Source organism: Hevea brasiliensis, chromosome 5, assembly GCF_030052815.1.
Source record: "Hevea brasiliensis isolate MT/VB/25A 57/8 chromosome 5, ASM3005281v1, whole genome shotgun sequence".
Classification (NCBI taxonomy): domain Eukaryota; kingdom Viridiplantae; phylum Streptophyta; class Magnoliopsida; order Malpighiales; family Euphorbiaceae; genus Hevea; species Hevea brasiliensis.
In genome coordinates, this window is record NC_079497.1 from 8,204,799 (window position 1) to 8,348,557 (window position 143,759).

At 31.5% G+C, this 143,759-nt stretch overlaps 14 protein-coding genes, 1 long non-coding RNA gene and 1 pseudogene across 30 annotated transcripts; 9 read left to right on the forward strand and 7 right to left on the reverse strand.

Annotated features, from left to right (window-relative positions):
* Positions 1-2,495: 2,495 nt before the first annotated feature.
* Positions 2,496-7,315, reverse strand: LOC110644508 (kinesin-like protein KIN-14S). Its single transcript, XM_021797323.2, has 12 exons — positions 7,129-7,315; positions 6,961-7,044; positions 6,461-6,588; positions 6,196-6,295; positions 5,843-6,106; positions 5,463-5,742; positions 4,757-4,918; positions 4,318-4,533; positions 4,184-4,221; positions 3,879-4,042; positions 3,686-3,799; positions 2,496-3,513 (listed from the first exon to the last, which is right to left on the reverse strand). The coding sequence occupies exons 1-12, from the start codon at positions 7,133-7,135 to the stop codon at positions 2,731-2,733; spliced, it is 2,340 nt and encodes a 779-aa protein (XP_021653015.2). The 5' UTR covers positions 7,136-7,315; the 3' UTR covers positions 2,496-2,730.
* Positions 7,316-7,923: 608 nt separating this feature from the next.
* Positions 7,924-10,180, reverse strand: LOC110644495 (pentatricopeptide repeat-containing protein At3g05340). Its single transcript, XM_021797303.2, has one exon. It carries the CDS (start codon positions 10,087-10,089, stop codon positions 8,116-8,118), a length of 1,974 nt encoding a protein of 657 aa, XP_021652995.2. The 5' UTR covers positions 10,090-10,180; the 3' UTR covers positions 7,924-8,115.
* A 550-nt stretch (positions 10,181-10,730) lies between these two features.
* Positions 10,731-18,541, reverse strand: LOC110644505 (mannosylglycoprotein endo-beta-mannosidase). 3 transcript variants are annotated; one of them, XM_021797314.2, is made up of 13 exons: positions 18,364-18,541; positions 18,092-18,253; positions 17,649-17,787; positions 16,979-17,206; positions 16,731-16,789; positions 16,388-16,436; positions 15,783-16,013; positions 13,663-13,832; positions 13,360-13,564; positions 12,388-13,056; positions 12,078-12,305; positions 11,779-11,911; positions 10,731-11,703 (listed from the first exon to the last, which is right to left on the reverse strand). In XM_021797314.2, the coding sequence occupies exons 2-13, from the start codon at positions 18,235-18,237 to the stop codon at positions 11,114-11,116; spliced, it is 2,847 nt and encodes a 948-aa protein (XP_021653006.2). In that variant the 5' UTR covers positions 18,238-18,253; positions 18,364-18,541; the 3' UTR covers positions 10,731-11,113. The 3 variants fall into 3 exon arrangements, with proteins under 3 accessions (XP_021653006.2, XP_021653005.2, XP_058002805.1); XM_021797313.2 differs by having other exon boundaries at positions 10,731-11,911; positions 18,364-18,534; XM_058146822.1 differs by having other exon boundaries at positions 10,731-11,911; positions 18,092-18,423.
* Positions 18,542-21,842: 3,301 nt separating this feature from the next.
* On the forward strand, positions 21,843-25,530 carry LOC110644514 (protein AUXIN RESPONSE 4-like; annotated as a pseudogene).
* Positions 25,531-26,292: 762 nt separating this feature from the next.
* Positions 26,293-28,727, forward strand: LOC110644512 (F-box protein At1g55000). The gene is made up of 2 exons (XM_058146823.1): positions 26,293-26,755; positions 27,960-28,727. The coding sequence occupies exons 1-2, from the start codon at positions 26,342-26,344 to the stop codon at positions 28,332-28,334; spliced, it is 789 nt and encodes a 262-aa protein (XP_058002806.1). The 5' UTR covers positions 26,293-26,341; the 3' UTR covers positions 28,335-28,727.
* A 25-nt stretch (positions 28,728-28,752) lies between these two features.
* Positions 28,753-29,288, forward strand: LOC131179889 (uncharacterized). Its single transcript, XR_009148809.1, has 2 exons — positions 28,753-28,930; positions 29,053-29,288. It is a non-coding gene; the product is annotated as an uncharacterized LOC131179889 (long non-coding RNA).
* A 9,195-nt stretch (positions 29,289-38,483) lies between these two features.
* LOC131179890 (probable linoleate 9S-lipoxygenase 5) lies at positions 38,484-43,023 on the forward strand. Its single transcript, XM_058146824.1, has 9 exons — positions 38,484-38,778; positions 39,784-40,073; positions 40,144-40,384; positions 40,491-40,832; positions 40,936-41,021; positions 41,139-41,246; positions 41,385-41,689; positions 41,829-42,092; positions 42,173-43,023. The coding sequence occupies exons 1-9, from the start codon at positions 38,556-38,558 to the stop codon at positions 42,924-42,926; spliced, it is 2,613 nt and encodes an 870-aa protein (XP_058002807.1). The 5' UTR covers positions 38,484-38,555; the 3' UTR covers positions 42,927-43,023.
* A 1,955-nt stretch (positions 43,024-44,978) lies between these two features.
* LOC110644521 (signal recognition particle 43 kDa protein, chloroplastic) lies at positions 44,979-46,325 on the forward strand. The gene has a single exon (XM_021797336.2). The coding sequence runs from the start codon at positions 45,133-45,135 to the stop codon at positions 46,255-46,257; it is 1,125 nt and encodes a 374-aa protein (XP_021653028.2). The 5' UTR covers positions 44,979-45,132; the 3' UTR covers positions 46,258-46,325.
* A 646-nt stretch (positions 46,326-46,971) lies between these two features.
* LOC131179891 (sucrose nonfermenting 4-like protein) lies at positions 46,972-53,065 on the reverse strand. 2 transcript variants are annotated; one of them, XM_058146827.1, is made up of 13 exons: positions 52,211-53,065; positions 51,959-52,046; positions 50,875-51,051; positions 50,308-50,379; positions 50,142-50,201; positions 49,835-49,924; positions 48,906-49,040; positions 48,366-48,510; positions 48,125-48,298; positions 47,938-48,001; positions 47,786-47,855; positions 47,425-47,542; positions 46,972-47,319 (listed from the first exon to the last, which is right to left on the reverse strand). In XM_058146827.1, the coding sequence occupies exons 1-13, from the start codon at positions 52,318-52,320 to the stop codon at positions 47,228-47,230; spliced, it is 1,395 nt and encodes a 464-aa protein (XP_058002810.1). In that variant the 5' UTR covers positions 52,321-53,065; the 3' UTR covers positions 46,972-47,227. The 2 variants fall into 2 exon arrangements, with proteins under 2 accessions (XP_058002810.1, XP_058002809.1); XM_058146826.1 differs by having other exon boundaries at positions 50,308-50,415; positions 52,211-53,063.
* A 17,010-nt stretch (positions 53,066-70,075) lies between these two features.
* On the reverse strand, positions 70,076-74,095 carry LOC110644496 (cullin-1). Of its 3 annotated transcripts, none has more exons than XM_058146828.1 (9): positions 73,863-74,095; positions 72,849-73,013; positions 72,624-72,723; positions 72,129-72,317; positions 71,937-71,984; positions 71,658-71,861; positions 71,163-71,240; positions 70,747-70,836; positions 70,076-70,385 (listed from the first exon to the last, which is right to left on the reverse strand). In XM_058146828.1, exons 2-9 carry the CDS (start codon positions 72,980-72,982, stop codon positions 70,323-70,325), a joined length of 906 nt encoding a protein of 301 aa, XP_058002811.1. In that variant the 5' UTR covers positions 72,983-73,013; positions 73,863-74,095; the 3' UTR covers positions 70,076-70,322. The 3 variants fall into 3 exon arrangements, with proteins under 3 accessions (XP_058002811.1, XP_021652996.1, XP_021652997.1); XM_021797304.2 differs by having other exon boundaries at positions 72,849-73,019; XM_021797305.2 differs by having other exon boundaries at positions 72,849-73,019; positions 73,858-74,095.
* Positions 74,096-79,956: 5,861 nt separating this feature from the next.
* On the forward strand, positions 79,957-84,469 carry LOC110659747 (uncharacterized). 4 transcript variants are annotated; one of them, XM_058146829.1, is made up of 4 exons: positions 79,957-80,144; positions 81,045-81,105; positions 82,860-82,975; positions 84,064-84,469. In XM_058146829.1, the coding sequence occupies exons 1-4, from the start codon at positions 80,082-80,084 to the stop codon at positions 84,193-84,195; spliced, it is 372 nt and encodes a 123-aa protein (XP_058002812.1). In that variant the 5' UTR covers positions 79,957-80,081; the 3' UTR covers positions 84,196-84,469. The 4 variants fall into 4 exon arrangements, with proteins under 4 accessions (XP_058002812.1, XP_021673470.2, XP_058002813.1 ...); XM_021817778.2 differs by lacking the exon at positions 84,064-84,469 and adding an exon at positions 83,674-84,037 and having other exon boundaries at positions 79,961-80,144; XM_058146830.1 differs by having other exon boundaries at positions 79,962-80,144; positions 84,122-84,469.
* A 1,072-nt stretch (positions 84,470-85,541) lies between these two features.
* LOC110659738 (nuclear transcription factor Y subunit B-4) lies at positions 85,542-86,447 on the reverse strand. The gene has a single exon (XM_021817770.2). The coding sequence runs from the start codon at positions 86,410-86,412 to the stop codon at positions 85,957-85,959; it is 456 nt and encodes a 151-aa protein (XP_021673462.1). The 5' UTR covers positions 86,413-86,447; the 3' UTR covers positions 85,542-85,956.
* A 14,134-nt stretch (positions 86,448-100,581) lies between these two features.
* On the forward strand, positions 100,582-106,590 carry LOC110659749 (uncharacterized). 5 transcript variants are annotated; one of them, XM_021817784.2, is made up of 4 exons: positions 100,582-100,797; positions 100,923-100,994; positions 102,723-103,571; positions 103,968-106,590. In XM_021817784.2, exons 2-4 carry the CDS (start codon positions 100,989-100,991, stop codon positions 105,975-105,977), a joined length of 2,865 nt encoding a protein of 954 aa, XP_021673476.2. In that variant the 5' UTR covers positions 100,582-100,797; positions 100,923-100,988; the 3' UTR covers positions 105,978-106,590. The 5 variants fall into 5 exon arrangements, with proteins under 5 accessions (XP_021673476.2, XP_021673478.2, XP_021673475.2 ...); XM_021817786.2 differs by having other exon boundaries at positions 102,732-103,571; XM_021817783.2 differs by having other exon boundaries at positions 100,948-100,994.
* A 9,525-nt stretch (positions 106,591-116,115) lies between these two features.
* LOC110659750 (zinc finger protein GAI-ASSOCIATED FACTOR 1) lies at positions 116,116-119,688 on the forward strand. The gene is made up of 3 exons (XM_021817787.2): positions 116,116-116,643; positions 117,539-117,935; positions 118,494-119,688. The coding sequence occupies exons 1-3, from the start codon at positions 116,433-116,435 to the stop codon at positions 119,443-119,445; spliced, it is 1,560 nt and encodes a 519-aa protein (XP_021673479.2). The 5' UTR covers positions 116,116-116,432; the 3' UTR covers positions 119,446-119,688.
* A 3,363-nt stretch (positions 119,689-123,051) lies between these two features.
* On the forward strand, positions 123,052-124,413 carry LOC110659753 (psbP domain-containing protein 7, chloroplastic). Its single transcript, XM_021817791.2, has 3 exons — positions 123,052-123,579; positions 123,662-123,878; positions 123,959-124,413. The coding sequence occupies exons 1-3, from the start codon at positions 123,255-123,257 to the stop codon at positions 124,269-124,271; spliced, it is 855 nt and encodes a 284-aa protein (XP_021673483.1). The 5' UTR covers positions 123,052-123,254; the 3' UTR covers positions 124,272-124,413.
* A 121-nt stretch (positions 124,414-124,534) lies between these two features.
* On the reverse strand, positions 124,535-131,591 carry LOC110659751 (E3 ubiquitin-protein ligase JMJ24). Of its 4 annotated transcripts, none has more exons than XM_021817789.2 (14): positions 131,319-131,591; positions 129,803-130,395; positions 129,525-129,667; positions 129,353-129,446; positions 129,118-129,250; positions 128,965-129,019; positions 127,941-128,619; positions 127,494-127,823; positions 126,638-127,069; positions 126,460-126,532; positions 125,861-125,946; positions 125,306-125,452; positions 125,110-125,180; positions 124,535-124,865 (listed from the first exon to the last, which is right to left on the reverse strand). In XM_021817789.2, the coding sequence occupies exons 2-14, from the start codon at positions 130,334-130,336 to the stop codon at positions 124,766-124,768; spliced, it is 2,877 nt and encodes a 958-aa protein (XP_021673481.2). In that variant the 5' UTR covers positions 130,337-130,395; positions 131,319-131,591; the 3' UTR covers positions 124,535-124,765. The 4 variants fall into 4 exon arrangements, with proteins under 4 accessions (XP_021673481.2, XP_021673482.2, XP_021673480.2 ...); XM_021817790.2 differs by having other exon boundaries at positions 125,333-125,452; positions 129,347-129,446; XM_021817788.2 differs by having other exon boundaries at positions 129,347-129,446.
* Positions 131,592-143,759: the final 12,168 nt, after the last annotated feature.

The following is a 143,759-nucleotide window of genomic DNA, read 5'->3' on the forward strand; positions in this document are numbered from 1 at the left end:
TAGATCACATTATTTATATTTTTTTATATAACTTGGAAATCAATATTATTAATATTGTTTTATTTTTTTCATTTATAATCTTAAGATCTTAATTAGCACATTGTAATTTTGTTAAAATATTTTTTATTAATAAAATAGAATATAAAAGACTTATTTATTATGAAAAAATACATTTTTTTTAGTTTAAAAATTTTAAATTAATTATAAGATTTTTTCTTTATCGATAATAATAACTATTTATTATTTTATAATTAAATTTTTAAAGTTATCCAATTATTTTTTTAAGAAATTTAATTATTTTCTTAATTTTAATAATAAAATAAATGATATAATATAATAAATCAATAATTAAATATTTAAATGATATAATATATTAAATTAATAATATATGTTTAATTTATTAATAAAATAAATAATATAATAAATTTATAATTTTATATTTATTTCAATAATAAAATAAATTTAGTGCGTTAATTAAAACTTGTTTTCCTAAATTTTCAGTAGTATTAAGAGTAATGAAATTTTTATACATAGGGATAATATATAATTTATTAATAAAACTTTTATAAATATATTATTTGAATATGAGAACTCCAGGGAAAATTTACATATAATTTCCTATTATTTTATAGGCTCAGTAAAAAACTATCTTGCTAAGGGATATATATATATATATATATATATATATAAATTACTATAATTTTTTTTGGAAATATGTGAATTTATCTAATAATAATAATAATAAACCATAAAAAAATATCTATTATAAATAAACATTTTATTATATATAATTATAATATATTATAGTGAATTGTTATATCTTTTTCTAATAATTATTTAAATTTGTTGGGAATTTGAATGAGAGCATAAGTTTTCAGCTATCACGTAATGTTTATATATATACAAGTTAATCTTATATGAAAGTTGAAGTTGACCAGAACACAGCAAATTAGTGGGGTTAAATGACTAAGATAAATTATTCTATAATTTCGGTATATTATAATAGCCCTCGTCTCAACCGCTATCAGTTACTAGCTATTAGCTAATAGTAATAATTATCAGTTATATCTATATAGCCGATCCTAAATTTTTGAGATAAAGACTTAGTTGAGTATTGAGTATGAGTATTAAGAGTAATGAAATTTTTATTAATAATTATTTTTGCAAAAGGCAAAATTCCTACAAATGAATTTTTAATTAAAAAAAATAGTTATTAAGGAGAGACAAATCAGTAGAATGTAATTAACTTAACTAAACTATTATTTTCATATTTAAAAATTATAAATTTCATCTAATTTACATTTGTAAGTAAATAAATGCTATGCACCAATAATAAATAAAATCGAACTGATGAAGCTAAGAAGCAAGCATTGTGTCTGGTATGATACCACCGGTCAAACATTGCTACTTTTATAAAATCTCAATGCTGGAACTGATGGAGGTGGCATTGCCATTGGAGGAAAAGAGACAACAAATGAAAATTTAGAGCTGAGATAGCAAGAGATTTAGTTTGCTCCAATATTTCATATATTAATCTAGGAAACATTAATCAGAATCATCAAACCCACCATCTCCCTTTCCAACTATATGAGCATAGTTCGTTACATAATTATATGAGCATATTCTTTTTATTTAACGTGAATAAAAACACATTTAGCATGAAGCTATGAATGAAAAACGCATTTAATATAATTAGATATTACAACATATCATTAATGTGATTTATTGACTCGAATATGTATGAATTAAATTGGTAAAATTAAAAAAGTTTTAATTAGATATAAAATTTAAATATATATCTATAAATAAATATATATTTATTAATGATTCATATATTTATTGATGAGTTTTAGTTTAATGATATATATTACAATCGTATTCAAAAGGATAAGAGAGATAGTTTATGTATTATTGAATTAAAATTAAAATTTATTACAAGAGATTTTTTTTGATTTCTACTTAAATTTGATTTTATAATAATATATTCATTTTATATAAAAAAAAGATTTCTATAAAAAACAATTGGCAATTTATGAGCGACGAGTACTTTTTTTTTTTAATTCTACTAATAGTTAAAAAAAATAAACAAAATAAGATTCTTATAAAAAAATAAATTATTTCGTTTTTATTTTAACTATTGGATGGCTATGATTTTTTAATCTAATTAAGAGTAATAAAATTTTTATTAATATAAATACATAGAGGGATAACATCTAATTTATTAATAAAAATTTTATAAATAAATAAATATGAGAACTCGACAAAAGAGGGAAAATTTACATATAATTTCCTATATATATTTTTTAATAAGCTCAAATAAAAAATTATAATATATTTAGTCTTCAACTCTTTATCGACGAAGAGTTACCAAACACCCAAAATTTATACAACTCGACGCATGAGTTAAAAAAAAAAAAAAAGGAGAATTATAAAACACGACTCCTCATAAACTATCTACTTATTTACCATTAAGGCTAAAGCTTAGAGAAAGACACTTGGGTGCTTAAAACAACTCTTTATATTTTTTATGCAGGAATGAGGCTAAAAAATAAAAAACCAGTCTGGGATTTGATACAGAAATGGAGAACAATGCACTGAGAATTGACAGGATTAGTAAGCAAAAATGCATACGTTTGTGCAATAATACCCTATGAAAAAAATATAAAATCTTTAATCCTAAAAGGGACATTTGTGCAGTAATGCCCCAGGAAAATGATTTCAAAACAAGGTTCATTGTATGATCTCAGCCAAGGGTTGAGAAGGTAACAATGACTTCCTGTAATTTTTCATTCCTCTCAACTTGAGGGGACTCCACACCAATGCTTTTCGTTGCAATGCAACTACCGTTGGATGCCTTGGCTTCCAAGAGCCTGCCTGAGTTGGAGGACTCCCCATGAATTTACTACTGATCCTCATGGCAGTTGGTGTTGTCTCTGATGCTGATTGGAGTTCTGGCAATGGAGAGAACAATCTTGAATATCTGGCCTTTCTTGGGTCCTTCATGAAAGACTGTCGGCCAACAGCACCACTGCTCTTTAATCGCGAGGCAGAAGTGTGGAGTGGTGTTCTCAAGTTTGAGTTCGGATCAGGCTGGAATGTAGCAATAGATACCCGTCTCTTAGGCTGACGAACCTGTGCTGATGTTGTCATTGTAGTAGAGGGTCTAACAGCAATAGAAATACGTCTTGGTTGCAAAAGGCTTTTTGTGTCCCTTCCTGCCATTGCAGTTCTTGCAATATTTTCTTTATCCTGCACTGAAGATGGGACCACGGAAGCAGTATCTTTGGTTTTCTTGGTATGGGCAGGACTTGTTGGAGGTATGAAATTGGTGATTCTTCGCAGTGGCAGCCTCAGTTTTGAAGGACCCAAAGGTGGTTTCCTATCTACCTTGGTCTTCTCTGCTGCTCGTTTTAGAGAGGGCAATGAAGACTGCGAAGAGGCTGCAAAGGCTTTCGTTTCCTGCTTTAGTCTGGTCTTCCTTTCCTCTCCCAGCAGATTCTCAAGTTCTCGGACCTGTTGCCAAAGTCAATAACTTGTTCAGTTTTTAAATGGTCAAACTTACATAAAACATTTACTAAATTTTCATCAAGGTTGCAATTAAACTAGTTGAAGCAGTTGTACTAAAACACAATTTTGTATTAATAACACTTGTTTAAGAGGAAGCTTTAAATGACAGGTTAGTTACCTTTTCTTGAAGGCTTCTGCACTTATGTTCCCTAGCAGCAAGCCTTAACTGCATGGACTGCAAATTCTCCTGCAATTTCTTTGTTTCCTTCTCATCATGCTGTAGCTTTTCTGCCTGTTTTTACAAATTTAAGAAACCTCAATTGAATCAATTTGAAGCAAACTGAAAAGTTAGCTTCAACAAGAATACCCACCATTTGCTTGTACTTGAACAGCTCAGTGAAATCTGCCTGCTTGCGAGCAGGGCCAGTTTCAATTCCCCGAACTCGACTGGCAAAATTCAACGAGCACAGAGTCTCCCCAAGGTCAGCAGCACTTGGGCTTATCTGGACAAACATCAATGTCTTGCAATCTCCTCCTGCATCTCAGGTTCCAGTTAGCATCCTTATTGAAAGAAAAAAAAAAAAAAAAAGCCTACAATTCTACCTAGCAATTATAGCACATTTACTAATCTGAGGATTTACAGACAACTTATTGCTTAATAAAGAAAAATGTTTACCTAGAGAGCTCTGTAGCATATGAGTGAGCTTTGAGTTCCTGATTTACACACAACAAAAATGTTGATAAGATATAATAAATTTTTTAAGACATGTATTGTTTGTAATTGATGGACAGAGAGAGAGAGAAAAAGACCTGTAAGGAATGTGGCCTGTTTTTGATGCAAGTGCAGAGATAACATCACCAAGCGCTGAGAGAGATTTATTTATAAATTGAGATTCCTTCAACCTTTCTCCTTCAACTTCTATCTTCGCCACACGCTCACTGCCAGCCAAATCTACCAGCCAAAGATGACTCCTCGTCTTCTGCCCATCTATTAAACTCTGCCCTTTTACAGTTACTCGCAACAAACTACATAGAAGCAATATTTGGTCATTATCATGGATCTATAGGCTTGTTTTAGGTCAGCTCTTTAATTGATCAATATAATTTTTGCACATCCATTTTTATTCCTAAGATCAAGGAAATATCTCAAATTTTCTATACTAATCTTCTTTACTATTGGTGAGATCCCATAAAGTCTATCCAGAGGAAGAAATGAACCAGAGACAGGAAATGAAGGATTTAGCGATACCAGTGAGAACGGCTGCTGAGCTCATTAGCACTGGTAGAACCAACTGATCTCGCTCGGCTTCCAGACTTGAGTAGCTCCCATACTTCCTCTGTGCCATAGACTCGAGCTTCAATAAGTCCTGGAACTTCTTGTGTCCCTTCTGCTGCTTGCTTTATCTCCAACCTGCAAGCATGTTTCAAAAGAAAAAAAAAATAATTCTCGTCAACTTCAGATTGCATCCTATAATACGATGCATGCTTCAAAAGGAAAAAAAAAAATTCTGGTCAACTTCAGATTACATCCTATAATAAGATGAATATGAATTGACCAAATATCACTGCCTCCTAAAACAAATACCCCTTCTGTTAAGTTTGTTATATCTTATTGAATGTAGCCCAATTAGTTTCCATGGGTAAAACACTTTTAACTGTGCAAGATACAAACATTTGCGCAGAAATTAGTAAATTGAAAATTCTTCCAAATAGTTTCCATATTCCAATCATTATGGAAATTACCCATAAGCAAGTTAATTTTTCATATGAGCATACTTAATTTCCTCCATCAGGCAGTAACAATCAGTAGAGGAAATACGTTCTAAGTCATTACCAAGAAAAAAAAACAACTATATGCAACTCAAACAACTATATGCAACTGAAGTACAAGAACTGAACAGTTGATTGAAAGTCACTAGAGGTGACTACCAAATAATAGAAAAAGAGAAACCTACTTTTTAGGGGGCTGGTTGGAGTTTTCCACTAAGAGGTCTCTTATTTTCTCATTGTAAACCTCTAACATGCTAACAAATAGCTCATATCTCATAACTCCACTTCTCTCTTGAGAAATCCGAAACAACTCCTCCAGAGTTCTATAGTTTACTCCCCTCTTTTCAGGGGTCCCCTCCATTGTGAATGTCTTCCCTGTTCCAGTTTGGCCATAGGCAAATATGCATACATTATAGCCATCAAGCACAGAAGTCACTATGGGCTTGGTTTGAGCGAAAACAGCCTCTGCGCGTTGCAAAAAGACGCAGGATTAAGACTCAAATGGGACAAACATTAATAACACAACTTTCTGCATGGAAAAGTTGGGAATAAGATCTCAAAATACCTTGGTTATCCTCAGGCCTAAACACATGGTCAAACTTGAATTGTTTTTTTGAAGAATCAGAGGAAATAATATGCAGCTCATTATCTAAGGACGAATCAAATTCAACTACACAATTACAATCACTGGCAATTTCAACTTGGTTTAGCGGTCTACATCTGCAGAAGACCCTAATATTGCCCTTAAGCTCAATCACTTCATTGTAAAGCCGTCTGCGTTCAGATGACTCTTCTTGGTACTTCTTCTTTAAAAGTTCATATTCATTACCTAACGCCAATATAGCAACAACAAACATATTAAAACCAAGAAAAGACAAATGAGAAACCAAATCCAACTGCCACAAACTGGGTACTCACTGAGAAGTTGAAGAGTGTCTAAAACTTCAGGGCCAGGAAACGAATCTGTACTTACTGTCTTCACTTGATTGGAGAGAATTGCATGTTCTTTCTTCAAATTCTAAAGCAGAAAGAATTGAACTCAATGAACAAACCAATCAACAACTGAACCACTTGACTTAGCTATGGAAGCCATTAATATATCATTGATTTATTCCTTTTCTTTTCTTATTCCCAACTTAACTATCAACCAGATTGAGAGGGTCGCAAGGCCAGAGAACCTCACCTGAATTTGATAGCTCAAATTGATTATTTTCTGCAATATTGGCAATGTGGGCCCCTTAAGTGAAGTTTCTTGGTTTCTGCTGGATGCACTATCCTCACTCATAGAATTTGCAGTTTCTTCATCTATTTCTAAACCATCAAACAAAACCTCATTTTAGCTTCCAAATTACAGATATAGAGTTATAATAAGGCACAAGATATCTACTCGATTGCTTAAAGTAAGGATTATCAAAACGAAAAGAATCCATAGTTGTATTTGAACATTTCTTTTGGATTACAAAATAGAAATGAAATTAAAACGCAATTTGCATCTTCGAGAGTTTGAATTGAGATTTTGGGGGGAAAAAAGGTAAATCAGCATAATTTGATCTAAATTTCAAAGATAAATTTGTCGAATTTAAAGAAATTGGGAACAAGTTTTGAGAACAGATAAGTCGTCACAGAAATTGAATGTTTTCTTGACATTAAAAAGAAAAATAAAAGGGAAACAGTAAACAAAACCTGAGAAAGAGGATAAATTGGGCTTTGAGTCGCAAATAGGAATTGTGTGATTGCAGTTTCCAAGTATCAATTCCACTGTTGGATCTGAGAAAAAAAAATTCTCGATTCCATTATTAATCCAAAACAGAAATAAAAATAAATCAAGAATCTGTAAAGGAAGGATCGTACCATCCATCGCCTCGAAAATCAGAAGGCTAGTAGCAAGAATTGCAGAGACAGAGAGCGAGACAGTAGAGAGGGAGAGAGAGAGAGGGAGAGAGAGAGAGAGACTATCTGACAGAGGCTGTGTAGGGTTTTGATCGGATTCAAGTTTGAATTGAATAAGTATGAGCCGTTTGATCGAGCTTGACAAATTGGGGAATTTAGCTGTTTCTAACGGCTATGTAATCTTTGGAGCGTGTGAGAACTTTCAGTTTGAAACCATTGGGCCCAGAATGTGGCCTGTTAACATTGCGTCGGCCCATTAATTAGTTTTATTTTACAGAATAATTTAATATTATAACAATAACATCTGTTGCTTTTAATCTCAAATCAATCGAAATTAATTATAAAATTTATTTATAAATTCAAAAAATATACATTTTAAAATTTATTAATAAATTTCAAATTAAGTATAAAATTTACAATTTATATAATAAAAAATTTTAAAAAATAAATATTAACGTAATAATAAAATAAAATAATTTAACTCAACTAAATCTTTATCTTAAAAATTTAAAACAATATAATAAAACAATTAAACAAATTAAAATATTAACGTACTAATATTTCTTTGCAAAATTTGATGAATCAAAAAGATATTATAACATAGGCCATATTTCCAAGGTAGTTTGGTAGCTGGTAGATAATCTTTTACAACCTCATCCATCCTATCTTTGTTTTCTCCATTTCAATTTGTCCTTTGCTTTAATCAGTTGGCTCTCTACAGGTTGAGCTCTTAATTCCTCAGTGGCAGTTTCTAGATGATGAAGGTGCACAAGCTGAGCTCTTAATTCCATTCCATTGAACATACACTTTGTTGACAGCTTTCTAAATGGTTCAAGATAAAATAAAGAGAGCATTAGAAAGGGTGCCAAACAACAGCCTTCCCGTCCTCCAAATTTCTCTACAAGTTAAATTCACAGCCCTATGTATTAAGCAGTAGAACTATTATTATTAGTTGTGCTTGACATCTTGATCCAAGTAATACAGAATAAACCTCTTATCTGGTTTATAACCTTCATCTTTCATAAGTCTAAATAACCCTGCTAAAACCCCATATATGATAACAGCTTGGGGATGCATTTTGTCCTCAACAACGAAGCTGTGCACTTTCTTGTCAATCTCAATCCAACTCATACCTGTTTCTTTTACCACCCCAATTTCTTTCATTCTCTTAATAGTCCATGCTCTTTCTTTCCATCTACCTTCACTAGAGTATATATTTGCCAACAAAACATATGGCACTGGATTGTCGGGTTCTAATAAAAACAACTGCTCTGCTGCATATTTCCCCACTTCAGTATTTCCATGAATGCTACATGCTCCAAGCAAAGCTTGACAAATAAGCACATCGGGCTTCATAGGCAACCCCTCAATGAAAGTCTTAGCTTCATTGAGAAGCCCTGCCCTGCCCAACATGTCAACAACACAAGCATAGTGCTCTGTTCTAGGACTAATTCTGAAAACTTCAGTCATAGATTTTAAGAATTCCATGCCCTTGTCAACTAAGCCTCCATGACTACAAGCATGAAGCAATGAGAGAAAAGTAACATCTGTTGGTTCTACTCCTTCCTGTCTCATCTCTTCATACAATTGCAGTGCTCTAAAGCCATCCCCATGGCGAGCAAAAGCAGCAATCATAGAGTTCCAGGAGACAGAATTCCTCTGTGGCATTTTGCTGAAGACTTTGATTGAATCCTGCAACTCTCCACACTTTGAGTACATATTAATGAGCCCATTGCCAACGAAGCGATTAGAACCAAAGCTTCGTTTTATAACCAATGAATGTATTTGCTGGCCAAGACCCAACGAGGTATCCACACCAAACACCCCAAGAACAGCAGAAACCATGTTTGGATCAACCTCAGTTCCTGCCTTCACCATTTTTACAAAAAATTGTATGGCTTCTTCCTCAAACCCATTCTGTGCAAAACCCACAAGAATTACAGTCATGGAAACCTCATCAAGCTCGACTGCAGATTCAAAAATCCTCCATGCATCTTCCAGACTTCCACATTTTGAATACATGTCCATTAATGCACTCTCAATGCACAAATCTGATTGAATTCCCAATTTCCATACAAGTCCATGAATTTGACGCCCTTCCCCTAATGCCTGCAAACCAGAACACACCATCAATGAACTCAAGTATGTCAAAAAATTGGGTTCTACCATTCCATGACGCATTTTCACAAATAACCTCAAACTATCCTCGAACAATTCATTTTGTGATAGCCCTGATATTATAGCTGTCCAAGTAACAACATTCCTTTCAAGCATCTCATCAAAGACCTGCCTCCCGAAACTAGAACACCCACATTTGAAATATGATGTGACCAATGCATTCCCTACTGTTATTTCTCGCTCAAAACCATTTAAAAACACCAAAGAGTGTATCATTTTGTTGGCAAAACTAAGCTCAGGCCTATCAAAAGCCGATAATATCGTGGTTAAAGTTGCTTGATCCAACTGATAGAAACCTGATTCTCGCATTTGTTTAAAAAGCCCAAAACCCGTATCAAAGTCCCCATTCCTTAAAAACCCGGAAATCATTGTATTCCATGAGACAGTATCTCTCATAGGCATATGATCAAACAATTTAGCAGCATCGCAAGCGACCCCGCATTTTGTATACATAGAAAGGAGAGAGTTCCAAATAACAAGGACATTTCGGAAAATGGAATGGTTCTGGAGTAGTAAAAATTCATGGTTTTTGATAATGGAGGCATGAATGGAAGAACCTAGATGGAAGTAACCTTCCCTTCCAGAGACAGATAAGAGAAGGCTTATATCTACGTGATTGAGGACAAAAGTTGAAGACTTTGAAGACTGGACCTGGTGGATTTGCGTTTTGAATAGAGACAGCACAGAGTTTACCGAAGAGGGAAGATGGGAATTCAACTTATGAATGACCCATTTGGATTTCATCCATGAAATGATAATGGGAGACAATATATGCGACACCTCAATTTCAAAGACGCTAGTTTAGTTGACCTCAGAGGAATGGGTTTGGGGCATGCATTATTCTTAAATTAAACTAAAATTTTAATAATATTAAAAATTATACTTTTAACATACAACGTGTTTAGCATATATTTATTTATTTGTAAATTAAGTATGAATTTTAAATTTTATCAGTTAATATTTTAATATTATTGAATTAAAATTTATTAATTAAAATAAATTTTAATTATACTAGATAAATTCTACAAAATTAATAAAATTTACAAATAAATTATAAACCAAAAATCTATAAACTAGTAACACTACACATTTGATACGCAAGATATTAAAATGAAAATCATTTATAAATAATTTTTATGAAGTTTATTAGTAAATCAAATTAATTTTATACAAGTAGTACTTTGGGTGGACTTAGATAAAACTTATTTTTTTTATTAATTTAATAGAGACATAATGAGCCAATTAGTGAGCTACACAATAAGAGGTATTCTTCTCCCTTCACACTATAAAGGGGAATAATTCCTTCACACCATAATGGTAAATAATCTTGGAAGAGGTGTAAATGGGGATGGGGGAGACTTAGTGCTTGCTTGTTAATGTGTCTATTTAACCAGAAATGATCAGATATATTACAGAACCAAGAAAAGTAACTCAAATGCTAAATACAGTTCTTCATCGCAGTTGTTTACAAATAAAAAGTTGGGCTACATAAGGAACTATCAGACAACAGGAAATAAAAATAAATAAATAAAATAATAATAAAAAAAGAAATGTGTGAATGATGCCTGGAATGGTAGCATGCTTTATTTTGGTGTCACTATGAGAAACATCTAACTAGCAGATGTTTTTGGCATTGTAAATGACACAATTATGACCCCAGAAGTCGAATCAATTTAAACATTAATGAAACCACCTCTGAATTTCTAACCACGAAGGAGATTGATTAAGGGAGCCAATGATCGATGGAGAGTAACTACTGGAGCTGAGCTCAGAAAACAGCATGCCCTCCATGATAATTCCAGCCGTGAAGTGTTATCCGTGGGGTAACGCCTGGAGGAACCTCAAAAGATATCTTGATGGGCATCACCTCGCCTGGCACAAGTGAAAAATAGTTGTCCGAGTAATGAACAGGAAGAATTCTTGTGTCTTCCCCTTCCTTGTGCTCTGTCTTCGATGCATGTACAGAGAAATGAAGGAAAAAAGCAACTCCTTCTTCAGTACCATTAATTTCAGCAACCCTGAGACCATCAGTTTCCCGTGAGAAATGCCTGCAGATCCTTTGAAATAAACCAACTTCATCTTTTTCTTTGGTTCCAATGTTTACAGGTTCCAGAGAGGCCATGTCAAAATCATCATCACCCAGTCTGGTAATGAAATTATTCTTATAAGTAAAGCATTTAGAATCTGGTTTCTTAGAGGTATTCTTCACATGCATTTCCATTTCATAAGTGGATCCTTTAATAAAAGTCCTTGATGTTATCTTGAGGGGAACTTTTCTCTTCCTGTATGCCTCCAACAGCTTGTAATCTCCACCAGGCAGATGCAACCAGTAGAAGTTCCTAGATATAATGCTGTAATCTGACATATTGTAAAGCTTGAGAAGAAGAAAGTAGAGTGGCTTGGGCTTTTTAGATTTCGGATACTTCATCTCACCAAAGGACACTATTTTCTTTGGTGGAACAGAGAGTTTGTCAAAAACTTTATAATATGGGCAGGTTCCTGATAGATCCCATACTGATGCTTCGATGGCTACATCAGAGAGTTCTGCCGACTGGGTATTAACAACCTGTTTATGGCAGGGTAAATAGAAAAGCAACACAAATTTAAAAAAAAGAAGAAAAAAAAACACTAATAAATTTTTTATATAGCAAGTTTTTAAAAAAATGTTGCAGTTAGATCTTTTAATGCCAAAATTTCTCCCATCAATTAGGGATTATATTAGCGTAGATTACCTCAATAAAATATGTAGCTAGATTCAGCTGGACATGGATTGGCTCAGCAGCACAACGACAACCATAGAAACCTGCAGTCTGGTCAAGAAGATGATCATAAAACTGGCCTCTCAAACCTGTCCAAGGATTCTGAGTCTTCCAAATTAAGAAACCAGTGTGTTTTCCCCACATATGAGAAGTATAGCCCTCCACTAAAGCTCTATACTGAATGTAGTTTGCAAGCTGAGCCTGAGATGATTTGTTAAAAAACAGATTAATAGAAGCTTAGAAGAACATTAAAATATCCTGAAAATGTAAGATTTCATTATACCTTCAAACAAAAATCATCAAGATCTGTTGGTGTCCCATACAACAAGATCTGATCATGAACCTTGCCTGGTTTTGAATAAGGAATATATTTATGGTATTCCCATATAGGGTTTGCAACTTCTTTTACATAACCATTGGGAAGCTTCCTAAAAAATGGAATTTGCCACCCTTCTGGAGGCATCGTTGCTCTGATTGTAGCAGCAACTGGCATTCCCACAGAACCAACCTCAGGATTGAATCCATACTTGTAAAAATCATCCCTAAAGAAGCTTTCAGGATCTTGGATTTCATAGGGGCCATCAGTGAAGTCCCCCCTTCCACTTGCAAAGCCATCCCACATGGATCCTTGAATATAAACACGTGTGCCATCTAGATATTGGCTAGGATCGACTGATTGCAAAGACAAGTCTTCCATAGACTTGCCAGTTTCTTCAGAGATCACAAAAAAGGGATGAAGTTTTAGATCATTCTTTAAAGCATCATTGATGTCGGGTGGTGGAACTTGTTCATTTCCACCCACCCAAAGAGCAAGACTAGGATGGTTTCTGAGAAGCTTGACAGTGTCTCTAGCACATAGCAGAAAAAGGTCATGGTCAAGTGGACCATCTGGATTTGATACTGGTACACCTCTTCCATCAACATCTCCAGTAATCCAGAACTCTTGCCATACCTACAAAACTTGGATCAGGCATGTGAACTAGAATAATCTTGTAGCCCATTAAAAGTAAAACTACAAAAAAATGATGTCAACATGTGATGACGCATTGAAATCCTAGGTAGGATCAGCAAAGTTATCCATGATGATAAGTCCAGCATTTAAAAGAAAGCAAACGTTTCCAAAACTTTATTTTATTAAATCTGCAAAGTGGTTATATATATGCACGTGTTTTTTTCTTTTTTTTTTTTGGTGGGGAGGGGAGGGGAGGAGAGAGAGAGAGAGAGAGAGAGAGAGAGAGAGAGAGGCAGCACTTACCAGTAAACCATAAATGTCACAGTAATGATAGAATTCTGGCCTCTCAGCTAATCCACCACCCCAGCACCGGATCATGTTAAAATTCATATCTGCATGGAACTTTATGTCTGTTCTGTAACGTTTTTTGGAAAGCCGCAGTAACCCATCTGACAATATCCAATTACCACCACGAATAAAAATAGGCTGCCCATTGACCTTGAACAACCTATGAGAATGCATGGGTTATAAAACTAGTTGCAGAAGCTAAGGGTAGAAACTTGAACAGATAACACTAATCGGTTGCTAAATGTCACATAGCAATACCTCCCACCAGTTCTGCTATCAATGTAGCTCTCAATTTTACGGAATCCAAACAGATGGCTCCATGAGTCAGACTCCCCATATTCCCCCACATCAACAGTAATAATAACATTATACATGGATTGCTTTCCCATACCATTTGGCCACCATAAATTGGGCTTGTAGAAAAAAAGCTGCCAGTTCGAACTGTTAGCACTTGATAAGGACTTAATCTCGAAAATTAAATCTCCAAAATTAAATCAACAAAACTAGCTGAAGGTTGAGATCAGGAACAATCCAAAAACTCAGTAAACCTATTACCATATACATCCAATTCTCTGTAAAGGAATTTTAGTGAATGAATTTAAAAGGTCACTTTTTGACTAAATGCAGAATAAACATTCCACTGATGAATCTCCTTTAACTTGCTTGTAAATTAGCTACGCTGAATAAGAAAGTTGATTAACCTTGGATACCCCTTAATGGAGAATAAATAGTAGTTGCAGGTATTCCCACAACCATTCAAGTTTCAACATCTTTCAATATTAGCCATGAACAAGCAGAATTTTCTTTGCCATAAAACTTGGAATCTAAGATCTTAGGTTACTATGCCAATCATAAATTAATGATTCAAACAAATGGGGCAATATAGTATAGTGAAGTAACAATCAGGTTTAAAGGGAAAGATGTTTAAATAACAAGATGTTCTATCTAAGAATAAATGGACATTGGAACTGTATCAAATTTATGTGGGTTATATAACCAATTAAAAACAGCTAAATGAAAAAACCTTGTTTTTGTAGCATACATGAATCACAGAGAGCATTATATATATATATATATATATATATAAGAAGAGCAGGTATGAGAGAAATCCTTTTTAGGTTAGAAGAACTAAAGACCACAAGGAAGTTGATTAAATAATAAGAACCTCACAAGTGTATCAGGAGGATTGTGCTGGCATAAGCAGCACTCTGGTAGGGCACCTGAATAAATAGGCTTTGAAGAATGTCATAAATTGGTTACATTCCTGCCAAGAACATGTCACTAAGTTTTCTTGGCCTCAAAATCATAATTATTAAAGGCTCAACGCACACTAAAGCACCAAGGGTCCTGGAGCCTACGTGCAAAGTGCGCACCTGAGTGAGGTGAGGCACAAAAATAAAATAATTTATAAAAATAAATTATATAAGTACTATAAATTTAGTTAATATAACATTAATTACATATAAAAATATATTTAATATATTATTTATTTTATTACTTATTTTTATTTTATTTCACCATCACTATTGTCAATTAAAGTACATATACGAGTGAAAATTATCATTAAAATATATTATACTAATTTTACTTTAATCAAATATAATATTGAAATGATAGTTTTAATTTTCTATTGTATAATAATTTTGATTTTTACTATATATTTAATTTAATAGTACCTTAGTACATAATTTAAAATTATTTAAATTAAATCCTGTAAACTTATTACAAATAATTATGTATTAAATATTAAACTAATTTATATTTAATATTTAATTATATAAAAAAAAAAAACTAATAACGACTAGTCCATTTAAATCATCAACCCATTTAAACTAACAGCCATTTAAACAATAGGCCATTACTCTTAACTTAGTATGAGACAAGTTACACGCCAGCTGCCATCCAATAAAAGGCACCAGAGAAGTTAAGTCGAGGTACGTGACGTTTCTTCTCCTCCTCCGCCTCCTCCTTCTTCTTTTTTTTTTTTTTTCTGTCCAGTCAATTTCTGCAATGGTGGAGCTGACCTTGCTGGGCCGCACCTAGCGCCTGGGTGCGCCTCAGTGAGGTCGCCCGCCTTTGAAGGGTTGAGGCTATGTCCTTGGAGTTTGGCGCGCTTCTCGCCTCAGGCGCGCCTTTCACAACTATGCTCAAAATACCCAGAAGATATGAAATAAAGCTTTTACAAATAAATTTCTATGAAAACAAAAAACAGAAAAGAGATACACACACCATTTTTGCCTATATTATATAATGCATAGAAACAAAAGATAGAAATTACCACAAAGCTATAATTTTAAGATGGACTATTGAGAAGTAATAAAAAAAGGCAACCAATATCATTTTAACTTTGAAGATCAGTGATGCATGCTGTAACTGACCTCAGGAAATGTATATTGAACACTTTTTCCAGCTGGGATTGACACATGTTGTGTCTGAAGATGCTCAACTAAGCAAATGCTTCCTTCAAGCTCTAATGATACTTGGATATTCAAATTACATTCAGCAACCCAGGCACCTTTGTTTTCCAACTCAGTTGTAGCATGCAAATATACCCTCTTGTATCCATCAAAAAATGTTGAAACTAAATGGGGATCTATAATTTTCACTGGCTGCACAAATTGAAATGTCCCAATATGTAAAATTCTAACTATTACAAAATCATATTAACCACCATCAAGTGCCAAAGTCTTAGATTTGACTCTGAATTGAATGAGATTACAATTAAGTCTAAAGAAATGATAGGATTGAGCTCGTGTGTGATCTATAATTAGCAACAACAAAAAAATATTCTTTCAGGTACTTCAAGAAGTATCACTGTATCAGGTGGCCCAGAAACTATTGCAAAGAAAACAAATACTTACAAGTAAAAATAAGCTCAAAAAAATCTGATAGCCCAGTAATATGAATTATGAAATACCATAAAGATATAAAGACCATTGTTAAAGATCAAGAAAGTAGTTTCAGGATGTATCATTGAACTCACCCCAGTAACATAAATTGATACCTCATCCCATATGCCAGTGTTCCTATCCCTGACATAGTAATGACTGCACATTAGACCTCCAAGGTATGCGTTAATTAAGTTAGCAAATGGATGAATACCCATACTTTAAGGTTGAACCAAAGAAGAAAAAAAAACAGCATAAGGTTGAGTAAATTGGTTTTGCCTCATCATCATGAACTTCAAAAACAGTGCTTATGTTCTATAACCAACTCTAATAACAAAACTGTTGTCATTTTAACCAACCATATAGAGACTGGAATTATATGGGGAATCAAAAAACTAAGGTTTACACTCTTTAGTTTCAAAAGTAATGGCTTGCCACCTTATAGGAGCTATCCAATCCCAACCCTGAACGTATTGTGTAGCAACATCTTTTCCAATCTGAAAGAAAGGGGAAAAGAACAGGATGTTAGGTAGCACGTTCAGTTTGCAGTTAATTATAGACTTACTTTCAGCCAATAATGCATTCACCCAAAATCCAGATATATCTCTGCATTTCTGGAAAGATATTAGAAACAAGAAAAGCATAAAGCATAGAATGAAATGAATCTTGCAATAATGCTTATATACCTCATGATCACCGCCCTGCCCCCCCTCAGGAGGAATTTTCCCAGGATGATCTGGAGGATGAACAAGAACAGCCAGCAAATTTTGACCTTCAGGATTTAGAATATCAGTAACATCAAGAGAATGTCTTCGAAACATCCCTTTTGGCAACACCTTCTGGTGTCCATTTAAATATACTTCAGCAGAGTAATTGATTGCACGAAAATTCAGCACCAGGTGTTGATTTCCTGACTGGAAAATGTCTAGTAATTAGGTACAGATATCGAAAGAAACATATCAAAAATCAAGAAGCATAAAAAATTTCCTGGAATTTTAGAAAATCAAGTTCACTTTTTTATTAACATTTTGATGCAAGTTAGTGGCTTAGTATGCATTTAAATATACTTCAGCAGAGTAATTGATTTTACGAAAATTCAACTTCAGGTGCTGATTTCCTGACTGGAAAATGTCTAGTAATTAGGGACAGGTATTCGTAAGGAACATATCAAAAATCAAGAAGCATAAGAAATTTCCTGGAATTTTAGAAGACCAAGTTCTTTCTTTTTTTTTTTTCACATTTTAATGCAAGTTAATGGTTTAGCATGATCCATTGCTGAAAACAATTATGAATATAAAATTCTGGGGCAAAAACTGAAGTCAATTCAACAAGGCAATCAGAGTCTGTATCGCATACCAGCTTACGCTCAAAAGTGGTGAAGAACCAAAATGTATAATACTCCCTCCCAGAATCAGCTATATCTATGATTGTTTCGTTTTCCAATCCGTAGAAAGGATCAGGCACCACTTTGTTCTTTACAAGGGTTCCCAAAACACTGCAAAAGAAATAAAAAAAAAAAAAAAAAACCTATCACTATACTGCACCTCATCAAACACAATTCCAACCATGCACTTACTTTAATTCAAAAAGAAAAAGCAACAATTTTGATCAAGCCCATAGCAGTTCAATTAATTGATTAACCCTCCTACTTCTCTAACTCAAAATCGCATTAAGAACAGATTAAATAAGTGAAAAAAAAAGATAGGATTTTTATCAGATTAAAATAAAACATTCAAAATCAAACTAATTTGGCCTGCAAGCAGTTTGAAAAGCTGGAGCAGCAAAATGGAGTAGATTACGTTCCGGGGACATCAGCTTCCATCCAAGGCGAGGTAGACCCACTAGGAGGATGAGTGGTTGTTAGTTGCGTCCCAGTGAGTTGCACCTCCGTTGATCTGGCCGCAAGCCACCCAGAGTCAAGCACTATCTTGCCAATCTTCGCCATTACTGAAAATTCCAATCTAGAAAGAGACCAGAAATAAGACGGTAGTAGAAATCTCAAATCTGCGTGTGAAAGAAAGAAACTGAAGCGAAAAGAAAGAAAGAAGAGAAGTCTTTGTATGTGACTGACTATAAGTCGCTGCGAAGATTGAAGAAAACCACTGCTACTTGTTTGGCTGTTGTATAATTGTGTTTGGCTGTAGTGAACTGGCAAGCGAAAACATAGGGTCGGGCCATTTAAGAAAGACACCTGGGCTGTGTCCGTTTGCTTCTAACGACGGAAATTTCCATGGGTGTTACCATTTTTACCGCTCTTTTATCGGCTATCGCTTCTCAATGCGGTGTCGTTTTGCTTTTTTCTTCCTTGGGGGTTTAGGGATAAGGGACTGTATCTGTATGGGCCCTGGATTAAAAAAATAAATAAAATTAAATCATTGGCTTTTTAATTATATTTTCAATGTTGATTCTCCATTAAAATTGGAATTAAGAATATCAGAGAAATAAAATTAAATTGAAATAAAAATAATTAATTAATTAATTAATTAATATTTAATATATTTACACTTTCACTAACAAATAATTGATTTTACCTTTATAATTTTATAATATAACTATTTTTATATGGGTATTTGATATATTATTTTTTAATATATCATATACTTTATAAATTATGAAAAAAATAAAATATTTGGAGAAACCCGTGTAATTTAAAGTGGAATATGAGTCATTTCTTTAATCATAATTTTATTAAACATCTTTAAAAAGGTTTTAACACTATTATTATTTTTAGTTTACTCAAGTTATTTTCACACTTTAAAATAATAACTTTTTTTATTGATTTTTATATTTATATTTAACTAATTTTTAGGGAACAACAATTTTAAAAAATTTTAATTTTTCTAGCATATATATATATTTTTACTCTATCTACATACTATCATCATTTTGTTTTTTAAATATTTTATAAAAAATAATATATTTAATAATAACAAAGTAACATGTTCAAGAACTACAATAATTAGTATAGTAATATAAGTGATAACTATTATAAATTAATTAGTTTGTGTTTTCAGTTTTAACTATTAAAAAAAATTTTTAAAAAATGAAATTTAATTGATATATTTATATAGTTAAAATTTTTTTCTTCATTTATTTTATCCATTTTTTCTATAGTTGTTCGAGCCTTCATGTATTATTGGTTGGAATTATTCAGATCAAATATACATGTGCAACTCTAAAGTCACACTTTTTAACTTAATGTCAATAAGGGTAGCTTAATTAATATTCATCCATTCATCTTTTAATGTATTACGTAGGCATTGAGAAAATTTTAAGTTAAAGTCTCTATTTATTTATTCTAAAATTATTCACTTTTATGATAAATAAAGAGAAAAGCTGTTTCTTACTGTGTAATATTCGTTATATAATTCACCAATTATTATAGACTCATTGATACTACCGCTATCAAAATAGTATCTATGGGCGAATAACGATGCTCAAGTTGGGTTCAAGCTATTATGTGCCACATTTATTCTAATCATTTGGCGAAGTAATACTTGCCCAACATTTCCTGGATATTCAAAGGGTAAGGATTTCAAAATAATCACAATGGCCACAGTCTTAGCTCATGGGACTCCTAAGCGATGTGGACTCCAAGTTTCAATTTGATACAATTTCTTAATTCTGATAGGAATATGTACAAAAACCTATATAAGGATCATGAGATATGTATGTTAATGTCTTAATACTGACTTAACCATCGAGGTGATTAACTAACACAGCCGGTTTTTCTTATTATTACCTTGCAGATGCAAGACCTATCAATCATACCCATGTTAAAGGAGAACAACATCCCTCATAGTGCCTGTCGCTACAGTCCTAAACTTTTCAAGAATTTTATAATACTTTAAACACAAATTTACTCTATTCCTAATGTTACAAGGCTCATTTCAAATACACATAATTACAATTATCTACGTTATTTGTCATAAATACTTGAGAAAATTCTCTTATAGAAAACACAAAAAAACTTGAGAAACTGTAAAAATGGAGAAACTCATCTGCCGATTTCTCAATAAACTGTTGATTATGACATAAGGGACTCGTACCACATGTGACTCATTCCTCTCACTCTTTCTCCCTCTCAATGATAAGTTAGTTTCAGAGTTGTAAGTCCCAGGTTTGAATCTCAATCATAGTCAATTGCAAAAAAATAAATAAATAAATAAATAAAAATAATAATTACGGGAGCAAAGAGGACAAAATAATAAAATAATATAAAGTTCTATTATCTCCATGTAAGATTAACTGAAATTGTCCAAAAATGTCGGTCTCGAAGTATTACCAAGTTCAGCAGCCAGGCAATTAGCAATTGTAGAAGAATAGGCATCAAGAAGCTGAGATGAGATCTGAGGTAAGACAACTTTGATGCTGGATATTTAAGGTCATGTACTCTAATTGGTTTGTTTGGAGGCTCTGGCCTTGATTCCTTACTTGTTTCATCCACAAGGTTTACATCATACAAGTAAATCAATTTGTGATTCTTCTTAGCCATAGCCTCCTTCAACTCCTCAGCAGCATAAATAAATAAATAAATAAATAAATAAAAAGAAGAAACTACTCCCTTCAGGAAGTCAAAGACAAAGTGGCATCATACAAATGGAGGGATGAAAAATGGCGAAGTAAATGCAGATGTACAATTAATTCATATTTAGATGGAAATAAAAGTTTCTCTTTCGAACAAAAAAATGTCAACAATTCAAAAGCACCCCAAAATAGACACACGGAGAGAGATTGATAGATGTATCATGACATAAACAACAAGAATTAAGCATTTGGCATATGCTTGATAAGGGTTAGAGCTACACATATTGAAAGTCAAAAACATTTGTGGGTAGTAATGTTGCTCCATTAAGTAACCTAAGAAAAAAAGGAGAAGAGTCGGTGCAACAATTCAGAGAGTTTGAGAAGTTGCTCACAGGCTCAACACCAAGTTTGGCCCCAGGAGCAAAACATCATTCAACCATTCAATTGTAGTTGGGACTCCAAGATTACCAACCCGCTTGAGGATCCAACTAGAGTTCAACTGCTTCTCAGCCTAACCACAAAAAAAAAAAGAAATATTATAGCAAAACACAATGCCCACTTTTGATATCGCAGAAACTTAGCCCTGAAGAGAGTTCTGCCTATGCAAGTAGTTCCCCAAGTGGGGGTGGGGGGCCGCATGTAACATTCAGCAATCAACTCACTCTTATCAACAGCAATGAACAGGCTAATTAGAAGTTATTTAAGAAACATCTGAAAAATAAAAACTCTGTATCCTCAGATAATTTTATTAAATACGATATGAAACTCATTTGCAAAGATCAAGAAATTGGTTAATAATCAAATAATTAACAATACTCAGGACCCTTCCCATAGTTACCTTAATGGCTTAATCCTTGGCAAAAATCTTTAAAATCCCTTAAAATAGGATGGAGATAGTACCACACACAAAGAGTAGACCAAAACACACAAAGAGTAGACCAATCATTATCACGCGCAATCACACAAGACAGGCGAAAATCCAGCTGAGAAATGAACCTGGTGAGCATCCTAATAAGGTATAATATGAACCAGGCGAAATTCCAGGCTTGGAGAACAGCTCACAGAGAGCACGGAGCTTCTCGTCCGGTTCGGATTTATCGGTGCTATTCCTGTGAATTTGCTAAGAACTCTTGGCTGTGATAGAACTACAACCTTTTATTTAAAAGAGGGGATTTGTAGAAATTATAGTGGAAAATGGACCTAGGAAGTGACCTAGAGTGGAAACGAGAGTACAGAGAGCGAGCAGATTAAGGGATGCTGAGAACGAGAGCGGCAGCACCACTAGCGATGCTAGCGAGTGCATAGCAGCGAAATCCGCAGAGATATCAGAAGAAGAAGTGAATGCCTCTCTTGGAGCAATAAAGTTCACTACTTGGCGAAGGAACAAGCTGAAAAAGAAACTGGCAATCCATCTGAACATCGACTCGAAGATGCTAAACGACGGCGTTTCAAGGACAGGGAGGAATTTTAACTCCTCATGTCGTTTTGAAACTCTTGAAAATTTAACGGACCATTCTCGCTTTTGTACTCTCTATCGACTATGATCTTTTGCATAGATCTTTTGTTCGAAATTCTTCCCAGTTTAGCAGATAATCACTGAAGAACCAGAACCAGAGCCACAGCCTCGAAAAGTAAAAAAGGAACCAACTTTGCCATCTAAAAATCCAAAACCCAAACCAGAGCACCGCACACGGACACGAAACAATCCATTCATTTTCTGGTTCTACTTTACTCTTTCAGTCTCTCTAATCACTCTTGCAACTATCATTTCTCTTCTGCCTCTTCCTCATCAGACCCCAGATCCTTTTTCTTCTTCCTTTCGATCCCTCTGCGCCAACACTACTCTACAGGCCGTACCATTAAAGTCCAGCTCGCCCAAAATCTACCACCCACGGAGAATTTCGCAGTGGAAAGCAGGTGCAAAGGTTATGTGACTAAGAAGGTATTGATTATTCATGGATTGGGTCTTAGTTCTTTCGTTTAGGAAATCGATCGACTTGTTAGGCTCCAAAGAGATTCATGGGATTGTGTTTGATTTGCCTGGGAATGGATTCTCTGATAAGTCAGTAGAGGTGTCTGAGGAGAGAGGAAATGGGATTTTGAAGAGGATATTGAATGCGTATGGTTTGATTAATGAGAAGGGTCTGTTTTCGGTTTTTGATAACATGGTTGAAACAGGTGAGGTTCCTTATCAAGAAATTATGTCCCACTATAATAAATTAAAGAGCGTGGATAAACCTGTTGCATTGAGGACTGAAGAGTTTTGGAGCAAGTGATTGAAAGTTTGAAACGATGGGGTTAGCCCCTGTGCATTTGGTTTTACATGATTCAAGCTTAGATATGGTGGCAAATTGGGTTTTGGATGGTTTGATTAATGAGAAGGGTCTGCTTTGGGTTTTTGATAACATGGTTGAAACAGGTGAGGTTCCTTATCAAGAAATTATGTCCCACTATAATAAATTAAAGAGCGTGGATAAACCTGTTGCATTGAGCCATGAAGAGTTTTGGAGCAAGTGATTGAAAGTTTGAAACGATGGGGTTACCCCTGTGCATTTGGTTTTGCATGATTCAAGCTTAGGAATGGTGGCAAATTGGGTTTTGGAGAACTCAAATTTGGTAAGAAGCATCACTCTTTCAGATACTGGGTCAAAACCAGCTTTGCCTTTGCGGGCTTTGAAAATGCCAGTAACTAGAGAGGTTGTTTTGGGATCAAATTTTGCATATGAGAAATTGATTCGCTTGTGTTGTTCAAAGAGGATTGGTGGTTTGGATTTGGAGACACATAGAGTGATTTTGAAAGGAAGGGATGTGAGGAGAGCTGTTGTCGATACAGGAAAGAAGCTGAATTCTAGCTTTAGTGTAGCAGAATGTGGTGGTTTGGATGGGATAAAGGAAGTGCCAATTCAGGTGATTTGGTCTAATAGTTGGTCGAAAGAGTAGAGTCAGGAAGGGCACAGGGTAGCTGCGGCACTTCCACATGCAAAATTTGTTTCTCACTCTGGCGGGCGGTGGCCTCAGGTGAGGATTTATCATCACCTAATATAATCCCTTATCGTACTTTAGTTTTCAAATGTGTTTGTTGATTCAAAATACCAAACTCTGAGTTGCATTTGGATTTGTTATGCGCGGGGATTCTCAATTATTGAATCAGCTGTGGCTCATTAGTAAATGGTAGTAGACTGTTTGGTAATTGGATTATGCAGCTCCTATATTTCGTTCCATATGAACTGACTATTGAGTAACATGTAGAATGCATGTGGATTTTGGAGTTGGCTTCAATGGCAAATTGACTACTTGGCATCTTCTCATGAGCAAAATTTACCTTTAATGAGGTGAAATTGAAAAGGTTGTGTATGCTTGAGTTTGATTCCAGTTTCTTGATGTTATTATATACTTTTTCACTTGAATTGTCTTCCCGATGGTTGATGATAGCAGATTTAGATGTGCCTTGTCAAGACTCAATATTATCCTCCTAGTAGAGTTTTAATGAGATTTTCACAAAATGGTCCAGCTTTCAATAAGATTTAACCAATTTTATCATCAAAACATAGACTTGACGTTGCCTTCTGCAATGATTTGATCAACTGAAACATGAAATTTAAGCAATGAATTTCTCATAGATACAGGCAGTTAACTGAGCTTTGTTTGTCACTGATTGGCATTGGCTGAGAGAGTGGAGTTTATGTAATGCGTGCATATGTATCTGTGCATGGGCATATGGTGTTTGATTTTGACTAATGATAGAAAACTGTAGAACTAACCTTCAAACTTTTTCTCTGGGAGTCCAATCTCAACAGACTTCATAATGTCCCTCTTCTGTTCTGTGCCTATACTTTTTTTATCCTCACCATATCCAGCTTCAAGAAGAATGTTTGAATCAGGCCACTTAACCCAAAATGTTGGAGAAGAAGGACGAACTTCTTTGCTTGAACTGGAACAACGTGAAATAAAGAACATGCATCAGTGCAGTTGCTTTTCTTGAGTTCGTATGTGGCCAGATCACATTTCCCTGGGGCTCAAACCTGTCCCAAGAAATTGGGATGATCTTTTGTTGAACTGAGGGCCCCCAATCCCCCTTGGGATCAAGGTAGGCTCAATGTACAACTTGAGCCTCTTTGCCTAATTGCTCCCAATCCCCCTTGCAATCCCTGCATTTGAATTGAAATTCAGTTTTGATTCTTTGTGATTTCAGGAAGATGCTACAGATGAGCTAGCTGAGATTCTTGTTGAGTTTGTATCCTCTTTACCAAAATCAGTTAGGAAAACTGAAGAAGAACCTATACAAGAGCATATCCAGAAAATGTTTGATGAAGCAAAAGAGGATGACCATGACCATCGCCATCATCATGGTCATGGTCACAGTCACAGTGGCCATGATCACCATCACGGTCATGCTCATGCAGCTGGGTACATGGATGGGGCACTTGATCTAATGTCTTCTCAGCGCCAAGACTCTGAGTGCACGGTGGTTGAATATGAACATCATTATGCCCAATGTGCTATAGCTTCTGTGTGTACTTCCCTAATATTCATTTTCTTACCAAATTCTTCTGCTATTGCCGGGTTTTGTAACACCAAAGGCAAAGATATTCCTCGTGAAGCTTTTATGTAAGCAATTTCATTTTTTTGACAATTTAGGGATATAAACAAGCCAGCATGCTTGATGAACAACTTGTAATATGCTAATTAAAAACTTGTTTGCATTTGTTTATTGGGCTAAACTTAATCAATCTCAACAAACGAATATGAACATAGGTGAGCTTTACTTGATAAAGTTTGTGAACATTCATAAAAAAAATATATATTATTTTTATATCGATGTTATCCACCCAAAACTGAGTCAAAGTGTCAAAGCTCTAATCAGTGGACTCCAATGTGAACAACCTAGACTGTTTGGATAACCTAGACTGAGCATAGATCAAGCTGAGCATAAGATCGCTCGAACAATTAGGACTAAGCATAAGACTACTCAGATAAAATAACAAAGCGACAATGCTCACTCAATAAGTTAAGCATCAACCTTACAGAGAATTAGTAATATCAGTAATGTCAGTAAAATAATGAGGCCGAATGTTGGAGAGAGAATTTTGAAATATTAATTTAATATTTAATATTTATGCAATTTATCAAATAATTACAATGCTTTTAGTCTATGAATATAAGAAATAATAAATTTTAACTTAAATATTGAACTAGTTAATCAGAAGGCCATCGACTTTACTGCTTTACTCTCTTATAGACTTACTTGGAGCTTATTTGGCATGTTAATTGGTTTTCAGGAGCTTATAACAGCATCGCAAATGTATATATATATAATTGAAAGAAAAAAAATATATACTTTCTAATAGAATAAAATTTGTTTAACAAAATTAAAGCTCAATATAAAACGACAATTCTAGATATATGTCCGTAATTTGCCAACGTCAACGACTTATGTCTGGTGCGGAGACCCGCTGACCGCTAGTATTAATTGATGTTGCCTTAATAATCTTCACTCTCTCTCTCTCTCTCTCTCTGAAACGATGGGCTGTTGCGGCGACAACGACGAGGATGATCCGATCCCTATCCTTACGCAGCCCCTCAACCCAGTGGAATCTTCAACCGACATATCGGCTGAGACCCCAATCACCATCTCTCCAATGAACTCCCACTTCTCGGCGCTCACGTGCCGGGACACACTCCGGCTGATCTTCGAAAAGCTTCCGGTGGCGGACTTGGCTCGGGCGAGCTGCGTTTGCAGGGTGTGGAACTCGGTGGCGTTGGATGGTGAAATTGTGAGGAGCGCGTTTATGAGTCCGTGGAAATTGAAGGAGGTAATAGGGAAGCCTGTGTCTGGAAGTTTTTGGAGAGATAATGGCATCTGGAAGTTCTCTATTTCGCATAAGATTGCAAGGGGGGATACTGTTGCTAGTCTTGCGGTCAAGTATTCGGTTCAGGTATTGGAGAATTTCAAGTTCTATGCTTTTTTTTTTTTTTTGGTACTTTCATTTGATTGATTGTGCTAACATTAGGGTTTGTAGTGGTTAGTTTATTCTTAATTTTCTTGGGTGTCAAGTGTGGATTTTTTTTTTTAAGAAAAAAAAAATCTTTTCCTCAAATATAAGGGAAAAGAAGTAGTATCTATAGTCATGTTTAACAATACGACTGAGGGGATGCGAAGTTGGGTGAGATATGAAAAACAGTAATGCCATGCTTGAGTAGCTCATTTCTAATGCTTTTAGTAAAAGAGAAGTTAGGAAAGGGAATTTGCTTTCTTTGTTTTAAAAGAGGCGATTGATTAGTTTGGTTGGCTAGTTGATGGAGTTTATTATTGTTACCACGGTTTTCTCTTCAAATCTTTGATACTTTGTGAGAGCTATAGATGCAATGCAAAGAGTTGCTGGATCTGGATAAATATGTTAATCTTTGTGCTTGGATGGCCAAAACTAATAGTAGAATGAGAGATGCTACTAATAATTGAGTAGGTTGTCCATCAAAATGTATGAGACCTTATTGATTGTGATGTAAAATTTGAAGCTCATTCTACAGAGTTGGGGCTATTCAGTTAAGCCTCATTTGGCATTGTGGTTTAAGGACCAAAAAAGTGCTGTTCAGAAAAAGATGCTGTTGAAAATTTAGGCTGCATCGTGGCTTATGTTTGGGATTATGACTCTAGGAAAATGTATAGTAGCTAAGCCATTGATCATGTTGAGAATGCTTAGACAATCAGTTCAGTTGAAGTATAATTATAGTTTGCAATTAACTGCTCTAGATGTATGTTGCTAGTTTTTCACTTTTTCTGTAAAATAATTCAAAGATTTGAGTGTATATTCCTTTTCTATGGCTGATTAACTTGGAAAATAGGTTTCAAGATTTGCTTAAATCAAAATTGATGCTGTATTAAGATTGGGGAAAGGATAAATGGCACTGTGAGGAGGTGGTAGTTATGCATGAATGAAATTGAAAGTTTGATCTTAAAGTTTTATTCCTGCCACACATGGCAGCCACAACCTTCTTCAACTAAAAGCTAACTTTCCTGAACAATTTTCCTTTATTTTTTTATTTTTTATTTTTAGAATATGGAACTTTTTACACTTCATTCTTGGCATGCTTAAAGTAAATGTAGTAACCATATTAGAATAAATTTTCTTCTGGCTGCAGGTTATGGACATAAAACGGTTAAACAATATGATGAGTGACCATGGCATACATTCCAGGGAGAGATTACTAATCCCTATAAGCAATCCAGAAATTCTCATGAATGGCACATGCTACATAGAGTTGGATACCTATGCAAAAAGGGAAGTGGCAGTGCTGTATCTTGAGGGTGAACCTGACAGAAAGTTGAGGTGTTTGTCAAACTGGGCAACCTCTGACCGAGGCAAGAGAAGGGTTCTTGACTCTTTAAAGAGAAGTATGCAAGTTGATGATGGGACTGCTCAATATTACTTGTCTATTTCAAATGGTGACCCCCGGGCTGCTATCACAGAGCTCTCAGCAGACCTCAAGTGGGAGAGGCAAGCAGGGTTAGGTTAGTTGGAAATCTGAAATTGATGATGAATTGAACATGAAGAAGTATCATTCTGGATCAAAGTTTTCACACTTCAGTTAATCCTTAATAACATCTTGTTGAGTGAGCAAAGAGCAAGTGTTAATATCATATTCATGGTACTCGTGGTAATTACTATTTGACTCAGCAGTAAAGTTATGATCCTCTGTCTTCTGATCAAGATAAAGCAAGTGATAGATGTTTGCCTTGATTTGGCCTACTTCAACTGCTTCAGTTTCCTTTGTTGCATCTTACAAATGCCTTGAGCTAATGTGTTACTTGTATTGTATGTGTGTTTGTGGGTCAACTTCTGTCTCACTTCTGAATTTATGTTTATGAATTGAAAACTGAATTTGTCCAAATAGGAATGTTTTATCACTCACTATTATATGCTCAGTTCTGCAGCAATTTAGCTTTTATGTGTGCTGAGGCTGTATATACCTGCAATTGAAAGGTGCAATTATTCTGCACCTTCATCCCCTTGGTTTGGCACGGGTGGCCCTGTTTTGCTTGCCAATGCAGAACATATAAAATCTGGAATGTACTTGGTATGGCAGTTGCCAAAGCAAACTTCTCTCAGCAGGTGATGCAACTCTAGCCAACTTTCCAGAGTTAACAAAATCTTCGCATTGCTTCTTCTTCATCCATTTCTTTTTCCTTAATCAATTACCATTCTGAGTTATTCTTTGAACTTTATTACACCAGCTCTTGGTGAATGGAAAATTATACCAAAGTACAACCGATCTCGCAGCCAAATTTTGCAACACTTGAAATAAATTCATGTGTTAGGGTGGTCTTGACAGTTGACAATGATTAGCAGGTATGTATATATATACCTAACCAATTTTGGTGCTGGTCTATTTACAAACATCAACAAACCTGTGGTGATGATCCCCATCAATAAAAGAAGCTCTAAAGTTTCAAACAACTTAAAACTTACATATCCAAGGACAGAATATAAAGCATGGACCAAATCAATGGCTTCTCAAAGACATCTTGCAGGAATATTATCAGATTGAGAAACAAAAAATTTAAGTAATTAAAAGAAAATTAATCAGAATTGTATCATGTTTAACAGACAAATTAGTAATGATGGATTCAAACAATGGCTAGTTTGAGGACTCATAGCATCCCAACAAGGTAGGATGTATACTTGCTATTTCCTCCCTACCTACGGTAAAATAGAGGAAATTGCAAATATAATTGGTGTTTTTGGAAGGTCAAACACACTTATTTAAATTATGTTTATTTCTTTATAAATAAGGGCAAAGTATGTAAATAAATACATTCATTTTACTATTCTATAATTTCAAACAATTGAATTCAAATGAATTCTATCATTTTAAGATGAATAGAAAACCCTAAACCAGTGGAAGGGCGCTGCCTACACGAAGGATCATGGGGATTAACATTATTTGATTAGATGATATTATCAAGCTAATTGTCAATCTGGGAGTTTCTTCAATCAAGGTCTAAAGTTTCAACATTCATCACCTTCTTCACATTCATCACTTATCAATAAGAATCTCAAATATAATTGATATTATAATCTTCAATTTGTATACACTTAGCAAATTACAATTAAAATTGAGTTATGTGAAGTTTCGTTGTTCAGTTTGTCAAGTAATTTTTTTTGGTCATAAGTTAGAGATTTTGACAGCTGAACCATATTAAGTTGCAGACGAAATGGCTTAATCGGATGTAGCAATCAATTCTATCAAATACTATGCATGAATATGACTTTTTATTAATTTTTTTAATAAATCTTTTTAATAGTAACTGTATTAAGTAAATCGGCCCATTCATAAAGTTTGGTTGATAGGAGCACAATGACTTGAATTGCAGTTGAATTGACTTGGTAGTTAGTTTGCTAGTTGTTTTGAAAATTCCTACTTACCAATTTCTAATTATCGTTTATTATTATTATTATTATTTTATTAAGAGAATGATGCTGTTCAGGAATATGACTTAACATTTTAAAAAGGTTATAATAATTTTATTAAAATCTCACATCTTATATAAACATTATATATATTAATTATCTTCGATATGAGATCTGAATAACTTATTATTATTATTATTGTTATGTAATTGTTGTTGTTGATAAGGATGTGTTAACATGTGTCCTAATAGCTCCCATGAATTGACAGCAACCAAACCTCGTTAAATGGAGTTTTGGGTGGTCAATTTGGTTGACTTGCAGTAATTGTAGATAGAGATAATAATGTGTAGGTATTTATGAAAATTATTTTATTTAAATTTAAATTTAATTAATATTATTAAAATTTATTCTTAATTATTTGAATTAATCTCAAACTCGATTGATATTTTGTATAAAAAATTATTTTAATTAATAATTTATATTTTAAAATTTTAATAATTTTATAAAATATTTAAATTTTATTTTATATAAAATCACATATATAAAAATTTGTAAATATTATTATAAAAATATATATTTTATATTTAATTAAGTATTTATATAAATAAATTTAGATAACAGATACTCAACATGTAAAATTTTAAATCCGATCCAAATTTATTATAGACATTATTTTTTAAATTTAAAACCCATTCCGTGCCCGATTATATAATATCTAAATCCATCCTATTAAATTTTGATCAGATCAGGTACCCATAAAAGTCAGGCCGTTATCAACCCTAGTTGTGAGACAAATTTAAACAATAATTATTCTTTTCTACCAAGAAAGATGCGGGCGGAATTAAAATTCTTTATGTTAAAAATAAATATTAAAAATAAATAAATAAAATCTTCATAAAAATAAAAAAAATCAAAATAAAAATATAATAAAATTTATATAAAAGTACTGAGTCGGAATAAAAATAAATATATTGAAAAGCTGAATAATGATTTAAAAGAAAATTAATAATTATAGGTAAATTTTTCATTTTAAAAAGTTTTAAAGAAGAAAACAGTAATTTTATTAAAAAATAAATTAAAATTTATAGACAAATTTTAAATTTAAAAACTTTGGGGACATTACATAGGAATATTATTAAATAGTCCTGAGCACCATCTTATCATGGTGATATGATGTTTCCGATCAATAATTAAAAAATATTACTAATTTTATTAAAAAATATAAATTTAATAAAAATAATATTACTATAATTTATTTTAAACAAGAATTTTTTTTTTTAATTACTTGGAGAGCAAAATTTTAGTAACTATAAATAAGTAGATTACTCTCTACACATGAGTCACTTATGGGTGACTTTCGAATGAAGGACTAGTCTTTTAGAATTTAAAATTGATTATGAATAACGTATGTATGAAAATAATTTATATGATAGTTCAATAGCAAAAATCATTCTAGATGCACTATAAATTCTCAATTCTCTTTATTAAGTTCTTTTAGATCCCATAAAAGAAAAGTGTTGTCCCAAAATAGTCCAAGAGGAGGGTGAATTGAACTTTAACAATTTTTCGGCCCTTGCTTGTAGCCTAATGAAAAATTGTGGCTTTGTTCAATTAGGTGCTTCACTAAGTAAAATGAAAGTAATATGTGCTTCAACAATATGTTACTAAGTTGCAATTCAAGCCTCAATCAATGTATATGGCAATATCTAACAAAACATGCATCATACAATATACAACCAATTTCTCAAGTCACTCAATATGTCCACAAATTTATCAACTCAATCTATTTAACCAACATTCAATATCATGTATATGAGAAAAAATTTAAATTGCACAAACGCAAAGAGGTAAAGGTTAGAGATATCAAATACAACGATTTTTATAGTGGTTCGGCTTAACTAGCCTACATCCACTCTCTCAAAGAACCCTCTTTGAGTCTTCTCTCCACTATTTGCTCTTTTGAAGGCAAGAGACCAAAAGCCCTTTACAACTTTTCAACACCAAACTTTTACCAAGGTAGCTTGAAACCTTCACAAGTGCTATCACAAGCACTTTCTCTCTCAAGCTTCAATAGGTGCTTGTACAACCTCTCTTAAATGCAATTTAATGTTTCAACACTCATTCTTACTTAATACAAATCAAATTATAAAGAAGAGATGAATTGATTTGCCAATGGTAGTTCAAAATCTTTAAAGCTCTTTAATGAAAGTAATAAATGAAAAATCAAGATTGGAGTTCAAATGTAAGCTTTCATCAAGTGTAAATAAAGTAGAGAATGTGTATTTATAGTTCCAAATCATTTTAGACCGTTTGAAACCCTTTTGGAACGTTATACACACTGCCCAAGACAAAATAGCCGTTATTTTGTCATTTTGTGCGAAGTTGAGCAGCTCTGATAAATTAGCAAACTAATGAAATTTTAGGAGCAGTCAGTAAACTGGTTAGTAAACTAACGTTTTTAGCAAACTCATTAGCAAACTAAAAAATTTAGCAAACCAGTTAGCAAACTAAGTCAACAGCTACATGTCTCAACTTGCAATGTAAAATGATTTAGACCTTAAAAAATATTTCAATGGTAGTATCCAAGGTCATGATGAGAAAAAGTAATCAGAAAATAAATTTTCATTTTTGAGCTCCATATGACTAAATTCTCATCCATTCTTTTTACAAAAGACCTAAGACTCACTCCTTAATACTATGCCTTTCATACATTTTCTTTGAGTCTTGGCTTCCATAGTCTTGTCCTTTTCTCATTTTGAATTTGTCTTGAGATGCCTTTGAGTATCTTTTCTCTTTAGATGTAACTTCAAAAGTTCTTTAGCAATAAGACAAAGAATCTACACATCACTTTGAAGTTGGGTTAGATAGATTCTCTTTGAGTTTTGTTATTATCAAAATCAATACTCATTTTGAGCTATACGGGGTCAACAAAAAGATAAAAGGAAAATCAAGAAAACGTAAACAAAATTAATAGAAAAATTGTATTCTAGGAAGCAATGACAGAAGGCAACAAATTATTAACCCAGTGAAAATTTAATAAAATTTCTTAACTTGTAACGGTGTTAGAAATCCTGTTAGGTTTATTAAGTTTTTATACTATTTTTTAATAAAATTAATGATGTGTTTTTTAATTATTGATTGGTAACGTAATGTCAAATGATGAGATGGTACTCTAAAACTATATAATAAATTTTCAATTGTATATATCTTTGAAAAAAATTTTATTTTGTATTTAATAAAAATTAAGTTAAAATGATTTTTTTTATATTTTTATTTTTAGTTTTAATTAATTACATGAAAATATAAAATAATATTTATATATTTTTTAATATTAATTATTTATAATTAATTATAATTCTCAATTTTATTTAATTATTAAGTAATTAAATATAAAAATAATATATTTTTATATTCTCACTTTAAATAATTAAAAATATATTCATTTCACTTTAAAAATTCAAATTAATTGTATTTTTTATTTTATATTTTTATTTTAAATAATTAAAATTAATTACATTCATAATTAATTTTATGAAAATAGAAAAATTATATTTTTACGAATTTTCACTCTAATTAAGTGTAATTGAATATAATTATATTTTTTGAATTTGTATGAAAATATAAAAATAATATTTTTGTATTTTAAGTATTATAATTTTTTATTAATTTTTATTTTTAATTATGTATATGAAATATAGAAATATTATTTTTTATATTTTATTATCTTAATTAATTATATAAAAATATAAAAATAATATATTTATCTAATATAATTATAATTTCAATTTTTTAATTTTATTAATTATATAAAAATGAAAAATGTTTTTTTTTTCTTAATTAATAATATGATAGTTTTTATGAGACATCCTAATACGTAAATGAGTGTAATTGAATATTTAGCTTTTAACAAAATAATTATCTAATTCTTATGTTTTGATTTCTTATATTAGAAAGAGAAATAGTGATTCATTTAGTCGTGAAAATCAAATTCTTTAATTTGCGAAAATGTGAATGAAAAAAAAAATTTAAACATTCTACAAAGAAAATCATGTCTATTCATTCTCGTCCCTGAATTAATTTTTAACTAATTAAATGGTATTTAAATTTATTTTATTATGAATTTAGAATATAATATATATAATAATATCTACATATAAAATAAATAAAACTAATATATTTATATTTTAAATTTATAATAAATTAAATTATATATATACATATAATTTAATTTATTATAAATTTAAATAATAATAATTTTAAATAATTATTGATTAAATTGTGCATCTACTGTATTTATACACATACACATAACATTTTTGAAATTATTTTATAGATAATTAATTAATTTTTTAAAAAAAATATTATTTCATGCCTTTAAGGGCTTCAAGGTGTGGAGGGAACATTTGTTAGTGGTCTCTTTTCAAGCAGCAAATCGATATAGGATATGATTCTGTAAAAAGCCTATTCCTTATTATTTTTATTAAAATGAATCACATGTGCACACCTGTCCTCATAAAAAGACCCAAATGAGTCTATGAGATTCCAGATTGAAATTCTATAAAGGGCTGTTGAGCAAGACTCTCCATAAGAAGCAAAAACATGAAAGAAGTCTCTCCTTTTTCGATTGGGAGGATTCAACGTGAGAAATGACGAATCTTAAATATTAATTAATTACTAAATTAATTATTTTTTTATTACATTTAAATTATTTTCAAATTAATTCACACATCAATCAATATTCTCTCTATATATATACTCATAACGTGTAATATGCTCTTTGATATTTATATTTTGATGAATATTATGATTTAATTTTATATTTTAAAAATTAAATGATTTAATTTATTATTTATATTTTAATTAAAATTAGAAGTTTTTTTATATAATATTACTATTAATTTAAGTGGAATGTTAAATATATTCTTAATTAATTAAAAAAATTTATTATTTAATTCATAAATTTTGATTGATATTATGATTTAATTTATATATTGTAAAAATTAAATGATTTAGTGCTTGTATTTGATATTTACTGAAATTATTAAATTTTTTTGAATTCTTTTTATAAAAGAAATAAATTAATTTATTTAATAATAATTAATTTTAATTAAAGGAAAAAATAAATAAAAGAGTAAATCATTTAATTTCTAAAATATAAGAATCAAATTATAATATCAATCAAATATCAAAAGTTAAATAGTAATTTTTTTTTAATTAAATAAAATATATACTTCTCTTTTCATTTAAATTAAAAATAATATTAAACGAAAGAACTTTTGATTATAATGAAATTATAAGTAAGAGATTAAATTATTAATTTTTAAAATATAGAGATCAAGTTGTGATATTGATAAAATAAAAAGGCCAAATAATAATTTTTTCACTCATAAATAATCGTATTAATACTAACTTAAGGGCATTAAACTTTAATCAATAAAATAAAAAGCGAATTTGCTTTTTAATTAAATTAGTTCTTGAAATTTATTGATAAAGGATGTAGATAAGAGAAAGATTCTAAATTACTTGGAGGGTATTAAAAAATTACTTTTTACATAAATAAAAAATAATTTCTTTCTCATTTTATAAAATAGGTACCATGTATTTTGTGAGAAATTTAATAATTCTTCAAATAAGCAAGTTTTGGATAGATGTTGTACATATAAAAATTATTTATTTATTATTTTTATATAATATTTAATTTAACTCAACTAAATATTTATCTCAAAAATTTAGAATTAGCTATATAAATTCGCTTCTCCATTTTAAACGATTTTGAATTAAATTCTTAAAAATTTATTATTATTTTTATATAATATTAAAATTAAAATAATTTAATATTCAAAGTCAGTCGTCCTTACATACATCTCTCATGAAAAAAATTAACTTAATTATCAATTTCAAAAATTAATTAATTTAATTTTTTTTCTGTTTTAATTTATTATCAAATTGAAGGGTCAAATTAGTCCATTTTCTTTCACATTGCTTAAAGTAAAATACTAAAATGTGCGGTCCCAGGTCGGCGGCTCTATGGATGATTACATAGCTGCGATCCTGCTGTCTGTTGCAGAACACTATAAGTGTAGTATGGATGGGAAAAGAATAAGATTGTGCAAACACATGATCCCCCCATGCCTATTCACGCCAAAAATGTACTCAATTTTAAAATTGAAATTTTTGAAATTTTAATTGCAAAACCCTTCCACTCTATTTTAATAGATGTGAATCTTAAATTAAAATAAGTAATTGGCTTTTCTCAAGAAAGTTTTCCCCTTTTCATCTTTTTTTTTTTATATTTTTTTCCTTCTTTTTTTTTTTTTCTTTAAATCTCCTTTTTTACAATCATATGTAAGTTTCTTACTCCAATTTTTTTTAACTTTAATTTCTTTTTTATTAAATTTTCAAATTTATATTTATTTAAATTAAATCTCAATTTATTTTCTTATATCTGTATTTGATATTAACAAATTTAAGGTTATCTCTCTAATATCGAACTGTTATTCTCCCATTACTAAAGCCTTGTCTCTCTTATAAAATTTTGTTTTGTTTTTGTTACTTAGAGTATTTGATAGATGTTCAAAATATAGGATATATTGTTGACTTCTTCTGATTGAATATTTTGAATTTTAAGTATGGGTGATAATTTTTATCAATATTTTTTTATTAAAATTTAATAATTTAACTTTTTCTGCCGTTCAAAAAGATAACAAGTTCTCAAAAGATAGTATTACAGTAGATATATATATATATATATATATATATATATATATATATATATATATATATATATATATATATATATTCACATTTATGTTAAATGTACACCAAAAATAAGTGAACACACAACTAGTTTAATCCTCATATTATATTTAATTATTTATGAAACATTGAATTTGAGAATTCAATTTTTTTTTAAAAAAAAATATGATTTTTTTTTTAAAAACTTAAATATTTTTCCATGTGGGGATGGAGAATATATAAACTTCAAGTTCAAACATTGGCTACAAAATATATATGAAGTAAATTGATTATTTCAAAGTTTTAATCTTTAAGAAATAGTCAATCATGTATATCTATCAAGACTCTTAGTTCAACCTAATTCCACGTATTGTAAGAAATTGTACAACATATTCATCTTTTATTGGTTCAATTTCTTTTAATTTCAAGTTAGCCAGCAACAACATCACTAAATTGTTTGTTATTGCTGTTTGAATGGCAGTTAAAAAGTATTATTTATTTTTTATATATTTAATTCTAATTATAATATAAACTCGATATTTTTTAATACTAAAAATTATTTCAATATAATTAATTAGAGTTTGTAAAAATTTTTATTAAGAATCTTTAAATTTAAATTTTATTTTAATTTAATATATTTTAACTATAAATACTTTAAATTAATAATTTTAAAATTATTTTTTGTAAGTGTCTTATAAATAGTTACTTATCCAAATAAATGAAATGAAAGCTATGTGATTTTGGTCCCACTCTTCCCTTTCTCTCATTCTGTTCAATTTGTTTCAACGGTGATTATCTCTTTTTTTTTTTTAATTTTTTATATTACATTTTTTAATAATTTTTAAATTTATATCATTTTATAACATATATATATATTTATATATTTACATTTGAATATTTTCTTATTGATAGATATAAAAATTTTTTTTCTTCTTTTGTAAGAATTTATTATTTACCTACATTGTGCTTTATTATCTATTCATATTGCAGAGTTGTTAAGTGTTGTGCTTTATTATTTTGATAAGACTACAAGAGGTATAGATTTTTTCTCTGATAAATGATCAAAATTTGATGCAAAAAGACATTGCAGTCAAATAGTATTAGTCGAGTGGAACATAGGACAACACAAATACCCTATTTAGATTTTTCTTATTTAAATTCGGTCAATTATAAATCTAAGATATAAAATATATGCTAAGACTTATATATTAAATATATGGATCTTACTGTGCATCTTGTGTTTTGAGTCTAAAATAGACTTAATCTAAATAAGATAATTATTAATATTTTTTATACAGATAGTTTACCTTAAATTTTCTTTGTAAAATACAGTGATATGAATACTCCATATTTGTATTCTATCTTCACAAAAACTCTTATTTTCTAAAAGAAAAAAACTATCCAATAAGAACAGGTGAAGCTTCTTAGTCAGGACCACAAGTTGCTGGTAGTAGCATAATCTTATTTTTCTCTCTATAAATACCAAGCCATAACCTTGTGCCACATCTATCAAAAAACCCAATTAAACTTCCTTTAATACAAACCTCTCCACTGCTATTAGATCCTTTGTTTAGCTGCTGAAGCAAGGGATATGTTTCAGAACATAGTGGATGCCATTACTGGTGACAATAATGGCAATAAGAAAAAGTGTTGTGGTGAGTGCAAGAAGATCAAAGGTACTGTTGTTTTGATGAAAAAGAACGTTTTGGACTTCAATGACTTCCATGCTTCTGTTCTTGATCGTGTTCATGAGTTGCTTGGCCAAGGAGTCTCTCTGCAACTCATTAGTGCTGTTAACTGCAGTGAGACTGCAGGTGAGTTTCTTTCTTTATTTTCTTTCTTCATCAAGATTCTTGGATTACTTTTCTTTGTTTACATGCTAGCACTGTTTCTCGTCCTTCATTAGTTTCTTATTTTACTGGTTTCTATATCGATCACCTAGGATACGATCGATGTAGCTTGGCTACAATTTACTAGGTATGAGAAAACCAAGTTACAGTCATGTTTGGTATTGAAGAAAAGAAAGTAAACCAAAGACAAAGGCTGTATTTTAAGAAAGACAGATAGGAGAAAACTAATCAGCTCAGTTTCAAGATCTGGATAGCTTCATTTAAAAAAAAAGAAAAAAAGAAAGAAAATTCTCTGTTTTATATTTTCCCTTAACTTTGACTATCAGGAGAATCATTCCCAAAGCTTCAAAAGAAAAAGGGAAAGAAAAAGAGTAAACCGAAAGGATGGGAATTATGCCATAAACCTACAGCAAATACATTCTTTTCATCTTTATCTCTCTTTCTTCCTAAGAAGAATTGAACGAATTCTAATTTTTCTTGGGGACAAAACAGAAAAAGTGAATCATATTAGCCTCAATGTCACCAACAGACAATGAAATAGGACTCACTTGTGATAACTGATAAGCTGTGCTTGTCTGAATCCATAGTAGGAATAGAGGCTGTGCCAAAACAAAGTCACAGCCATATGTTGCCAAGACTTTCTCTTTTACTAATGGGAATCAGCAATAGAAAAAGATTGAAGAATGTCAGGTGAGGCCCACCAAGTTGCAGGTGTTGTTACCCCTCCACAAGAGTCAATGACAGAAATTGTTCAATATTTGTTGAAAAACTAATAGGTCAGGAAACTCTTCCTTGAACATTAATTAATATTTAATTCAGAACTTATCTCTTAGTTCAGCTCATTAAGCAAGACATTTATTGTTCAAAATTTTTTGTAACTTCCTAGTTGACAACACTCTTGATTAAGCTGCCAATTAGTTAATATAGACAGATATTTACTATAATGAGAATGTTTGGGTGCCTTTGTAGAGAATGGTCTGCAGGGGAAAGTAGGGGAGCCTGCATATTTGGAAGACTGGATTACGACAATTGCTCCCTTAACACCAGGAGACTCAGCATTCAAAGTTACCTTTGATTGGGATGATGAGATTGGAGTTCCAGGGGCATTCATCATAAAAAACAATCATCACAGTGAATTTTACCTGAAAACTCTCACCCTTGAAGATGTTCCTGGCCAAGCTCGAATCCATTTTGTCTGCAACTCATGGGTTTACCCTGCCGAACGATACAAGAAAGATCGTATTTTCTTTGCAAACAAGGTAGGCAACCAGTTATAGTATTCTGATGATGATGCCTTAAGCTGACGATGAATTTTTTGTGATTGTATAGACGTATCTCCCACATGAAACGCCAATACCACTGCGCAAGTACAGGGAGGAAGAACTGGTGAACTTGAGAGGAGATGGAAAAGCAGAGCTCCAAGAATGGGATCGTGTCTATGACTATGCTTACTACAATGATTTGGGAGATCCTGATAATGGTTCAAAGTATGTCCGCCCAATTCTTGGAGGGTCTGCTGAGTACCCTTATCCTCGCAGGGGAAGAACAGGCAGACCACCAGCTGAATCAGGTCATATTGCCCGCTGATAATTACTCTCATTAATATATGTGTTCTCAATCAAAATCAAGTCTCGATACTGTTTTATGGTTATTGACTTATTGTCATTTATGAGCAGATCGCAACTATGAAAGCAGGCTGCCACTTCTCATGAGCTTGAATATTTATGTTCCAAGAGATGAACGATTTGGCCACTTAAAGATGGCTGACTTCCTTGCTTATGCACTGAAATCAATAGCTCAGTTTGTTAAACCTGAACTCGAGGCCCTATTTGACAGCACCCCAAATGAATTTGACTCTTTTGATGATGTGTTAAAGCTCTATGAGGGAGGGATTGAGTTGCCTGATGGCCCCCTACTAGACAATATAAGGAAAAACATTCCACTGGAGATGCTCAAGGAAATTTTCCGAACCGATGGGGAGCGGCTTTTCAAATTTCCAATGCCTCAAGTAATTAAAGGTATGATCAAGTATCTGAAGCCTTGAAACTTACATTTTTCAGAATAAGTTGTCCTGAACTTTTTCTCCTGCCATTCAATTGTTATGTTTTAATAATTGAGCAGAAAGCAAGACTGCTTGGAGGACTGATGAAGAATTTGGCAGAGAAATGCTGGCTGGTGTAAACCCTGTCATCATTTGTCGTCTCAAGGTACATTGAAGCACTTTTCCCTTGTTTTTTGCAAAGAAGATTGATTTGTGCAGAATTTATTTTGGAATGTTATAATAGATGTTGTTTGCTTATTTCTACTACTAAATTTTACTGCAGGAATTCCCTCCAAAAAGCAAGCTAGACGGCAAACTTTATGGTGATCAAAACAGTCAAATAACTGAAGAACACATAAATAATAGCCTAGACGGATTGACCATAGATGAGGTAATTTTCCTCTATTTGTTTCTTTGACAATTGAGTTTACAATCAAAATCAATGGATGTTCTTGGTTGGGATTAGTTGAATTTAATCAACCACCATAAACCAATAACTAAAACATTTGTTGCATTAATGGTGGTTAAGGCAATCAAGAACAACAAGCTATACATATTAGATCACCATGACACAGTGATGCCATACCTAAGGCGTATAAATGCTACTTCCACAAAGACATATGCAACTAGGACCTTACTTTTCTTGAAAGGTGATGGTACTCTGAAGCCTCTTGCAATTGAATTAAGCCTGCCTCATCCAGAGAGAGATCAACTCGGACCCATTAGCAAAGTATTCACACCAGCTGAAGATGGCGTTGAAGGTTCCATTTGGCAACTGGCTAAAGCTTATGTGGCTGTAATTGATTCTGGCATTCACCAGCTTATCAGCCACTGGTAAGAAACCTGTCAAACAAAGATAGACTATCAGAAGAAAAGATATTTAATTAATAAAATTGAGATAGACTATCAGAAGAAAAGATATTTAATTAATAAAATTGAGATTGATTTCTAAATGCTTGTAATTTCTTCATAGGTTGCATACCCATGCAGCGATTGAGCCATTTGTGATTGCAACAAATAGGCATCTAAGTGTGCTTCATCCAATATACAAACTTCTGCATCCTCACTTTCGTGACACAATGAACATAAATGCAGTTGCCAGACAGATACTCATTAATGCTGCTGGATTGTTGGAGTTTACAGTATTTCCTGCAAAGTATGCCATGGAACTGACATCCATGGCTTACAAAAGCTGGAATTTCACTGAGCAAGCACTTCCTAAGGATCTAAAGAAGAGGTAAATTAATCCCACTCCACTAACAGATCATAAACTTCCTGCTTCATTTCAGTAACATCTTACCTCTCTTTTGAATTCAGAGGAATGGCAGTTGATGATCCTAATTCCCCACATGGTCTCCGCTTACTGTTAAAAGACTACCCCTATGCCGTTGATGGGCTTGAGATATGGTCTGCAATTAGAGAATGGGTGAAAGACTATTGCTCCTTTTACTACGAAACAGATGACATTGTCATAAAGGATCATGAACTCCAATCATGGTGGAAGGAAATCCGGGAGGTAGCCCACGGCGACAAGAAAGATGAACCCTGGTGGCCTAAGATGGAGAAAAGGGAAGAGCTGATAGAATCATGCACCATAATAATATGGGTGGCATCTGCTCTCCATGCAGCAATCAACTTCGGTCAATACCCTTATGGAGGCTACCTCCCCAATCGTCCAAGCATAAGCCGCAGGTTCATGCCTGAAAAAGGCACTCCTGAATATGAGGAGCTTAAAACCAACCCTGATAAGGCTTTCCTTAAAACAGTCACTGCCCAGTTACAGACTGTTATTGGCATTTCCCTTATAGAAATTTTGTCGAGGCATTCATCAGATGAAGTGTATCTTGGTCAGCGAGACGCGCCTGGATGGACAACAGATGATAAACCATTAGAGGCCTTTGAGGAATTTGGAAAGAAGCTGGAAAAAATTGAGGAGAGGATTATAGAGATGAACAAAGATGGGGAATTGAAGAACCGTGTTGGACCAGTTATGATGCCATACACCTTGTTAGTTCCTAGCAGCGATGTTGGACTTACTGGCAGGGGAATTCCCAATAGCGTTTCGATCTAAAGCTTCTTTATACGAAATTTCCTGTTCTTGTTTAATATCAATGTACTGTTGTGTAGAAAGCTTCAACATTTTCAACTTTCAAGCACCTTCTTCGTTATATGTTGTATGCATGCTTAAGGCAAATAAATAAATAAAGAAAAGTAACAAGCTTGGGCTCTGATTTTTCTACCTCAATTTATTAGTTTTGGAACTTAACAATAGCAATTTGGTTCTGTAAAGTTTGGTTGACAATGGAAAAGATTGCTCTGGAAATTGGTAAATGACAGAAATATTATCATGGAGTCTGAAATGAGTGAACACTGAACAAACAAGACCATTGCATGATTCAGAACCCACAGCAAACAAGTATAAAACCCCAAAACCTGGACTTGGCGCCAAATGAAAGCTCTCTGTGGTTATGAATTGAACCCTAATTATAATGTGGTTATGAATTATAATTAGTTTAATTGCAACAAATTGCAGTTCAAAACTGTAATGGAATGCATGCAAAACATTTTGATATTTTAATTTTCCCTGTAAAAAAAATTTGAAGCGTGGCTTTCAATAATAATAATAATATGCATGTTAATTATTAATAAATTTTATTTAATTTAATATATACATATTAGAGAAAGTGTATCGCTTGGCAAACCTCCATGGTTAAAGAAATGGAAAAAGAGAAGATCCGACCATGGAGATGTGTGGATTGCTCTCCTGGGACTTGAAGATTCTTTACTCAGTGTTGCTCTGGAGAAAGATAACAAGCACGGTTTATCGGGGATTAAAGACTTGACATTTAGAAGTATGGTTGCCGACTCTCCATAACTAGATGGGGACTGAAATGTCATGGTCCCTGCCGCCTCTTTCTCTCAAGCCGATGGTCTTGTGTTACCTCCCGGAGATGTTGGGCTCAGTTGAAAGGTTTGAAAAATGTTCTTTTTAGCTGTGGCTTCTCTTACTTTGGTGGGATATGGCTTTTGGCAGAAGGATCTTTTTTTCTAGTTTTCGGTGTTTTCTCCGGCCATGCTTCCTGATGACGCACATCCATTTTGTTCATCCTGAGCTACTACACTGGAGTTTAGGTCTAAGGTTCGGCTGATTTATGGGCCTGTTGCTGGGTCTAGCTGTTTGGGCAGGGGGCTTAGCTTGCATGCCTGGCCTCATAAATGAATTTGTGCAACTTTGTTTAATGTACGTTCATACAATGAATTGCAATTAAAGAAAAAAAAAAAAAAAAAAAAAATATATATATATATATATATATATATATATATATATATATATGTGGCAGCTTCTCATTTTAACTTTGCGGTATGTTATGATAATTTAATTTAAAATAAAATAAAATTATTTTATTAAAAAGAATGGTATAACGAAATTTGATGATTTATCTCATTAAATTTTATAAAATAATATTTTTTAAAAATAATTAATTATAAAAATTTATTAATTTCAAAAAAAATAAAATTTTTTTAACATTTTAAATTATCATATTTTTTAAAATATCTTAAATTTTAATTAAACGTGAAAAACTAAATAAGTATATTTATTTAATTTTATTTATAATATTTTTTAATATTATTAAAAATATATTATATGCACTTTTTATGTGAAAAACTTTATTTTTTTACTAAATTAATAATTTTTTATAATTAATTATTTTATGAAAAAATATTATTTTATAAATATTTAATAAGGTGAATTATAAAATTTTATTAAATTATCTTATTTTTTTAACAAAATAATTTTATTTTATTTTAAATCAATTAACAATAGAACACATCATTATTACATTATTCATATATTATAATTATATTTAAAATTAAAATTAAAATTAAAATCAAATAAATAAAATTAAAACTAAAATGTTAAAAATACACTGACCTAAAGTCAAAATATTAAAAAATAAAACTAAAATTATATCCAAATTTTAATTCAATTTTGATCTGTATGCAGGGCTTAAACTAAGACCTAACATCCTAATCAGCAATGTGTTTCGAAGTGAAAAGGTGAAATAATGGATGAAGGAAAAAAATTTATTATTATTATTAAACTACTTACGTGGACATAGAAAATCAACGGCTTCGTCTCCTATCCATAAACTGGATGGGATTTCTTATCCTAAACTCTGTCTCTGTCTCTCTCAAAATTGCAGGCTGCCAACAACTCTCCATTGAAAAATTCAGTCCCCTCTGTACCCCTTGCTCTCCATTAGCAAACCATCTCCATGGAGAGTAGTCTCTTTGCTAATCAATGTCTTTCTCGTCTCAAACTTTCTCCCAATCTCAAAATCCCTTCTTCTCCTTTCTTTTCCCATCAATTTCCAAACCTCAAAACACCCCATGTCAATTATAAGCCCTCCTTTACTCTCTTTGCCATCCAAAATCAAGAAACACAGAACCCACTTCAAGAAAACACCACCACCACTAACGCTGCCCAAGATGACGAGTCCTTCGGCGAAGTTAGCAAGATTATTGGCAGCAGAGCCCTCCAAGGCGGCACCGGCATGGAGTACTTGATAGAATGGAAAGATGGCCATGCACCTTCATGGGTACCATTTGATTACATTGCCAAAGATGTGGTCGCCGAGTATGAAACTCCATGGTGGACCGCAGCTAAAAAAGCCGACGAGCCTGCTCTCAGCCGAATTCTCAACGCTGATGATGGACGTGATGTCGATGCTGTCGACAGTTACGGCCGTACCGCTTTACTTTTCGTATCCGGTCTCGGCTCCGAAGCTTGTGTTAAGCTCCTAGCCGAAGCTGGGGCGAATTTGAACCACCGCGACAACAGTGGCGGCTTAACGGCTCTTCACATGGCTGCCGGATACGTGCAGCCGGGTGTGGTTAAGTTGCTAATCGATCTCGGGGCGGATCCTGAAGTGCAAGACGATCGAGGATTGACACCGTTGGAATTGGCTAAAGAAATTCTGAAAGTGACTCCAAAAGGCAACCCAGTGCAATTTGCAAGAAGATTGGGGCTAGAAAATGTAATAAAAATTCTAGACGAGGAAATATTCGAGTACGCGGAGGTGCAGGAGATATTGGAGAGGAGAGGGAAGGGCGATAAGGTGGAGTATTTGGTCAAATGGAAGGACGGTAGTAATAATGAGTGGGTGAAAGGCCAGTTCATCGGCGAGGATTTAGTGAAGGATTTTGAGGGAGGACTAGAGTATGCTGTAGCAGAGGGAGTGATGGGTAAGAGAGTTGGCGATGATGGGAAGAATGAGTATCTTGTAAAGTGGACGGATATTGATGAGGCCACGTGGGAGCCGGAAGAGAATGTAGATCCTGATTTGATCAAGGAGTATGCTGAGGCCCAGTTAAGCAAGGATGGGAATGGAACTCCTTGATTCCTAAGGTGTAATTTTTAAGATTGGAAATTTTCAATGAAACGAATGGAATTGTTTCTTGAATTCTACATTTGGATTTTTGCCTAAAAAGAAGGGAGAGGGAAACCAAAATATTACTCAATTTGAACAATGAAAACTGCAAAAATTTTTCAAGTTAGGGAGGTGATGTGATGTCAGGGAGGCAAAACTTGATCTGGTCTACTGATCAATTTTTCTTTATTTCATCTCGAGACTTTCTTCTCACTCTATATCCCTGTAACCTATTTTATACAGTAACATATAACTATTTTTTATTAAAAAATAATTTATTTTTTATATTTAAATATTATAATTTTAGAAAAAGCATAAATACAACTTATATTTTAATTATGTTTTATTTTTTAATAAATAAATTTATATTATATACTAATATTGATCAACAAAGATTCAAGAAATAAGCAGGTCTAGATTGACTGAAAAATTTGTATTCTTTCTTCATATGCTGTCATCGACGTGATTCAAAAATTAATCCTCTTATGATAAAGATAAGCGGGTAGATTGAAAACAAAAATAGATGACGTATCTAAGGTGAGGCATATCAATCACAAGAGCAATGCTGCAGTAAAAAAGAATAAGAAACTGAAAATGAAACAACCACCCATCATTTTTACGCACCGCCCGCCAACAGTATGCAGCGCCACTTGCAGTTTACTGCACTTTAAGCCTCATTTTCAGTTATCACTAAAACATGACAGCTGCTCAAGCAGCACAATTGAGTTGATAATAATTGGGCTGTAAGGGGAAAATTTGAATCCTCACAATTTACAAATTCTTTCATGCTCTCTGAATTTTCTACCCTAAAAGAGGAGTGGCTTAGAAGCACGGGGCCCTTCCAATCAAAGAGACTTTACAGAACAAATAGGAAAGAAATGTGCCATCTTTAGTGTTTAAATAGCATATGCTTCCATGAAGATCATGGCCAACATCTAGGCTAACCAAGCAGGAAACTGAACACATCACTCAATGAGATGATCCCTTGTACACGCTTGCTACCAGCCTCCACAATCAAAAGTCTCCTAACACCTGAAAGCAACAAAGAAATTACTGAAAATTGTACCTGAAAAGTATTGCAACTCCATTTAATTAAAGTAAACAACAAATAAAAGGCTAAATTAGTATTAGAAGCACCAGGGTTTGCCAATCGCTCCATCACTTTGTGTAGAGGATCGGATCCCAAACACATCTGACATCTCTGTCCATTGTAGAATCCATATGGTGTATTTGCATCTTGTCCCAACTGCAATGCCTGGTAGAATAGGGGAAGGCAGACCACTAGAATGAGTTCTCTATCGTGCACATGTACTAATAATGAAAAGAAATGCAGTTATTGTTCATGTTACTTCCAATGTTATAAATGTTTTCCTGACTTAATTCTACCTTTCACATAAGGTGGTTTGTGCAGGCTCTGAGTAGGTTTAAGCCATTCAAGAATGTCTGTAAAATTGCATGATAATGAAGTCATACAAGGAAACAAAATTCTGAAAATTACCTCATGAATACTGATTTCATCAAGATGAATCTGCGCATAGGCTTTGTCTTTTGCCAAAGCAGTGATATCACTATCAAGAAAATAACAAAAAGGTGTCACTGGCTTACCTGTACATCAATAAACATGGAGGCAAAGAAAACAAGGAAATTTACCTTCTTGAGTATATGTCCAAGAGTGAATCATTGTCATCCACAATTGGTATTGAACTGACTTCAGCTGCAACAAACCATATAAGGTAAAGAAACATGTTGTATCACATCAGCTAGAGAGAGAGAGAGAGAGAGAGAGAGAGAGAGAGAGACTTCTGAAGTTCTGATATGCTATCTTTAAGTGAATTACCCTGAACTAAAAGAGATAGGGCATCACCAAGAGAAGCATTTGGTCGCAACATAGCAAATGGCCGTATATTTGATTCCCCAATTTTTGGAACCCATGTACCTAGAGGAATTGTACAAATAGGTTGTTGAAGAACAGGCAACGAGCTAGCAGAGTGCCTAAAGTGCCTGCATATACCTGGAATTTAGGTCCATGTGTTAGCAAACATGTTATATAACCCAAGCAATAAAGCAAGCAAGCTTACATTTTAATATTCCTGACAGAGAAGCAAGATGTAGTAGCTGGGGAAATGAACCATCCGGTGAAGAAGTATGAATAATGGGAATCGTCGATATTTTGTTTTGCAAAATTTTCAATGCAACATCTTTCAAAGAATCATGTGGCCCAGCCTGCATATTACTGGAGTTGTTGATAATAATCTAGTGATAAAACAGATTGCAAATACCAGACACGAAGGACGAACTACAAAAAAGCCTGTCTCAAGCAATTCATTTGTCCCATCAAATCCATAAACTTAATTACAAATGTATGCCATAGCCTACTGTCTAAAATGAGCAGTTCAGACCAAATGGAGCATAATTATTGAAACCAGCTATCTCGTTTATGTCCTTGAAAACAACATGCACACCAATTGCTTATTTGCAGATGATCACATGCATATGAGAATAATTTACAGTACTTCAAGCCTTAATCATGTAAGATGCAGAAAAAATAACAAAGCAAAGGAGATGGATCTGTTTTGTTATCCTGATTATGTTGGCAAGGAATCTTTGATGCGACTTACATCGATGAGATGCCAAGGATGTGCTCTCCCATTGCCATTAATTTGTCTGTTAAGATATAATTTTCCTTCCTTCCAAGCTGATATAGTATGTGTCTCTAATTCTTCCTCCGTCAAATTAGATCCATTATTTCCAAGCTGAAATTCATGGCTTTTATAAATGTCAAAAACCTCCAGAAAGACAAATGGGGACATGTACAACAAAACAGATTGATATTCCTGTAAAACTCTATCTTCGCATCTTGTAAGGAGTCAAGGAGACATGTAGTGCAAGTTCAACAAGTGTTGATATGCAAGCATGAGGACTATGTACAGGCTTATGTTGCCAACTGAATGCCAGAAAATCTTTGGTAATGAAAGCATGAAAAGAACAAAAAGAAAACTATTACGTATTCAACTTTTAACCATTCTTCCTTTGATCTTGTAAAACATGAACTGCATCATTTAGACATGTGGAGCTGTAAGCCAACTGACCAAACCTTTTGAAGAATCTTTGCATGTATGGCCAATATAAAGATGAATTCTTTAGTGATTCTTCATAGCAGATGAATATATGACATCTTATCCAAAAGCGAACTACAGAGAGAGATGATACTGTAAACTGCACTTTGATTGTCAAATAAACATGAATGTTCATGAGGCAAATGGTTAAAAATAGCTCTATTTGTTTTGCATTCTTTTTGGGGTGTAGTTCCTTTCTAACTATAAATATAAGCAGAGAAGATAATAGGCCATATATAACCACTGAAAAAAGCACTGCAAACCTTAGTAGAGCTATAGTTTGGTACCAAGATATACATCTTTCCAAAGTAAATTATTACTTTCCAAATTCTTCTCATATCAATAAATTCTTTTAAGAATACAAACTACAATTTTCCTTGAAAGTCATCGTAGAATATGTTAGCACTGGAAAAGAGTGGCAAAATACACACCTCCCTCAGAATCAAGATGAAGTCCAATGCACTAAGAACTCCAACAAACTGGCCCTTTAAAAAGTCCCAGAGAGGAGCTAGAGGTACACGCTGAAAGCATATTAAATCAGAAAATATGAAAAACTGAGACAATATCGGCAACATATATATGTTGCAAAAAAATAAAAGAATTGAAGAGAGGATTAAACATGGAAAGTCGGTCATATATAAGATTCTGAGGCACTTAAGGTTCAATTCATGTGAACAAGAACATGTGCTTTTTTGCTCATTTTGAATTAATATCTGTCTGCATAAAGTGGAGATTCACCTGTTCATGGAGAATATGGAACGCTTGCTTAACCGGTAAATTAACATCCAAGGCAATAACCTATAACATTAATACAATGAGAAAGAGATCAGCACACCAAAGTGAAGTAGTTGAACCCAAATGAATGACTACATAAATAGCACTGAAGAAGGTAAAGCATTCAAACCTTGCCTGACTCGGGAAGCAGCTCATATGCGGTATGCATGGACAAAAATGCAGAAATACGGTGACGAGAAACCTGCAAATCAGCTTCTGATACCCTTGAGATTGCTTCCTGAGAAGCATAACCAGATAATTTGACCAAATTTATAATACATAGAAAGAGAGAAATAGAACTACAATTGCAAAAGAGTCCATCTATTTTAACTGACTGCTGGGCAGAACTAGTCTTTTTTTTATTACATATCTGATCCTCTATTTTCTTGCTTCTGCCCCTCCTTTTTCCTATTTAAAGATTCATGTTCCTCCGAGAAAATCTACTCTCATGATATTCATGAAGACATGGCATGTCTAGAATGAACCATGTATACATAGATAATGAACAAGATACTGAAAATGACGGAAGCATGGAAAGTATAATAGATTTACACCATTCCAAAAGGAAGGATTACTTAATTCTTGTTACAGAGATAAGAAAGAAGCAATATTTGAAAAATGATTATGAATAATCCGAAATCAGGATGATGAGATAATGGGGCTTGATGCCCAGCTAGAAATTTAATTAGACGATTACCGAATGTGAAAAGGCATCATCCAGCTCCATATTAGATCCAGATGTCTCAAGATCAAAAACTGAAGGATCCACATACAGTTCCATGGGTACGAAAACAGTATTTACTACCCCGTAATTCCCACTTACAGAACGCTGATGCTCATCATGCCGCCATTCTCCGTCAACAAAAAACTTGTACTACATTTAAATGGACAGAAAAATCTGAATGTCAGGAATTAACATCTCATTGTTGCATTAAACATCAATTAGCAGGTCAATAAGGGAATTAAAAAAAAAAATATCGAAATGTAATGTTTTTAACATTCAGTCCTTAACAATCACTAACAATGTATTGAAAAGGAAAATCCAATAAAAGTTAAAGAAAGTCCAACGTTTTCTAGCTGTCCAAATATAATGTAGGTCTGAAACACGCTGGAACTCTTAGAAACAAAAAATAAATTATATTTCTTTTGAGAACAATGTTGGGTAATAACCATATATATATATATATATATATATATATATATATATATATATATATATATATATATTGTATTGATAACCTAAACTTGAACAAACGTTGCTTACTGATATTAGAGATAGCCTCTATGACTAGGAATGGAATACATGGAGGATTTAAGGCACAACAAGATAGTTTTATCAAGGGAAACAATATGAGAAGTCCTGAGTCCTAGATCATTTAGTTCCTTTGCGTAATATAATTTCTTTATTGTTCTGACCAAAGAAGAGGAATAAGTTGCATAATGAGTGGCATTCTCCAAAGCTAGACATAGTAATTTTCTTTATTCTTCTTTCCTTTTTTTTTTTCTCTTATGCGCAAGAATCTATGGGCTGTGACTATTAAGAAGTTGCATTTTGCACTCTGTCCATGTGTCCTCTTTGATAATCATAGATGTTAACTAGCATACTGCATATATATATAACATGCATATAATAAACACCAGAACTGCAGGGCGCCAAATGTGCAATGAAAATATTTCAAATAATACCACTTACCATGACATTAAATACTTATAGCTCTTAATAATGCGTTGGCAAGCTAAGTTGAGTATGATAATAATATCAAGCGTAGCACCTAACTAACCTGATGATGTCCCGGTGTTAAGCTCCAAATAACTTGGAACACAGTCGGGCACCCCTCCATTGGGGACATAGGTATGTGTTCAGTCCAACTGTTCAAATTACAATTCCATTCAAAAGCGCCATCAAACATCCAATCCACACTATTAAATAACAAAGAACTAGGGAGAAAAAAAACCATTTATGCGTTCACTAGTGAGAAATCAATCCTTGTAAGTAATTCAAAAACCAGAATTTGGTCCATCTAGTGACTCACCCAGTGAAAGAGCCGCTGAGAAACACACTCCTCCCTCCGTAAGGCCACACAAAGCGCATAGGAACGACTCCAGTATTATCATGGCCAGTAGCTGCACCAGAACCAAACATTTCCCTCCCAAAATAATTTATATAAATATGCTGGACAATCAATACCAATCCACAAATACCAATTATGCAAAACCCCTCAACTTGCCAAAAACAGAACCTCCAAATCAACTGATTGTTATCATTTGCATTTCTTCATCTCTCAACCTCTTCAACAATAATAATTAGGCAAATAATAAAACAATTAATAGGGATCCTCCACACTCTAGCAGAGGACCCCTTACCGGTTACACATGCAGAGTCACCAAATCAAAGCCAACCCCTAAAAAACCCAAAAAATTATCAAACCCAAACCGTTATCAATCTCCTTGTCATCATTCAACAAAAAAAAAATACTGAATTTGAGCTCCAAATTCAGTAATTCCCAACATGCAACACCGACCACACACAAATTCCGCCAATCTCAGCTCCTTATGATCAGCAATTCAAACCCAAAAGTCAACAAATCATACAACAATGAAAATCCCAGCAAAAATCAGTAGAACCTCAGTTGACGGTTTTGATCCGGTCCAAAAGAAACAGAATTTTAGAGGTGAATGGAATCTAGGAACCCAAGACAATGAACACTGGGCATAGAATTGAGTGAGGAGACAGTTGGGTTAGTAGTAATTTAACGGAAATTGGGGACGATAGTGAAAACCCTAATTGTGATAGAGGCGAGATTAAAGGGAAATTGACATTGTATTGCCGGATCTCAAAAGTGATTCTCTGTGGGGTTTTTTTTTTTTTTTTTTTTTTAGCGAAGAGAATCTGACCAATTAACACCGGAAAATAAAACGGAACACAAACTACCAAAAAATAAATAATTTTTTAAAAGAAAAAAGCGCAAGGGAAATTGATGATCGCGGTCAAATCAGACACAGCGGTTAAATCCATGTGCCAGGCCATTTAATCGGTGGGTTGGATTTTAAATTGAATTTAATTTTAAAATTAAATAATTTAAAGTATATTTTTATGATTTGAATTAATAAAATTAAAATTAAATTAAATTTTTAAAAAAAATCGAATTATAGACCAAAATTTCTCCAAATCCTTGCTTTTTAAGAATTAAAAAAACAAAAGGCCCTTTAGGAAGGATGAATCCCGAATCGACGAGATGAGGAGACGAGGCACATGCAATGGAGAATCGATGAAACAAGGCATAACAGAGCAACAAGGATGTGCCGCGAGAGAGTCGGTTTACAATTAAAATCAGATGGGAATTAAACTGAAATTTATCAAATTGGTCTTTAACTCGAACTACAATTGAATCGAAATGCTTCGGGTTAAATTGCTTTTTTATTTAAAAAATTATAAAAAAAATTTAAATAAAATAGACTATTCAAATTGGACCTACATCAAATTGAAATCAAAACTAAAATTTTAGAGATTCATGATTTTTGAAGGGTTCAAACCAGCCCTGATTTACATAAAAGTTATGCCTATTGATTAGACTCGAGTAGGTGTAAGTCTTGTTTAACGTTGAGTTTCAGAACTTAAAATTATTTTTTTAAATAAAAATATTATTTTAAATATTATTGATAAAAATAATTTGAAAAAAATTATTTTATTATTTTAATATTTTTATAATTAAAATTAATTAAATTTAATTTTTAATTATTTTTTAATAATTTTTTAATTAATATATTTAAAAAATAATTTCTCACCGATAATTTTAACAATAATATCAAATAAACCCAAGGAGGGAGAGCAGAGAATCTAAGAGAGTTGCCATTAAGCAGTTGGACAGAGACAATAGAAGATATGTGGGGATGCAATGTAGAAAAAAAAATGTGGTTTAGGTTGAGGCTCTTTGGCATTGGCGGATGCAACGTTGAAAATAGGAATCAATTGAACTTTCTTTTTCTTGAAAATTGTTTTTATATATACATATTTATTTTTATATATTGACCCTAATAAATTTATTTATTGAAATTTTTTTTTAATAAAAATTAAAATTAATTGAGATAAAAAAAAATATGTTATATATTAAAAAATTTATATATTTTTAAAATTTTACTGTAATTTTTTTAATAATAAATTTTATCAAAATAAAATTATATAATTATATATATGATAAATTGATTAATAATTTTAATTATTTATATAAAGATATACATTTGATAGCGTTAATAAGGATGTAGCTTTAAAGGTATTAAATTTTATAGATTTTAATTATTAGATATTAATATTATATTTTTAATATTTTATAATATTTTATTATTTATTTTCTTTAATTTGATCCGTAAATTTTTTTTCTAGATTCTCCACTGATATTTAGTGCAAGAAGAGGTTGAGCTTTGGGAAATGGACTTGAATTTTATATAACATCAAATACAAGAAGCCCATTTCAATTGATTTGCTTATTTTTTTATAAAAAAATAATTAAATAAAAAAATTAAAATTTTCTAAAATTATTAACTGAAACAAATTATATATTTTAAAAAATAAATAAATAAATAAATCAAATAAAATCGACTCATTCAATTTTTCAATTTAAATAGTTTACTATGCACTCATATGGTTACATGTGTGTATATTATATGGAATATAAAGTTTTTTTTATGTAAAATTGTAATTATTATTAAAATTTAATAAATTATTTAAACATTTTAAATTTTTATATTAATTTTATCACTAACATTAATGTTTGAACTGCTATTAAAAGATATTATCTTTAAAATGTTTATTAAAAATTTTTAAATTTTAATTTTAATTGTAATTTGATATATTTTGTTTATAAAACTTTTAAAAAAATATATTTTAACATTATCTTAAAGGTGTTAAAAAGAAAAAAAAAAGTTGTTTCAAACTAATTTTTTAGCTTCTCAAGCACTATTCTAAATGGAGTTTTTATTGTTATATTTTCTCTTTTTATTTGTGTTTAACTATTTTTTGTTTATATCCATCACTATTTATTATTTTTATTGAGATAGATAAAATATATAAATTAACTTTTAAACTATTTAGAAAAAAAGGTTGAGTAGTGGTGAAAAAATTGAGGCAAATTCATCAACCAGTGATTGATCATTTAAATCTCATATATATTGTGGAATATGCGTGAATATGAGTTATATGATAACATAAATTTCGTTAAAATTATCATGATTTTAAATGCGAATCATTTTTGTTATTAATTTTTATCTCCGAAAAAAAAAAAAAGAAGAAGTTGAGTATATCTATAAATTTCATTTTTACCCATTACATTCTTTACTTTTTATTTTTACCTATTACTTTTTTTTTTTTTTCTGGTTGGAAAGAAGTTTAGGAGAGAAAAGGCTCTCTCAATTTAGTTAAGGACATAACACTAACTTTATTGCAAAATCATAGTAAAAAAACTCAAAACTTTAATTTAATAAGAACACTTATTGAATTTTGCTAATTAAATTAATTCTTGTTGGTTTTTAATTTTTATTTTTATAATCAATATACATAATTTTTCTCGGGCATTAAAAGTATGCATTATTCGGTTATAATAGAATAACCTAAACGATGAAATTAAGTTATTTCAATAAGAATAAGTTTAGTTTAATTAAGTTTTTAATTAGTAATAATAAAATTTCAGTGTCACGATCCAACATATGGGCCGGACCGGCACTAGGACCTAGGCCAGCCTAAAGCCCCCAAGACTCGTAGTAAGACTAACTATTCCTCAACCAAACTCTAAGGCCCATTTGAGCCCAATTTCAAGAATTCAACCGGACAGAGGCCGGCCATAAAATGGACATTTTAATGGGGGATTTTTTACTCACCCGATCTGTAAACGCAATATATAATCAATTGGGGAGCTCAGCTCATCTTCTACATGCTCATAATAACATAAAGTCCAATGGGAGCTCAGCTCCCTCATCCAGTCCAGCATACGTGCATATAATAAGTTTATAGGTCCAACATGACAAATATATTACAGACCCAAATTAAATAAATATTTTTAACACATGCAAAAATTATAGGAGTTAACAGAATTATACAAACACTAATAAACGATCTGCGAAGAAGAAAAACAAGTTGACCACAACAATAATACTCCTATAGCCTGAAAAAAATAATGAATAGAAGTGAGCGTTCGACTCAGAGAGTAAAATATCAATTTTAACCATAATCTCTATAGCTATCTAAAGCTAATGCACATTGTAGAGTGAAATATAACATAGTCATAAGTTTCATACAAATCACATCAAAAAAGCAATTTGGAGCACTCACACACCCAACATTGTCAAATAATATATATATGGGAGGTGATCCCCTGTCACGACCCAACCTATGGGCCGGACCGGCACTAGGACCTGGGCCAGCCTAAAGCCCCCGAGGCTCGTAGTAAGCCTAACTGTTCATTAACCCAACTCTAAGGCCCATTTGGGCCCAATTTCAAGAAACCAACCGGACAGAGTCCGGCCATAAAGTGGACCTTTCAACGGGGAGTTTTTGACTCACCCGACCTGTAAACAAAATATATCATCAATTGGGGAGCTCAGCTCACCCTCCACATACTCATATCGGCATAAAAATAAAGGGGAGCTCAGCTTCCTCATCCAATCCATCAAACATGCATATAATTTTACAGGTCCACATGACAATTTATATTACAGACCCGAATCATTTAAATATTTCTAACACATGCGAAAATTCTAGGAGTAAATAAAATTACAAAACTATTGATAAACAACCTGCGAAGGAGAAAAGCAGGTTAACCACAATAAAATCCTCCTGTAGCCTAAGAAAAAATATTGAACAGGAGTGAGCGTTCGACTCAGAGAGTAAAATATCAATTTTAACCATAATCTCTATAACTATCTAGAACTAATGCAACCTGTGGAGTGAAATGCAACAACAACCATATTTTCACATCATAACAACAAAAAGGTAATTTGAAGCACTCACGCACCCTGTAACATCAATCATAATATATGGGAGCTGATCCCCTATACAGCTCTCTTAAATCCAACCTGGTGCCAGCGAAGAACTCAGCTCGGACTTCCACTTAATAACCAAATCGGGGTCCCAGCGAAGAACTCAAGCCGTGTCTACCCCGAAGGACCGGGTCCCAGCGAAGATCTCAAGCCGTGTCTACCCGTCCTATCCATAGTCCACACCACATCACACGCACGCCAACGCACGCACACTGCTCCAAATTACCACAACAACATCCATGGCACGCTAACAGTTATGAATGCAACATAAACCGTGCCTAGAGTTTAACTACATAAATATTTGCATATAAGTGATGCATGGGCATGCTTGAACATATAATAATATCGAAATTACAATTAAAATTAATATTTTACTCATAGACTTGACGGCAATCACTGTGGCGGCTGGGCGGAGGAAGAAGGTCATCGACTCACGACAATTATATTACAATTATTTAATACAAATGACCCAATACAAATCAAGAAAAGACCCAATACGTCCTAAGTCGTGGAAAATCCCAGAGTCTCCCCTTTACCTAGGACCTACCCAACCTGCAAAAGGGCTCAAAATACACTTCTATATCCATAATCCATATATCCACAACTCAATCACATCACACAGCCCCTCCTGGGCCCATCAAATCAATCATTCATCACAATATGTAAAATTTCAATTTAGTCCTTATAATTGATCATTTTTGCAAAAACTGCTCAAATAAGATCTAAAAATTATAAAACTCTGCCCCGCTGTCCTTAGAAATATTACTAAGCTATTGCAAAAAAAATCGTAATTTTCTAAGCTACCACGAATATTTTATGGATTTTTAATCCTATTTAAGCACTAGAAAATTACGAAAAAGCAAGGTTCGGGTTTACCTTTGCCGATTCCGACTTCGGGAACGCGCTCGAGACGTCTGACAATGGGGGGCTAGCCAAAACCTCGGTCCAATTCGGAGACTTTTCCGTAGCAGTGCTGCGGCGAAATTTGCGAACCGGACAAGCTGTCAATTTCCGAATTGAGGATACCTACACAAAGCCCAATAATAATATATAAAAATCGGGGTGTTACATTCTTCCCCTTACGTAGAAAATTCGTCCTCGAATTTTACACAAGCGAGAATAAAGTACATGATTACACATTGAGCAGATAAGGGTACTTGCTATGCATGTCCGTTCGACTCCAGTGCACTCTTCCACGATTGGCTCCTCCACAAAACCTTAACCATAGGGATCTGTTTTGATCTTAGTGTCTCACTTGGTAGTCCACTATGGCTACAGGTTGCTCTTCAAATGTCAAGTTCTCCTTTAGTTCTATTACATTCGACTGTAGTACATGAGAAGGATCGGGAATGTATTTCCTGAGCATAGAGATGTGAAACACGGGATGAATGTGAGAAAGGTTGGGTGGTAGCTCCAACCGGTAGGCAACTGCTCCAACTCTATCAGTAACCTCAAAAGGTCCAATATACCGAGGTGCCAACTTGCCCTTCTTTCCAAATCTCATGACTCCCTTCATTGGAGAAATCTTCAGGAATACATAATCGCCCACTGCAAACTCCACATCCCTCCGTCTGGGGTCTGCATAACTCTTATGCCTACTGAAAGCTATTTTCAGTCGTTCCCTGATTAAAGGAACTATCTCTGAAGTGTACTGCACTAGGTCTACATCATGCACCTTCGCTTCCCCCATTTCCGTCCAACACAGAGGAGACCTATACTTTCTTCCATATAGTGCCTCATAGGGTGGCATCCCTATACTGGAGTGATAACTGTTGTTGTAGGCAAACTCCACCAAAGCTAGCTGCTCAGAGCACCACGGGGATGCACGTAGCTCTACACAATAATCTCATGTCGATCATGTCTGCGACTACAGGCGGACATCGAGAACATTGTATAGTTACTACGATACGTCCTGACAGACTAGATCTCCTAATTTCTTATCTCTCATGAATCTTCTATTATCACAAACTTATTCTGACTGGGTCATCTACTGATGACTGCCAGTAGTGGTATCCTCATCCTTATCTAGGGCAACCGTACTTTTAAGACTCACTTTTATGTACTCGTGCCTTACACGAAATGGGCACACCATTTAAACCCATACTGACAAAAATATAACATTTCTTGGAGTACGTATCCTCATGATAGACCTCACATGTCTACTAACTCTATTTCACATTTACATGTACTCCACGAAAATCAAGACACTAAGCGAGGTAATCTTATATTTCAGAGGTATAACGTAGAATCTAGAAACAAAGAATTACAGGAAAAGACGAAACATAATGCTATACTCCGCATGTGACTCCTAGTAGACTCTTCCCAACACTTAGATAATTTTTCCCTATGAATCTGGAGCCTAAGTTCTGATACCACATTTGTCACGACCCAACCTATAGGCCGGACCGGCACTAGGACCTGGGCCAGCCTAAAGCCCCCGAGGCCCGTAGTAAGCCTAACTGTTCATTAACCCAACTCTAAGGCCCATTTGGGCCCAATTTCAAGAAACCAACCGGACAGAGTCCGGCCATAAAGTGGACCTTTCAACGGGGAGTTTTTGACTCACCCGACCTGTAAACAAAATATATCATCAATTGGGGAGCTCAGCTCACCCTCCACATACTCATATCGGCATAAAAATAAATGGGAGCTCAGCTCCCTCATCCAATCCATCAAACATGCATATAATTTTATAGGTCCACATGACAATTTATATTACAGACCCGAATCATTTAAATATTTCTAACACATGCGGAAATTCTAGGAGTAAATAAAATTACCAAACTATTGATAAACAACCTGCGAAGGAGAAAAGCAGGTTAACCACAATAAAATCCTCTTGTAGAATGATAAATATATTGAACACGAGTGAGCGTTCGACTCAGAGAGTAAAATATCAATTTTAACCATAATCTCTATAACTATCTAGAACTAATGCAACCTGTGGAGTGAAATGCAACAACAACCATATTTTCACATCATAACAACAAAAAGGTAATTTGAAGCACTCACGCACCCTGTAACATCAATCATAATATATGGGAGCTGATCCCCTATACAGCTCTCTTAAATCCAACCTGGTGCCAGCGAAGAACTCAGCTCGGACTTCCACTTAATAACCAAATCGGGGTCCCAGCGAAGAACTCAAGCCGTGTCTACCCCGAAGGACCAGGTCCCAGCGAAGATCTCAAGCCGTGTCTACCCGTCCTATCCATAGTCCACACCACATCACACGCACGCCAACGCACGCACACTGCTCCAAATTACCACAACAACATCCATGGCACGCTAACAGTTATGAATGCAACATAAATCGTGCCTAGAGTTTAACTACATAAATATTTGCATATAAGTGATGCATGGGCATGCTTGAACATATAATAATATCGAAATTACAATTAAAATTAATATTTTACTCACAGACTTGACGGCAATCACTGTGGCGGCTGGGCGGAGGAAGAAGGCTGTCCCGGCTCACCTGACAATTATATTACAATTATTTAATACAAATGACCCAATACAAATCAAGAAAAGACCCAATACGTCCTAAGTCGTGCCGAAAATCCGGCAGAGTCTCCCCTATACCTAGGACCTACCCAACCTGCAAAAGGGCTCAAAATACACTTCTATATCCATAATCCATATATCCACAACTCAATCACATCACACAGCCCCTCCTGGGCCCATCAAATCAATCATTCATCACAATATGTAAAATTTCAATTTAGTCCTTATAATTGATCATTTTTGCAAAAACTGCTCAAATAAGATCTAAAAATTATAAAACTCTGCCCCGCTGTCCTTAGAAATATTACTAAGCTATTGCAAAAAAAATCGTAATTTTCTAAGCTACCACGAATATTTTATGGATTTTTAATCCTATTTAAGCACTAGAAAATTACGAAAAAGCAAGGTTCGGGTTTACCTTTGCCGATTCCGACTTCGGGAACGCGCTCGGGACGTCTGACAATGGGGGGGCTAGCCAAAACCTCGGTCCAATTCGGAGACTTTTCCGGTAACGGGTCTGTCTGGCCCGAAATTTGCAGACCCGGACAACTGTCGAATTTCCGCGAATTGAGGATACCTACACGAAGCCCAATAATAATATATAAAAAATCAGGGGTGTTACATTCTTCCCCCCTTACAGAAAATTCGTCCTCGAATTTTACACAAGGCAGAATAAAGTACATGATTACACATTGAACAGATAAGGGTACTTGCTATGCATGTCCCGTTCTGACTCCCAGGTGCACTCTTCCACTGATTGGCTCCTCCACAAAACCTTAACCATAGGGATCTGTTTTGATCTTAGCTGTCTCACTTGGTAGTCCACTATGGCTACAGGTTGCTCCTCAAATGTCAAGTTCTCCTTTAGTTCTATTACATCCGACTGTAGTACATGAGAAGGATCGGGAATGTATTTCCTGAGCATAGAGATGTGAAACACGGGATGAACGTGAGAAAGGTTGGGTGGTAGCTCCAACCAGTAGGCAACTGCTCCAACTCTATCAGTAACCTCAAAAGGTCCAATATACCGAGGTGCCAACTTGCCCTTCTTTCCAAATCTCATGACTCCCTTCATTGGAGAAATCTTCAGGAATACATAGTCGCCCACTGCAAACTCCACATCCCTCCGTCTGGGGTCTGCATAACTCTTCTGCCTACTGAAAGCTGTTTTCAGTCGTTCCCTGATTAAAGGAACTATCTCTGAAGTGTACTGCACTAGGTCTACATCATGCACCTTCGCTTCCCCCATTTCCGTCCAACACAGAGGAGACCTATACTTTCTTCCATATAGTGCCTCATAGGGTGGCATCCCTATACTGGAGTGATAACTGTTGTTGTAGGCAAACTCCACCAAAGCTAGCTGCTCAGAGCACCACGGGGATGCACGTAGCTCTACACAATAATCTCATGTCGGTACTGTAATCTGCAGCTTACAGAGCAGACATCGAGAACATTGTATAGTTACTACGATACGTCCTGACAGACTAGATCTCCTAATTTCTTATCTCTCATGAATCTTCTATTATCACAAACTTATTCTGACTGGGTCATCTACTGATGACTGCCAGTAGTGGTATCCTCATCCTTATCTAGGGCAACCGTACTTTTAAGACTCACTTTTATGTACTCGTGCCTTACACGAAATGGGCACACCATTTAAACCCATACTGACAAAAATATAACATTTCTTGGAGTACGTATCCTCATGATAGACCTCACATGTCTACTAACTCTATTTCACATTTCTGTGTACTCCACGAAAATCAAGACACTAACTGAGGTAATCTTATATTTCCCGAGGTATAACGTAGAATCTAGAAACAAAGAATTACAGGAAAAGACGAAACATAATGCTATACTCCGCATGTGACTCCTAGTAGACTCTTCCCAACACTTAGATAATTTTTCCCTATGAATCTGGAGCCTAAGCTCTGATACCACATTTGTCACGACCCAACCTATAGGCCGGACCGGCACTAGGACCTGGGCCAGCCTAAAGCCCCCGAGGCCCGTAGTAAGCCTAACTGTTCATTAACCCAACTCTAAGGCCCATTTGGGCCCAATTTCAAGAAACTAACCGGACAGAGTCCGGCCATAAAGTGGACCTTTCAACGGGGAGTTTTTTACTCACCCGACCTGTAAACAAAATATATCATCAATTGGGGAGCTCAGCTCACCCTCCACATACTCATATCGGCATAAAAATAAAGGGGAGCTCAGCTCCCTCATCCAATCCATCAAACATGCATATAATTTTACAGGTCCACATGACAATTTATATTACAAACCCGAATCATTTAAATATTTCTAACACATGCGGAAATTCTAGGAGTAAATAAAATTACAAAACTATTGATAAACAACCTGCGAAGGAGAAAAGCAGGTTAACCACAATAAAATCCTCCTGTAGCCTGAGAAAAAATATTGAACAGGAGTGAGCGTTCGACTCAGAGAGTAAAATATCAATTTTAACCATAATCTCTATAACTATCTAGAACTAATGCAACCTATGGAGTGAAATGCAACAACAACCATATTTTCACATCATAACAACAAAAAGGTAATTTGAAGCACTCACGCACCCTGTAACATCAATCATAATATATGGGAGCTGATCCCCTATACAGCTCTCTTAAATCCAACCTGGTGCCAGCGAAGAACTCAGCTCGGACTTCCACTTAATAACCAAATCGGGGTCCCAGCGAAGAACTCAAGCCGTGTCTACCCCGAAGGACCGGGTCCCAGCGAAGATCTCAAGCCGTGTCTACCCGTCCTATCCATAGTCCACACCACATCACACGCACGCCAACGCACGCACACTGCTCCAAATTACCACAACAACATCCATGGCACGCTAACAGTTATGAATGCAACATAAATCGTGCCTAGAGTTTAACTACATAAATATTTGCATATAAGTGATGCATGGGCATGCTTGAACATATAATAATATCGAAATTACAATTAAAATTAATATTTTACTCACAGACTTGATGGCAATCACTGTGGCGGCTGGGCGGAGGAAGAAGGCTGTCCCGGCTCACCTGACAATTATATTACAATTATTTAATACAAATGACCCAATACAAATCAAGAAAAGACCCAATACGTCCTAAGTCGTGCCGAAAATCCGGCAGAGTCTCCCCTATACCTAGGACCTACCCAACCTGCAAAAGGGCTCAAAACACACTTCTATATCCATAATCCATATATCCACAACTCAATCACATCACACAGCCCCTCCTGGGCCCATCAAATCAATCATTCATCACAATATGTAAAATTTCAATTTAGTCCTTATAATTGATCATTTTTGCAAAAACTGCTCACATAAGATCTAAAAATAATAAAACTACCTTTTGTCCTTAGAAATATTACTAAGCTATTGCAAAAAAAATCGTAATTTTCTAAGCTACCACGAATATTTTATGGATTTTTAATCCTATTTAAGCACTAGAAAATTACGAAAAAGCAAGGTTCGGGTTTACCTTTGCCGATTCCGACTTCGGGAACGCGCTCGGGACGTCTGACAATGGGGGGCTAGCCAAAACCTCGGTCCAATTCGGAGACTTTTCCAGAACGGTGCATGCGGCCCGAAATTTGCAGACCCGGACAACTGTCGAATTTCCGCGAATTGAGGATACCTACACGAAGCCCAATAATAATATATAAAAAATCAGGGGTGTTACATCCCCTATACAACCCTCTTAATCCAACCTCTGCCAACGAAGATCTCAAGCCGGACTTTCGCTTAATAAACCAAATACGGGGTCCCAGCGAAAAACTCAAGCCGTATCTACTCCGAAAGACTAGGTCTCAGCTAAGATCTCAAGCGGTGTCTACCCGTCTTGTCCATATCCAATACTATACCACACGCACGCCAACACACGCACATTGCTCCAAATTACCACAAACAACATCCATGGCACTTTAACAATTGTGAATGCAACATAAAATGTGCCTAGAGTTTAATTACATAGATATATACATATAAGTGATGCATGGGCATACTTGAATATATAATAATATTGAAATTACAATTAAAATTAATATTTTACTCACAGACTTAACCTCAGTCACTGTAGCGGTTAGGAGGAGGAGGAAAGCTGTCCCGGCTCACGTGACAATTTTATTACAATTATTTAGTACATTTGACTCAATACAACCTAAGAAAAGACAAAAAATATCCTAAGTCGTGCCAAAAATCTAATAGAGTCTCTCCTATACCTAAGACTTACCCAACCTGCAAAAGGGCTCAAAACGTACTTCTATATCCATAAATCATATACTCACAACTCAATCACATCACACAGCCCCTCCTAGGCCTATTCAAACAGTCATCAATCACAACATGTAAAATTATAGTTTAGTCGTCATAATTGATCATTTTGCAAAAATTACCCAAATAAGTTCTAAAAATTCTAAAACTTTGCCCGCGGTCCTTAGCATCATTACTAAGCTAATGCAAAAGGAATTATAATTTTATGAGCTACCACGAATATTTTATGAATTTTTAATCCAATTTAAGAACTAGAAAATTATGAAAAAGTAAGGTTTGAGTTTACCTATGTCGATTCCGACTACGGGGACGCGCTCGGGATGTTTGACAACGGTGGGGTAGCCAAAATCTCTATCCAATTCTAAGACTTTTTCAGCAGCCTATTTGTCTGGCCGAAAATTTACAGACCTGGGCAACCGTCGAATTTCCACGAATTGAAGGTACCTACAAGAAGCCCACAATACGGGGGTTAGTAAATAATTTTTACGAAATTTTCTAAGCTCATTTAGTACTCGGAAAAATACTACGAAGTTTCGTGGGACCCATCAAAAAACGGTATCGGAAAATTTCAAAATTTATATTGCCGCTAAGCTCTCGACGAGTTGAGCGCTCCGGTACTCTCTGTTTTCTCATGGGGTTCACGGTTTGAGAGAAATCTAGCCCAAAATTCGAAATGGGCTAAAACTGTCTGGACAAAAATTGGACAAACCGCTCAATGGATTTTAGTGTTCTTAGTGTCTATGGAAAGCTCTCGAGGTGTAGATGAGTTTAGACACAAGACCCGATTCAAACGGTGGTCGGATTAGCCGAATTTTGGCCGGAAAGCCGAAACGGTGCGCGCGCGCAAGGGGAGCTTCGCGCGTCGTTTCCAGCCGCCTGAAGTGTCGGCTGGCGGTGGGAAAGGGCTAGGGCGGCGCGCCGGCGAGGTGGGGAGGCAGCGGCGCAGCCTGGGGAGGAGGGAGGAGAGAGAAAACGGGAGAGAGAGAAAGGGCGATGGGAACGCGCCGGGGAGAAGAAAAATGAGAAGAAGGTCGGTCCGATTCGATCGGTCCAATCCGGTTCGGTTCGATTAGGCCGGTCTGATTCAATATTCAAAATTTTAAATTTTTACTCTGCCTTGAGATCGAAAATAAAGCCCAAAAATTCTGAAAAAATTCTAGAAAACTCAGAAAAAATTCATAGAATCCAAATATATTTTTAGTTTTGCCACATGGTCTTTAAATTAATTTTTAAAAATCATCAAAGTTTTATAATTTCGGAAAATCGAACCCGATTTCTAAAATTTGAAAACTTTCAAATAATGTTCTAAAATTTAAATAAAATAAAATATTAATATTTTCTCACAAAATAATAAATTTAAAAATTAGCGGTGTTACATTCAGTTATTAATTCGGTTATATTTGGTTTGGTAATTAAACTAATCGAAATAAATGAATTTTTATTAATTAATATATTAATTATAATTTTATTAATAATATATTATTTATAATTATTATTTTTATGATTTTATAATAATATTAAACTTCTAATTATTTTCTTATTAATATTAAATTATATTTATTGTTCTTTATAAATAAAAAATTATAAATATAGTTTTTAATATTTAATAAATTAATTAATAATATAAAATAAATCTTTTATTTTTTTAGTTAATTTGATTATAATTAATAATCAGTTAAATATTTTTAATTTGAATTAATTTTAATTTTAATTCAATTCAAATAATAAATTTAAATTAATTAATAATTTAATTAATTAAAAATTCTATTCGAATTATTTAATCGAATGCTCATCTTGACTAAGCCACCTCCGCCACTATTGACAAGCGAGAAGTGTTCTTTTTTAAGGAAGGGCGCCCATTAATAAAGTTGTTTCTCCGAATAAACACGCATCATCAATATTATTTGCCTTATTTTGAAAATTTAATTAATTTCTTAATTTATATTATGATTTATTTAATTTTTATAATTTTACCTTTAAAATTAATAAATCATTGAATAAATAAAATTTTAATTCATTTATCATACATATGATAATACAATAAAAATATTAGTATCACTTTTAATTTATTTAACTTATTAGTTTTCATCATATTTTTAGCTTTCAAATAATAATTTGTACCTATATTAATATTATTTAAATAATTATATCAAAATTTATATTAATTTACCTATGTATGCATAAGATTACCGAAATAATTTTATATTTAATAGGTTTATACTATAAAGTACAAATTAAAGTGACTAACACATCAAAATAAAATTTAGGGCTTTAGTAAAATTATTTTTCTTCAAATATTATGAATTATTTCAATTTTTTATTTCTTTTTCCTTAAATCATTGTCTTAATTATTTGATTTTAAATTTGAATTTAATAAAAAGATTATGTAAAATAAAAAATGCGAGCGTGTGTTTATTGATTAGTTTTATTCATTTAATGATTATATTAAAGATTTATTTAAAGACTTAGCAACAGCTAGAAAATCTACAGAAAATTATTTACTATATCTAAATTTAAATCTAATTAATATTCTCAAAATTTGAATTCATTTCAAATTTAATTAAAATTATTCTTAATTATCTAAACACGTAATTATTATTATTCAAAAATATTTAGACTCATTTAATTTTATATATTTTAATTAATAATTTAAATAAAAATTATTTTTATATATAATTTATATTTTAAAAATTTAATAATTTTATAAAATATTTAAATTTTATTTTATTAATAATAAAATATATAAAAATATGTAAATATTATTATAAAAAATATATATTTTATATTTAATTAAATATTTATATAAATAAATTAAAATAATAAATACTTAATATATAAAATTTAAATTAAATAAGTAAATCAATTATTACTAAAACTATGCTTATTGCCATCTCTAAATTCTATAATTGGCTCAATTTGAAGGGGGGGCAAAAGTGGAGAAAAAAGTGGGCTTGGGTGTGAAAATTTGTCCATGCGTTGTCAAAAAGAGTTATTCAAGTCATTAGGTCCGGTGGTTAGACGGCAAGAATAGACCTTTGATTAGGTCCCTGAATCCGAGATTCCAATCTCATGATTGGACCCTTTGATTTTTTTCCTTAGCAATGTCTCTCTGACAATCATTAATCGAAAGCAACTTTCACTTTTATTTATAGAACTTAATCAGACTCCATTATTATAAATTTAAAATAAAAAATATATAAAATTTATAAATTTAATAAATAAATTTTATTATTTATTTACTTATTTAATATTAATAATTTAATATAAATATCTCAAATATACATGAAAAATTAATACAAAACCAATTTAACGATTCATGCATTTCCATTTATAACTGATATAACTACATTAATTTCAACGCCCAACAACCCGCAACGTGCGTTCAGATAGTTTTTGTCAAACCCGAGAAGAAAACTGCAACTCAAAGAATTGGCAGTATGCATTATTATGAAACCAATGGCAGAGTTTCTATTGCTTTGAAAACTACAGGAGTTGAAATTATATATTTGGTTGACTAATTAAAACCAGTGAAATCATATCTCAAATTTAGAAAAAGAGTGATTCAAACATCAATGGGTCATTTTGGTCGTATAATATCAATTCCCTAGTCTTATTTGATCAATGTTGCTGCTACTTTATTAATTTTTTTTTTTTGAAAGATTTCCTTTGCAGAAGCTATACCCTCCCCATGTTTCCTGTTTCTGCAAGAAACTATCTCAGCAGCCGCTGCAAAAGCTAGCTGAGATCCTATTATAGATTTACTTCTTGTGCCTGTGACCAGATCCATATACATGCATAGGTATTCCAATTTTCAAAGTGGAGCAGTATCTAGCAGCAATGCATGACATGATCTACTAACTGGGACTGGATGAGAACCAACATCATTGGCTTTATTCAACTTTTCCTGCTTTTTTCTTCATTGTTTTCAAGTTATTAACTTACAGTCTGCACTTATTCAGCACTGAAAGCTAAAAAAGTACTGTACAAAATTTATGGTCACTTGGCAAAACAGAAATAGTACTACAGTTGTAGCAATGGTTTAACAAATAATTTAGGGTGGTAGTTGGCAAATTGTCACTAACGAGGGGCCCTTATTAATGGCAATGCAGGCACGAGCTTCGCTTCGCTATGTGTTACGATTGACGGGATTTTTCTTGGTCTGACCAAGACATGAAATCAAGTAGTTCCTACAAAAGATGGGACTAACAACGGATACAATACTTAAACTCTCAGTGACTCAGCTAAAAATTTCTAAAATTTAAATTTTATGAAAATTTTATTTTAAATTAAAATGTAAAAAATTATTTAAATTACGTTATGTAAATTATAATTCAAATTTTATGAAGATTGGAATTATGCGACCACCATAAATTGATATGATATCATTAAACCATCCCTTTAAATTGAACAAAATAATTTTTTTTTTTAAGAAAAGTAAAATAAAGAAAAATTCTAATTGCAAGTAACTTGGAGTAATCAAATCCTGAACCAACTTCTAAAGCTCGACCACACAAATAGCATAATGATCAATCAATTCACAATTAGTATGGTGAACCTGTTGCTTTTGCTTTTAGAGATTCCAAACAAGCAATGAAGCTTTTGCTTTTTGCCTTTTTTCCAGTTCTAACAAACCTTACAAGAAGCTCGTACTCATTCACACGCAGCTAATTATTATTATTATTATTATTTCCCGATATATAATCATTAGTGGATCTATATCGTTTGCAAATCTAATTAATTGGTATCTAACAAATAGTCAAATATCTCTAATGCACATGAAATGAAATTTCAAAAAAAAAGGCTAACAATTATTAGGGACTAATTAAATTATTCACTGAATTAAATGTCAGGAACCAATCAATCCGATTTTTCAACAACAATAACCTTCTAATAATTATGGCATAATTTCTATAGCAAATAGTAATTCACTCGAAAAAAATATCCAATGTGATGCGAACACCATCTCGCCAACAGAATTTTTGCCATAATCTTTGTTATTTTTCAAATGCCACCCTCTAGAAGAGAATAAGAAAACATTTTTTTTTTTTATTAAAAAAATTGTAAGACTTGAAGAATATAAACATGCATAAACCTAGTAGTCAAAATAAATGCAATTCTAAAAAGGAAAAAAATGTTATTCCCTATGCCCTAACAGCTACATTGTGAAAGCATCAAAACCTTTCTTTCTCCTCTAATGACAGGAATCTGAGTCATTTTCTAGTAACTATAACAGGGCCAAAAAAAGACAACTTGTTGAAAGTCTTCCATCCAACTATATACCAGTTTTAGCTTATCCGCATTGAATTTGCCAGCAGTGAAAACAAACATTCTCATTGTCTTGTTGCAGAGCTTTCCTCTTTAAGGGTCATGCCAGCATATTTTGACAACATTTCCTGCAAATGATTTGTTATAGGGTAATGACAACTGGAATAACGTTAGATGATCTGTGGAGATCAGATTAGCTTAAATGTTTTATCAGCCCCTCCTATTGAAACTATCTTTGAATCTGAATATTAAGAAGAGAATCCATTACAGTAAAAAGAAAAAAGAGAAAAAGAAAAGGAGTCCGCCATTGTCAAAGAAATGATGAAGTAGAGATCCACACTTATATGTGTTTTTGATCCCCTGGAACAGCCTTTAACTTTTCCATTTAATGCTAACCTACTTGCTGATAACAGTCTTATTAATACATGTGAAACTTTGGTTTCATAGGCTAGTAATGAAACATCATAATCTTACAAAGTTTAAACTCACCTGAAAATCAGTTACCATACCACTGTTCAAAATCTTCTGCTTTTCGATCAGTCTGTCCACTGTTTGATTTAGCAATTGCCATCTGACAACCTGCAGAAGAAACAAATAAAGAGCATAACTTACATGGACTATTAAGTTCTAATACCTGAGTAACCAAATCACCTACATTCTCCATGAACGTTGTATTATGTACTTTTTGTATTATCTACTTTCATATCCTATCTACATAATGAATCCTAGCTTCCAAAGATTAGTTAATGAATGTTAAAAACCAAAATAGAAGAATCAAACAAAAAATCTCCAGATGAAGTTGAGTATTGAAACTGACCATTTGAGGCTTGGAAAACTAGTAGTTAAATATAGTAGTCATCTAGGGAATTATCACATAATTTCTATTCAAAAAGCAATATGAGTACCTCTATTAACTTGAATTGTGTGCTGTCTGGCAAGTAGTAACTAGCTCTTCCTTTCTCTTGATTCAAGCACCAGCAAGCCTGAAAAATCAATAGAATCATTTGATAGTTGTTTGTTACATATCAGGTACCAAACAAAAATCAAGGCTATGTTTGTAAGGAAGAAGGAAAATATGGAAGAGGAAACGATGGAATTTAATCCACTTGTTTGGTTAAAAGGTAAAGGAAATAAAAGAATCTAATAATACTTTATCTCTTTGGGAACAAATAGGAAAGAAAGGAAATGGTATGATATTGAAGTCAGAAAGGATAACAATGTAAAACCAAAATCAACAGAGCGGTATTTACAATTAAATAGATAACGACAGTAAAAATAATGGAAAACCACATTTTTAAAAATTGATGAGCAATCCTTCCGTTGTTAATCTGCCCATTTTGGAAAATTGCAAAATATGGGACCAGGAGATTTGAAAGGAAATTTCCCTTAAAAAGGAAAACCTTTTGAATGTAATCTTCAGATGAATCACTCAGAAGCATCTGCTGAGTCAACTGAGAGTAGTAAGTAGCAGTTTCTTCAAGCATCGTCCTCTCAAAATCTTCATAATAGCTTACTCCTTTATATTCATTGATTTCCATGAAGAAAAGTAGAGCATTCTTCAGTGCATCTCGATCAATGTACAATCCCATGCGCTCCTGATTGATCTGCACAGAAAAAATTGAGTTCAAATGTTCATCTAACACTTTGAAACTTTGATAAGGTAAAGAATATGTACACACCAATGATATTGCAGCCGCCCGAAACTTAGAATATAACTCCCTGAAAACCTGAGTAGGATAGCAACATAAATAAATATAGAGCAGTGGAAAATAATAAGCAACATAAAGGGTAAGCAGTTGAAAATAACATATAATGACAAAAGACAGCATAGATAAACAACTGGAATATAAGAATATGTCAAGTTCTCTTACCAAATCTCGGAAGCAATTAATGGAGATTTCATTAAGTGAACCAAGTGTCATATATTCAGGGATAAAGTAACGGTCAAGATACTCAAAAAATCTGCAAAGCCACCTTGCCATCAACCTGTAATTTGACCACATAAGGATAAGTTCCCTCAACAATGGCGCATCACATTTATCCCTTAAAGATGGCAATACCTGCAAGCAAAGAAGAAGATAGAAGCATTAACAGACACATTGAAATTATATCTGTTGGGTACTTAACTGGCCAAAGACCAGCAAACACTATTCTAGGATATTAACTTAAAAGTGAGTAAAAATAATATGCATGCATTTCAAATTTCGAAGACCATTATGAAAGTGAAATTGCTTTGCAGATTGATTCTGTGAACTTAAACTCTCATCGAAAGGGTGTATACTACAACTCCAGTATGAACATAGCAAAAGTCAATGAAATAAAACTCTACTTCAAAGCTGGATGGAATCAATATGTAAGAAACTCACTATTGAAATGACACTTTCTTCCAGGGTATTTTTAAATCTTTCATAAATCCACATTGAATTGTCTTGAGATCCAGAAAAAGCACTCAATTCATAGGCACATCTACCAATGTAGTGAAGGATATTCCATCCATCCAAACATCATTGACCAATTAAATATAGGACTACCAAATACAATTAGAGGAAAATATTGTATTAATAAAATCCTGTAGCATTTATAAAGGATACTGATGGAACCTCTGATATTCTTCTGTAGTAAACTTCGTTTCTGGATGTCCCTCCATGATCTTCTTTGTCTTCCTTATTGCTTCTTCAAATATCATCTTCCGAATATCTTGTTCAGTGCAATCTACTTCCATCATCTTCTCACTTCTTCAACCACTTGTTTGGAAACTAAAACTTTACAAGAATTCAATTCAATTCAATTCAATTGATTTCTTTTAAATCAATTCATGTTTGAAATGAAAAAATTCAATTCTTTTTAACTTAAAAAATAAATAACTAAAGCATGAGTGAGAATATTCAATTGAATTCTTTTGATTATTCCAATTCCAAGGGAAGCCCAAATGTATCTAAACAAGAACAATTGACTGTCATTATCAGTAAAAACGGCATTACCTTTGCTCAATGCACTAAGACCAATAGAAAAAGAAAGAAGCAGAAACAAAGGTTTAACAATGTATAAAAGAGAATATAATAAGAAAATCACATTATCAAAATGGAAAACCAGAACCACTCTCTCTTTCTGTCCCGAGCTTTATAATAACAAACAGAACAAACACAGTAATTATGGAATTCGCAAACCGCATTGACGAATAATAACCATTCTATTATTTTAGTGTTAATTTACTCAATCCTAGTTGATTAATCTGATTAAGAGTCCCACTTGATTTAGAAATTATTTTACTCTACATAAAAAAATATTTTCTCCTAGCCAAATTAAGAAAAACTACTTTAAATCCTATTAGGATTTTAAGTCACAGTTCTAACAACAATAACCTTTACAAAAAATTTCAAATTTCTTGTAGTTTCAAGGTTTTCCGAGATTTTCTTGCCAACCAAACAGAAAGCAAAAGCAAAAACAAAAGTTATCTCATCTGATAGAGATTGCCAGCACACAAACAGCACTAACTGAAAGCAGAAAAAGGAACAATAATTGAAAATTCAGAATGCAAATGGAGGAAAAATAAAACCATAAGAAATCAAAATTCATTGCAGAAAGATAATAATTGAAAACCTCACAGGAATTGAGAAGGACGACGACAGAGAGTTTCTGCAAAGAGAGGAGACGTTAGGAAGCTTGAATCATTAGTGAGGACTCTTATCATGTATTTATAGGTAGTGAGCGTGGAGATAGCGAGAAGGGTAACATTGAAATTATATGGAAAACAATGGCCTTTTGGTAGATTGCTTTTCCCTCCCTAAATTCGAGAGGGAGGGGCAGGCAGATTGCAGAAGAGGCGTAAGCGTAACGTAATCTTATTTTTTATTTGGAAAAAGGCTATTTTATTTATAGACCTAGAGCCCGATAGGGTAGCGGCTCGATGGGATTGGTCTCTCTCTCTCTCTCTCTCTCTCTCTCTCTCTCTATATATATATATATATATATATATATATATATATTAACTGTTCAAACTGATTGAGATATATATCACTAATTATGATATTAGAAATATAACTACCTTAATTATTATATTCATTTTACGTAATTTTTTATTTTATAATTTTTAATATTATTAATTACTTAATATTTATATACATACCTATATATTTACATCATCACTTTTTTTATCATTTTATTTTTTTAAATTTTAAATTTTTTCTTTTTTTTATTTTTCTTTATTTTGATTAGGCAAATTAATTTTTTTTAAATTAAAAAATAATGTTTTTTTATGATAATTAAGACATTGAAAATATAACTATCTTAATTAATATATCTATTGGATGTGACTATTTTTTATTTTATAATTTTTTATATTATTAATAAATTAATTTTTTATATTTTTCTATATATTTATATTTATAAATAAATAAATATAAATATTAAATGAATATATTTTAAGATTAAAAAAACTCTTTTATATATATATATATATATATATATATATATATATATATATATATATATATATATATGTGCAAGAGTCTCCATTTAAATAATTTTTGTATTTTTCTTTTTTAAGAGAATTTTGAGTTTAATGAATTGTAAAATTTTTAATTTATCAAAAAAAACAAAAATTTTAATATTAATATAGATATACCTCTTTAATGGTAACAAAAAAATTTACTCCATTTATTGCATTTGTGTTTTGGCTAATGAACTTAGCTTTTCAAATTTTTTTTTTCTTTTTGACATTATAAATATATTATCGCTAAGACTGCCATGCTGCAACATGGATGTGCAGCCAGAGAAGCTTATGGATTTTGTATTCTACAAGAAGTGGGCAAAATATTGTGGATGTGATTGGAGAGTTTATGCAAGTATATGTTGACCAAAGTGTCTTTATGGATTATTCTAAAAGGAGGTGGTTATTTTAATGGATTAAATATAATAATTATATATATATATATTATTTATTTATTTATTTATTTATTTATAAGATGTTGGATAAATTAAATAATAATAAGTGAATTATATAATTAAAACAAATCTAAAGTTATTATATTTTTCTTTTATATTAAACTTAAATTATAATTATTTATTTTTTTATTTATTTATAACATGAATTAAATATTTTAATAAAATTATTAATTTAAATGATTATTATATGATTGAAATTCTTTTATTAGAGATCATTATTGTGAATACATTATAGTCAAAATTGTTTGATACAATGTAAATTTATCAATTTATTTATAGGGGTGAGCATTATTTGATTTAAATTGAAAAATTGAATCGAACCACTTTAATTTAGTAATTTGATTCAGTTTTTATATAATTTGATTCGATTCAATTTTATATTTTAAAAATTTATATTATTTCGATTCGGTTCGATTTTGAAAAAAAAAATCTGCTTGAACTAAACCGAACTGAATAGTTTTTTTTTAATTTTTGAATTAATTTTTTTTTAGAATTTATGAATTCTATGTAATTGTATATATATAAAAATTACTTAATTTTATTGATTAATGGTTATTAGATTCAAACTAAGGTTAAAATCAAATCAAATAACTTAAAAATTAAGTCTAAATTAAAAAATAAAGCAAAATTCGAAACCGATTATTTGAACCAAATTGAACAGAAATAAAGTAGTTCAGTTATATTCGATTTTTCATTTATTTCAATTCGATTCTAAAATATAGCAATTCAATTTTAATAATTTAATTCGATTTGAACTGAATACTCACCCTATCTATTTCTACACATTTAATGCAAGGAATGAATTACAGTGCAACGTACAGAAAGGAAAAAACACAATGTTGATTCATATCAAAGCAGGCGTATTAATAAAAATAAAAAAATAATAATAAAATGTAAAATAAAATTTAAAATATGTGAAAAAAATTAAATAGGTATTTTTTTTAACAGTTCAAAGTAAAAAGAGGGAGAATTAGTAAAATACGTAATAAAAATACTAAATTTCCTATTTAATGAAAATGTTTATATCTTTTATGTCGAATTCTACTTTACATTCAATTTTAACAATATATATTTATTAAAATATAAAGTATAATTTTAAAAAAATATTTTTATATAATTTATCAATATAAATTTTATCTTTATCTGCAAAGTAACAAAGTAACGCGCGTATTCGGTTAATCGTAATTTCATTTTTTAATATTATAATAATTAATATAAATAAAATTTTAATATCATTTTAATAAAAATTCTACTTATATTGAAAAATATATTATAATTCTCATTATAGTAATTTTATAATTATAATATTATAAATATTATTAATTTATTAAAAATTATTTAATTTATTTAATAAAATATATATATACACACATGCATACACGAATGAGAGGCAAACTTTAAACGTCCATAAATACCCATAATTTTTAAATTATTTATAATTTTATAAATAATTTATTATAATTTATTTAAATTAATTAGAGAATTTGTATAAATTTAAAATTCATAGTTCTAATGTGGTCAACTTCTACTTAATTAAATTTTTTTATTGCAAGTGAAGATAAAATTTCAAAAATAAGAATTCATTAAAATTATAAATTCTTTTTTCATAAAAAATCATAATTTCATGTTTTAAAATAATATCGGTTTTATTTAATTAAAAAACTAAAAATCAGATATTTATACTTTTTTTTAAATACAATTATAATAAAAATTATAATTATAATATAAATCAAACTCAAATCATATTTTGAGTAAGTTCAAAGTTTTTCAATTTTATTTTTTTCTTTTTTCTTTTTAAGGTTGAGTTTTTAGTTAATTATTTAAATTTATTGCTTTATCGTAACATATGAAAATATAAATGATAAAGAGCATATTTATCTATAACTCTGTAATTAATTAATAATTTATAATTAATTTATAATTTATATTCTATATAAATATATAAATGAGGAGATGAACTTTTGAATAGATAAAACTATTCTTAATTTTTTTATATTATTTATAATTATATAATAATTATTATTTAAATTAATTTAAAATTTATATAAATTTAAAATACTCAATTATACTTCTATTTAACTTCTATCTAATTAATTTTTTATTACAATTTAAAAAAATTATAAAAAAAATTAATAAAAATAGAAATTCATATTGTTTAAAAAAAATCATAATGTTCTTATTTTTTAAAAAAATTATTTTTAATAAAACATTAACTAAAAAAGTCAGAAAATTATATTTTTCAAAAAAAAAAATGATACCTTTTATGTTTCAAACAATTATCAATTAATATTCTAATGAAACTCAAAATTTTTTAATTTTATTTTTTAATATTTTTCTTCTAAGGCTATTTTTTAAGTAATTATTAAAGTTTATTATTTTATTATAATTCTAATTCAAATGTTATTATAAATATTTGTATAAATGTAAAACATTATATATTTTTATAATTTTGCTTCTAATATAATTGTCAGAAATTGAATTGAAAAAATGCTGAATAATAATTATACATAAATAATTAAAAATTGTTTCAGAACCTGTAAATGAAAACTAAAAAAAATCCCAAATTAAAATAAAATAAAAAGAAATTATTTTCTACTATAATAATATAATCCTTGACAAATACCAGTAATATAAATATATTATAATTATATTACTATGTTAAAAAATATAACTAAATTAAAAATTTTTAAAAATTACGTATTATACGTTAGAAAAGACAAATAATTTCGTTTCCATGATACAATCTTATCTTAACAAATAATATTCATATAATTCAATTATATTAACATATTAGAAATGAATTATGGGAAAATAAAAGGATTTGTACCAATTAACATGTGTAATTAATTCTTATTTTATATTTTTATAATTAATATAATAAATTAGAATTAAATTAACACTTAATTAAATATAAAATTTATTTTAATTTTAAATTCCTTATTAGTTTTAATATTATTTTAATTTAAATTGGATTTAACAAATTTTTAAACATAAAATATTATTCTATAATTCTAATTCTAATTCCAATTCTAAGTCTAATATCATTATAAATGAAGTGAAACTCCGGTTTTTTTTTTTAATAATAATTTTGTATAAAAAATTAAAAATTATAGTCGAAACCTATAGATGAAACTTGGAAATCGATTGTCTTGATAACTTAGATAGAAAAAAAAAAAAAGGAAATTTGAATTCATTTAAATTAATATTTAGTCCAATAAGTCTTATTTTAATTTAATTTTATTTATTATTTTTAATTTTATTTTAATTTGAATTGAATTTAACCGGTATGTCTATATATATATATATATATATATATATATATATATATATATATATATATATATATATATATATTAAATTCTAATTTACTATGTATTATATTATTTTTTTCTAACAAACGATTTAATAAATATTTGATAATTTTTAATTTAATAAATATTTTTATTTATAAAATTAATTAAATTAACATTAATATTATTACTATTTTAATTTAAAGAATGAAATTTAATATTTATATGTAAATTATAAAGAGAATAATTAAAAATGCGTAGAAATAAAATAATTATTGTTATTATTATGAGATAGAGTTTTTAGCTAAAAATTGTTTTTAATTTTTATTATAAAATTTTATAAAATTTAATATTTAAAAATACTATAATTTTAAAAATGTTTATATTTAATGAATTATTTATTTTTTAATTAAGTGATATTAATATGAAATAATACATTAAAAATTATTTAAAAATTATATACAAATAAAAGTAAATTACAAATATTAATAACAAATATAAGTAAAAATAGTATATATAAGAGTTAAATCTTAAAATAAATACTTACAAATGACTTAAAAAATTATCCAATGGCATATTAAAAGATAAAATATAATATAATATAATTAAAAAATAATAAAAATAATTTATAAATCAATTTATTTTACAATTTAAAATGAAATGATATATATATATATATATATATATATATATATATATATATATATATATATATATATATATATTTATGTATCTTTTGTTAATCACTCCCTTAAGCAATCTTTTTATCTTTATACCATAAATTGACATATCTTTACTGGTGCTTGGGCTCTTGGTTTTACTGGTTTTGATTGTAATCTGATTTCAGATAAATGGACCTTCAGTCTTTTCGCTGGATCTTAATGTTAAGGAAATCTGTGTTTTACAGAGATCGAGGTTCATTTAATATTGCAAGAGCAATTTTGTCCTGGAATAATCCTCCATATGGCATCATATGATCCGCAAGCTGGAACCTTTCACATCTTACAATAGTAGCTGCTGGCCACCAACATGAAGCATTTTTTCTCGACTGCTGAGATTCATTTGTGTTCTTACATTGGCTAAGAAGGCATAATCCTGCTGTTCCTGCATTTAGCAATTTGTTTATGCTTAAAAATAAGATTACAGCTGATCTCCTTTACAGAAGATGTTGCCTTCTTGATTACTTTCTCAGGATTTGTAAAATGGTTCAGAGAGACAATCCCACATAGCAAGACTAGTCCTGTAGAGCTGCCTGTTCATGAATCGCTAGAGGTTTCCCACCAATGATTATCTGTTTACACAATTACAGTCATACAACTACTTCACCATCTTATACGACATATCGTTTTAAAACAACTTCCAGTTTGCTAGCCCAGTTCTTGGAAAACTGTGAGCCTGTCAATCTTCTGGCCTTTCTTTGTGGGCTTTTTTTTTTCATTTTGAACTCTGGGCCCGTAAATTCTAATTTAAAACGGCGTCGCTGCTTTTTCTTCCTTGGAAATAGCACTTCTCTAACCCCTACAAACCAAAACCCAGAGATTGTAGGAAAAATTGCAACTTCGCACTTCGCAAGTGCCCGCTTCCTCATCAATGGCGTGTGTAGTATCCATTAGCTTCTCTACGCCTCTCTGTGCCCGAAAATTCTTACTCCAGGTAATTCTCCTCTAACTTCAATTATTATCTAGAGCCGCCATATGTCTTTTCTTTTGAAATTTTCCTTCATAGTTACTGTGCTACTTGCATTTTATTTGAATTTGATCATTTCAGCGAAACCAAGGATTGGAATTTTATCTTACTTAGCTTAGATCTTTATTGGGTTCCCAATATCTTTGGGCAGCTGTGAATTGAATTTTTAACTTTGTTTGCTTTCCATAATTAGATAATTAGTCTGTAATCTAATAGAGCCTCCCCAATTTTGTTTCTCTATTTTTAAGGATACGTTTGGTTTCCACTTGGTTTATTACGAATTAGATTATGGTTTTATTTTTTTTTTTTTTTTGCAGTGAATAATTTGAGGTCTGATTTTATTAGTTTTCTTTATGGTTGCTGAGACAACCACCATGGTGAAAACTGTTCTAAAGGCACTCTAAACATGGCCGGGATATTTAGAAATTCGTTTACTTGAGGTTGGTTTCGAGTCTTGTACCATCAGCAATGCACATCAGGAGAGCAGTTTGCTTGCTTTTGCAACATGGCTGGGGAAAATTTTAGAGTTTTTACTTTATTTTTTGCGAAGTACGTCATAGAGTCTGCTGGAGGGATGTAAAAGGGGAGAGACCTAGGAGTTATTTTTGTTGAACGAGGAAGTTACTATGGTTCAACATTTGATCTGATCTTCCTCCACCCACACACACAGAGCTAGGCGGTCCAGGTCTGGTCGGGAAAAATTAAGAACTGCAGCAAATTTTGAATTTTAATACTATCTTAAAGTTTGGTACTTGATAATGCTATTGCTGTACTATTTCTTTGTTATATGACCAGTTTCATCTATTTGTATAATACAATAATATGTAAAATACTTGAGGTTCATCCTTGTTGGGAATTTTCTTCCAGGAATTACAACTGAGGAAAGTACCCCTGGCTGGACTTTCAAGCCAAGCAACCATCAGAACAGGTATTCTTTCTTAATGTTCTTGTTTTAGTTTGATTCTATGCTGCCTACCTGAAACATTAAAGCATGGTTGTTATATTCATAATGTTAAGTTTAACATCAGAACCTCGGCCAGAAGTGCATAAAAATTTTAAGGTTGAAATCATTCATTGTTTTTGGCACTGTTATCAAAGGCGCGCCTCAGGCGCAGCCCCAGGCGCCTCGGGACAGCTGAGGCGCACCACCTCACCGAGGCGCACTGAGGTGTGCCCCAATGAGGCAAGGCCCTTGATAAAAAGGTAGGCTGTTAGGATTTTTTTTTAAGCTTGTCCAGCAGCCAGCAAAAAGGAAAAAGAAGAAGAAGAAGAAGAAGAACAAGAAGATGAGTGAAGGGAGAGATCAAACAAACCTGGTAGTATTTTTTCTTATTTTTTTCTACTCTCACTCTCTTTTGCTCTCTTCCCCCTGTACTGCATTTTTTTCTTTTTGTTTCAGTGTTTCCTTTTTTTTTTTTTGGCTGCCAATGCCATGCTCTCTCTCTCTCTCTCTCTCTCTCTCTCTCTCTCTCTCTCTCCCTTTCCTGTGCTGGGTATTCTTTTTCTGCTTCTCTTTTTTTTTTTTTTTCTCTCTCTCTCTCCTGAAGTGTTTCTGCACTGCACTTTCTGTTTCTGCTTCTCTTTTTTTTTTTTTTTGGACTGCCATGCTCTCTCTCTCTCTCTCCTGCAGTGTTTCTGCACTGTACTTTTTTTTTCTGCATTTTTTTTTGGCTGCCATGCTCTCTCTGTTCTGGTTTCTGCACTGTTACAGCAGCTGCAATTTTTCATTTTCTTCTTTTCATGCTCTCTCCTTAGTCCTTACCCTGCAATGTTTTTCTTTTCCTTTTCTTTTTAGTATAAATTTGTGATTTTGACATATTTTTTATCGTGAATTTGTAAAAATATGTTGAGACTTGACCTTTATTGTTAATATGTGAAAATATGAGTATGAGGAGGATAATGAAGATGATGAAGAAGATGAAGAGGATTTTGATATTTCTATTGATGTGGATTGAACATTTAGTAGTTTTCTAGTTTATTAAACTTTAATTTTTAATGGTTTATTTTTATCTCTTTTGGATTATAAACTAATTATTACTTGCATATTTGTTAGTTATTATTATATAGTTTAATGTTACTTGAGGTGTGATAGCATAATTATAATTTTTTTATTTTTAATATATATTTTTTATTTTTGCGCCTTTGCTCTCTCGGGCGCGCGCCTGCGCCTTGCGTTTTGCGCCTAGGCTCCAAGATACCTTGGCGCCTCGGTGCGCCTTGAGCCTTTGATAACTATGGTTTTGGGTTAAATAGGTTGGCTCATAGCCCGTGATCAAATACGCATAACAAACTAGTTGGGTAAGTTGCAAGAATATTCTTCATCCCAGCTTATGTTAGGCCAATCTTCCAAGATGACTAAGACGAACCCTTTGTATTACTTTGGTGTACGTCTGTGCCTCTTCTACCAACATCCACTGGTTTTTGTTGCATTAGCCAAAGCCACCATCATCACTAGTGTTAACAGAAAATGTGCAGGACATTTCCATTCAGTCCTTTGAATTTGGAATTGGAAGCCAATGTCTTGGATTCACGATAAAATAGGCTTGTATCTAATTCGAAGGTTAAAGAAAATTCTATGGATTTCTGATGTTTCTGTAAGCATAAAGCCAAGTAAATTTGCATTGGACATCCAAGCTCCTCTATGCTTCATTTTATAAAATGACATTTGAATTTTCTTTGCAGCAACCAACCTTCTTGCATTCTACCATTCAAATAGAGATATATTTTCTGTGAGGAGCTGCCGTGGATATTTAACTTCTTTAGATCATTTTGGTGAACTTTTTCCTCTTTGTACGATTGTAAGTTCATGTACTCACAAAATAATAGTTGGCTATTGGGTGGGACCTGATATTGATGATGGTTGGGGATATGTGGAAGCTTTTATTAATCAAATTACTTGATTCTATCATAAATTTCTTCTCGATGGTTTGCATGGCTTTTTTTGGTTATTGATTGAAATCATGTTGAATTTGAAACATGAGACAATGATGGCTTTTTGTTGATAGACGAAGTACAAGAATTACCATAGCATTAGTTGATGAGAATAAATTGATGAGTAATTTTTGAATGTTTTAGGAAGGTGGTCTTGAACTCTAAAGATGCATTTCTTGATGCCACAGACTGTTTGAACAACAAATTTTAAGGGCATTGTTTATTGAAGAATCAAATCAATCTGAAGAACTGACTTGATTAAACGTGCTTCTTAATATATCCTACTGACTTTGCTTTTCTGATCACATATTAACATTAAATTCTAAATTGGTTAACCAGTCACACTTAACATTGCAATGTGGTGTAAACCACAAGGCATTTTTTTTTAGTGACTTAGTGCGGCTTTTGAAACTTCTGTGGGGGCATTTTAGTTCTGCCCAAACCACATTAAAAGAAACAAACCTCCTCACCCACCCTACGCCCTGCCCATGATATCTTTTTCCAAACAACTTATAGTGTTGCTATAGAAGGTTTTCATGAGATCATTTGTTTCCTTCATGAGCAGGATGACTATCAAATGCTAGCATTATCTGAATATGTAGCTGCTATATGTTTTGGACACGAACATACAAACAAGATTGGCATGATAGCATCCATTGTTGCAAGAACTTTGGCATGCGCATGTCATGCATGAAACAATATCAATTTCACTTCTCGAGTCTGCATGAATTAGCACTTTTTGACTTGGATAAACTACGTACCTGGAACCATTAATTATGATTTTAAGGTCAAAAGGTGCTTTAAGAGGATCAGTGCAGCTCTTGAGATGAGTCTATTGCTGCACTTGAGCTAAGCTGCTGCATTGAAACAGACAACCCATGATCCTCTTGCCCTCTGTCCTGTAAAATTGGTGCATCAATTGTGGTCCAATGCAGGTTTGCCTTAATTGAATCAGAGTCAATGTTGCCGGTGTGTGAACAGACGGTCACCAAGAAGCAATATGGTGCCCGCAGGTTATGAAGTTCGATGCCGCGATTCAGTGGTTGGAGCTTATGGAAGCAGCACTCATGGAAATAATTCTATATAGAGAAAACCATCACTTTATAGCACTGCATTGATGCAGTTAGTCTTGGAGTTGGCAGGTTACCACATTCATTCATCATGTTATGCCTCATTGGAATAGTACGGGTTGGAATGTTTTGAGGGTTTCAGCTTTTGTCTCTCGTAGTGTCACTCATTTTATTGGGGAACAATTTTAGTGGGACTTGCATCTCTTTTCTATAATTGTAAACATACCTCAGATTCCATCTTGTGTACAGACTGAGTTTTAGTGGGACTTCCTTTCATCTCTTTTGTATTAATTGGTTAACATTCCTCAGATTCCATCTTCTGGACAGACTGATGATAGTTGAGAAGTGGTCCCCAAAAGAGAGAGCTAGGTCACAGAAGCCCTTCGTTGTGTGTTGAAACCCTAATCTTATTTGCTAGGGCTTTGGCAATCAGCCTTTATTGAGATTACCCAATCCATTTGCATATTATATAGCTAAAAAATTGCATGCCTGAGATTTTAATTGGATTTTCACGACAAATCATGTTATGTAAAGCCTCAATTATGTTGTGGTCCCCTATTCTAGGGTTATGCAAAAATCCTAAACCTAGTACATTTACAACTTTAGCTTAATTTTGACTAGTTTGCAATGCAATTTCACATGAAGTTTGGCAAGAATCAGTAAGTATTGCATTAACAGTTCAACCTCATTTTGGATTAATCAGAAAGATGCAATGACAAAATGACCAAGAGAAGGTGATTAATCATTCACATCATATGAGGGGAAATACGCCTGAAACTAATGTGATTAAACATTTGATCTGAGATCTTCATTGTCCTTTTTCTTCTAGGCCGAGAGAGAGAGAGAGAGAGAGGCGGGGAGGAACAGTCACAGAAAAGATCTCTACTACTGTAGGCTTGATTCTTCTTGAACTACTGTAATTTGTTGGAAAATCTCAATTATATAAAGTAATTTCCCGTTTCCAGTTTAATTAGATTGATTTTATATACTTGATTGGCATATCCAAACATAAGGATTTACCAATAATTATGTGAACAGTGATAATCAGAACATGGCCAGTGATTGGAAAATCTCAAATTTTGAATGGCCATAGTAATAGAGTCACGCACACACCCAGACCAGATTTTAGAGAGAGAGAGAGAGAGAGAGAGAGAGAGAGAGAGAGAAAGAGCTGCTAAAGGAAAAAGAAATAAGAGAAAACTCTTGCTCAACTATCTACATGAGAATAGCTGGTTAAATATTGACAGTAGAAGATTAGATTTGAGCATCTTCACTCCAGAAATAGGATTAGCTAAATTCTGATACATTAATTTGGGTAATTTTGCTTTATAAATCTCTGAACAGAAAATGAATGATGAGCATATAATTAATTAATTTTCTTCTCTTTTTATATTAAAAAAAAAGACTATGAGCTAAAACTCAAAATCACAAGGACTGGTAGATGCAATTACCTTAGAAAGTATATTTTTTCTAAATTCCAAAGCACAAGCTAAGATATTACAAATATGATTACTTCACTTAAAAAGAAAAAGGGAAATTATAAGTTTCATGGGAGAAGACAGGAAAAACCAGTTCCAGAAAGATTAATGTTACCTCAGACTTGCAACCCAATTGATACAGTAGACCCCAATCTTCTCATAACTCATCATTACACCTTCTCAAGAAATTGAAGTCTTTATTATACTAGCTAAGTCTCTTAAACCTCTGAATTCCATATAGTCTTGCTGTTTCTTCTTCCTCGATCTCCATCTTAAAATAGAAGGCAAGATTGCTCATCATCAGGATGGCTTTCTGGGAGAGCTGCTGTTACCCTTCTCAAGAACCATAAACTCTAATGGAGTCGGAGTCTCAGTTTGAAGCTTGTGTTGGGTACTTTTGTAGTCTGAGTCATCTTCATCTTTGTCTTGAGTAGCAGTGGCAGTAGCTTTATTATGGTTAGCTCTTTCTCTTTCAGCCTCTCTATATTTATGTAAATACCTTACTATAGCCTCAGTGTAGTTATCAAACCCTAGAGAACTCAGAGACCAACAGATGTCATCTCCATTCACTGTCTTGCGATTCTCCTTGTGACACTTGTCAGATGCCTCACCAGTTACAAAACTTATAAATTCTGTCGCACATTCTTGCATTGTTTGTTTGGCTTCTTTGGAAATCTTGGCGGTTGGTGGCAAGATTTGCTTCATGATCCTACCCACATTCGCGATCGGCAACAATCGATCATGTTCATCTACCATTTTTACTGCTAGCTGATGATGATCTTCTCTATATAACTAGGACAATCAATGTTAGCCCTTTTGTCTGCAAACTCCCTTCTAAATAGGTACATATCATCACTATATATGTATGAGTACGTACATGTCTATGCATACAATGTGCAAATATGTCTATACATACACACAATGCACACATCTCATAACATATCTTATATAATATTTTAATGATACCACATATGTTGATATATATTATATAAATATATTTATTTACGTGCAATGCGTGTACTGTGCATTGAGAATATAATTAACAGTAAAAAGTAAGTTACGATTCTCAATAACACTATTAATAGAAATGTATTTTTTTTTAAATCACTTGTACAAATTACATAAAATAATAAAATAAGTTTATTGTCATCGATTGTTTATTAAATTTTAATATTATATTTTAATATTATATATATTTTAATATTTATAATATAATCAATATTAAAATATATATCAATTAAAGTTTTGAAAATATGTATATCGATTAAATTTATGGATGTAAATGATTAAAATTTTGAGTAATCAATTATTTAAAATTTAAAAGAAACTAACTGATAAAGATATTAATATTTGAGTGTCATGTTAATAATCCTGTCAAGAAACAAAAATAGTAATCCTCAAAAAAGTTAAATTTCTAGATGATCTTTTGCTGATAGGCTAAAAGAGAATATGGCATCAGTATGTTTTCTATGGAAAGAATAATCAAAGATGAAAGGAAAGAAAGAAAGGAAGAAAAGATTTGAATTACTGGAGGCTCACATTGGCCAAGCTTCTATAAAAATTAATCAAATAGCATTCAATTTTGAAGCAAAAGTAAGTTTACTTTGCAAGTTCACTTGCTGAAATTGAGGGTGTGGGTTGCAGAAAACCTAATCCTAGCTAGCTTAGCTAGCTACAAAATCATCAAGTTCCCAAGCTCAAAGGCTCTTTCATGGACCCCCACCCACCCTTTCTTTTGTCTGAAAATCAGTCTAATCTCTAACAATTCCTTTCGCTTAACATCTATAATATTCTTTCTACTGCTCAGAGTGAGTGGACTACATTCAAGCACATATTCATGTCTTGGGATTAATCTAAGCAATAATCAACCAAGTTATTTTTAAACATTAGTGTGATTACCTCAAAAACTTAGGTTTGTCTCTCTATTTTGGCAGCAAAGCATTTGCATTTTTATTAATTAAGATGTATATAAACACTCATCAATTATAATTTTCATTTCTTAATTAAAGATTATGTGATCATTAACCGACATTTTGTTGGTAAAGAATTTAGTAACGACTAAAATTAACAAGAACAATGATCAGTTAGTAAAGATTATATTTCCAAAGAGTTTTCAAGTGTACTTATTGTTCTAATAAATTAATTAGGAATCTGGTGGAGGTCATTAGCACTGGAGCCTTACCAATTAAAGATTAATGGGAGAGAGGTCAGCCACCAGAATGGACTTTTCTTTCATAATTTGGCCATCCAAGCATAGTGTTGCTTTTCTTCTGCAAATCACTTCTCTGCTAACTTCCAAATTAACAATCTCCATTTTCTTTTTGGGTGTTTGAGTTCAATATTTTAACTTGCCAAAGCTGAGTACGCATTAGCTGATTTGAAAGGTCGTTTTTCATGTGTTCCTTTCCATTTATAAACTAAATAGTCTAATAGAAAAGTCTCTTTGCAAAGTAAGAAGTCATTAAACTATATACAGCTGACTCTCTAGAATTTGCATAATCCATGTCTATTAAGATAATGAAAATGGAAGCCTACACTTCATACAATCTGCATCAAGAATTAGCATTTGGAAAAACTCAAGTGGGTTTTCTTTAAAAATTAAAGAGCATTATAAAAAAAAATCAAGAAATTTGCAGAAATGATCTGCAAACAGTTTCCAGCCCTTGATAAAGAAACATTCTTTTGTGTGTTAAATAATGCCTTTTAATGTTGCAGAAGGTTTTGTTTAATGTTTTTTGTTTAATGTTTATTGATATAAATTAGAAGGCTTATGTTCTGGATTGTACACTTAAATATTATATGGAGCTGCACAAAGCTTCTTTTAGTGAGCATCTAGGGTTTGGAACTTTATTAGGGTTTCCCATAATTCATTAAAGAAATATGCAGAAAGTCATAAACAAATGATTATGTGCAAACAATTCCTATAATTAGCTATATATCCTAAAAAAAAAGAAACCCTACATACTTGGAAGTCTTTTTAGGGCTTAGAAGGCATTTTTCTTTTAATTGGCTACTAACTTTGTTTGTTTAGATTCTTTTTCTTTCATCTTTTTACCTAATTATATAAAAATGGAATATCAGGATTTTTTTTGTTTAAATTTGATCTATCGTGAATTTAATGTTAATGAACACACAACTTAAAAAGTTTAAATTTATTGAGAGCTCCACAAAAAAGTTTTATACCTCTTTATTATGCCCCTGTATGCGAAAAATATTCAACTAATAAATAGAGTGGCTGGAATTCAAACTACCTTTTAGTTCAAGAGACCTTAATACTATATCAAGAAATCATTAAACCTAAAAACTTAAACTTATAGATGAGAACTCCAAAAATAGTTTTATATCTCTCTATTTTTTAAAATATAAGATATATAATGAAATTGTAACGTATCATCACTGTAGTCATTCCGTACATTTTACTATTCCGGTGACCAGTGTCAGTTCGGACAGCTAGAATGTCTGGAACTATATGTAGACTAGAGTGAAGAGTCATAAATAACTCAAAGAATAATAAGAAAAATTTAGGAAAAATTTTAAAAATAAAATACAACCAAGTTAAATAAGCCGGGGCCCTAGCAATGGGTAACCCAGTGGGAAATTGATGTCTTCACAGTTAAAAGCCCTAAATCAGGGAGAAAATTCATGAAATAATTTTTGAGACTCCAGAGAAGAGTCATTGAGATTTTGATGGCATTAAAATGCCAAGAAAATGCTTAGAAAAATTTTTAAATCGGTACAAACGATTTTAGCTCAATAAGCCAAATGGAGGACATTTTCGTCATTTCGTCTTCAGAGATGATTTTTGGCCAACTTGTTTAGTTAAATAAATAATTTATATGACATAAAATATGAATAAATATTGCTAAAAATTGAATTGAAAATGAGTAGAAAAGAAAAGAAAAGAAAATAGATGAAAATTTGAATTTTGACATCACATGATGTTATCAAACCATTTACACCCAATCACCTTGCAACAAGCCATTAAAAACTAAATTAAAAAGAGATAAAATAAGGAAAATGAAAAACGAATTCTGCACTTCACCTTTCTTCTTTGGCTGCCTATATCTCTCTCTCTCTTCCTCTTTTGATCTTTATCCTCCAAGCTCAATTTTTCACTTAAAATCACCATGAAACCACTTGATTCCTTTATTAAATTTGATCCCTACACTTTGATTAACCCCTAGGCAGCAAAAAGAAGAGGAGACTTAAAAGTTTATGAAGTTGGGAATTCCATTAAACAAGGTTAGTGCCATATCTCTTTCTTTTCTCTTTGAAATTGATGTTAGGAGTATGAAATGAGTTAGAAATTTAAAAAAATGAAAGAATATGTTGAGGAATTGAAAGCCATAAATTTTGGCAGTCATGAGGAACCTTGAGGAAATTATGATTTTGATGGAATTAAATTTGATTAGTATTGTTCTTGATGAGTTGTATATGGTAGAAGTTGAATTATAAGGTCTTATGCATGAATTGAGGTATTAAAAATTAGGGTTTTGAGTTATATTAGGGTTTGGACATATTGATGGTAAATGGAAGTTTTAATGGTCAATTAGTGACCATTTGACTGATTATAATGAGGAATTGAAGTGAATTATAGTTTTGGATTTGAGGTTGGATGTGCTGCCTTGAGTGCCCTATAGGTCTGGATGTGAGTCCAGCATATTTGGGCAGCTATAACTTGAGTTGTATAGATTCAATTGGTGCAAGGCCAAATGGACATGGAATTAGACACATAATGGCACAACTTTGATGAAGGAAACCTGTCCAGAAAACAAATTTAGGATGCTCTAAAAATTGACCAAATTCGGGTAGCACCAATTCTGCCTGTGCAAAATGATCAAATGAACAGTGTTCATTCATTTGGTCATAACTCACTCTAGAAATGTCCAATTAATCTGAAATTTATATCAATAGAAAACTTAGACAATTTATGACAACTTTCATGGAGGACACAACTTCAAATTTTGACTAGAACTTAATGAAATTGCCCACCAAACTCAAGACACCAAAACTGCCATAATGGATTCTGCCCAGAAATTATGGGTACTGCCCTATTCGGCCAGTTACGGTATTTAGGCCATAACTTGAGCTACAAAACTCCAAATGGAGTGATTCAAAAAGAGAATTAAATATGACACATAAAGAAACAACTTTCATGAAGAGAATTTTGTCAAATTCTTACTGTACAAATGACCAATGGAACAGTAACTTTAGTGCTTGAAATCTGAAAATTTTAAATAATCAACACTAAGTTTTGAAATGGTATTGGCAATCAATGACAACAAAAATAAAATACAAAATGTGGTATCTTGGTGAACTTAGACTTAACAAATCTATTATAAATTAAAAAGTCAACCTTTGAAGGGAAATGGTCAAGTGAATAGTAACCTCAATAATATTAATGCAAGGGACCAAAACTTAAATTGTAAATGATAAGTTATATAAATAGTGTAATGAATAAATGGATCATGTTAATGTATGAATGAGACATTAGTTCTCATTATTGTAGAAAGGAAAAGTACTTTGAGTACAATGGTATAGAATGATAATTGATGTGAATTGCGATCAAATGAATGTATAAAGTATAATTAGAATTTGTCATGAAATAATGAAGTCATAAAACATAATATATTAACATTTAATGGTACTATGTGCCCATATATTGCCTAGACACCTGTGTCATATTGGATAGATTGGCATGCCAATAGAGTATTATTTTAGCAGTACTGCATAAGGCTTTATGCCTATATTCATGACTTTATGCCCGCACTCATAGTTTTATGCCCGCATTCATGACTTTTATGGTCGATTATGTGTTATCGTGTCTTTTTTGCCATTCTAATTGCATACGTGGTTGACGTTCCACGTCTCATGATATGACGGCTTGAGACACCGCGGTATCCAGTGCCAACGACCCATTATCCAATTTAGTCAGCCTGTCATAGATTACTTGGGCAGTGAAATTTGTTAAGAATAATGTGAATTAAATGAATGAATAAGAAAGAAACTAGAATTAGTTTTAAAATTTTATTTACTATGAAATGATCCAAACACCTAGGAAATGTTGAGTGAAAGGATAAAAAGATTGGCAAAATAGATATCATTTAAATAAATAATTACAACTGCATCTTTTGAAATAACATGAATAGAAATGTAATATACTAATATATTTCGTATTTTGTATATGACTACAGTAAATTTAGGAAACAAGCGATTCCAAAGAATAATATAATATGAAAAAAGATAATTAATATTAGGAATTCTATATGAAATGAAAATAATTCTTGATTACGCAAATTAGGTTTTATTTCCATCTGTGTTTTGTATATATTATTTTCTTGTTACATTATTGCACCACTAAGCAGAAATACTTAGCGCGATGGATTTATTTCCTCGCGCAGGTACTGAAGGTAAAGCCCAGCGAATATTAAACAGAGATTTTGAAGTTCTGAACTGCAGAAGTGTCTGAAGTATTCAATGTTGTCACCTCCTCAGCAATGCATGTAGCTAGGGCCCATGTAGATCACATTATGTATTTTGTATGTAAAAATATTTCGTATGTTGTAATGTAAATTAAGAATTTGTAAGTATTATTTATGTGATGTAAATTAATAAATTGATTAGTTCATATGTAGTTAATTTATATATTATGTAAATTATAAAATTATGTAAATTAATGAATATGTATGGAAATAAATGAATTTGTACAAATGAATGTATGATTTGCAAGAATTGAATGTGAGATGACTATGATGAGTATGAATAATATTTTCATTGAAAATATATTATCGAAAATTTCAAACAGGTGAATTGTGAAACACGTCAAACGTTAATAAAACAGGGGAAACTCCGTTAGTTTCTCCGTCGAAAAATAATTGATATTAAAATATAATAACTTGAAAATGATTAAAGGAATAAAGTAAGATAAGATAGGGTGCTCCGGTACCGAGTGTGACATGCCTTGCTCAGCTACACTGTAGTCGAGTGAGGGGTGTTACAGAAATTCACCAATTAAATATATAAATTCACATATTTATATTTTAAATTTATAATGGAGTACCATCTAGGCAAAAGTTTTCCCTGATCTCATCTACTTCCAGCAGCATCTCTAGGCTAAGTTATCTAGAGATGGCCTTTCTATTGTTAGGATTTCACCATCTAGCCTAAGTGGAAGGTGTCTAAATACTTTGGACTAAATATTATTCTTCTTGTCCAACTAATTAAAATAGGTTTATTTTTCTTTAACCAAAGATAGATATGTTTACTAAAACCAAACTATTATCATTAAATTGGTTTAGCTAGTCAGTGTTTCAAAGCACTTCATAATTAATAAAAGAAAATTAAAATTTTGCAATGTGAGAATATGTTAAAAATGGTATGTCATAAATTACATTTTTATCAAAATAATAATAACATTCATTTTTTTTTATAAATTATATATTTTATTAATTTTAAATAATCCAGAAATTTTTTTTAAAAAAAATTATAAATTGTAATCAACATTTATTGTAGTCTTTTTCAACCATCGGTTAGAAAATTAATTTTTAAAAAAATTTGATTAAAAATTTGAGAGTTAAAAAGTTAATGTGTTATAGAGAAAAACTAAATTTAATCTGATAAATTTAAGTGTGTATAGAGATATTTTTAAACTAATTAATGTTTCAAAATAATAATTTATAATTATTAAAATAAATAGTAATAGGATAAAACAAATAGAGATAAATTTTTATGTCATAAAAAATTAAAATTTTTATTTCAATATTTAATCTATTTTTATGATTGGTGGTAAAACTAAGTTTAGATATTAAATTTGATAATTTTTTAAAGGAAATATTTACAAATTAATAAAATTAATAATTAAAATTAAGATTTAATAATGTAAATAAATGTAAAAAATTATTAATTTTTTTTTTTACTTAAAAAATTTATAAACGGATGAAGTTTATTAAAATTTGAATCCTCACCTTTACTTTATAAAACGAACCCTAGTTCATTAGCTCAATAACTAATAATTGCATTCCTAATCTCTTATATTACAAGACATAACAAAATTACAATTTTTGTCAATTAGCAAAATTTCTTAGGTTATTAGAAAATGGCTTCAACCTTGAAATCTTAAACTCTGGTCCCTTCCAATTAGAAAATGGACTCCAAATTCAGCCCATATTCATGGATTGCAAAACCATCAGGAACCCAGCAGTTTTGATTTCTGAGCTCCCTGATTCTATAGTGGGCTAATATCAAATCAGGCAATTTTTTGACTCAAAACACGTGTGAAAGCCTATTGGCCCATGAAGTAATCGGTTACAGTTGGCTCATGGACCTCGATAAGGGTGAGCATTCGATTCAAACTGAATCAAATGGAAACGAATCGAATTAAATTATAAAAATCAAATTACATGTTTTAAAAACTAAACTGAAATAGATGAAAAATCGAATCAAACCGAACCGCTCTACTTCGGTTCGGTTCAAACATATCAGTTTTGATTTTTGATTGATTTTTTAATTTAGACTTGATTTTCAAGTTATTTAGTCTAATTTTGATTTTGGTTTGAACCTAATAACCATTAATCAATAAAATTAAACAATTTATATATAAAAAATTAAATATAATTCATAAATTTCCCATAAAAATAAATCAATTCAAAAATCAATTCGGTTCGATTTAAATATATAAAATTATTATTCAGTTCGGTTCGGTTTAATCAATTTTTTTTTCTTCAGAATTGAATCGAACTGAAATAATCGAAATTTTTATAATATAAAACCGAACTGATTGAATTTTAAAACCAAACTAATTGAACAGAATTAATTCGGTTTGATTCAATTTTTCTGTTTGAACCGAAATCTGCTCACCCCTATACCTCGATTCCCTGTTCTGTATCATTTCTTCTGCGAGATCAAAGGGTTTTGGGATAAATTTCAAGAGTTGTGGGTCAATTTTAGGAATTATAATAAAAATATTCTGAATTTAAAATTATAACATAAAATTATTAAATTTTGAAATTTTATATAATTACACCTTAATATGAATAATGTAAAATGGTAATAATATAGACAATTATTATTATTTTTTAGAGATAAAATCTCTCTAATTAGTTATTATATATTTAACACTTTATTAATATGTACGGTTAAATTCTTTCAAAGTTAGATTTTCAAATTAATTTTTTGAAAATTATTTTTTATTTGTTTTGATTTGTAGAAGCAAGAGAAGCTGTAGAAACTCATTGCTTTGAGTTTCGATTTGTTTCTAAAAGACTTTTGAAAGTTTAATTTAGTTAATTTTTAATTTTTTATTTAATTTATTTAGAATTTTAATTTAAGCTCAAATTAACTTAAAAATAAAAAAAAATAAAAAATTAAGCTTTTTAATTTTTAAGTTAAATCAAGAAATCAAAAATTTAATCACAAAATCAATAAATAGAATTTCTTAATTTTTAATTTATTTAAAATAAACTTTCCCAATAAATTCAAGAGCTGAATTCAACATTTTTCCGTTTCTAAAAGGTTAGACTATGGCTTATAAGAATTAGAACAGACCTCAAAGCTAAAGCTGCAATCCCTAATTTTTTTTCCCCTCATTTCTTTTATCTTCAGAGTTGTTTGTTTGTTTCCACCCAATAAAACAGTTGTTTGTTTTCTGAGAAAAGAAAGAAAGTGTAGAATGAGGCTTTGGATATGAAGAATTGCTTTTGGGTTGTCGTTTTGACTAGGTCTATTGATTTTGATTTCAAAATTATTGAATTTTTTGACATGGATGATGTTGAACTTGAACTACCAAGGGTTTTGATGAGGATGCTGGACTTGAATTTGCCAGTGGGAAAATGTAGACAGAGATAAAGACAGTCTAGAGAGAAAAGGAGAGAGATAGAGAGATCAGAGAGATGTGTTTGGATCCAGAGTCTAAAAATGAAAATTCAATTAAATTGAATTTTATTTGACTAACTTATCATTTTCTTTATTTAAATTGAATTTAACTGAATTTAATTGTAAAAATAATTTTAATATTATCAAATTAAAGTTTATTAATATTAAATTAGATAAATTTAAAATAAATTACAAATTATTTTGTTTAATCTTTCAATTATATAATTGTCATATAAATCCTTGATTATTTTAAAAACATTTATATTGGGTTACTGATGTTTTGCATAATTACTGATTTTTTATATCTTAAATTATAATTGTAAAACAACTTATTAAATAATTAATTTATTGAAAAATATTTTTATTTATCATTTTCTATGGGTAAATCAGCATAAATAATAATAATAATAATAATAATAATAATAATAATAATAATAATAATAATAATAATAATAATAAATGGCTGTGAGATTTAGAAATATTATAATGAGTAATCTTTATCTAATCATTATTTCTCATCCTTCATTCCTTCTGTATTGGGATACCAAGTGCAATCACACCATACACATGTATTGTGGCCTCAAAGCATGGAGAATTTTGCTGATTTTATATATATAGAATAATTTATATAAAATAAATAAATAAATAAATAAATGTATATTAATGATTTTATAATTAAAATAATAAATATTTAATAGTTAATTCTATAAAATAATAATTATTCAATAATTTATAAATAATTCTAATATCTTTGATTATATATTTATTGATTTTTTTTAATTTATTATTTTATATAAATTATTTACATAAAGTAACCTTTATATAATATAATTTCTACATTTTTAAAAGTTATCAATCTCAATATATATATATATATATATATATATATATATATATATATATATATATATATATATATTAAAATTTATAATAATGAAAATCAATTTAACAAATAAAAATTATTATTATAAATAAATATTTTTTATAAACTTTTAAGCGAAAATGAAATTATTAAATTTTTAATTTTTAATATTTGAATATATTTAATTTAGTGACTAAAAATATATCAATTTATTTGACAGAAACAGATTTAAACCCAAAATTTAGATTTTAAATTTCTTGTATATTAAAATAACATTTAATTATTAAATTATTAATTTAATGATAAATATTTTTTAATGTGTACTTATGATATATTTACGAACATTTGAAATTGCATTAAAATGTCATTTGAAGGATCCTCATTCTTCATGGAGTGATGTTCCAACAATAATGTTAAAACAAGATAAGAATCACTTCTCCTTACATAACTTTTATGCATATTAAAAAAAAAAAAAGAAAGATATGTTACTCAGGGCCTAAATTAAAGAACTTCTAGAATCCTATATTATGAGAAATTTATACATAACTACATTTCATTTCAAATAACACGTCATTTTGTAAAATTAAACATAAATTGATCCACCACCAATATAATATATTAAAATTTTTTATTTATATAATTATAATTATAATTTAAATTTAAAACGATTATATATATATGTGTGTGCAAGAGCACGCTCACGTATTTATTATTATGAGACATTCCCACTCATTTATATGAATGAGATTAATCCCCCATTTAAGAATCCTTTAGCCTCTAATGGAATCCAAACCCCTAATCGCCCAAGTAAAGTTGGCCCACTTGGCTGCCTATTTACCATTTAGGTCAAATCTCGTTGTTAAAATATGTGTTATTTGCAATTTTAATGCCTCACAAATCACATATAAATTTAAAGCTTTGAATTTTTAAATTAATTATCAAAATGTAAATTTTTAAAATAATTAAAAAAATTAATATTATATTATACGAATTAAACACTAAAACTCTTGATTACCGTAACCAAATAAAGAATGAAACTAAAAGCATTAACATGGATTAGACCAGTGATATTTAAGAAAATATCACGTGACATTTTTTTTTTAAATTTGCCACATATCACATTTTATTAATAATTTCTTTTTATACATTTCTATAATAATTACTAGCATAATGTCTATGTTATGCATGAATAATTTATAATTTTATTTTTTAATTTAATTTTAATTATATTTTAAATAAAATAAATTATTACTATTAAATTATTTTTCAACTAAAATTTATCTCTTATTTAATTTAATTTGAATAAATTTTTATCTATTATAATAATAAAATTTTAATTAATTTATAGTGTTATTAATTAAAATATCTATTTAATTCTTTTTATACATATATTAATAGTAGTTTCTATTATTACTTCATTTAAAATATAATAAATTTTTTTATTTAGTAAATAATTAAATTTCATAATATTTTTATATTTTATCTTATAATTTACGTAAATTGATTTTTTTAAATTACATAAATATATTAAATTAATAAAAAAATAATGTTATTTAAAAATATATAAATGTAATTTTTTTATTAATATAATAAAAAGAATATATTAAATTAATAATGAATTGAATTATTCAATTTTAATAATAATAAAGATATATAGCATTATTATCAATTAAAAATAATATTTTATTATATTATTTTTTAAAAATACTATATCTTTAAATTTTTATAAAGTGTAATTTTTTTTATTAATTTGATATGTTTTTTATAAAGTAATTCTTTCACAAAAATAGTTATAGTTTTACATAAATTTATGATATAAGATAAATACATTTCATAAAAATTAAAATTTTAAAATATCATTATTTTTTATTAATATAATAAATATTAAAAATGCATACTTTTTTTTTTCTCTAAAAGGCAGATCCCAATTTTAATATTGTAACTTTATTTTTTTTAATCATCCTTACTCGTAATTAAATTTTCGGTATAATCATATTTGTATTATATTTTTAAAATTTTACTTCTATATAAAAATATAGTTGAGAGATAATTTATGCATAAAAATTTATATATTTAATTAAAATTTAAATTTAATTTTATTGAAAATTCATCATAATAAAATATGGATAATCAAAATATTAGTTATAATTGCATTCGATAAATAATTATAATAAAATAAAATATTAAAAAGTTTAAGAAATATTAAATAAGAAATTTATAAAAAATAATAATTAAATAAATATTAATTAAATATATTTAAATAAATAAATTTTGAGAATAATAACTAATAATTTTTTAAAAAAGTAATAAAAAATAGAGTAAAAAAAGATTTGAGAGCACTTAAATAAAATGAAAATACCAGGTGAAAAGAAACCATTTAAACAAAAATTTAATTTTACAATTAAATATTATTTAATTAAAAAATGATAATAAAAAAAGTTAAATTTAATTTTTATAATAGTAAAATATTTTCTATTTATTTAACCTTGGCTATAAGTTAGCCATAATAATGATAATAATAAGTATTAATTAATTTTAGAAATGTGAAATTAAAAAAATATTAAATTATTAACATAATACATTAATTATAAATAAGTTAAATCTCTATATTTTATTTTTATAACTTTTATGTAAACTACATTTTTTGCCTCTCAAATTTTTTAATAAAAATTTCATAATAAAATAATAAAAAATATAACAATATAATAAAAATATTTATTAAAGATATGAAATAATTTAAGGTTGATTATGAGATCATAAATTAATAGTCAATTTTCTTTAAATTAATAATTATCACTTATTTATTTATTATTATTAATAATGACATGTGGTAAATAATATTTTTACATAAATTAATTTATAAAATAAATAATTTTTATTAAATATTACATTTAATCACAAGAGGTTTTAATTTTTAAAAATCATATTTTAAAGAAAATAATAATTTAAATTGTAAATATTAAGATAAAATTATAAATAATATTGATAATTAAAAAAAGAATAAAAAAATTATTTAGATATTTATTTAATTAATAATTTTTTTCTTTATAAAATTTTTATAAATTTATTTAGATATTTATTTAATTAATTAATAATTTTTTTATAACATTTCTTAAACTTTTTAATATTTTATTTCATTATAATTATATATTGAGTGCAATTATAACTAATATTTTAATTATTCATATTTTATTATCATTAATTTTTAATAAAATTATTTTTAAATTTTAATTAAATATTTAAATATTTATATATAAATTATCTTTTAACTATACTTTTATATAGAAGTAAAATTTTAAAAATATATTACAAATATGATTATATTGAAAATTTAACTATAAGTAAGGATAATTTTAAAAAATAAAGTTATAATATTAAAATTATAAAATTTATTTAAAAAAAAATTATATTTTTAATGTTTATTATATTAATAGAAAATAATGATATTTTAAAATTTTATTTTTTATAAAATGTATTTATCTTATATTATAAATTTACGTAATATAAAAAATATATCAAATTAATAAAAAAATTTACACTTTATAAAAATTTAAAGATATAAAGGTGTAGTATTTTTAAAAAGTAATATAATAAAATGTTATTTTTAATTAATAATAATATTATATATTTTCATTATTATTAAAATTAAATAATTCAATATATTCTTTTTATTATATCTATAACAAAAAATTACATTTTTATATTTTTTAAATAATATTATTTTTTCATTAATCTAATATATTTTTTTATAATTTATAAAAAAATATCAATTTATAAAAATTATAAAATAAAATATACAAATTTCATGAAATTTAAATTATTTATTGAATAAAGTAATTTTATTATATTTTAAATGAAATAATAATAGAAACATATATATATATATATATATATATATATATAAAGAATTAAATAGATATTTTAATTAATTACATTATAAACTAATTAAAATTTTATTATTATAATCAATAAAAATTTATTTAAATTAAATTAAATAAGAAAAAAATTTTAATTAAAAATTAATTTGATAATAATTTATTTTATTTAAAATATAATTAAAAATTTAATGAAAAAAAAATGTAAATTACCTATAAATAGTATGAATATTATGCTCGTTTATTATGCTAATTTATTTATAAAGGATTATTAATTTATATTAAAACTCACAAGTCCATTATCATACCATTCAACTCAAGTTTTGTAAAAGATTTTGCGAGTGTCGAAATATTTCATACCTTTCTTTCCCTTTCTGCATAAATTTGCCAAGGACACAACACTTGACATTTTCCCTTCCCTCTCGAGCCCTTTATCTCTCCATACTGTGAGAGGATTTCGCTTCTCATTTTCTGTCTATAGCCCCCTGAATTGTCCCTTGAAACACCCAGCAAACTTAAGCTGCCTTAAACAAGGTACCTTCTCTTTCCGCCTTTATCTTTGCTTTGAATCTTTGGTGCTCGTTCTTTTTTTTTTTCTTTTTTTTTATTTGTATGGTTTTTGTGTTTCTGTTTTTAATAACTTCATAGCTTAATAATAGATGTGATGAAAACCCGTGTGCCCAGGTTTTGGATTTCACTTTGGGTTTGATATTCCTGGTTCTTCCATGGAGGTTAGTGAATAGTCAATCTATATTAGTGTTGCTTTCTTGGATACACGTTCTATTTTTAATGTGGGTTATCTCTATCTTCTGTTCTTGTTGTTTTATGCTTGCTTTGTATTGAAACAAGTTAATTGTTTGTGGGATCACATTCATCCTTCGTATCGACTTCAACTTATCAATGCTTGGCTTTAACATTATTAGTTTGGTTGCTTGCGTGCTGCACTCTGTTCTTTATAGCCTTAATATTGCTTGTTTGGTTTCATTTCTAGTGGTTTTGCCGATTCTTTTTGCTTTGCACATGTTTATTGGGTCTTGATGTTGAATCTTCGATGAAAATGGATCTGCAGCTTGTTAACTTGATCTGGGTTCGTGTCTTCAAACCTCGGGGATTTGTCAAATGTTTACTATATTTGGTATATGGCTTTTGTTGGCTGATCAAGTATGTCAATGTCTGTTTTGGATACTAGTGTAAATAGAATGCTAGCGTTGTGAGAGGATAGATTCTGATTTCTCTATGAAAAAGATGATCATTATGCTTGTTTTTGACGATCTCGTTTATTGGTTACACTGGTGATGACACTACTGTTGCTTTATTAGAATATGGGTGGTTAATAATTGATAAATCCTCTAATTGGCCTTGGAAAATAGTAGTTTCCTTCTAGGTTTTCATTCATAATTTTGAACTTTCTGGTTGATTAAGAATCCTTATTCCTTTGATATTTACCTATTTATTTATGCTTTATTTGTCAAGGACTTCCCTTCTAGTTGTCTAGTAGCTAAAACATAAAATTTGGAAATAAAAATTTTCTAGCTGGTTTGTTCTGCTTGAAAGAAATTTGTTGCCCATGTGATATGACCTTTTTCCTTTATTAATCTACAGATTGTGCATTCTTTCTTAATCTGTTTATTTCTTTGTCTTGGCATTGTTGTACATGCACTCAGCAACTCTTGCATTTCATCTCTCTTTTATTTCAAGCCATTTAACAAAAAAAAAATATTCATTTCCAGAACATGGAAATTTTCCATCCTTATGTATGATACTCTCCTCTGTGAAATTTAATATGAGTTTTGACAATGTTAGCGTTTCATTCCAATTCCTTGATGCTTGAATGCCAGTACTTAAACAATGCAATATAAAAGTAATTACAGTTCAAATCCTTTTATTTCATTAGTCGGTGGCTTAGTTCCATCACCATTTTCTTTGCAGTAGGTTAAACTGATAAAAAACTCCTTTGAATGAATTAAATTTTCCCTTACAGAAAATTGTCAATTTATATATGCCATCCTGCTAAACACCAACTGCTAGCCCTCAACAAATGCTTTGAAAATGTGACAAACTTTCTTCTTTGAGTGAGGGCAATGAAATTTCGTAAAATCAAAACTTTGCAGTGCATCTCTATAGACTGGGGTGCTGAGGGGTCCTTTTTGCTTAAACAAAGTTCCCCAGCTCAGAAAACCACTAATGCTTGTTGGTCTAATGCTTGAGGCTGATGGATGACTGATTTTATATGACATATTAGCTCATCTTAAAAAGATTGGGAGATAGAATGCATGGAACATCCCATTTATGTAGTCAGTTTGCTTGCTTATTTGTCATAAATTTTGGATTTGTGTGCTCAAGTCACAAAATGTCCAGTGAACATGCACCTGCGTGCATCATTGATCAATTATATGATATCCTTTCCTTTCCTACCTTTCTTTTTGAGTTATTGCTCTTATGATTCTTATTGTATAAAGGCATTTCAGATGGAGCCAATTCCCCCGAATAATGATTGCAATTCTATTGAAGAATCATCTTTTCAGCAGTTAGTTCTTCCAAGCTCTCCTGAGATAAGTGGCATATCTGGAGATCCACAGGTGAATCCCCGAGTTGGTGATGAGTATCAGGCAGAAATTCCTCCTATGATATCGGAATATGAGCATTTTCAGCTTTTACTGGACCCTTTTGATTCAGAAGTCACAATTGATGATTCTCATTCTTTTCTAATTGGTTTACCGATCCTTGTTACTTGGGTCCATAATACAATAAATAATATAGAGGATGAAGGGTGCAGAATGAGTAGCCCTGATGATTCAGTCCTTGCAACCTGGTCAAACAAATCTAGAACAAATAGAAAGAATAATATTCTGAAGAAGAAAGGCTCAAATCAAAATGCGGAACCATTGGATCTTGGCTTTGTTGATGGAAAGGAACCAAAACCAGCAATTCTTGGGCCCCAGGAGGCAGGGGAAGCTAACTTATCTCAGCTGCATAAAAGCAAACGTTACGATCCTGTTCCTGTTGTATTAAATCATCCATGGAGTGATGCTGATGTTGATAGTTTTATTCTTGGTTTATATATATTTGGGAAAAATTTTGTTCAGATAGAGAGATTCCTGGAAAACAAAAAGATAGGGGAAATATTATCCTTTTACTATGGGGAATTTTATAGGTCTGATGGATATAACAGATGGTCAGATTGCCAGAAGACAAAACGAAAGAAATGCATCTATGGACAGAAAATTTTTACAGGGTGGAGACAACAGGAGCTGCTCTCTCGTTTGCATCCCCATGTCCCAGTGCATTCTCAAAACAATTTTTTAGAGGTGCTCCAAATTTCAATGCTATGTGAGATATAAATTTATGGCATAGTTCTTTCTGGCTCCCTCTCTTAGCAATTTATAATTTAGTTCTTGAGATATAGATTCTCCTTCTTTTAGACCAGAAGTTCATAAAAACTAAAGCAATGCATAATTCTTGCTTAAGAATTCTCGTGTAACTGCTACTGCTATGTGCCACATCCTTCAACTTCTAAGAATATTTATGTAACACAACCCCCATTATCAATGTTAGATTGGAGGATATGCAAATATTAAAACCTTTCTAATGGATAGAGTTCTTTCTAGTTACAAAATATAAGATTTGTGAGCATGCTGCTAAATGTAGTCGCCAGTGTTTGGCACTTATTGTCTCACATCATTTTACTTGTGATCTGTCATCAGGTCTCTACAGCATTTTCGGAGGGAAAATTTTCTCTAGAAGATTATGTCTCCAATTTAAGGGCCGTTGTTGGCATTCAAGCTCTTGTAGATGCTATTGGAATTGGTAAGGGGAAGGAAGACCTGACAAGTCTTGCCATGGAACCTGCAAGAAGCAATCCTTTGTTCACTGTTTGCCCAATCGGCAAAGCTTGCTCCTCTTTGACTTCCAGTGACATAATCAAGCTGTTGACTGGGGGCTTCCGTTTGAGCAAAGCTCGTTCTAATGATATATTCTGGGAAGCTGTTTGGCCCCGTTTGCTAGCAAGAGGGTGGCACTCTGAGCAACCAAACAATCAGAGTTATGTGGGTCCCAACCATCATCTGGTCTTTCTCATTCCTGGTGTTAAGAAGTTTTCAAAAAGGAAACTTGTGAAAGGTAACCACTACTTTGATTCTGTCAGTGATGTTTTGAGCAAAGTGGCATCCGAACCAAAACTTATTGAGCTTGATTCTGAAGAAGCTAGAGGCAGCAGTTGCAATGAAGAGGACAGGTGGGTTGTAGGAGTTCCGTCAGGTCACAATGATGCATCCATTCAGCAATCCTTTCAGTACCTTAAACCACGAGTTTCTAATTACAATCTGAATCTTGTGAGTTTCACTGTTGTTGATTCTGGTTTGCTTGATGGAGGAAAATCATCCAAGATGAGAGAAATGAGATATGCACCGGAAGATTTGAAAGTTAAATCCTTACTTACAACTCTCTCAAGTAGCATTGAAATGATGTTTTCAGAGAACTCACTGAACGACAATGAGTTAGATGCTGTTGACATGTCATTGGATGGTGAAAAGAATATCAATAATGCTAAATGCTATGATAAAACATTTGATGGTCATGGCTCAAACCTTACAAAGTTCACCATTGTGGATACCAGTTTGATACATGCAGGAAAATCACAGAAGGTGAGAGAATTAAGATATTCACCAATTGACATTATAGTTACTTCTGAAATGACCAAATCCTCAAGGAAAAAAGAAGGGGATTCTTCTGATGATTCAATGGACAGGCATGTGCTAGATGCAACCAAAATGCTGTCACATGAGGAAAAGAATGTCAGAAAATCCAACCACACTGAGGATATAATTAATAGCAGTGGCTCAGAAAAGAAGGCACTCAACCGAGATATCAGGAATAAATTGGTTGAAGGGGTTACTAACAATGAGTCAAATGAAAATCAGTCAACCAGGACCATTAAGCACAAATTCAGTCGAAGGTCAAAATCTGGGCTTTCAAATAATTTAGTTCCTGCAGTCAAACGACGGAGATTAATTTCCTGTTCTAGTACAGAGTTAAGCCATGTCATTGACAATTTCTCTGTTAGCCTGGGGTCAAAACAAGAAGGGTCTTATTTTCCTTTGAACCCGCCGGGGGGCAGCAACACCTTTCAAGTTAATCCTCCTCGGAAGTTATCGTTAAACATTTCCTTAGCTGAAGGCAGTCTAGAAGATAGCACTGGAGGCCTGCCGGGTGCAACTTGTTTTGGTATGGAAACATCTCATAGGCAAAATGTGAAACGTCAAACCCCATCTTTGATTGACCTTAACCTGCCTCAACTTTCATTGGACTGTGAAAATAATGAAGCAGCATTAATGGATGTAGAAAGCAGCCACAAGGCAAAGGCTGATAGTACACTCTCTCTGTCCAGTTCAGATAAGACTGATCCCGAGGCATTGAGTACCTCTGTTGATGCTAGTCCTGCAGTAGAGCAGCCTAGTTTGAACCCCAGAAGACAAAGCAGAAGAAACCGACCTTTGACCACCAGAGCATTGGAAGCTCTTGAATGTGGATTCTTAGGTGTGAAGAGGCAAAAAAGCTTGCATGTTCCCACACAAGAAATTTCATATTCCAGTTCTTCCCACTGGGTTCACAGCAAAGTCAAAGTAAGATCAAGTAATGGTAATGCTGGCTCTGGCATTGTGAATGCAAAGGATGGGGATGCCAACGGGGCTTTTAACAAAAAAGATTTTGTTTAAAAAACTCCTGACAGAACTGAAGAAAAGTGCTGACTAGATAACAGGATATCCATAGTTGCTACATCTGTAAGTGTGAGGACAGCTAGCTCATGAGGCGCTATTTGTTATATTTTGACTTGAAAAAGTCAGGAGAATTGCCTGAAGTAGCTGCTATCTGTGGAGACACTTGCTATGTTACCTCTAACTGTAGACGCGGTTCTCTTCGGTATGCTTCGTCAAGCAAGCATGGAAGTAGGAGCACTTTGCTTCGACGTAATGCAGTTTACTTACAGGCACAACCATTACAACACTCTGTCATCGATGGTCACATTGCACCACCATACAATGCACATAACATTTTACTAGAATGTGTATTGTTTTCTCATCAAGTCAGTTGCATTTTGTTTTAGTGTTCTTCCATTTCTTGGTGATAATGGAAAACAGAACTTTTTGCAATGCCGTGGTTCCTTTTTAGGATTGGAAGAAGGTGAAATGACCCAGTATATTATATTATATGAAAATCTCCATTAGATTTTCAAATAGCTGAAGATTGTATGTCCTGACGACATGAACTCCAGATTGCCAGTAGTTCTCACTGTTGCCATTGGCAAAATTAAACCATGAAGTTGTTGTATCTGTAGGCTTATCCACTAACACAGCCTCTGCAACTTGCATTAGGAACTGCAGGGCCACCTGATACTATATATCAACTGAGCTACTTCAATTGATAACATGCTAAGCACATGATTATGATGATAGTTAACTAATGAGTTTTGAAATTCAATTTACTAATGAATTTCAAAATCAGTTTGTAATTTTGTCTCACAATTTATCAACGCATTATAATCCATTACCAATAAATTCAAATCCGTTGATAAAATCCATTGCTATATCAATGAATTATTATAGTGCTCATATACATAGTTAAAAGTTCTGCTCTCATCACACAACAGCATTTCATTAATTTCAGTTTTATCTTTGAAATAGTTAAATAGAATATAATAGTTTTTTTAAATTAAAAGATAAAATTAAGTCATATTTGTTAAGGATTGCAATGTAGAAGAATGAAATAATTTAGTATATCATTTAATATTTGAGTAAAGTATCTTTGAAAAATTGGAGGTTTCAAAGCGAAAGAAATCAACCATCTTATGATTATGTGCTTGGGTTTGGGATGCTAGATTGTGCAAAAAAGTCATTAATATACAGCAAGTGGGTCACAGAGGCTGACCAAAGTCCCTTTCTTTAATTTTTCTTTGTTTCCTATGATTATTTTGATAATTTCTTCTTTTGATTCCATCATCAATTACTGGTAGGAAATAAAACTTTTCTATTTTTCTTTTATAAAAATATATGAATAAATAAATAAATAAATAATTTTTATTATATATTCTTCTATATAAAAATAGGAATCCCTTTTGAGGAGGAAAAATTAATGACCATAAAGAAACCATTTTATCTGGACTTAGTGCTACCATGTGTTCCCTACTCTCTTTTAAAAAAGGGGAAACTTGGCCCTACAAATTTGGATATGTAACCATAAATATTTATTCTTGTTAGGAAAATTGTCATAACCTAAAATTTGAGGTTTTTTAGGGAGATATATATTAAGATTTCTTTTTTTATATTATTAAATTCAGAAAAATTGTTAGATATATTACATATTAATTTATTTTTAATATATATATATATATATATATATATGATTGAGCTGATTATACATTAAAATGACTAATTAATTTAATGTTGCAATCCAATAATATTCTTATATTTAAAATGAAAAAAAATTTACTTTTTTTAACTTAAAAAAATTCTATCTTTTTTAATTTATTTCAAATTATTTCAAAGGTTCTTTGAAATACATGAAAAAAAATTCAATTAAATTCTTACAAAATATACTTAATTTTTATTTTTTTAATAAAAAAAATTAAATTCTTTCATATATTTTACCTTTTCATTTCATACATTTCCCACGTGAAATTTCCAACACATACCAAAGCAAATCCAACTTTCCCCATGATGACAAATTTCTACATTTCCAGGAAATTTCACTGAACTTTCTTTTTTACTCAAGTGATACAACTGTATTTGCCTCCATGAAGCAACTCCAATCTCTCTAATCATAACATAATAATCTTACAAATCAGTCATTAATGTAATACCAATCTTGATATATGTGTTTGATAAATTTAGAGAGTATTAAGCAAATTAATTATATATTAATTTATTTTAATATAAATTTATATAAATAATAGAATTACTTTATACATTAAAATAACTCGTTAATTTAATATTACAACTCAACCATTTATATATTATCCTTTTATTTTATATTTTTTCAATGTGAAATTTCCAACAGTATTGGTCAATTTTTTTTAATTAACTTTAGGGAAAATTATTATTTAGTTTCTGTATTTTAATGAAACTAACTATTTAGTCTCTGTATTTTAAAAAATATACTATTTAATCTCTTTGTCAAATTTTCTGTTATACATACTATTTAAATTACTATTTAATCTTTCTATTTTAAGGAAACTAATTAATTGATCCTTATATTTTGAAAAACACTACTATTTAGTATCTCTATTAGTGATACTAATTAGTTTGTTCATGTATTTTGAAAAATAAGGTATTTTAAAAAATATATTCTTGAACAAAAATAAAAATTTTACTATGTGAAGATTAAATCTGAATTTATATTTTTTTATTTTCAATTTTTTGTACATTATTTTTGTGTTTTCTCTACTACAAAATAATTTTTCTTTTATTATTTAAAAATTTAAGAAAACTGATTATTTTTTTTGCATATATAGCTTATACCATTTTTATCAGCGAATGAAAATAAAGAGAGAATGAGGGGGTGTGAGTATAGAAGAGAAGAAACATGAAGAGAGAAAAATAAGAGAGTATAAGAGAGAAATAAGTGGGAGATAATTAGGATAGTTTAGATATACAAAATAATTATGAGAATAAATAGTTAACGAAATCAAATTATATGAATTAACTAATGTATTTTTAAAAAATATAAGGATTAACTAATTATTTTTATAAAAATTGAGAGACTAAATAATAGTTTGACAAGTATTAGCTAATGGAAAAATTAACGGAGAGACTAAATAGTTTAAAGAAGCAAAATACAAGGACTAAAATTTTCAAAATATAGAGATCAAATAATTATTAAAAATATAAAGATTAAATAATTATTTTCTCAAAATACAGTAAATAAATACTAATTTTTCCTTAATTTTATTTGCCATGTTAAATATACTTCATTACGTTTTTTTGTTCAAGATCAATCAAACGTTAGCATGTAGTAAAATTAATAGCAAACCTAGTGGGTTTGAGAACAATCATGAAAAAAGAAAAGCATTATTGATGCTTTGAAATAAATAATTAATTGGACCTACAAACTTTGGTAATAGTTTGGTTAAATTCATTATAGCTGATAATTAATTGTGATCTTGATTCAAGTTTTAAAGCAATTAGCTTTTGTTTTTAAAACATGATATGCTGAAACTTTTTCCATTTGGACACCACCCCAACTCCCAGGCCAGCATCCTTTTGAGGGACAACAGAATCTAAGTTTTGGCTTAAAAAAGGAACTTTCCACTATTGATTAGAGACAATCATATATGGAGGCCAAAAGCCATCAGGGTAAAATCCAAAGTTTCTTTCTACCTCCCAGGAAGTTTATTTACGCGGTTGAGTAAATGGGATTCAAATTTGACTCTGCCAGGTGAATGATATATTTTTAATTCTTAAACCAAGCCAAACGAGACACTAATAATACAACCCTCATAGTTTGCTTCTGGGTTAATATCAACAGGCTAATTACTGCCCAAAGACTATTCGTAGAAATCTCAAAAATTATTCCTTTTCATCATGCAATGGAATTGATGAACTTATGATAATTAAGCTACTCTCTCTTCAGGGGATCTTTAGTTATTTAATGAAATAGTATCGTAGGATGTTTTGTCATAAATAGTGAAATTATTTTAAAAAAAAAATAAAAGGACAGGAGAAGGGGAGTGGGAGATAAAAGGGAAGAGAAATCTAGCTAAGAGAGGGAGAGAGAGAGAGACCTTTAGAAGATAAAATTGGTATCATAAAATTTTCTCTTTCATTGAACTGCAATTTTATTCATTGGATGGTAGTAAAAATTTTAAAAAAAATTAAGGATATTTTCATTTAATTTATTTAAATTTTAGGAACTAATTAATATTTAATTTTTTTTTATAAAAATATAAAAAATGTTAATTAGAATTAGAGTATAAAGAGAAATACTAAGCAACATATTTTATTTTTATATAAATAAAACTAATCACCCATATAAAAAAATTTAGAAGATTCAATACCGGGAGTACTTAGATTGACCAATAGATGGGCTCTGCTGCTCAATTTTATGGTTTTTTTATGAGTTTTATTAAATAACTTTCAAATTTAGATCTTCTATTAAAGTAGAGATATACATCAGTATTCTTTTAAAAAAAAATCAGCAATAAAAATAAATAAAAACTCAATTAAAGCAGAGAGAACACCATGAAAACTTAAAATTTATTGACAAAAATAAATAGGATAATTTATTTATTTAAAAATCTATCAATAATGATAGATATAAAGAGATATGTCCAAAATTTATTCTAAGCGAATATAAATTTTAGAGTTATTAAGAGAAAAAAAAGAGAATAAAAAAGGAGCGACTGCCTGTGAAAATACTCACCATTAACTGACTAAAGAAGAAATCAAACAGAAAAAAAAAGGAAAAGATAAGAAAAAATTGAAGAGAACAAGAGGTTTTTAAAAAGAAGGCAGAGCCCCTCTATTCTAACTAATATATAAATTTTAAATTAAAGAGACAAACCAATAAATAATGATAAACTCTATAAATTAAATAGTTTGCTAAACTCTGTATATTTTTTGCTTTTTTTATTGAATTAATTAATTAGTGGATAAGTATACATAGAATTTATTCAGTAATATTAATTATTCTAATAATTGTTAGTTACTACAATAAATATTAATAAATATTACCTAATAGATATTAGACGTTAATAGTTAACTGTTTATATAATAATTTAAAATAAAAATATTATATAAAAATAATTATTAAATTAATTATTAAATATAAAAATAGTTAAAAACTCTTTTAATCTCTAAAAATTAAAAAAAAATAATATTTCATAAATTATTATTTAATTTTTAAATATTAATATAAATATTATATGGAGCAAAAAAAGTAATATTAAAAGCTGTTGTCTAGGTTTAGGTTCATATAGTTTCAATATGAGCCATGATTATAGGAGAAAAATTAGAAACTCATCGTTGAAAGATCAGTGTATATGCATGTATGATGTAACTGTGTGTCTTGATACAATGCCTCTCTCTCTCTCTCTCTATATGTATAGCTTTTCTTATTCTCCTCATCAATCATTAAGTGCCTCTAGCCCTAACTTTTTTTTTTTTAAATATTAATGATAAATTGTACTTTTTTTTTTCCTTTTCTTTTTCTTTCTTTCTTTTGGGTGGGTCAGGGTAAAACATGATTAAACCTTTTTACTACTTGAGTAATCTCGAAGATGATTTTAATCTTAAAAATGCCTTTTGATGAGTGTGCCCATCTTCATCATTTCATAATGTGTTTGTACAATTCATACGCCAGATTGCCTAAAAAAATATAATAATAATAATAATGGCCTCACATGCTAGCTAGATTTTATTTTTAATATCTTACTTTAAAATTACTCATTAATATTATATATATTATATATTTAATTAATTTTTAATCAAATCATATTAGAATGTGATTTCTCGATTAACTTAAATACTCTATTTATATAATTAAATTATTTAAATTTAATGAACGCTCTCTTATATTTTTTTAAAAAATAATGTTATTTAGCATATGTGATTAAAATTATCTTGAATGATAATAATTTTACATTATAGCCCATGTATATTGATTAATGTTCCAACTTCTGTCTCCTTGCTGTTTCCCTTCCCTAGTTATTGAATAAGTTGGATGTTAGTTTTCATTTTCATGGACCATTTGGTTGGTCGGCGGTGGGCACATGCATCTTGCTATTACCCAACCATATATATCACTTTTCAAATTAATTAACACAGAGCTACTACAATCACTATGGCTGCACATACCCCCAGAAGCCTTGAAAACACCAAATTTAGCCATTTTAAAACCACAATAATAGCAATGCTTATGTGGATTAAGTGAATAATTATTTAATTAATACATATAATTTTTTAAATTTAAAAAAAAATATTATAATATTTTTTACTTTATTATAATTTTAAGACATAAAATATATAATAAAATTTATTTATTAAATAAATAAATCTCACATAATTTATATTTTAGATCTATAATTAATTGAAGTTAGATAAAAATTTTCCATGAATAAATTTGTCAACATCTCCTTTAAAGTTTAAGACTTAACAAGCTTAGCTAGGTAAAGAGAGCACATCACACTCACAGTCATCTATTTTATATATGTGTGTGTGTATTGAATTGAAAGGTGGGTTTTCAGCTGGCGTTATATGGAGTAAATATATGCTCTATTAATTAGTTGTTGATGTACATTGCTGAAATTAATGAGTAAAATCCGTATTACTTAGTTCTTTAACATTTTATTGGATATATCATTAGTAGACTTAAATAATTAAATTTAAAGATAAACCCATCACAAGAACAACTTGCAATATTAAAGATGACACCATATTGATTTTGAAACGTCTGGATTCATCGCCTGTCGGCTGTCGCAATCCACACACACGTCTATATGAAATTTTGAATTTAAATTTTAATTAAAATTAATTATAAAAATAAATAAATAAATAAATTTAAATTTACAAAAAATCATGAAAAACAGCAACAAGAAATTGAGAAAAAATTAAATTGAACTTAACCCACTCAAAAGTTAATTTAAAAGGAGGAGATTCTTATATATAAAATAAACACTTTATTGCAAATCAATGTGGGTAACACGCCTTCTTTATGTCTATACGTAAACATATAAAATATAAAATTTATAAGAAAATACATCTACAAATGACTTAATATTAAAGTAGGATAAACTCCGATGAAAAAGTGGTTGCAAGAAATTTATCAGTAGTTGAAACCATGTTTTGAAGTTACAGAACTATTTTTTGATTGGAGTAATAAAATTTTTAAAAATAATTAATAATATAAAAAATTCAAAATTGATGAAAGAATTTAAAACGGCAGCAAGCACCAAGCATTGATAATTCATATGGGTCCAGTTAGCCATTTGATTCTGTCTCTTATTTTTGTCTGTAAACCCTAACTAAAATATTCCTAGAAAACCACTTACGACTCAAATTAAAATAGAGTTCATGGCTTTATCCCTAATTAATCTATATATTTACAAGTTTATTCTCTTTCACAACTGCCCATTAATTAAAAATATTTTGATATTATTTTATAATTAAATACATATTATTAATAAAAATTATTAGTAAGTATTTAATAATGTGCATAAATTATTTATTTTTTTAGTATTATATTGATAATTTTTTTTTTTAAGAAATTGAATTTCAAATCCATCTTATGGGTGGCATGGATTCCAAGAGGCTTCATGATAATGAAATGGAAAAACCAAGCAGAAAGGGAAGAGTTGGTGGCAGTTTCAATTAGCAAATGTATATTTACCATGCAAATGTCCCACCGCCATGCACATATTACATTTCTTACATACAAATTCTGTGTCTGTGAGACCCATCTGTGATTTTCGCCTTTGCCCATCACACAATTTTCTGCCAACTTCCGTATCTGAAAACCCCATTCAATACATTAAAAATGCAACCTTACCGGGCCCTTCTTCAATTCCCTGCCTGCCTGCCTCCCTGTGCACCTTTAAGGGTGAGCATTGTACTGTATTGAAATTTTTAAAACCTCTAAAATAATAATTAAATTAAATTAAAATATAAAAATCAAAATAAAAAAAAATTCAATAATCGACGAATTAATTAAAAATTATAATATATATTTTATATATTATTAATCAATAAAATATTATTTGAGATTGTAATTCTTATAAAAATAACAAATATGATATGTTGGCCACTATATTGACTCAATTCGATAATTCAAAATGTTAAAAAATTGAAATTTGATAAATATTAATCTATTTTTATAAATCATTATTTTACGGATTTATTTTCTCTCTACATTTACTACTAATAATTTTTTATTAATTGCCCATCACACGCTCACTTGACAGCGGCATTCCATAAATTAAAATGACCAATGTAGCCCTTGATTTTGCATGAAATATCGTTCCTGGCCTTTGGCCAAGGCAGTCCATAGTTGTGCACGTGAACAAGGAGAATTTTTGTATTATTGTTGGGTTCCTTTCGAGAAGGATTCCGATCAGTCGATGCTCACCCGTGACAGTTGAGGGTCTTTTCGTAATTATATGCTCTCTCGGCTGGATTTCATTCTGCCCTTTTTTTTTTTACTTTTTTTTTCTTTTACTTTTTGATTTGATAAATTCATAAAATAATAGATTTCATCCTACTTTTAAGATATAATTAAATTATTTTAATATGAGTGTAAAATATACTATTTATTAATGCACTAAATATATTCAATAAATCGTAATTTTAGAATTAAATTACCTTTATGTAAATATTAGCAATATAAAATATAAGTGTAAATTATATAGACAGCTTCTTTAATTTAAAGGTATATAATAATAATAATGTACTTAAATTTTAATTTATAATATAAAATTTTTTAATATTTAATTTAAGTAATATAAAATCTCTTGTGATATTTAGTGGCTATTCTTTAAATTATTTTTACTAATATGACACTTATTATATTAAAATTTATATTTTTTTTTGTTAATTTAACACTTATTAGAAAAAAGAAATTTATTTTTTATTTATCAATAATTTTAACAATTTAAATTGTATAAATTGAGACTTTAATAATCTAGAATCTATTTATCTAAAGCTATCAATTTATGAAAATATAATTTTTAAATTTAATAAATATTATGTCAATATAAATAATTTAAAAATTAACTATTGAAAGTCATCAGAGAGTTTTATATTACTAAAATTAAAAATAAAAAAAATTTATATTACAAATTAAAATTTAAGTGTTTTACTATTATATACCTCTAAATTAAAGTATCATATATATAATTCACTCCATAATATAACGGTATCCACCCTTCTCAGCTAATTAAGAGATAAATGAGGAAATTTCAAATAAATAAATAAATGATGGAATATTTAATATATAATCAAGATTCATTATTATATTTATATAAATTGTAATAATATAAAATTAAATTGCTTAATTTAAATATTTCATATTAATAAAAATTTAAATATAATACTAAAATTTATATGTGTTAAAATTTAAATCTCATAATTAACGAACTTTAATTAATTTAACTTAGTTGCATTGAATTGCGATTGATAATTTTTTTTATAATTAAAAATAAAATATTTTTTTAAAAAATAAAATTCATAAATTAAAATTTTAATTTCGTAATAGGAGATATATATATATATATATATATATATATATATATATATATAATTTAGTTAATTTTATTATTATATAATTTTACTCATATAATAAATTTTTATTCTAATTATACGTAATAGAACATATTTAATTATTACATATACCTTCAAACATGGTAAGATTTTATTATAATGAATAAAATTTTAAAAAAATGAGAGCAATTAAATTTCTTAATTAAACTGATACTTTATAAACATATTTAAGACACTCATTAAAATTTATTTATTACAATTTTTATTCTTGAGTTAGGAGGGAAAAGTGGATTTTTTTTTTCCTTTTCATTTTTTTTTCATCATTATGCACACATGAATTAATAGGAATGGACCACTATTAAAATTATAACAATTTTAACAATCCTTATTCTTATATAACTAACACATATGTTTTACATCCGATATAAAATTTCAAAATATCAGTACCTTCGATCCACTCGCAAACCTCATCCAGGCCACAAAACTTAAATTGTTTATAAAATAAATAAATAAATCTTTTGAAAGGGCAATTCATTAATATCCAATAACAGCAAGGGCATGTGAAACAGTAGTGTTTGTATAAAAATATATTAATAATAAAACATTATGCACATCCAAACAAGACCTGTTCTTATTATGTTTCTCTTGTTGTGACAGCAAGAGCTCTCTCTTCACCACCATAAATGAAGGGGAATTTCCTGGTTTTTGTCCTCCTCTAGCAGCAACAAATCCCCAAAACTTCCTTGTTTTTGTTTTCTTATCATCAGCAAACAATCTCTTTTTCTTCAGAGAGCATCAAGAAGCAAAATTAAGAAAGAAACAAGAGAGTTTGGTGGGAAAAGAATTGGAGAGAAAGAAAGACAAAAGGGTCTATACTTCTTCTTTTTTATATATATCTTTTACTTTTCCTTCTTCCTTCTTCTTTCAATGTCAAATATCACAGGTGAAGGTGGGAGCTTCTCTTCTGGGAATACTACTGCTGTTGGTGAAGTAGAAGTTCAACAACAAGAGCTGATTATTAATCACTTTAACACCATAGCTTCAAGCACTACTGCAACTAATACTACTGATGGCTCCACTACTCAACAACATCAACCTTCAACAGTTAAGAAGAAGAGAAACTTACCAGGAAATCCAGGTATACGCATATATATATATATATATATATATATATCAGTTTCTTGAAACTTTGATTCTCTTGCTTTTCCATTTTAATTTTCTTTGTTTTAATTTTTTTGGATTTTTTTATTTGCAATTTTCTTTAAATGTTACCTTCCAAAACAAATCTAATTAATTTGTCTGATCTTTTTTCAGCCAATTATTTTCTTAGTTGGTTCTTGAATTCATAATCAAGTGGTTATTTTGAAATCAATGAGTAGAAGCATAACTAAAAGAACCCATTTCTTTCAAGCATAATTATTGAATGATCTCTATTTGTTAATCACAATCTTTTTCTTAGACTTTGTTTTTCTCATCTTAATTAATTAAGCTTTTTTTTTTTTTTTTTTTATAAATAGTTGGACTCTTTTATCGTTTGGATATATCATAACAAAAACGAAAACCATGGGGTACACATTCAGTTCAATTCAAGAAAGCCATAAAAATCTTGATCTTTGAGTTTTCGCATATATATATATATATCATTATTTTTTTTATTTTTTGCAAGCTTGTAGGGCTAGAAAAAAGTGAATAATTGTTAGGTAAGTGTTGAAGGAGGTTCAATTATTGGACTGGATCTCAATAATTTTATTGAACTGTTGGCTTTTTCCTTGAGTACACCCTTTTCTTTATTTTGTTTTTGACTGTTTCTGGCAAGGGAAACATATATTCCTTCATGGGCTATCTGCAGCTTCCCCTCTCTCTCTCTCTCTTGAATTTCTCTTCATTAATGTTATTGTCTTTATTTGTAATATTCATGTGCTTACTTAAGAACTTAATTAGTGAAATTAATGAACAGATAATATCATTAATTATATGCAAATTAAAGAAAAGAAAAAGATTGTACTAATTAATTTATATGTAAAATTATGCAGACCCTAGTGCAGAAGTTATTGCTTTATCACCAAATGCCCTCTTGGCTACAAACAGATTTATCTGTGAAATCTGCAATAAAGGTTTCCAAAGAGATCAAAATCTCCAGTTGCATCGACGAGGCCATAACCTACCGTGGAAGCTTAGGCAAAGAACAAGCACAGAAATCAGGAAAAGGGTTTATGTTTGCCCAGAACTTTCATGTGTTCATCACAATCCAGCTCGTGCATTAGGTGATCTTACAGGAATCAAGAAGCATTTTTGTAGAAAACACGGAGAAAAGAAATGGAAATGTGATAAATGCTCTAAGAAATATGCAGTGCAATCAGATTGGAAAGCTCATACAAAGACCTGTGGTACCAAGGAGTATAAATGTGATTGTGGCACCATCTTCTCCAGGTAGTTTATATTACTCCAGTTTTTTTTTTTGTTTAATAATGCCCTTATGATCTAGTATCAAAATTAGTACAGTAATCAATAAAAATTAATGGGAAATGCCTTGAAATTAATTAATTAATAAGAGATATGAGATCACTTACTGATCATTTACTTATTTAAACTGCCGCACATCAGAATTAGTTAGGGTCTTAATTAATTAATAAGAATTTAACCAGTTGTTCATGAACAAGGATTAGAACATTGGTTTAGATTAGATATCTTTATTATATATAGCACATTGATTGGATATATAAATTAAAAGATTGCTATTTTTTTAGAGTCTTCGTTTGACTAATGGGCAATTAAGAAATCATTATTTAACCTAAAATCTTAATCATTCTTTTATTTAAATTCTTGTTCAGATTAATTATTTGTTTACTGTAATAGTTTTTCATCATTTCAACATGACTAATCAAATATTTTAAAGTCCTTGTGGTCCCATAAAATTGGATTGGACGGTGGATTATGTGTGTGTGTGGCTTAACTTATTGATTAGGTTATAATTGGTTTATCATGCAGAAGGGATAGCTTCATCACTCACAGAGCTTTCTGTGATGCCCTAACAGAAGAAAATAACAAAGCAAACCAAGGATTAGCGCCCAATATGGAACGAAACTTGCATGGCCAAGTCCCCAACCTCATATCTATGCCTATTAACAACAATCAAGACCAGTCTACCATAATATCCAACTTTAACAATATAGACGCCAAAATCCAATTGCCCCTACCCCATGAACTCATGCCAATGCCACCAAAACCCTCAGGAACCATATTTTCAAGCAGCACTACAAGCCTTTTTGGTGGTGCAAGAAGCATGTCAAATTGTTCCTCATCCCTTCAGTTAAGTGCAAATTCTTCAACAATCTTTGAAGGAATTGGGCATCTATCTGCTGGCTCAGCTTCAATGTCTGCCACTGCATTGCTGCAAAAAGCAGCTCAAATGGGTGCAACTGCAAGTAGTGCTGACCTGAACTGTCCAGTGACTCACAAGAGCTTTGTTACTAGCATGACACCCTCAACATTTGGTCCAATGCAGACCTCAAATGACCAGTCTCAAGTGACAGCAGGAGGCAATGGAGGATTTCTCAACCAGTTTTTCAATGCAAATGTTGGGGTTGAGAACTCAGCTGCAAACGATGTGGATATTTTTAGTGGGGTTTTGGACCAAACTAGTGCATTATTCAAAAATATGGAGCAGGAAAATAGCAATGATAAGAGCCTTTTTCATGGTGTAAATTCAAATCCTGGTTTAAGTGCCTCTTCGAGGAGAGCTAATCCACGTGGGTTAACGAGGTTTAATGGGGACGTGATGACTGTTGATTTCTTAGGAGTAGGAGTATCAAGACAAAGTAATCTCCATGAGCACCAGAAACAGGAAATAGAGTTTAGAGGAATTGGTCATCCAAGAATTCGTCAAGGTCTGGGTCACTTCGAGCAAACAGCTTTGGAGAAAGCCATGTGGGATGTCTGAAAAAGAAACAGTAATCCATAATTTCTAGCTAGTCCTTGTAATGAGTTTCTCTAATTGCCCTTTTTTCAAAAGAAGATTTTTGCTTCTCCTTTTTTTTGTTTTAATAGATGTATTGATGTCAGCAGTCAGCCATAGTCTTTGCTAAAGAGCAAAATGAAGAGGATTTTTGGAGAAAAATTAGCAATTTAGTTTGAGTAGAAGAAACTTTAGAGGTGATCTATAAACTTCTTCTTTCACTCTCTAGGGAACTATTTTCTTACTCTTGAATTTGTATGTTAAAGACCTGTTATGAAAATCATACCCACATAAATTAAAGAATACAAAATTTACATGGTTTTGCGTAAGCCACTCCACAAAACAAATCCGCTATATCGAAGGAAAAAATAATTATACAACTACTAATTATTTTTTTTACCCTCAAAATCATTCAAATAAAATTCATGGAATTTAATACATCTCTCTACTTTGTGAGTTCTCTCTATAATACAAAGTTCAACTAACTACTTATATATATATATATAGGCTACTAAAAATATAGTCTTTTTGAAATTTTAATTATTAAATTTCATAATTTAAATTCTATTAAGTTTCATAAACTAATTATACTTCATAATTCTAATTTAACTTGAACTCTAACAATCTCTACCTCTAAGTTAAATGAAATTAGTTTTCAACACTTTTGCAAAAGTTAATTTTCTTTTGAGTACTTTTTTGCACTCTTGATTGTTGATGTTGCCTCTTACCTCAACTTGCATTCTTCCAATCAATGTGTTTCCTTCCAATTTTTAGAGATTTTTTACACCAATTTTCTTATCATTCATGATCACAAGAGCACATCGGCTAACTCTTATGGCTCCACTATGAATTGAACACCCATAACCCCAAAAATCTAATTTACCTTTCAAATTTAAGAACATACCTTACTTCATCAAACACTTTTAATCGATCATTATGCTGCTTGATCTTCACTCTTCCAATACCTTCAACTTTCATTTTATTCTCATGGGCTAGCTTCACTTTTTCTCCTTCCTTATCTCCAATCATATCAAACCACCTATTCTTTGAGCAAATATGGAATGGGCAAGCAGAATCCATTAGCTACTCATCTTGTAATGATCTTTTGCCTTTTTCTTATTATCTTTCACACTCAAACATTCATCGCTAACACTATCATCAATTACAATTACTGCAGTTCCTTCTTTTTCTTTTCCGCGACTCTTCTTAAATTGTTTAAACTCTATAAGATCTGTTTTTTCTTCATACAATGGTATTGAATGTGACCCTTCTCATTACAGTAGTAGCATTATCTATTTTCAAAGTCTACCCGTGGTCTCTTTTTCGATCTACTATTTCTTCTCTACTTGTTTCCACGTGGTTCCTTCTACCACGACTAGAACCAACAACAAAAGCTCCACCTTCATTGTTACTACTTGTCTTCTTAAATTTCTCATCATCCAAAATAACTGCGATGACATCCTTCACTTTCAAAGTCTCCTTCATAACTGTTGGGGCTATCACCAAGTTTTTATAAGATTGTGGGAGAGAGATTAAAAGCAAGAGGATTTTATCTTCATCATCTACCTTCATATCAACACTAGCCAGTTGGATAATTAATTTATTAAAAATATTAAGGTGATCCTCACATCAGTACCTTCCTCCATTATGAGTTGATACAACTCCTTCTTCAAGTACAAGCAATTTGTAAGCGACTTTGACATGTATAAGCTCTCCAATTTTTTTCACAAAATAACTGACGAAGTCTCTTCTAAAACATTATACTTCACATCAGGGGGCTAATGTCAATCTAATAGTATTCACTGCCTTTTGTTGAAGTGCCTCGCAATCATCATCTTTCATAATTGTCGGTTGCTTTTCGTTCAATGCTTTGATTAATCCTTATTGCACAAAGACATCCTTCGCGGTGCTTTGCCACAAACTAAAATTTTTTTTTTCATCAAACAGCTCCACCTTAAATTTTATGCTTTCTATTTTTGATATCTCAAATCACAACTCTGATACCACTTGTTGTGAAAATCACACCACACAAATTAAATAACACAAAATTTAATGTGGTTCGGTATAAGCATACTTCACCAAATAAATCGACTATAAAAGGAAAAAATAATTATACAATGACTAATTATTATTTTTCTTACCTTAAAAATCACTTAAACAAAACTTATGAAATCTAGCACACCTCTCTACTTCATGAGCTCTTTCTACAATACAAAGGTCAATCAATTACTCACTAAAAATACAGTCCTTTTGGGACTCTAACTATTAAACTTTATAATTTAAATTCTACTAAACTTCTTAAATTAATTATACTTTTTAATTCTAATTTAACTTAGACTCTAATAAGACCTATCTTTATATGTAATCAAACAAGAAATATAAGTTGATCGACACACAGGCACATATTATTCATTGACTAGAAGCTTAGGAAATTTTTATTGGACCTGGCTTAATTATATGTAAATGAAGGAAGCTTCTACAACCACTTCTAAGGATGCGTTTGGTATAAGGTTAAAAAATTGAGGGTTAAGTGTTAACCTTGTAAAATTTAAAGGAGTAATTATTAAGAGGGTAAAAGATATTTAATAGTGTAACAATTAATGATATTTGGTACAAGGTTAAAAAATTGAGCTCACATGAAAATATATAAATATCTATTTTTTATATTTTAATAAAAAATATCAAAATTATTTTTTTTTGTAAATAATTTAATTTAAAATATATATATATATATATATATATATATATATATATATATATATATATATATATATATATATATATATATCAAGGGATGCCCATATGTTTTGATTGGTCTAGTACAAAAAGAAAAAATTCTATCAATTTGCAGATTATATATACAGATTTCATTAGATCATAGCAAGCAAAGGAAATTTGAATATACATATAATTTTTTTCAACTCATAATGGAATAAACAAGATAGAAATCTATATTTTTTACACCCAGAAAATTTATAGTTTTGCTCATGTAATTGAAAAAAAAATCATACATTCTTATTGTTGTAGGAGAGGAAGAGTTTTTGGAGATGAAGGGATCAAAAAATAAAACAAGTTGAGAAGAAATATAAAAGTGATATATAAATAGTATGTTTAGTTTCTGTTAACCTACCCACCCCAAGATTAACATTTAACCCCCAAAAAGAGGTTAATTATTAATGTGGTTAAAAATTAACCTGCTCACTTTAAAGTATTCAAATAGCATTAAAAATTACAAGATTAATTATTAACCCTTATTAACCTCATACCAAATGCACCCTAAATTTTAAGATTTAATTACCCAACTGGCTACCCTACTTGGGAGACAATTTTCCTTTTCTTTCCCATTTCTTTCTTTCTTTCTTTCTTTCTTGGTAAAATTTCTTTCTTTCTGTCCAATTTCTTGGTCGTTAGTAAGTATGCTTCCAAGAAGCTCAAACAGCAACAATAATTCAGCCCAGCAAGCCTGGATTTATACAGGCCCAGATTGGTTTTAGCCCAGTCGAATTCAGCCTCATTAGATTTATGGGTATTGTCTGACGCTGCGGCAAGACTCGCAGTTATAAGTTGTGTGGCTCTAAGCATTTCTTTTATTTAGGCACAAAATTGAGAACCACCAAGATTGGATAGAGTTGCCACTCAAACTAACGAGGCACGAGTCGTGTAGTTGTTGTGTTTACCACTTCGGCCAAGTTTCAGAAGTGGTCACCAAAATGACCCATGTAGGGGATAACGTGAATAATCTTTAAGCTAGCAAATTAAGGTGCCGCAAGTCAACAACGACAGAAAACAGACCTATGGCATTGCAATTCTGCTTTTATGCATGCAAAAATGCCTCACTCCACAGGATTTACATGACACAATCATCCGGTGAGAGGAAAGACAGTATCCAAGAGGGAGCAAGGCCTCCGGCAGAGCAATTTGCGCCGTTGGCATCAACATTCCGCCGGAGGCTACTAGTGGGTGCTGGCTCAGCTTCTCTAGTGGCTGTTGGCGCAAATTTTGGTGGAATTACAAGTTTTCTTCTCGGGTTATCACCAGAAAGTGGTCGGAATCTTAAGCTGGATGTGCTTTATCCAATTGAAGGGTATAGCCGTTGTATTCAGACAAATGAAGGATTTGGTTAGTAAGTCACTGTTAAATGAATTTGTTTCGAAGCTCTGTTTGGTTTCAAAGAAAGCTAAAGCCTTTTAATGCTGTGTAGAATTCGTATATCCAGCAAGTTGGGTCGGAGACCAGACTCTGCTGTATAGAGCAGCTGAGAAGAAAGAATTTGAGAGATCACTTGATCCACCTCCAATAAAATCCAGTGATCGGCGGCGCAAGAACGTAAATGAACCTGTTGTTGCTTTCGGTCCGCCGGGCTCAAATGGCGAGCTCAATGTTAGTGTCATCGTCTCCCCCGTTCCTCTTGATTTCTCGTGAGTATACTTCAACATTACAAGTAAACTATCCGAGTAAATGTGATGCACAACACACATAATGTTGCATTTCGTTGTAGGATTGAAGCATTTGGAGGACCAAAGGAAGTGGGTGAACCTGTGGTGAAGACGATCACATCGTCGTCCCGACAACCAGACGTGAAAGGAATTTTGATAGGGTCAAGTTTGAGAAAGGATTCTGTGACGAATGTTAATTACTATGAGCTGGAATATAGAGTCGAAAGCCCCACGTTTCAGCGGCATAATGTAGCAGTGTGCTGTGCTCGACGTGGCAGGTTATATACGCTAAATGCTCAGGCACCGGAATCAGCATGGCAAAATGTTGAAGCAGACTTCCGCAGAATTGCAGGGTCATTTAGTCTCATATCTTGAACTAAGAAATACTAACAGAGGCATTCCGCAAGAGCTGCATAGATTTCCAAATGCACAGCTCAATAAATTATTTATATAATCTGTATGCAGATCTTGAACTGTTGTTGCAATGAGAATTCACCTTTTAGTAGTTGCAGAAAAATTCATCCTGAGGTACCACTGGATTGAGATGGAATCCCTGCAGAGGATTGGATTTTATACAACACATCCCTGCTAAATAGATTCATCAAAGCAGCAAAGATCTGATATCAATCAAACAGAGATGATCTCAAACTATTCTCTCACTTACATCTTAAAACACATTACAAGTGCCACAATGTCTGAAAAACAAGGCACTAGTCCCCGAAATCAAACAGCTAGAAATGGAGGCGGCACAAACATTACATGATATTACACATATAAATACATTTATACATTTAAATTCCAGTAAGCACCATAGCAGATGCTTTAAAACTTAATTTTCCTATATCTAAAATACAATTACTGTACACTAATCAAGCACAACTTATCTCTCTTTGCTTAGAAACCTTCTCCAAGTTTTCAGAAACTGCTGCAGTTAGATTCGGATCCTCAAACCCAATCTCTGCACCAAGTCTGCAACATAAACAGATATCTTTTAGCATTTCCACAAAAGGTGCGCTGGACAGACAGAAGTGGCAAGAAAGATATAACAAGAACCTTAGAAGATTTGGCAAATGCACGAGGAAAAACCATTGAGCAAATAGATCAATGATATACATTATTTCATTTATCTCTTTCTTAGCCAAAAGGAATAAGAATATCAAAACCCAAAACACTAATATAACAACATTACACAAATTTTAGCCTGATTGCTTACTTAGGATCAAGCACCAATTTCTGGACTTCCTTAATGGCTGAACTAGCAGCATACAGTGATATCTTTCCTACCTGTATCAAGACCCAATAGAAAATTAAGAACATCCATTGAGGCAAACAGGATAGAAGTAGGCAATTGGAAGAAAAGGCACGTAAACAAATAAAAATAATTTCAAGAAAAAGTAAGTATTTAATACTTTTAACGAAAATTCCCTTTGTCTGACCTCCAAAACTTGAAGTTTAGCTTCCTGGTCGTTAGGAAGACAGCGTATTTCCTCAGCCAATTTAGCAGCCTCTCCCACACTTTCAGGTGATAAGAAATCAAGACCCAACTGAACAGTGGACTGAAAATACATGCAAGGAAACAAAACTAATAAATTCAACACCACAGAGTTTCATTGGTATTCTGAATTAAGACTACCAAAGACTCAGACTCTTTAGCACAGTAATGCAAAACAAACTGTTCTCTCCCATGGCAAGCAAGGAATGTCTCCCTGGAGGGAGAATAAACATATGTTCAATTTCCACAATAGATGTGTAATCTAAGAACAGACAAAACATGGACCATCCAGTTAATGGATATCATTCGATATCCAACCATTTGAAAGTCAAATAAACAAGATTTACATTAAATTTGTCTTTGTCCAAAGGTCATGATATTTAACATTACCTGAAATTTAGGAAACAATGAAGATATATACAGAAATATAATATGTCCAACTTTCAAAGGCAATCAGTGACATTGCACTCACCTGAAGATTCCTCACTTGGAAAGGGCATCCAGCAGGGACAAAGACAGCTTGCCCCAAATGCTGCTCAAACGACCATGGCTCAATTCCTGATAGAGACATATAATAATAATAATAATAATAATAATAATAATAATAATAATAATAATAATAATAATAATAATAGATCTATGATTCAGCATTGTCAACGAAAAAGTAAATATTATATAATGCATTCAACTGTGAATATAAAGAAACAGCAACAGAACAGTGAGATAACAAGATTACATACTTCTATACTACAAAAGTTTACTCCTCACAACAGCATTGCATGTCTATGTGATATGCAAAATGGATGAAGACAAAATGTAAAGGGTCCCTCCAGGAAGACAGTGTTTCAACAAAATTTGTGTTGAAAAATACCATTAACCATGCACTTATCCATCTAAAGAAAGACTTTGTCAAATTTGGACATCATATTAGGCAGCAGGTTTTCCCAGTCATTGCAATACATAAAAAGCTCAAATTAAAGATATGCTACTCTAGTAATAAGGTCACATAATTGAGTGCTCCCAAATCCACTCAAACTATTTTGAAAAAGAAAGAATGCTAATGTTTCTCACCAAATGTTTCCTTCAATTTTCTCATATGATTCCCATTCAGGAAAACTGTTCCATCACAAAGTGAGTGTTTCACCTGCCATCCACACAACAAGATCAGTAACATGCATTTTGCAGAAGCCATCTGAGTTACACACAGTGAAAACAAAGTAAACTTGAAAGACTAAGCAGATAAACTTACAAATTGACTTCCTGAAGCGTCGAACTTCCCAAAGTCCTTAAAGTGCTTTTTCAAATAATCAATTAATTTTGGAACATCCTGCCGACGAAAGACATCCCAGTGAACACCGGGACGAGTCTCTGCAGAGATATCTCCATTATCTTTCCTTAATTTTTGATCCTTCATTCTCTTAACATACTCCATTCTGTTAGTTTCAACCCCTCGATTGTCAATTTTCTCAACCTCTCCAACCATAGTGGTACTTTCAACCCCTTGATCCTCCTCCATTCTCTCATCGTTATCTGCAGCTGTATTTGTTTCATTCTGTAAATCCTGCCTGCCAACTGATAAATCAGCTAATGTTCCTTCACCCAAGCTTGTTTCTTGGTCAACTGACTCATTTCCCTCAAAATTTTTAAGCTTCACTTCATGTGTATGCACCAATAGATATACCTGCACAGGGCTTACCAAATATCAAGCCACGTTGTTCTATTCTTTTCTTTAGATCAAAAAAAAAGAAAAAAGGAAAAGACAAGGAATCAAAAAGATTCCCCTTGTTGGGCTCTGTGTGTACATAACATAACCAGGGGTGTTTCCATGCAGGAACCAAGCAAGTTCTAAATGCTTTTGGCAATAATTGTCTGAATTATATAGAAAACCATGGAAAACTCAATCTTATATCTTAACTACACTAAACAGAATTCACCTCCAAATATAGATTTTAATTTACATGTAGTATCAAAATTAAAGCTTGAATGCTGTAAAATATTATCAAATGTTAAATCGCATGCTAGGAGTTAAAGATTTGGTCCTCCAATACATTAGAATTTCTAGGATGAAGAGCAGTACCCACTTTGGAGATGGAACATGTACTCACCATGTCACGCATCTTGATATGCAGATTGGTCAGTGAATCACCTTTACCAAGTTCCTCATAGGTCCCGTAAGATATATAAATCTTGGGTCCAGCATCATTCTGCAAGGAATAATGAGGCAGCTTTGCAGCAACATTTAGAAGACCCAACCTTGAATGGATATACTCAAGTAGAGGCATTTTACTAATAAATTCAGGTCTCTGGTATAATAAGAACTCTTCAGAAGCACTGGGGGAAGGCCAGTCCTTCAACTTCAACATCTGTAGCGAACCATCATCACGAATTCGTCCCTCTGAGTATCCCTTTATAAACTGACTAAGTTCAATATCAACCTGTTCATCACATCAAACCACACACAACGAGGTCAGTGACTGCAATTAAGACAACACAGTTTATTAACCAATATCTAAAACAAAGAACCACAAACCTAAATATACAGCACAGCATACCTCAGACCAATTTAAGCAATCTAAGGCCTTCACTACTCTGTTCTCATCTTTCATTTTCTCATCTGATGTTTCCCGAATCCCTCTCCATATGACCATTGGATCCCAGCTTGAGATGGATGAGCTATCAAATATCTGCTTCACAATAACAGGCTCACCCTTAACCCAATGCTTCCTGAAATTGTTTATCCCTTCAGTCCTTATGTCTTCACATGATGGACAATATAAGAAATTATCATCACTTTCCTCCCTATGAGAATACTGAGAGAGTGTGGAATCATTTAACCTAGATATTGGCAGAGTGCCAGCCTCGCAGACCTTACAACCACTAACCATTTCCTCCACATTTTTCACCAGTTTTGCCACCCAGTTCATCTTGAAAATGCGACTTAAATTCAATGAAGAATAATTACAACCACCATACTCCTTTGGCGGGCATGAAATGCTGCCATCACGATTTGCCTTCCAGTCAGGGTACTTGGCAGATAAATTGAGTCTTAGTCTGGGTTCTTTTACTTCCTTTGACACAGTCTCTTTGTCATGACTCCTCCCACCCATCTGGTTTTCTACTAGAGGATGCATTGACGCTTCCCGAAGATCTTGACAGCAATGAAGGCATAGATCATAAGAGCAATTTGCACAATGCCGATGATAATCAATGATAGGTATCCTACATACATTGCTGCAAGAAAGCATATCACATTGAAATGCAGTTCTTGGAAAGAAGCACACATGATACTTGTACTACATCCAATAAACCCAACAAAGATGTCAGATAAAATTAACTTTACGAACTAATGGACAAAAAATCCCAGAGAAATATCATTCATGAAGTCCAGATTCAAACATTAAATTGTTTACAACAAAGAGAGACCAACCTCCTAACCTAGCCTATGAAAGAAATAAACAAAATGTTAAATATATATATATATATATATATATATATATATATATATATATATATATATATATATATTTCTACAGGAGCAACAAATAATTAAGCAGCCTATAAGTGTTCTTAGAATACCAGCACATCTGCTCATCTGCATTCAATTTGGCACGGATAAGATCTATATCAGTTCCTGAAAACATAAATTTCCAATTAGTCAAAGAGCAGGTAAATGTCAAATGTAGAAGAACTTAAATTCCAGATGCCACAGAAATATCATGATCATCTTACCACGGAGTTTCTTCTCCAGTTCTACTTCAGAGCATTGTTCATGATGGATATGCTTAACTATAGGAAGCACTGAAGATAGTACACAGTAGAGATATTGCAACTTATCTATGACAGGTATCTCTCGTATTCTTACCTGCAACTCAGAAAAAACATTATTCCTCTACAAAAAAGAAAACCATCTTAAAGATTTTTTATGTAAAAAAAAATTCTTAAATTGCTAGAGGAGTACCTTTACCATATTATCCCCTCGTAAGCACACCTTGCAATTACAGATACCACGACATGCAGGACAAACCTTTTCAATTTCTTCCAATGAAATTTCTGAGTACCTAGAAGTAAAACATGTATATTCATTACGCCTGTGACTTGGAATATAAGCATATTAGCCCAAGAAAATTCAACCTCACCATGCAGAAATACAGTTATCGCAAAAGCCTCTTCTATCACATCTGCGACACCAAATTACTCTGTTTCTATCATTTCTTCGGCACTGATGGCAAGTTTGCCCACCAGCATCTTCGGAGGAATCTGTGCTTCCATCAGAGTATTCCTGAAAGCAACTTGTTCATCTCAGTATCCACAGATTAACAGGACATAAAGGCCATCACATTAACTGAAAAAGATGATAATGAGAAAAAAAAATAAAATAAAAACAAGTTGCCATAAACATTGCAATTATACTAACTGTCATAGCACTGGCATCAAAGCTCCTCTGTGACCTGCTCCTGGATGAATCCATTGTAGAAAAGGGTGGTGTTTTATACGACTTCCAATTCTCTTCAGGCTCTAGATCTTTTTGCAATTCATCATTTGGCTTTAGAGAATTTCGCAGAGACAGACTTCTTATAGGTGTTTCTGGTGAATACTGAACCTGATTTTTTGATACCTTTTCTTTATTCTTCTTTTTGGAGGCTGAAAGAGGATGGTTGTCAACCTTCATATTCACGAGTGGTGTATCGAAATCATCATTCTTACTCTCCAAGTATACATCACTTTCACCCAATGATTTCCTTTTAGCTTTCTTTAGACTAGCTCTTAAAGCAGAATTAGCTGCTCTCCTCTTTGCCTGTATGTAGTGCTTCTCACACACCGTTTTATCTGGCATAGACATGGCAGTGCATCTCCATTGTTTCCCATCTGACCTCTTGCAACGTAAATCATCCGGAATCCCAACCTGATCTTCACCATTCCCAGAGGCTGATCGTGGGTTATCCATCATAGTCACGTATTAAAGTTCAACAGGAATTTAAAACTACAGTTTTCTGCTCAAGAAACAGTCTGAAACGCACATTCAAAAAATTATCAGTTAAAATAATGAACATCACAACAAATAAAACAAAAGGGAAAATACTTGTATCATATGACTAAACTCCAAGCATGCACAAGAAAAAGGAGCACCAAAATTAGGCCATCAAGCAAGATGCCATGAGATTGATCAACCTGAAAAATGTCATTATAGAATCACTGCAAGATTCAAAGCACTGTAACTTGACTTGTCCTGTTGGTTTTCTTGATCATTCTCTCACTCACCAATTCGTATGCAATTTAAATTTTGGGACAATAGGAAATCTCAAGCAAACAAAACTAAAAACCAATCAGATTTTCTTAAGACTCGTACAGTACTTTTAATAACATTAGTAGACGCAATTGAAGGTATATAACGATAATTCAAATTCCCAGTTGTCCAAATACAGCAAGACGCATAAAGCTTTTTTAACTCTCAAATACAGAATTGCATCATTGAGTGTCCATGTACACGCGCATTCACTTATGTGAAGAGGCTACAACACCAACACTGAAAGTTAACAATTCAACAAGAAAAAAAAAAATTGCAAGAAACGAAACTATCAGGCAATCAATTTATAACACGAGAGAGAAAAAGAAAAAGAAAAAAGGAAAAAAAAAACTCAAATAATTTGAAGCCAAAATGTAAGGAAGAAAGAACACATAAGAAGACGAATACAGCAGAGTCTAACTAAGATCATAACCATAATCAAGCGCAAAGAATCACAATTGGATAAAGTAAGTAAGGGAGCACTTCAGATGAGAAATTAAAGAAATAATTCAAGAATTAGGCAATATATGAAGGAATAAGAAGCAAGATAGACTGACATTGCAGGCAAAAACAAATTGAAAACGACAAATTTAGCTCAAAATATCAAACAGCTACGTAAATATTGAGGAGGAGGAGGATTGAGTACCTGAGTCTAGGGTTTGACAAAGCGAATTGGAGGTGTAAGTTGGGAAGAGGTAGATAAAAGGAGAAGCGTACGAGACATGGTATTGTTCGATAATAGCTAAGGATTTAGGAATCACAGATTTTAACGGACGGGACGGCCTCCGTTTGTCTCTCCTCCTACTTACGGTTCCCGCTCCAAACTGCTCGTTTCTGTTTTTCCTTTTTTTTTTTTTTTTTAATTTCCTGTTTCAAGGTTCAGACAACTATGTTTCTCAGAAACTGAGGCCGGTTAAATCTTTCTCTGCGTTTCGCATGTGCCCATGTATTGTTGAACAATAACGTCAATAAAAATAATAATAATAATAATAATAATAATAATAAAAGAACTGAATTTGAATTGAATAGGTTGCTTGGTGATGAAATTGATCTTGAAAATATTTTTATTTGTATTATTTTAAAGTATTTTGTATGAAAAATTCAGTATTCTAAAGGTAAGATTTTATTATTAAAAAAAATTGTTTAGATGAAAAATTTCTATTATTTTAAATTTTATTATTTAATTAACATGAAAAAATTATAGATAAAAAAAATTAAATCGTACGTATGTATAATCGTACTGTTAATGTGCAATGTACATGAAAATACTAATACAATTAAGGGGGACTGGCCCTGGACGCGTCGCATATTTATTATTTTTCCTTTTTTTTTTTTTTACTTGGTCGTACCACTATTTATGGTCCGTTCAAGAGCATCAAGGGATTTCAATCCAGATACAAAAAAAATAAACGAATACAAACTTTAGCCAAACCTAAATGTCATAACAATTGAATATGGTTTGCAAGATAATGATAATAATGAATGTTTTGCTAAATATGAAAACATGTCGAATTCTTAAGTTTATTTTTAAATTTTATACCTTAATTTTTTAAATCGTTTCATTTAATATAATTTATAAAAAAAATTAAATTAAATGAATCTTATAATCATAGTAAATAAAAAAAATTTGAATACACGTATGGAACAGGAAATGAGAGTTTAAAAAAATACTAATATTGAAAAAAATGAAAAAAATAAAATAAAATAAATTTGTTCACAAAAGGCCTAAAATTGTTGAGATTTTCTTCCACAAATCTCTCCTATAAATCTCCTTGTATCTAGAGATTGTACAGGTGTGATATATTCTTAGTTTCCTATTTTACAATTAATATATTCTTTTTCCTGATTTGGAGCTAAATAATCTCCTAAATTGTAGCTATTTTGTATTATATATATATTGATTATATACAGTGATTCAAAATATAAGAAAAAAACTTTTTCTTCTCATTTCAACTTGGTATCAGAGCCTAGTTCTTTTTTGAATCTTAAATTTTTTTTTTCCTGTTTGACAAAATGAATGAAAAAAACATTGAATCTTCAGGAACAAAATCAATTCCTGTTGTTGTTCAATCTTAAGGTGTTTTTAATGCAAGAATCATTCTTATTGAATCAAATTATGATATCTAGTCTCAACTGATGAAAATGCACATTGCTGAAAGGGAGAAACTCTCATATATTCGTGGTAAGATGAAGCAACCCACAGAATCAGATGATGGATATGAGAAGTGGTATGCTGAAAATCAAAAAGTGAAAAGGTGGTTATTAATGTCTATGACACCAGAAATTATGAAGTGATACCTACACTTGTCTACTGCTCATGAAATCTGGAGTGCTCCGTCAAAAGCTTTCTACGATGGAAGTGATGAATTGTAGGTCTTTGCTTTGAACCAAAAGGCTTTCACTGCCAAACAAAGTGGAAAGTCTCTCTCCGAATACTATGGAGAGTTAACTGAAATTTTTCGAGAATTGGACCATCGAGATAAGGTGGTCATGCAAGATCCTGATGACCTAATAGCATATCAGAAGCCCATTGAATGACTAAGGGTACATATATTTCTTGCTCCCTAGATGGTGATTTTGAACAGGTTCGTGGAGAGATTCTGCGAAAGGAACCAGTTCCGAGTTTGGAAGAATGTTATGCTTTAATTCGACGAGAAGTAGTATGCCATAAAACATTGAAAGGCGAGTCAAAAAGTTCTGAAGCTATAGCGATGGTGAATCGAAATCGACCAAAGACAACCAAGGGAGCTGAAAAATCTACTAATGTACCCATTGTGATCAACCTGGTCATACCAAAGATCGTTGCTATGAACTAGTGGGATACCCAGAATGGTGGGATCATAATCGCGCTCCTCGAAAAAGGAATTTCAAGAGGACACCAACAGTCGCTGTCGTTGAAACAAATACAGATGATGATGGTGTTAGACACGAATCAACATTGGTAACTACTACAAATGATACTGGTAAGGCCTTAAAAGTTTCTACACTTGTTGTTAATAGTACATGGATAATTGATTCTGGTGCTACAAATCATATGACATTTGATTCTAGACAAGTTACACATCTTAAACCATCCTCACAAAAACTCATCTCCACTGCCAATGTAACACCCCTATTTACATAGCCTGGTATATTTCACTATTTCGGTGACCGGTGTTGGTCCAGATAATTAAGGGGATTAGAATCACATCCAAGACAACTAGATAAGCCCTAAACACAAATAATTAGTAATTGTCAATTAGTTAAGTATAAATAAGAAAAACAGAACAAAATAGGTTAAATGAGCCGAGAGTCACAGCGATGGGTGACCTTCTCGGGAAGGATTGCGAAGTCGATTTAAACTCAAATTTCGAACCGTAAAATGTGACACCGCGGTCCTTAGGACTATTGCGAACACAGTGGAAAAGAGAAAATCACAAAAAAGAATTGTTAAACCGGTCAAATAATTAGGTCAGAGATCCGAAAAAAATATTGAATTATTTGCAAACCGGATCGAACCGGCGAGGGGCAATTTGGTCAATTGACTCCTAGAGCTGACTCCTGACCTAACTGTCCAATAAAATCGAAGAAATGAAAATTTCGGAATGTAGAATTAAATTAAAGAAGAATGGAGAAATGAAAAAAAAAAAAAAGAGAAAAGTTTATTACATCATCCAAGTGACCTCACCATGACATCATAAATTATTTTAATTTATTGCAAATTTTGACTAAGTAAAACTTAAGATAATTATACATAAAACAAAGAAAAGAAAAAAAAATAAAATCATTTCATTTCTTCTTCTTCTTTAGACGTCCAAGCTCTCTCTCTCCCTCTCCATTACAAAACCACCATGGAAGCTTGATCTCAAGCTTGAGTTCACCCAACTTAACCCTATCTTGCCCCAAACTCTTCCATAAAAACTTGTTAGATCAACTTGAGAAAGAGATTGAAGAAGAAAAAGGGAGGAGAAAAGGAAAGAATTGAGGAAGTGGAACTCCAAAGTTAAGGTAAGAATTTAAATTGGAATTTTTAATTTAAAACACATGTTTTGAGTTAATTTAACTTAGATTTCAACTTAAAAATCAAAACAAACAATTATTGGGGGAGTAAATAGGAAATTCGTCCAGCTAGGGTTAGGGTTTGTTAAGAATGAGTTTGATGGTTTTGAATGGCTATTTGAGGTGAATTAGGTGTGTAGAACAAAAATACACACTTTAAATTGCATTAGATTGAGCTTTGTGTGTAGCTAGGGTTTTGAGCATGTGAAAAATTGAAGAAAAATTTGAGAATTAGCCAAATGATGTTATTGACCTTATTTGAGATGAGAAATGGTCAATTGTGACCATTTGTGGTGTGTATGAATTGTTGGAAACAAGTTTAAATTCGGATTGGTGAGGGTCAATCTGCAAGTAGCTTGACCTAGGTCCCTTTCAAGGACCAAAACTGAAAATTTACTCACCCAATTGGTGTGAGGCCAATTGGGAATGAAACTAGACACAAAATGACACATTTTTCATTTAGAAATTATGCCCAAAAAGTGACCATAGCATAGTGAACAAATTGGCCAAATCCGGATGTGAGTGTTCTGCCCTGTACAAAAATGACTAAATGAATAGTATTTGTTCATTTGGCCATAACTTGGGCTAGGCAGGTCCAACTGACCTGAAATTTTATCAGTAGAAAGCTGAGACATAGCCCTACAACTTTCATGAAGAACACAAGTCCAAATTATGCTCTTAACTAAGTCATTTAGCCACCCAAAATTAGTTAAAACTGCTAAAACCAAATTAGTGCCTAGAAAATCTGGGTTAGGCCAATCTGGCCAGCTATGTTCAAATGGCTATAACTTGAGCTACAAAACTCCAAATGGAGTGATTCAAAAAGGAGAATAAAGTTAAGATATTAAGGAACAATTTCTATGAAGAAAACTTAGCCCAATTCTAACAGCAAAATGACCAATGGAACAGTGCAACATAAGACACTAAAACTAAAAATTTGCAAATTTGCCTAAAAGAACTTAGAATTTGAGTAAACAACCCAAACCAACAAATTTAGTAACCAAAATGTGGTATGTGGGTGAAATTGAAATTTTCATACTTATTAAGCATTAAAAAGTCAACAAATTCAATTGAATAGTATAGTGAATAGTAACCCTGAAACACAAATTTTAAAGATTGCCAAGTTTAGCATATTAAAGCTAGGTAAAAGTAAATTTAAATTTATTTTTGGATTTATGATAAGTTATGATACTGAAACACTGTGAAACTGTGTGGTTCAGTGGAAAAAAATACTGGGAAAGAACCTGAGGCATTGAGTCAAGGCCAAGAGGCGACTCATATAAGATTTGTGCACAACATAGAATTTTTGTAAATTTTCTTCTGCAAATTGTTTTGAATGAATTGTGATATTAAATTGTGACTTAATTGTATTGAAATGTTTATTATACTTTTGACTTAAATTATTGAAAGTTTACTTTTATGTGCTTGAAATGGTAATAAATATTTGATAAATTGTTAAGATAGTTTTGAAATCACAGTGTCATGACCATATATTTGAATGCCTCACTAGCATGATTAGTGGAGGAAATTAGTTTCGAATTTTGATTCCTTCTCTGGCTGAAGTGTTGAGGTGTGTGTCAGTAGAAGAAGAAATTGAATGGATATGCATATATTTGAGCTAGCTAGCCTTGTGATGTGACTTCTCCTTAGCCTCTGGTTATTGAGATTATATTTAATTCGAATGGCATGATATAACTGTGTGTTTTTATGAAATTTGTTTTAAGACTTTTGAAATGAAATTGTTTGGATGAAAATCTTATAAATCATGTTTTGAATTTATATTTCATGTCCAGTTTAATTTTTGAATAAATATGATTTAAATTCCGCATAAAAATTATTTTAGTATGTTGTGCACCACTGAGTCCTAATACTCAGCGATGGCTATTATTGCTATCACAGATATAGAGACTAGAGGAGCAACAGAGTGAGCTGCTGAGGAATGAGGAGCTACCTTCTCTGAAGTTTATCGGGTATATTTTATATCCTGATTACAAAAATTATTTTGATATATGTAATGTATGTAAATGTAGAAAATGGTCATGAGTAGTTATATAAAGTTGTATAAAGCTTGTAATAAATTTTGGTTTGGATTTTTCCTAATGTAAATATTTAGAGTAATGTATATAAATTGTTTTATCTTTAATGAAATATGAATGGAAGTATTTTGTTTTAATTTGAATGAAATTGATTAATAGTATTTTGATGATTGTTGAAATTGGTTGGAATGGTTGTGGATTTGATGAAGTTGTTGAGATAAATCTTTGGAAGTGCTTTTTACAGGTATTTGAAGAACTGTTTTCTCAAAATACAGACAGCACTCTGCCGAAATTTTTATAAAATTTGCGAAAAAATAAAATGGAATAAAAATTTTAACTAGTTTTTAAACTCTAATTAAATATTTTAATACCTAGTAGAAAATGCTCACCACCTATGAAGTAAGAAAATTGTTTTAAAATCCCTTATAGGGTACTTAATGAGTTATCGGTAGGTGAAGTTCGGTAGTTCACTAGGTATTTCTACGGGATCATGTTATGCCTTACAGAGGGATAAGGTGTGACATGTTTTAGTGGTATCAGAGCAAATTTTTGAAGTATGTTTTAACTTATGAATTTGTGTCTTTTCTTTGTTAAGTACAACTGCTCAATGTCCTTATTTGTTACATACAATGCATTACATCATAAATATGAACTAATGGAGAGAAATCTTCTTGTATTATTTGTTCAAGAGATATCTTACTCCAGACTGATATGGAAGAAGGGGATCGCTCTGTTGAGCAATCTGTTGAAGCTGAGGCACAAGAGGAAGCCCCAGCTCTACAAAATGTCAGTGGGTCAGTGGCACCAGCCCCACAAATGCCGCAGTTTCCTGCACAGTTTACACAGCAGATGGCGGCAATGTTTCAACAAATGGATGGGGGTATGCCTACTCAAGCTCCACCCTAGACATTTGTGATACAACAACAGCCTCCAGCCAGACAGTATGACAAGCTGTTGAAGTATGGGGCTACGGAATTCAAGGGTACAGTTGACACTTTAGAGGCAGAGCAATGGCTGAAAAGAATGGACAGAGTGTTCAAGAAGCTGCACTGCCAAGATGAACTGAAGTTTGAATACTCTGTGTCACTACTGCAAGGGGATGCATATGATTGGTGAAAGACCATCCCCTACAGCTTGGCTGAACCACCAGTACTGACCTGTGATGACTTCATCAAAGAATTCAGACAGAAATATGTCCCAGATGCATATGTGGATCAGAAACTACAAGAATTTTTGAGTCTGAAGCAAGGTAACAGAATAGTGGCAGAATATGAGAGGGAGTTCTCCCTCTTAAGCCACTATGCTGGGAGTCTCCTTTCTACCAGCAAGGAAAGGTGCAAGAGATTTTAGACGGCTTTGAAGCCCAGCCTACGGATGCAAGTTGTGGGATTCAGGCACAGTAATTTCTCAGAGCTCATTTCTCAAGCACTTGAGTTGGAAAGAATTGAATCAGAAGCGACCCTAGTAAAAGGAAAATCAGAAAAAAGCTGAAAAATCAGAGAAAAACAAGGGGAAAAAGTCAATAGAGCCAAGTCCTAGTGGTACCTCTAGAAAGAAGAAGAAATTTGGGGGACCTAGCAGAGGTCGAGGTGAAAGGTTTGAAAGGGGCCGATTCTCTGGACAAAGACCCCCTAGGTCTGGTCAACAGTCAAGCAGGGGTTCACAACCTCCCCGTCCCTATGAGACTTATTCTAAGATTCACGGGGGAGAATGCTATTAGGCAACAGGAGCCTGTTTTAACTGTGGAAGCAGGGTCATATTGCAAAAGATTGCACTAGTGCTCCTAGATTCGGTCTAGCTCCTACTACTACAGAACTATCTATTCAGAGTCCTGCTCCCAGAGGTTCACAACCAGTTGGCAGAGGAAGAGGCAGAGGTAGAGGCACTGCTTCTGGCAGTCAGGGTACTGTTGGTCAGTCAGCACAAGGAAGTGCTTCAGCCAGAGTTTATACGATGAGACAGCGAGAAGAGGCTGAGACTTTCGATGTGGTAGCCGATACATTCTCTATCTCTGATTAAGAAGTATTTATGTTGTTTGATCCAGGTTCAACCCACTCATATGCTAGTGCTAGCATAGTCAGTTCACTTGCTATTCCGTGTGTCAAAATGGGTTTTGAAGTGCTAGTAACTAGTCCGTTAGGACAAGAGGTTCGGGTCAACAAAATTTATAAAGACTGTTCTTTGGTGATCCAAGGACATATTTTTCTGTCAGATTTTATTTAAATGCCCTTCAGAGATTATGATATTATCTTGGGCATGGATTGGTTAGCCAGGCATCACACCATGATTGATTGTAGATTGAAAACAGTCACTTTTGATCTCCTTCTGTACGGTGATGTGGTAATACATGGGGAGAGGCATTTACTGCCATCAAACATTATTTCGGCTACACTAGCTAGAAGGATGATCAGAAGGGGGTGTGAAGCATACTTAGCACATGTGATAGACAGCACTCAGGGACATCCCTACAGTATGTGACTTTTCAGATGTGTTTCCTGATGAATTGCCAGGATTACCTCCAGAAAGAGAGGTACATTTTGAGATTGATATTATGCCTGATATGGACCCAATCTCCATAACACCATATAGAATGGTACCTACAGAATTGAAAGAGTTGAAAGTGCAGTCACAAGGGCTACTTGACAAGGGCTTTATCTGCCCTAGTGTGTCATCTTGGAGAGTGCCAGTATTGTTTGTTAAGAAGAAGGATGGCACTCTCCGCTTATGTATTGACTATCGGTAGTTAAATAAGGTGACAAAGAATAGATATCCATTACCCCGCATTGATGACTTGTTTGATCAGTTGAGGGGTGTAGCTGTGTTCTCCAAAATTGACCTGAGATCAGGTTGTTATCAGCTAAAAGTACAAGAGCAAAGTATTCCTAAAACTGCCTTCAAAACTCGCTATGGCCATTATGAGTTCTTGGTCATGCCATTCGGGTTAACTTATGCTTCGACCACTTTTATGGATCTGATGAACACTATCTTCAGACCATACCTCAACTAGCTTGTTGTGGTATTCATAGATGATATATTGGTCTATTCGAGGAGTGCAGAAGAGCATGATAGACATCTGCGGATTGTACAATAGACTTTGAGGGAGAAACAACTATATGCCAAATTATTGAAATGTGAATTTTGGCTGAAAGAAATATCTTTCTTGGGGCATGTAGTATCAGTAGAGGGCATTAAGGTAGATCATAGTAAGATAAAAGCTGTCTTGAATTGGAGACCACTCAAAAATATCACAGAGATTCACAGTTTTCTGGGTTTAGCTGGATACTACCGTCGATTTGTGAGAGGGTTCTCCATGTTGGTATCTCCATTGACTAAGCTACTTCGAAAAGATGTGAAATTTCAGTGGATGAATAAATGCCAACAGAGTTTTGATGAGTTGAAAATGTGTTTGATTGAGGCTCCAATCCTGACTTTACCTACTCCGGATAAAGAATACACAGTTTACAGTGATACTTCTCACAATGGGTTAGGCTATGTATTGATGCAAAATCGAAATGTCATTGCCTATGCCTCACGCCAGCTGAAACCACATGAGAGGAATTATCCAACACATGACTTGGAGCTTGCAGCTATTGTGTTCGCTCTTAAGATCTAGAGACATTATTTGTATGGGAAGAAGTGCTACATCTAGACAGATCATAAGAGTTTGAAGTATTTAGGCACTCAGAAGGAGTTGAATTTGAGACAGAGGAGATGGCTAGAGTTGATAAAAGACTATGATTGTCTGATAGACTATCAGCCAAAAAAAGCTAATGTTGTGGCGAAGCCTTAGGTCATAAGACTATGGCAAGTCTACGGGTTACTCCTTTGTCTATGGTACATGAGTTGAGATCATTACATGCCAGCTTAGAGATTAATGATGAGGGGCAGACAATAGTTGCATGGCATGTACAGCTAGTGTTAATTGATCAGATTATAATGGCTACTCAGAATGATCAGAAGTATCGTGTCGTTGGAAGAAGTCCCAGGTAAGAAACCGTAATTCTCCATTAGAAATGATGGTCTCATCACAAAGCAGGCGTAACGTGTGTTCCTAATGATGTTGATTTGAGGCAGATCATTTTGAAGGAAGCACATGAGTCTCCTTTTGCCATGCACCCTGGTGGCACAAAAATGTATAGAGGGCTAAAGAAGCATTACTAGTGAATGGGTATGAAAAGAGATGTGGTAGAGTTTGTTTCCAAATGCCTAGCTTGTCAGCAAGTGAAGGCCAAGCATTAAATACCCGCTGGGTTGTTGCATCCACTACCAGTGTCGGAATGGAAATGGGAGAGAATAACTATAGATTTTGTGATGGGACTTCTGAGGACACAGAAGAGTGATGACGTAGTATGGGTCATTATTGACAGACTAACCAAGTCTGCTCATTTTCTGCCTGTCCGGATAGACTATAGTTTGGAAAGATTGGCCAAGTTGTACATTGATGAGATAGTAAGACTGCATGGGGTGCCAGTATCCATTGTATCAGATAGAGATCCTAGGTTCACTTCTAGATTCTGGGGTAGTCTTCAGAGAGCCCTAGAAACTAAATTGAACTTCAGCACGACATTTCACCCATAGACAGATAGCCAGTCTGAAAGAGTAATTCAGATCTTGGAGTACATGCTACGGGCTTGTGTAATTGAATTTGAGGGCAGTTGGGACACACACTTGCCTTTGATTGAGTTTGCTTATAACAACAACTACCAATCAAGCATTAGGATGCCTTCATATGAAGCTTTGTATAGCAGAAAGTGTAGAACTCCCCTGTAACACCCCTCACCCGACTATAGTGTAGTCGAGTAAGCCGTGCTATAATCGGTGCCGGAGCACCCTAACTTATCTTACTTTATTTTTTTAATAATTTTGAATTTGTTTAATTTAATATCAATTATTTTTCGATGGAGAAACCAGCGGAATTTCCCCTATTTTATTATCGTTTGGTATATTTCAATATTCACCTGTTTGAAATTCAACAATATTTTCAAAATAAAATCTTATCCATGCTAATCATAATTATCTCATCAATCATTCTCATCATTTTCTCATATTTCAAATCTCATCCATACATTTCAACTTCATAATCATTTCCATACATTTCCATTCATACTCAATTCATATGTAAACATTCTCAAATTACATAAGCAAAATTTTCAAATTTCCTTAATTTACATAATCTACAAAATAATTACAAAATTTCATAATTTACATGATATATAAATTAATTACATATGAAAAAGCTAATTTATAAATTTACATCGCATTCCTATTAATTACCTGTTCATAATATACATTACAATACAATATCTAAGCATTTTATGCAAAATATAAAATATGATCTATATGGGCCCTATCTACATGCATTGCTGAGGAGGTGACAACCTTGAATACTTCAGACACTTCTGCAGATCTGGACTCCAAAAATCTTAGTCAAAGTACCTGCGCGAGGAAACAAATCCATCGCGCTAAGCATTGCTGCTTAGTGGTGCAATAATATAACAAGAATATAAAATATACCAATAAAGAAAGAACAAAGCATAATTTGAATATTTAAGAATCAATTTAATTTAATACAATGTGTCTAATATTAATTATCTTTTATTCTAATTTGTTCCGCTTTGGAAGCGTTTAATTCTTAAATTCACAGTGATAAAGTATAATATACAGAATTAATAAAAATACTCAGTTTATATTCATATGGCAATAGAAGGTACATTTAAAATATTTAGTTAAGTTATACATATTTTTGCAACTCTTTTATCATTTTACTTAACAATTTTTATGTGGTTTGGATCATTTCATAATTCTAACTAATTCTTTTGAAGTCTTATTAACTTATTTATTTGATTTCTAATATTTTTAATTACTAATAGTCTTAATTTATTTCAATAAATTACACTGCCCAAGTAACCTACGACAGGCTGACTAAACTGGATAACGGGTCGTTGGCAGTGGAAACCGCAGTGCCTCAGGCCGTCATATCATGGGACGCAGAACGTCAACCGCGTATGCAGTCAGTATGGCTAAAAAGCCATGATAATACATAATCGGGCATAAAAGCCATGAATGTTGGCATAAAGCCATGAATACGAGCATAAAGCCATGAATACAGGCATAAAGCCTTCGCAAAGATCGCTAAAACAATACCCTATTGGCATGCCAAACTATCCAATCTGACACACATGTCTAGGCAATACAAGGGCACATAATATCATTAAATATTAATATATTGTGTTTTATGACTTTATTATTTCATGATAAATTTTATAATTTATACATTCATCATAATATTCATACATTCCTTACATTATTTATATTGATCACAATTCACAACAATGGTGTTCATATACCATTGTACTCAAAATATTCTTCCTTTCTTTTATAAAGAGAACTAATGTTTCATTCATATTTTCATGTGATTCATTTATTCGTTATAATATTTATATGAATTCATAACTCATACAAGGTGTTATTATCTTATTTGTAATTGAAACATAAATCCTAATATAAACCTCATCCCATTTATACTCAACAATCCATCTAGGTTAATTTCATTTCATATTCAAGTGGTATCACTCATGTTTTATTAGACCTACTAGTAATGGAAATAAATCTTAACTATATACTCACATAACTTAAATGTTCATTAAATCATTTAGGTGAATTACTATTTCTATTCCAAGTAATCCATGAATGTTTCATGGATTCTAAATTTCATAACTTAATTTCCTCTACCAATTTAGTTATTATACTTTGTGTCTTTGTATTACTATTCACATTACTATTCACTCAAATTGTTGACTTTTTAATACATAATAAATTTATTGAACCTAAGTTCTCCAAGATACCACATTTTGCATTCAAAATTTGTTGGTATTGGTTGCCAATACCATTTCCAAGCTTAATGTTAATTGGGCAGAATTTTCAGTTTTCATGCGTTGTCTTTACTGTTCCATTGGTCAATTTTGCAGTGGAAATTTGGCAAACTAATCAACATGAAAGTTGTTCCTTATTTT

Excerpts from the sequence above, each read along its gene's own strand:
- LOC110644508 (XM_021797323.2), bottom strand. Across the intron at positions 6,589-6,960 it reads CAATTTATCCTCTTTCTCAG|AAATAGATGAAGAAACTGCA; the intron begins GTTTTGTTTACT and ends TTGATGGTTTAG. Across the intron at positions 5,743-5,842 it reads TAGGCCTGAGGATAACCAAG|AGGCTGTTTTCGCTCAAACC; the intron begins GTATTTTGAGAT and ends TGCAACGCGCAG.
- LOC110644495 (XM_021797303.2), bottom strand. The coding sequence starts at position 10,089 with ATGAAATCCAAATGGGTCATTCATAAGTTGAATTCCCATCTTCCCTCT.
- LOC110644505 (XM_021797313.2), bottom strand. The coding sequence starts at position 18,237 with ATGGCGAAGATTGGCAAGATAGTGCTTGACTCTGGGTGGCTTGCGGCC. Across the intron at positions 17,207-17,648 it reads CCACTTTTGAGCGTAAGCTG|TCAGGAAATCAACACCTGGT; the intron begins GTATGCGATACA and ends GACATTTTCCAG. Across the intron at positions 13,057-13,359 it reads GTGACATTTATGGTTTACTG|GTATGGCAAGAGTTCTGGAT; the intron begins GTAAGTGCTGCC and ends CAAGTTTTGTAG.
- LOC110644512 (XM_058146823.1), top strand. The coding sequence starts at position 26,342 with ATGGGCTGTTGCGGCGACAACGACGAGGATGATCCGATCCCTATCCTT. Across the intron at positions 26,756-27,959 it reads CGGTCAAGTATTCGGTTCAG|GTTATGGACATAAAACGGTT; the intron begins GTATTGGAGAAT and ends TTCTGGCTGCAG.
- LOC131179890 (XM_058146824.1), top strand. The coding sequence starts at position 38,556 with ATGTTTCAGAACATAGTGGATGCCATTACTGGTGACAATAATGGCAAT. Across the intron at positions 40,074-40,143 it reads GTATTTTCTTTGCAAACAAG|ACGTATCTCCCACATGAAAC; the intron begins GTAGGCAACCAG and ends GTGATTGTATAG. Across the intron at positions 40,385-40,490 it reads CAGACCACCAGCTGAATCAG|ATCGCAACTATGAAAGCAGG; the intron begins GTCATATTGCCC and ends ATTTATGAGCAG.
- LOC110644521 (XM_021797336.2), top strand. The coding sequence starts at position 45,133 with ATGGAGAGTAGTCTCTTTGCTAATCAATGTCTTTCTCGTCTCAAACTT.
- LOC131179891 (XM_058146826.1), bottom strand. The coding sequence starts at position 52,320 with ATGTTTGGTTCTGGTGCAGCTACTGGCCATGATAATACTGGAGTCGTT. Across the intron at positions 51,052-51,958 it reads TAACACCGGGACATCATCAG|TACAAGTTTTTTGTTGACGG; the intron begins GTTAGTTAGGTG and ends ATTTAAATGTAG. Across the intron at positions 49,925-50,141 it reads TCCATATTCTCCATGAACAG|CGTGTACCTCTAGCTCCTCT; the intron begins GTGAATCTCCAC and ends ATATGCTTTCAG.
- LOC110644496 (XM_058146828.1), bottom strand. The coding sequence starts at position 72,982 with ATGATGGAAGTAGATTGCACTGAACAAGATATTCGGAAGATGATATTT. Across the intron at positions 71,985-72,128 it reads TTAATTGCTTCCGAGATTTG|GTTTTCAGGGAGTTATATTC; the intron begins GTAAGAGAACTT and ends TATCCTACTCAG. Across the intron at positions 70,386-70,746 it reads GTATGGTAACTGATTTTCAG|GAAATGTTGTCAAAATATGC; the intron begins GTGAGTTTAAAC and ends AATCATTTGCAG.
- LOC110659747 (XM_058146829.1), top strand. The coding sequence starts at position 80,082 with ATGGCGTGTGTAGTATCCATTAGCTTCTCTACGCCTCTCTGTGCCCGA. Across the intron at positions 81,106-82,859 it reads CCAAGCAACCATCAGAACAG|CAACCAACCTTCTTGCATTC; the intron begins GTATTCTTTCTT and ends TTTTCTTTGCAG. Across the intron at positions 82,976-84,063 it reads TTTTTCCTCTTTGTACGATT|AGTCAATGTTGCCGGTGTGT; the intron begins GTAAGTTCATGT and ends TAATTGAATCAG.
- LOC110659738 (XM_021817770.2), bottom strand. The coding sequence starts at position 86,412 with ATGGTAGATGAACATGATCGATTGTTGCCGATCGCGAATGTGGGTAGG.
- LOC110659749 (XM_021817784.2), top strand. Across the intron at positions 103,572-103,967 it reads CTCAAAACAATTTTTTAGAG|GTCTCTACAGCATTTTCGGA; the intron begins GTGCTCCAAATT and ends ATCTGTCATCAG.
- LOC110659750 (XM_021817787.2), top strand. The coding sequence starts at position 116,433 with ATGTCAAATATCACAGGTGAAGGTGGGAGCTTCTCTTCTGGGAATACT. Across the intron at positions 116,644-117,538 it reads AAACTTACCAGGAAATCCAG|ACCCTAGTGCAGAAGTTATT; the intron begins GTATACGCATAT and ends AAAATTATGCAG. Across the intron at positions 117,936-118,493 it reads TGTGGCACCATCTTCTCCAG|AAGGGATAGCTTCATCACTC; the intron begins GTAGTTTATATT and ends TTTATCATGCAG.
- LOC110659753 (XM_021817791.2), top strand. The coding sequence starts at position 123,255 with ATGGCATTGCAATTCTGCTTTTATGCATGCAAAAATGCCTCACTCCAC. Across the intron at positions 123,580-123,661 it reads TCAGACAAATGAAGGATTTG|AATTCGTATATCCAGCAAGT; the intron begins GTTAGTAAGTCA and ends AATGCTGTGTAG. Across the intron at positions 123,879-123,958 it reads CCCGTTCCTCTTGATTTCTC|GATTGAAGCATTTGGAGGAC; the intron begins GTGAGTATACTT and ends ATTTCGTTGTAG.
- LOC110659751 (XM_021817788.2), bottom strand. The coding sequence starts at position 130,336 with ATGATGGATAACCCACGATCAGCCTCTGGGAATGGTGAAGATCAGGTT. Across the intron at positions 129,668-129,802 it reads TTGATGCCAGTGCTATGACA|GAATACTCTGATGGAAGCAC; the intron begins GTTAGTATAATT and ends AGTTGCTTTCAG. Across the intron at positions 126,533-126,637 it reads ACGCTTCAGGAAGTCAATTT|GTGAAACACTCACTTTGTGA; the intron begins GTAAGTTTATCT and ends TGTGGATGGCAG.